This window comes from Pinus tabuliformis, chromosome J (genome assembly GCF_031772625.1).
Source record: "Pinus tabuliformis cultivar Carrire ecotype Pingquan chromosome J, CPIR1, whole genome shotgun sequence".
Lineage (NCBI taxonomy): Eukaryota > Viridiplantae > Streptophyta > Pinopsida > Pinales > Pinaceae > Pinus > Pinus tabuliformis.
The window spans coordinates 1,406,105,020-1,406,249,198 of record NC_142295.1 but is presented as its reverse complement, the minus strand read 5'-3'; positions in this window follow the sequence as shown (position 1 = coordinate 1,406,249,198).

Below are 144,179 nucleotides of genomic sequence, written 5' to 3'. Positions count from 1 at the left end.
GTGAGGGTGATGGTGGAACAAGAGATGGCTAAGGTGGATGAAGTGGAAGGTGGTTGTTGGTGATGAAGTATGGGTCTCCTCCTGAAGTACTTGCTTTGCTTAAAACATGTGTGTCTTCTAAGAACTATGCAATAAGATACATTTTCATAAACTAGAAAAGCATGAATCAATTGCCTATATTATGCATGAAGAAAGATGTTGAAGGGACTGAAAGCATGAGTGAGATCTTATTGCAAAAATGGAGATGGAAAAATATGACAATGAAATCTGCCTTGCAACATGAACCAAATACTAAATCAAAGACAACAAACTCAAAAGCTCATGCAAGAACTAGAAATCTGTGTTTTTGGGGCTGTTGAAGGGTCCCTTACTCAAGTCATGGTCCTAGAGGGAGGACGTGAGGCTGAGACACCTTCTAAAAACCTTATGGTGATCCCTTTTTCCCCTTGCTAACCTGCTACTTGAAAGAAGGCACAAATGGAAGCAAACTATCACACAACCAATTTAATCTACAATGTTTTAATGGAAATGCATCTACTAAGCAAATGAAAAATTAAACTATGAATCTATATTAGCATACATCTACAATAAAGAGGAGCCTTGGCTACTAGGGTTGGGCCCTAACCCAAGATCTTCAACCCTCTGAGTTAACTTAGTGCTGGCTAAAAACAAAACTCATTATTATTACCAAAACAATGGATTACATCAAAAACTCTCACAAGTCTTGCAACTCGAAAATAGAGTAGAGTTTTACAATCAAAAATCCGAATCCTACTAAGGTCCTAGGCCTCTCTACTTATACATATGAATTATACAACGAATTCCTTAAAATTAGGGAGGATCGGCTCTCAAACTCGAGATAAACTGGTGCTTTGTCTTTCACTTGTTCGGCTGCCTTCTAGTCCTCATGATTTGGCTGTTTGCACTCCAAGATGATGGAGGAATATTCGAATGGAGGGGTAGTAAATGAGGAGGATTTACCTCCTATAATCCCTCTCCCTTGTCCCATTCGAGTTTTGACCATGGTATTTGCAAAAATTCCTTTCTTTTATCCTTTAATCTTGCATTAAATGCACATTAGACCACAAAGCAAAATATCCAACTCTAACTCATCTCATAAACAAAATATAATCAAAAGTATGCAATAAGTTATGAGAATAGTTGGTTTCGCTAATCTAGTAGGTGAATTAAGGCCCATATAATTACCCAATGATGAGGCTCATCAATAAATGATCTTACTGCATTGCTTCACAGAGATCGAAGAGATAGTGGTAGGCAGTGCTACCTCCGGTATCCTATATAACTTATTCCCCAAAGAAATAATGACAGTGTGAGTCTCAGAGTCATACATAGCATGTCGTGTCCCCAAGTACAGTTGGCCTAATAATACATCACAAACTTCAATAGGAGAAACATCACACAGTACCTCATTTATGAAGGGCTTGATGTTGTAGGGAAGGTGACACTTTTGGCTGACAAAGATATATTGCCCCTGGTGAAGACACCTGATGGTGTATGACTGCGGGTGTTTTGTGGTCGGTAGGCCCAACCGCTTCATGAAATCTAATGAAAACAGGTTCGTTTGGATTTCGTTGTTGACAATGAACTACAACGGAGAACCCTTCACCCACATCTGTGAGTGGAAGAGTCGCTCCCCCTCCTCTGGATCTTCGGGCTCAATCTTCGGGATCTTGGTGATGGAAATGATGGCACTAGGCTCCACATCAATAATATTTTTCCCTCTTTCATTCCCCTTGTCCATTTCTGACTTAGATTCAGAACATGCATCTGATTCGGAAGCCTTCATCTCGACCACTAGTGGCTACTTTTCTCGACAATCACTTGTTTTTTGAGTGGGGGCTATTATGGAACTCACACCATTTCCCTGTGTCCTTCTCTGTCTTTGTGGTGTTTTTTTTGCTTGCGGCTTCAGTGGCTTATCCTAGGTCACCCCACCTTGGATTTATCCTTTTTTTGTAGTTTGGGGGTGTTAGCTTGATGGGCCTTGACCCAGGTTTAGTGTTAGTCAGCCAAGCAAATCCCTACACTACTTGCCATTTTAGCATCAATCCTTGGAGTGCGGACCAAAGTCTCACTTGAAGTAATATGGGGGGATACAGGAACCAAGTTTCCATACCCTAAGATGGTCTTGATGTTGACTTTATACCTTAAACCCTTCCTTTGCACAGATCGATAATCCTTTAGGGCTTATCGATGTACTTTCTCTTTCATCTCTTAGAACCTTCGCGAAGGTATACGATCATCCTTCGTGCAACCCTAAATGATGATTCAGGAACTTACATGCCTTTGTGATTATGTTATGGTATAAGCTCCCAAATTATCTTAAGTGTTCAAATTTACCATGCAGTTAAGATTATCTTCGCGTAAACATATATCATTAATTGCGTTCATATAACAGATAGAAACATATACATTTGCGCATCAATTTAGCATTATAACATAAACCCAGAACTTAACATAACATAATCACATGTGATCCACAAAGGAAAAATACACAGTAATTTCAGAATAGTTCTCTTTATTGATGATTCAAACTCTCAACACAGACTCTATCCACCCTGCACACACAGCTGCAGGGGTCCACACACTCAGTTGCAGACTTCTACCCTAGGCCTCTGCGCACTCAGCTACAGAGCCTCTTCCTATGTTAAGAATATCGCTCCTAGCTCCTTACAGACTCATCAAATACTTCCACTTCCTTTCTTCTCTCCTAGACTCCTCTAAGAACTCCTTTTTATACAATCCCATGGTCCACCGACAAAGAGCAAATCTCTAAAACCGACACAACCTATCTAGACTAAGTGCGGAAAACCCTTTTTGGCTTTATATATCTTCATGCTTTGCAACCACAAAATGTAGATAATTTGCATTTCTTTATACAAACTTCAGGCCTTCTGGCTGAAAACTTTGGTTTTTAAACCCAAAATTGACCCCCAGAGGACCCGTTCCCAATAGGGGGCACCTTTCCCTTGCTTCGGATTCGTAGATCCAAAGTCTCGCTTCTTCTATTTAAATTTTTTCTCAATCTTGACAATGTATGAATAGGCAGCACCAAGTGAGGAGATGCCCAAGAACTCCATCTCGTCCTAGATGTACTTGTGTAGATAGTAATGGTACTCCAGTACCAAATGTAGCTCAAAATCCTTGATACCAAACATCATGTGAAGGGTATGAAAAATATCTGTGAACTCTGACACATGTTGCTCCCTTCCCTACTGCAGCATGGTCCACTTTATGTATTTATCTTCATCGATCCCATTAGGGTAATATTATTCCTTGATGGAGTCTCGGAAAGAATTCCGAGTAGGTGCACTAAAAATAGTAGGGATTCCATCTCGTCCTTTTGTTCACAGTAGGTTTCCCACCAGTCCATGACATGGGGGGGCGACTTTGAGGAGTGCAAAAGAAATATTCTCCTAATTGGAAAGGTCATGAAATGAAAAATATCCTTCTGACAGATTTAACTGTCTATCTATGACATTTGCATCTATCTGGCCTTCAAATATGGGAATGTCAAATTTAACTTGTAGCTTAAAAGTAGTGGTGCCTCCAGAGTAGCTGTTGGATGAAGATGCATCACCTGTGGGTAGTCATTTAAGGATTTGGGAAAAATTATCCATCACCACATTTCTGAGGCTAGTCTTGCAAAGGTTCAACCAGTTCAATCCCTAACTCCTTCTACCCTGACCACATTAGGGACATGAAAATAAAAACAAAGAAAGAACAACTTGGATCTAATACCACTGATCCGAACTTATGCATGAATGAAAAAAAATACAGATATAAACATAAACACAAAGATGCAACAAAAATAAAACTTCATTTCATTAATATCAAAGAATTGAAATATGCTTACATACAAAATGGAAATAAACTAGCTCGGGCGATGGTAGCTTATCTTTGAGAAGATATGTAGCCGATACATGCCTCTGAACTATGTTATAATGAGGCTCAAGGGAATTTTTATTATTGAACAATATAGGAAAATGTTAAACAATGAAAACCCTAACCCTAGGAGATGAAACACCAAGAATTTGTGGGCCCCGTTGGGGTTAGTTTGGCAGCCAACTTCCCGAGGTTGTAACTCGGTCATATGATCTTCATTTGGCACGTATGATACCTAGTTGGAAATATATCTCTAAATAATACAAGATTTTCCACATGGGCATGGGCTTGCTACGGACCTAAAAAAAATTTGTTTAGGGGGTTAAAATAGATCAGGAAGTTCACGACTCGAAAAACTCCTAAAATAAGTAAATGCTTCTATAATCAAGGAAACAGACAAAACCGACCGGATTTCTAAGTGGAGTAGGTGGGCGGCCACCAATATCCACTTGGATTAGATATTTCGCTTGTTAATTTTCCTAGTAGCAATTTGGTGACTTATCTTTCTAAATTCTCAACATCTAATGAGAGGTTGTAAAGGCTTCCATCATCTCACTCCTCTGTCGTGTAAGTGCTTCCTCAAGCAACAGTTTGATAGGAACTCCTACTCTTTCATTTTCCTTTTTTTCCTCCATGTGAGGTTGTTAGGGTTGATGAGCATGGTCTTTCAAAGGTTGTAATAGTTTGAGTATGAGTTCCTTGTACCTTGACCTCGTTGGGGACATGTGCAAAAAAGTAGACCAAAGAAGACCTAGCTCTAATACAACTGATATGGATTGTTGGAGGAATGAGACTTAGAGAGTGACAAAAGAATAAAGACTACAAATTTCCAACAAGTCCCCCATCCTAGTAATACTCTGGCCCAAGCGTGCATAACTACAAAGTTCTCATGAAATTTGATGCATTAATGTGGGTGTGATGCATTACCAGTCCATACCTCTTGTGGGGACTTATCCTCCAATGCTGATGAAGGTGATCTATTAACTATGTATCATGCAGTCTACACTCCCTCTACTTATAATTTATGTCCTAACTTGACACCACTGAGCATGCTTCTTACCATTTCCATAAACATCCTCTTCATTATTTCTACAACTCCATTTTGGTGACGTGTGTATGGAGTAGTCTTTTGCCGTGGTATACCACACTTCTTACAAAATTCTTCAACTTGCTTCTTGTAGAACTCTCAACCATTATTTGTCCTCAACACCTTTATCTTCTTCTCTGTCTGGTTTTACACAAGAGCCTTAAATTTTTTAAACCTATCAAACACTTCAGATTTCTTCCTGAGGAAATATATCCATGTATTCCTTGAGAAGTAATCTATAAATGATACATATTACACAAAATTACCCAGTGATGGAACTGACACAAGTCTAAACACATCACTATGCACAAGCTCTAATATCCCTCTCACCCTCTTAGCACTAGAGGAGAAGCTCACCCATATATCGAAATTTAGAGAGAAATTAGACATACCTTCTTCCATACCATCACCATGAAGTATTCAAAGGCCCTTCTCTCCAATATGTCTAATCCGAACTCTCCACATCAATATTAGTGCTCTCTGAACCATCTTGTAAGTATATTTATGGAACATTATTTTTACACCTGTATCATCTATCTTGCTTACATAAATCATACTTCTATCCAATGCAGGAATTTGTAGAATACCCATAAGTGTTATAATCCTTCCACCTTGCAACTTCAACTTGACTTTTCCATGTCTGACAATTCTAGACATCCTGTCATCCCCTAATAAGAGATCACCACCATCATATTTCTCATACTCGTAGAACCAGTCCCTATGGGTTGTTAAGTGAAATGATGCACCTATTTCAATTAACAATGCCTCGTGATCTACATGTGTACTTGAAGAAGAAGCCAGGTACACATCCCCAACTTCATCTGAGGTGGTTTTCCACTCTGAAAAAGGAGCATCATCAGATCTGTTTCCTTTCTCAGGAGCTTTGATTTACAGTCCTATTGATGGTGTTGTATTCGCCAAAATTCAGGGGATCACCCCGGTATGAAGTCCCAACTAGACCTCACACAGTTTGGTATGGGAGTCCCATTCGATATGATGACCCAGTTTCCATTGTCTTAAGGATTTTCCTCAACTCTTGCCTGTCAGCACAAGAGAGTGGTCTAATTTTACTTCGAGAAGTGAGGTTCGCGTGCCTGGTGAATACTAGTGTACTTGTGTCAATGGTTCTTTCACTGTAAGGGGAGAGGGTGAGAGTGACTCCCAAGTTGGTTGGGATGAATTCCCAACTTAGCTAGGAACACACAACACAATAGGACGTGCACAATTTTCGAAGGAGCAGTCCACAGGGATGCGGAGGTCACAACACACAAGCTAAGATAACACATGCATCACTCAATGGATGAGTCTGAATGAGTGCAATGGTTGTTACAACAAGCTTTATGTAAAATGTCTGTCTAATGTCCATGGAGATAGCCACCATGGGCTAGATAGAGTTAACAACATATACAACACATTTCCATTAATAGATTATGTATTACAACAAGTGAAATAGTTCAAGTGTTCAACACAGGTTAAAGAAACATGCATTGAAAGTGTTCAAGATTATTCGTATGACAGTTATAATACATGTCTGAAAACATGTTGGCCTATTAGCAGCCTTCTGAATTAAGAGAAAGTTCCAATCTACACATCGTTACACCATACATCACTAACCCTGTGAGCGGGGTGTTGGAGACACTACTTACTCCTCAAAGAAAATATTACAGACTCTCTTGGCTATGTGGGACGAGCTAAGGTGAAAATTCCTTCCATGTACAAATGATGGGGGTATTTATAGCTAAGGGTGAAAATGAACCTTGTGGCTATTTGACTACCCTCATGACGGTTTGACTTCCATGACTTTTTGACTTTGCATGACTCTTTGTACAAAAAGTGGGTCTCTTGGACTTCCACGTTGTCGAGCGATAAAAAGGGTCTTTTTCACCTCTAATTATCTTCACATTAATTGTCAACCCAGGGACGACTTTTTATTTCAAGAGTGTACTCAGTCTGAGGTGGCTATTTATTCAAGAGTAATGTTTTGCAGTATAGTGCTTAGAAGTAAATGGCTTCTTGAAAAGAAATCTAACTACAACAACATAAAATCAAATGCTCTGAAATCCAACTATTCACTTAGCAAACATCAATCGAGGATACAGTAGCAATAACTCATTCCTCTAGAGATTGATACAATTGAAAAGGCACTCAAAAGAAAGATCATCAAACTGGGAACTAGACAGCATATGTCAATGTTCACTACAGTCTTAGACCTTCTGCACACCAAAGCAAAGATAATGCGAATAACAAGAAATGGAACAACAGCTAGGAAATGTAACGACAACTAATTCTTATAAACAACACCACCTTAATCTACAAAAATAAATGCAACAATGATGTCCTACAAAAATCAAATAGCAATATTCTATCTTGAAGGATGAATCGAATAGCACATGGAAATAGAACAGCATTGATTAATGATGAAATACGAAAAAGCACTTGAAAGCCAAATAAAAATGCATAATAACTTAACACATGGCACACTCTAATAGTAATCTGATCTGGTAATCCAATTATCAGTCTTAGTTATAAAGAATACGACTGTATTTTGTAATGGAACAGCAACATCAATAGATTCAACAATTGCAAGGAAACATAATCTCTAAGATGAATTCAGTAATACCAATTAAAGAGTGTTACAACACGGTTATGCTGTAATTGAATAGCAATACATTTTGTAAGGATCAGCAATGTTATATCAATGATTAAAAGAACAACAATGCGTTACCAAGTCAAGATGAATCAATACGACATTCCTGTCATAGAGAACGATATTACTCAATTGAACATAAATAAGATATAACAGAACCGTGATGTAAAATAATAGAACATACCAGATTACCGAATAAAGCTGATAAGCAAAACCACGCATAAACCAAAAAGATAATATACAGCAGCAGCACAATCCACTAGAGGCTGGGCCCTTAGCCGCCAGCGGATGCTGCTGGGCTACTTCATATAAGGTGAATGAACAGCAACTCCCAAATCATATATTAATCATTAAATTGTGAAATCATTACAACAGCAAAAGCTTGAGAATTACAACATGCAACAATCTCCTTCTCCTCCTATTCTATCCTATCATGAATAATCCATCATCATTCTTGAATCTCCAATTCTGAATCCTCAATTCTCCATCATTTTTTCCATCATTTCTCCATTAGTTTTCCATCCCCATCTCTGATCTCTATTTTCATTTAAATAGAGAGAGATCAGAGAGAAGTTACAATAAAGATAAGTAAAACATGATTCTATTACAAAATTGGTTTGCTTCTAACCAATTGATCAACAAGAGCAAGGTGAATTTGGCTTTGCAGCTGAGATTTGGAGGACGACCACAACAACAAATCTCAGAAAATCATGCTCAAAGAACCCTGCGTTTCTCTCAGTACAAGCCGAATTTGGGAAAACCATTTTCTAAAAAGTTAATTGGGTTCGTTTTGGACAAAACCCATGTTCCGGATTTTCCAGATTCTGCTTCATTTGCTTAGAATCTCAACTGCAAAACTGTCACTTCTTATTCCAACGAATTTCTGAGTTGACACTTTTAATGATCAAATCTTCAATATGGATATTATCTTGGAGGCTGAAAATGGTGAATAATGTTACAACTGATTTATTAAAACTATCATTGATAAAATCATGCATAATCATCAATTTATTAGAAATAAAGGAGAATAAATAATATTCATTCATAAGAGCATAAATCATTATAAAATGGATTTAAATAATAAATTATAATAAATGACATGATAAAGAAGAATAAAAATAGATGAAATAAGTGTTAAAAAGTGGTCGTATTCACGGCCCAACACACCCCCACACCAAATATATTGCATGTCCTCATGCAACAAAAAACTGAATATATTGCATGTCCTCATGCAACCCAAAGACAAAACCCATGTGTTAACCAAGCAATAAAAAATTTGTTCATCTCAGCTCATAGAACAAATGAATTCTTCCTCAATTAATAAATATTCAATTTTTGCAATCTTGATGAAGGCATAACAATGAAGTTGCAGCAAAATATGATATAAGTGACAACAACCTTCATTAACCATTTTCCTAAAAACTACAAACCAGCTTTTGTTGAAATTGTGCAAGTAGATTTCAACTATATTAATGCTTCTATGATCCAAAAATCAGATCGTTTTGATGCACGGATCATGAGATATAAACAAAACGGCTATAGGTGAGAGTGCATGATTTCTGAAATTTTATGAACCAATTTATCTTGAAATTATCTGGGTATGTGTATTTTAATGATACCTCTGTGTTTTCCAGAAATCACAAGAATTGAGTTCATAGTTTTAAAAATATGTGGAAATCAATTTTTGCACTAAAATTGTATGCCTTAAGAAAGAAAGTAGAAAACATTCATCATGCATAGCAATTCCTCCCCCTCTCTGAAAAATTAGCATGCCCTCATGCGATGCTAGAAAAAAATTGAGGTGGTTGCTACGAGCTGCTGAATTCTACGCTTGGTGTAAAACAACATGGAATAAGGGAGGTGTTGAGAATGAATAAGAATATCAATGGATGATAAAGAATATGAATGACATGGTCATAAGAAAGAAATGAATGAAAGCAACACTCCCCCAAACTGAAAGATGATATGCCACTGAAAAATGGGAAGTGGTACAGATGTGGAATGAAGGATGATAAATAATGCTCAAAATGGATGTGCATGAAATTCTCCCAAATTCATAATAAATCAGAAAATTATGCTAGTTTACCTCAAGTTTTACCTCCAAAAAAAAAATGTGGAATGACATATATGTACTGACAGTTGTTGAAGCTGATGTATGCAGGGTTGGTGCTGAAAGTGATGCAAAAGGTGGAATCCAGGTAAGCACATCATGTCTAAAGAATTGTTCACATTCGCGAGTTGCTCGAGCCTCTTCTGTTAGTTGCAATAGTGTGGTCATGCTGTGAATAGAATTTCCCCTCCATACTTGTTGTTCTCCTGTAAACAAATCACTATTTTTCATACAATGTTCTTGAATCCATATTGTTAGTTTTGAATAGCAACAGATAAGATGCATGCAAGAATTTCAATCAGAAAAACTTATGTATACATGCAATACTAATGTGTTGTCAAATCAACAAGTTATGGCAGAGTGCAGTAATCATATCGCATGCTATCCCATAATGCATACATTCCCCCCTCCAATTAGAAAAGGGATTCCATGACCATAAAGCGTATGAGAGGTGTTATGCTGATGCCAAGGCAAGGGAATGATCAATACAACGGTAAATGAAGCAGAGTACACTTATCAATGATAGGACGGCGAAAATTACGGTTATAATGAGAGCAGAGTGTGTAAAGATAGTTATGAATAAAAGATAGGACGCTTTCGATTGATGATAAGTTATGTGAAAAATGATAGCAATATGCCAAAAAGATGCTTTGCTGACGGTATTCTAGCTGAAAAATGAGATGATTGATCAAAAAATAATTTCTCATGCATAAAGGTTCAAAATAGGGAAAAATGAAGGAAATAACTTCTCTGATAAAAAGAAAAAAATAAGAAAATGGTATTATAGTAATAATTGATGATAAGATATAACTTCAATGCCATAAGCAGGGCCTCTGCTGCCAGCAGGTGTCCATAACCTCGGTAGGGTTGCTTTTTAACCCATATGAGCCAAAATCCTCAATTTATAACTAGAGAGTTTCAGTGCTGTTCTACAGAAGAGATCAGTGTGCTGGCGTGGTAACCAAATAACCACACTGCCATTCACTGGGATGTAGCAAAAGTGATCAGGCCGGCTCGTGATGAGACCTCCTGTTCCAAGGATAATTTGGCTATCCAATGGATCATAACCCTGGTGTGGTGGCCATAATGGGAATGTCACTTTGTTACAGCCTTATGAACATGGTAGGTTGGCTCGTAATGAGACCCCCTATCCTCCATCTGTGAACAAAATTTTGTTGTTATTACACATTTTTATGATAAAAAGAGGGAGGCTCAGTACTCCTTAAGAGTAGGGATGGTGGAAGAAGTTGAACATGTCAATAGAAAAAAATATACCCATAATCTCATTTATTACAGACAGAGAAGATTATAACCAGGAAGGGTGGAACCAACATGGTATTAAGATGATCAATTAGTATCATGTACAATAGAAAACAATGCAGTAAAGTAGTATATAAATAATTGTGTCCATTTTGAAAATAAGCTATCATTAAGGAGCTTTCCTGTTAAAGATCATAATGTGAATGATATTAACTCGCTTCAATAGAATCCATAAGTCTCGTCCTCATAAAAATAGTGTACTTCATGCCATAAAAGGGAATCAGTAAAATGTGGTTGAGATGAATTAGGAATAATCCCACAAGAGGAAGAAAAGGGTTTCTCTCAAAAATACTCCCAAAGTGTTGTTTTTTTGAAGGAATAGCAAAAACACTCAAAAAGTGGTGTTCCATGTAGGGAACAGCAAAGGAAATGCACACCAAAAAGCAAAAATACACATAAAAAAGTGTGAAAACGCAAATACCGTTCCTTTGGAAAAAGCAACAGCGAAAACTAAAAGTGTTGTTCCTTTAGAAAAGGAACAACAAAAATGAAAAGTGTCGTTCCTTTCGAAATGAACATTAAAAACGCAAGTGTCATTCCTTTGGAAAAGGAACAACAAAAGTGGAAAGTGTCGTTCTTTTGGAAAAGGAACAGCAAAAACACAAGTGTCATTCCTTTGGAAAAGGAGTAACAAAAATGAAAAGTGTCGTTCATTTGGAAAAGGAACAACAAAAACGCAAGTGCCGTTCCTTTGAAAAAGGAACAACAAGAATGAAAAGTGTCATTCCTTTGGAAAAGGAACATGAAAAACGCAAGTGCCGTTCCTTTGGAAAAGGAACAGCAAAAATAAAAAGTGTCATTCCTTTGGAAAAGGAACAACAAAAACGCAAGTGTCGTTCCTTTGGAAAAGGAACAACAAAATGAACCGCGAAAAAGGAACAACAAAATGAACCGTGGAAAAGGAACGGAAAAATGAACCGTGGAAAAGGAACGACTAACACAAAAGGTGCTGTTCTTTTGAAAAAAGAATAGCAAAACGAAAATGCTGTCCCTTTGGAAAAGGAACAGCAGAAACAACAAAAGTGCACACAAATGTTGTCCCTTCAGAAAAGGAACAACAAAATGCACAAGCATAAAATGCAAGCACGCAAAGAATGAATTCGCTGTTCACTGTATTGATGCTGAGGATGGGTTACAATTTGAATGAAGCAACACCTAAAACACAAAATATAAGAGAGATCAGAAAACAAACAACTTTTTATTTAAAAATAGTATGTAAATAAATAAATTAAGTTACAACAGCTATAATGTTATGTCAAAAAAAAATGATCTCTTCGAAAAATGTTTTGGCAGCAAAGATATGACATGAATCTTCAAATGGAAATCAATTCTTCATTTCTTCTATTATGAATCCGTTGGATAATGAGTTGGATGAAATTCCCTTGTTTCATTCAAATTTCTTTCAAGAATCACTTGTCCATAAATTGACCTTCTTTTTTCTCCTAGGACCTGCAAAAAAACTAGTATCTACCTGCAATAAAACATTAAATCATGGAGAAAGAGAGACGTGCGGGCTCCCGTAATCCAAGAATTATGAAAAAAAAATAACAAGTAGTTACTCTGTAGAACAAAGCCACAGAGAAAATAACAAAGTAAGATTTATTTGTTACCTGCGGGAGAGCAGTGGCCAATCATGCTAACCTGCAATGTTTTAATCACAACTTCTTTGTTTTTCATCCAAATTGAGTGATTCCAAAGCCAAATGAGAGCTAATTGAAAGTTAATCTCGAATAGAAACAGGTTTTAAAAATTCAATGATATGATATGTCAATTTTAATTAGAACAACTTGCATAACAGAGTCATTTTTGATTACCCAACTTAGACCAATAGTTGATATTTCAAGCATAAATTTTTCGTTTGATGTCAGATTCAAATGATTCAAATTGGAAAATAAAGTAGATTCATTTATTTATTTCCAATAGAAACAGGTTTTGAAGACAAGAAGAATTGACAGGTCAAATATTGTAAGGAACAGCCGGAAAGACATAGTTTTAAGGGTGCTGATTTACAATAGACAGTCAGTATTTTGGTCATAACTTTCTCATACAATATCGAAAATGAGTGATTCCAATTGAATTGTAAACTATATTCATAGGGTAATCTACCATAGAAACAGGTTTTAAAAATTCATTCATTTAGGCCTCCAAAAACCAACTGTCCCAACTCTGTTCCTGAGCTGCCTGCTAGACATCCGGTCAATGTTTTGGTTCTAACTTTTTCGTTTCAAATCCAAATTGAATGATTCAAATTGGATTGGAAAGTAGACATCAAGGGATACTTAGGATAGAAACATATTTTAAAAATATTCACTTTTGGTCCCTTAAAACATGACTGTACCGACTATTTTTCCAAAAATTTCATCAAGCCCGCAAGCGAAAAAAAATGATATTCAAGAATTTTTTCAAATTGGTGATAAAAGTGGATATGAGTGTTTGTAGAACTATTATTTCTATTACAAATCATCTACATACACAAATGAATTGAAACATTTATCACCGATGTTGATTTTAATAGCGTGTTGCAACAAAAAACTAGTTTTACATAAAAACAAAATGCATTTATTTATTCCTTATTTATTTTATTTTCTACACTAACCTATTTTGATTTGGAAAATGAATATGACTACGTATACGAGTACTTTCAGTGGAACCATTTTCGAAATAAGGCTTCATGTATGTACATATCCAAATTTGAAAAATGCATATTGATAAAACTTAGGGTATGAGAAGCCAACTTCCCTTGAAAAAATAGTATCAAAAATTGTTGAAGTATGGAGTGATGTTGTAAACAAATGATGGAGTGAAACCAATCTTCAATGTATCCGTTACTTTCTTGATTTCCCATATCCATCATATCATGAAGTTTTTGAGCTTTTAAAATGGTTTGTTGGTGCAAACTAAAAGAAAGCTCATTTTCTTCCATAGCTTCTACAATTTTGGAATTTGAAACATTCTGAATCTCATTGTAAGGTTTTTCAAATGGTGCATGTGAGATAGAATGGGTGGGATGGGTGGGTACATTTTGTAGTTCAACATTGTAAGCATGTTGTACTGATTTATTGTGGTGAGGGTGTGTGATTAGTTGAGCAGGAAATTGTGTATGGAATGGAGCATTTTGATGATGTGGTTGGTTGGGTTGTGTGGATGGTTTTGATGGGCAAGCAAGATGTTGTGGAAGCGCTAGTGAGGAATATGGGGGATGTGTCTGTGCTACAGGATGAGGGAGAGTAGTCATGCAATCATAAGGTGAACCATGCCAAACTTGTAGACAAGATTGATGGTGGCTATATTGAGATTGTCATGGCTGCCCTAACACATTAGTATTCCCTAATGGATCGTGCAAGTAAGAGAATGAAGAGGAAGTGTTTTGAACCATACCTATTGACCTTGTTGCAGTGTCCCCATCTCTTTGATATGCCACTTCCAAATTAGATAAGGAAGAACAACCATCTATGGTATGCTCCTTTCGGTCATGAGGGAAAAACACTTCATCAATTTCTTGATTTTTATGAACCTGCAAAACATCCAATTTTGAATTTAGAGAGCTAATAAAATCAACTTTAAAATTTTCAAATAAAGCATTGATCTCAGCTCTTATGTCTCCTATTCTTGTAGAAGATTTGGAAAAGAAAGAACAAACATCTCTAGAATTCTTACCAGCCTTGGAGATTCCTCTCGAATACCTTATGCACAATTCACAAACATCATCATATGACAACTGAAAAACATCACCTTTTCCTATCAGATTTAAGAGTTCTAAAAATTTATCTTTGATTCCTTTAAGAAGGAGTGTTTTTAAGATCTCTTTCTCCAAATGCTTATATTTTGATTTTTGAAGGTTATAATGAAATCGATCTACATAGTCCTCCAAGCTTTCATCTTCCCATTGTATCATATTGAAAATATCTTCATTGTATTTGCAATAGTCTTGGTACTTCTTCAAGAATATGTTCTTCAAGTCCTCCCATGTTTGGATGCAGTTCCCACCTAGGCTCATGAACCATCGGAGAGCTGCTCCTTTTAGAGTAAGAGGAAACACTTTCAATGTTTGATCATTAGTACAATAATCATATCCTCTACAAAGTATCTCAAACTCAAATAAGAATGTATCTGGATCTTCATTTGCTAAACCATGAAAATTTGGTAGAGAAGATGGGGGAATTATGTGCATTTGTGTCACTCCTCCTAGATCTTTGATAGGAAATTCAAAAGTAGAAATGTGAGTCATTTCTTACCATAATAGAAGATGTTCTTCATGTGTTTCTTTGAGGCTCCTTCTTCAAATGTTCCCGTCAATCGGTTAATGAAATGGGTGGTGCTTACATCACCATTTGAGTGAAATCATGAGATTTGTTTTTCAAAGTTTCAATTTTTTTTTATATTTTTTAGTCATTCACACAAAAATTCAAACATTTACCCTAAGTTCTTTAACAGTTCTGTTGGAAAGCGGGTGGGGAAGCAGGGTTTTTACATGCTCCGTACACAGGTTCTTACCTTCCATTTTTAATACCCAATTCTTTCCTAACAGGCACTCATCATATGCACACTACTCTTTAAAAATGGCTATACTCTCCCCGGCAACGACACCAAAATGTCGAGCGATAAAAAGGGTCTTTTTCACCTCTAATTATCTTCACATTAATTGTCAACCCAGGGACGACTTTTTATTTCAAGAGTGTACTTAGTCTGAGGTGACTATTTATTCAAGAGTAATGTTTTGCAGTATAGTGCTTAAAAGTAAATGGATGCTTGAAAATAAATCTAACTACAACAACATAAACTCAAATGCTTTGAAATCCAACTATTCACTTAGCAAACATCAATCGAGGATACAGTAGAAATAACTCATTCCTCTAGAGATTGATACAATTGAAAAGGCACTCCAAAGAAAGATCATCAAACTGGGAACTAGACAGCATATGTCAATGTTCACTATAGTCTCAGACCTTCTGCACACCAAAGCAAAGATAATGCGAATAACAAGAAATGGAACAGCAGCTAGGAAATGTAACAACAACTAATTCTTATAAACAACACCACCTTAATCTACAAAAATAAATGCAACAATCATGTCCTACAGAAATCAAATAGCAATCTTCTATCTTGAAGGATGAATCGAATAGCACACGGAAATAGAACAACATTGATTAATGATGAAATACGGAACAACGCTTGAAAGCCAAATACAAATGCATAATAACTTAACACACGGCACACCCTAATAGTAATCTGATCTGGTAATCCAATTATCAGTCTTAGTTATAAAGAATACGACTGTATTTTGTAATGGAACAACAATGTCAATAGATTCAACAATCGCAAGGAAACATAATCTCTAAGATGAATTCAGTAATACCAATTAAAGAGTGTTACAACACGGTTACGCTGTAATTGAATAGCAATACATTTTGTAAGGATCAGCAACGTTATATCAATGATTAAAAGAACAGAAATGTGTTACCAAGTCAAGATGAATCAATACGACATTCCTGTCATAGAGAATGATATTACTCAATTGAACATAAATCAGATATAACAGAACCGTGATGTAAAATAATAGAACATACCATATTACCGAATAAAGCTAATAAGAAAAACCACACATAAACCAAAAAGATAATATACAGCAGCAGCACAATCCACTAGAGGCTGGGCCCTTAGCCGCCAGCGGATGCTGCTGAGCTACTTCATATAAGGTGAATGAACAGCAACTCCCAAATCATATATTAATCATTAAATTGTGAAATCATTACAATAGCAAAAGCTTGAGAATTACAACATGCAATAATCTCCTTCTCCTCCTATTCTATCCTATCATGAATAATCCATCATCATTCTTGAATCTCCAATTCTGAATCCTCAATTCTCCATCATTTTTTCCATCATTTTTCCATCCCCATCTCTGGTCTTTGTTTTCATTTAAATGGAGAGAGATCAGAGAGAAGTTACAATAAAGATAAGTACAACATGATTCTATTACAAAATTGGTTTGCCTCTAACCAATTGATCAACAAGAGCAAGGCGAATTTGGCTTTGCAGCTGAGATTTGGAGGACGACCGCAACAACAAATCTCAGAAAATCGTGCTCAAAGAACCCTGTGTTTCTCGCAGTACAAGCCAAATTTGGGCAAACCATTTTCTATGAAAGTTAATTGGGTCCGTTCTGGACAAAACCCATGTTCCAGATTTTCTAGATTCTGCTTCATTTGCTCAGAATCTCAACTGTAAAACTATCACTTCTTATTCCAGCGAATTTCTGAGTTGGCACTTTTAATGATCAAATTTTCAATCTGGAAATTATCTTGGAGGCTAAAAATGGTGAATAATGTTACAACTAATTTATTAAAACTATCATTGATAAAATCATGCATAATCATCAATTTATTAGAAATAAAGGAGAATAAATAATATTCATTCATAAGAGCATAAATCATTATAAAATGGATTTAAATAATAAATTATAATAAATGACATGATAAAGAAGAATAAAAATAGATGAAATAAGTGTTAAAAAGTGGTTGCATTCATGGCCCAACACACGTTACATTACATTGATTGACAACATAGCCCATAGTAGAGATGTGGGCGACATGACTGATGACATGACTCGACATGATAGTGCTGGTACATTCATGCTTCTGCTGGAGTGTATGTCGAGTTAAAATGTTGCTAGGTGATGGATGTCTTCATGGTGTAGCACAACTTCACCTCCACATGGCAAAGTGCACGGAGTCTTCAATGGTCTTTGGTTCTCTCGATGATGCTTTGGCACATTGTTCCTTTATTGCATGTTGGAAGGCTTGATAGGATCATCTGTTAGCGAAAGGTGCATGTTCGTCCATTCATGAGCACATATTGCATGTTTTCTCATCCGTCCGTCTTTGAACACATCTTTGCATGATTATCCGTTCATGAGAAAATCTCTTTGCATGCATCGTTCGTTCATTGAACCTGTCCTTCTGCATGTTCTCCCTTTATTCATCCCTTTCATTGTCATGCCATGTTTGTTAGTGTACCTATGCCTGCAGCCACTCAAGAGGAGACAACATCAAATCCAAAAACCTCCTAGTCTACCATGACACATGATCATTTCGGATGTAGGTGAACATGAGAGGTAGCAAGGTTGTGAAGTAGGATGATGACTCTAGGAACTGCTGATGAAAATTGTGCAAGAGTTACTGCGTGATCAAGATGGGCAATGAAAGTCAACAATGAATGTCTATTCATGATTTTTCCAGTCGGGAAAAGATTATTGTCACTCTTCTCAAAGCAGCCCCCCATGTCAATGATTGGTGGGAAACCTACTGTGAGCAAAAGGATGAAAGTATAGGCTCACTATTTTAATCCGCACCCACTTGGAATTCATTCCGAGATGCAATCATGGAGTAGTACTACCCTATCGGAAGCTATGAGGATCAATACATAAAGTGGACCACGTTGTGGCAGGGAAGGGACCAAGACGTGCTAGAGTTTACCAATATTTTCCATACCCTTCGCACAAAGTTGGGTATCAAGGATACGAAGCAGCATTTGGTACTCAAATACCACGGCTGCCTGCTCAAGTACATCTACGAAGAAATAGAATTCCTAAACATCTCCTCGCTCAGCATGACATACCGATATGCTGTCAAGGTCGAGCAAAGGTTTAAACAGACGAAGAGAGACTTTGGATTTGCGAATCTGAAGCAAGGGAAAGGTGCCCCCAAACCATAGAACAAAAGACAAAGACAAGGCGGGGTGGCCCAAGACAACCCACCAAAGCTGCAAGAAAAGAACAACGCTGTGAAGCCGAAAAAGGACACAGGAAAGTGGTGTGAGTTCCATAAGAGATACACTCACAACACAAGTGAGTGTTGGGTGAAGCAGTCACTGGTGGCTGAGCTAAAGGTTTCAGAATCAAATGCATATTTCGACTCAGAGTCAAAAGCCGATAAGGGGAATGACAAATGGAAGTAGATTATCGATGCGGAGCCCAACGCTACCGTTGCCACCACGAAGATCCAGAAGGAGGAACCCAAAGATCTAGAGGAGGAGGAGCGTCTCTTCCACTCCCAGATGTGGGTAAAGGGCTCCCCGCTACAGTTCATTGTCAACAGCAGGAGCCAAAAGAACCTCATTTCGGCAGAGGTCGTGAAGTGGCTAGGCTTACCAACCACAACACATCCACAACCGTACACCATTGGGTGGCTTCGGCAAGGACAGGATCTTCACGTGAGCCAGCAGTGTCACCTTCCATATAACATCAAGCCCTTGACGGATGAGGTATTGTGTGACATTGCTCCCGTTGAAGTTTGTGATGTATTATTAGGACAATGATACTTGTGGAGGCAACATGCTGTGTATGAATCAAGGCCTCATGTTGTTATTGTTACTTTGGGAAATAAGTTGCATAGGATACCAGAGGTAGCACTGCCTACCGACATATCTTTGGTTACTGCAAAACAATGCAGTAAGCTCATTTCCAAAATCGGGAAATTTGTTTTCCTAATGATACACCCTCAAGGAAAGAAGAATATGGTGGCCACGACCTCTGGACAGGGCCCCTTTGCATGACAACTACAGATGGACAAGGTTGTGGAGGAGTACGAGGACATCTTCACCTCCCCCGCAGGGGTTCCTCTGCATTGTCAGGTCAAGCACTCCATCAATCTCACCCCAGGTGCGTTGCTGCCCAATGGGCCAATCTATCAACACTCCGTTCTAGAGAATGATGAAATCAAGAGGCATATTTAGGAGCTGCTGCAAAAAGGTCACATCCGTCTAAGTTCATTGCCTTGTGGGAGCCCGAACGTGTTGGTATAGAAGAAGGATGGGACATGGAGACTCTATATTGACTATCGAGCACTAAACAAGATCACTATCCATAATGGGTACCCGATTGCATGGATTGATGACCTCTTAGAACAACTGAAGGGGGGGAAAATATTTTAGCAAGATCGATTTGAAGTCAGGTATCACCAGTTACCAATCGAACCCTCCGATGTGTGGAAGAATGCCTTCAAAGCCAAGGAGGGCCTTTTCAAATGGTTGGTTATGCCTTTTAGATTGGGGAATGCTCCTGCAACCTTCATGAGCCTAATGGATGACATCTTGTGACCATTCATTAACTCATTTCTAGTGGTATACTTGGATAACATCCTGATCTTCAGCCAGGGTTGGGAAGAGCACCTCCACCACATCCGATAGGTTCTCCAAACACTGCGGAAACACAAGTTATGTGCCAATTTGGAGAAATGCAATTTTGGCATGAGCTAGGTTCAGTATCTAGGATAAATTATTGATGAACAGGGGGTGCATGTGGATCAAGCCAAGATCCAAGTCATTCGGGATTGGCCATCTCCAACCACTCTGACAGAGCTTCGTAGCTTTCTAGGTCTTGCCAACTTCTACCGCAGGTTCATGTTTGGATTTTCTCATATCATTTGGCCCTTGAGTTAAGTCACCAAGGGAGGAATGAAAGAAAAACTCATTTGGTCTGAAACTCAATAGAAGGCATTCATAGAGTTGAAAGATCGCCTCTGCTCGGCACCAGTTCTTGCATTACCAGACTTGCAATAACCATTTGAGGTCGAGATAGATGCCTGTGAATATGCTATTGGGGTAGTCCTTACTCAACATGGGAATCCAGTGGCATATCACAGTGAGACACTTTCAGACATAGTTTGGAAGTATCCCACTTCTGACAAAGAGATGTATTCCATTGTGCAGGCCTACTGACAATGGAAGCATTACATTTTGGGGAAGGAAACGGTCATCCACACAGACCATCAACCCCTGTAGTTCATAGAGACCCAAGGGAAATTGCAGAATGATCGCCATCAAAAGTGGTTCACATACCTGCAACAGTTCCATTTGAATATCAAGTATAAGAAGGGCAGCACCAATAATGTTGTAGATTGCTTTAGTTGACCACCGATCATGGCATTAACCACCGTACTCAACTCTTGTGGGCACGAGACTTCTGATTGGCCAGTTCTCTACAAAAGCGACCCAGAATTTGGCCACACAAAACTCTTGGAAGGTTAGCATGTTCCAGATTTTCACCTTGATGATGCCCTATTATGCCACTTGGGTCACCTTTGTGTTCCTTCAAGCGAGCGTTCCAAGATGATTTGGGAAGCACACTATAGTCGGGCTGTTGGGCATTTTGGGGTTGAGAAAATGGTGGCAGTACTGGAGAAGTATTTCTATTAGCCAAATATTCGACAGGATGTCGGGAAGTACATCAGATCATGCACTGCCTGCGCCATTGCCAAATTGACCATCAAGAAGCAAGGCCTCTATACCCCGTTGCCTACCCCTAGTTGACCTTGGGAATCCATCTCCATGGATTACATGTCAAGCCTTCCTTCCACTAAGCATGGAAATGACTGTGTTTTTGTGGTCGTCGACAGGTTCTCGAAGATGGCCATTATGATGGCCTACAAGAATAATATCATAACAGAAGCCACTGCTAAACTCTTCTTTGAATGAGTGTGGGTACACTTTGGGATCCCACAGTCTATCATCTTAGACTAGGACAACAGGTTCCTAAGTACATTTTGGTCCAGTCTCTGGTCGATGCTGGACACCAAACTCACTAAATCCATAGCCATCCATCCTCAAACTAATGGCCAAACAGAGGTTGTCAACAGGTTGATCGTACATATTCTACGCATGTACAAATCAAAGCATCCACGCACATGGGACGAGATCCTCCCCTATGTTCAACACATCTACAACTAGGCTCCCCATAGCTCGACTGGCCATAGCCCTTTTCAGGTGGGCTTGGGATTCCAACCACTATGTCCCATTGATGTGGCCATGCCATTTGGAGCTACTCACGTAGATTTGTCTCATGTCCAGTCCGAAACAGATAAGGAAAACAACTTCATTGAGCACATCCAACATATTCACCAACAGGTCCATGACATTCTGGAGAAATCAAATGCCAAGTAAAAGCAGCGACATGATCAACATCGGGTGCCACACAAGTTTCAAGTGGGCGACAAAGTCTGGTTGCATTTGTGAAAGGAATGCCTTATAAGAGCCTATCGGAAACTCAAACCACTCTGATATGGTCCTTACACCATTACCAAGGCTGTTAGAGACAATGCATTTGTGCTCGGCATTTCCTTGTTCCTTGGCCTACACCCAGTGTTCAATGTGGACCGCCTTCAGCCATACTTTCCACCATTACTAGACACATCCAACATTGCAGAATAGCTCATGCCCACATAGTTAAATCCAGATTGCATGGAACAAGATGCAACTGATTGGATTATGGACACACAGATCAAGCACACTCGCCAGCAGAATATCCAACTGTATTGATTTGTCAAAGCAGGCCAACTCCTTCACGAGGGCAAGTGGCTCACCAGGGACCAAGTTTAGCAAAAGTTCCCTCATGTCATGGAGGAATTCAATGCAATGGGGGCCATTTCCTCCTAAGGGGGGAGGAATGATCTAGGTTGATATTGGTGGCCACCCACCAATTCCACTTGGACCCCCACCATTGCTTCTTTAAGTTTTTTAGTTTCCTTAATTGTAGTACAGTTTACTATTTTTAGCAGTTTTTTGGGTCCTAAACTTTCGGAGCCATTTTGACAACGTATGAATAGGCAGCACCAAGTGAGGAGATGTCCAGGAAATCCATCTTGTCGTAAATGTACTTGTGTAGACAGTAATGGTACTCTAGTACCAAATGTAGCTCAGAATCCTTGATACCCAACATCATGTGAAGGGTATGAAAAATATTTGTGAACTTTGACACATCTTCGTCCCTTCCCTGCTGCAGCATGGTCCACTTTATGTATTTATCTTCATATATCCAATTAGGGTAATATTGTTCCTTGATGGAGTCTCAGAAAGAATTCCAAGTAGGTGTGCTAAAAACAGTAAGGATTCCATCTTGTCCTTTTGTTCACAGTAGGTTTCCCACCAGTCCATGACATGGGGGCCGACTTTGAGGAGTGCACAAGAAATCTTCTCCTAATTGAAAAGGTCATGAACCGAAAAATATCCTTCTGACAGATTTAACTATCTATCTATGACGTTTGCATCTATCTGGCCTTCAAATATGGGAATGTCAAATTTAACTTGTAGCTTAAAAGGAGTGGTGCCTCTAGAGTAGCTGTTGGATGAAGATGCGTCACCTGTGGGTAGTGATTGAAGGATCTGGGAAAAATTATCCATCTTCGTATTTGTGAGGTTGGTCTTACAAAGGTTCAACCAGCTCGATCCCTAACTCCTTCTACCCTGACCGCATTAGGGACATGCAAATAAAAACAAAGAAAGAACAGCTTGGATCTAATACCACTGATCCGAACTTATGCATGAACGCGAAAAAATACAGATATAAACATAAACACAAAGATGCAACAAAAATAAAACTTCATTTCATTAATATCAAAGAATTGAAATATGCTTACATACAAAATGGAAATAAACTAGCTTAGGCGATGGTAGCTTATCTTTGAGAAGATATGTAGCCGATACATGCCTCTGAACTATGCCACAATGAGGCTCAAGGGATTTTTTATTATTGAACAATAAAGGAAAATGTTAAACAACGAAAACCCTAACCCTAGGAGATGAAACACCAAGAGTTTGTGGGCCCCATTGGGGTTAGTTGGGTAGCCAACTTCCCAAGGTTGTAACTTGGTCATATGATCTTCGTTTGGCACATATGATACCTCGTTGGAAATATATCTCTAAGTAATATGGGATTTTCCACATGGGCATGGGCTTTCTACGAACCTAATTTTTTTTTGTTTAGGGGGTTAAAATAGATCAGGAAGTTCATGACCCGAAAAACTCCTAAAATAAGTAAATGCTTCTATAATCAAGGAAACAGATAAAACCAACTGGATTTCTAAGTGGAGTAGGTGGGCGGCCACTAATATCCACTTGGATCGGATATCTCGCTTGTTGATTTTCCTAGTAGCGATCTGGTGGCTTATATTTCTAAATTCTCAACATCCAATGAGAGTTTGTAAAGGTTTCCATCATCTTACTCCTATGTCATGTAAGTGCTTCCTCAAGCAACAGTTTTATAGGAACTCCTACTCTTTCATTTTTCTTTTTTTCCGCCATGTGAGGTTGTTAGGGTCGATGAGCACGATCTTTCAAAGGTTGTAATAGTTCGAGTTTGAGATCCTTGTACCTTGACCTCGTTGGGGACATGTGCAAAAAAGTAGACCAGAGAAGACCTAGATCTAATACAATTGATATGGATTGTTGGAGGAATGAGACTTAGAGAGCGACAAAAGAATAAAGACTACAAATTTCCAACAAGTTCCCCATCCTAGTAATACTCTGGCCCAAGCGTGCATAACTACAAAGTTCTCATGAAATTTGATGCATTATTGTGGGTGTGATGCATTACTAGTCCATATCTCTTATGGGGACTTATCCTCCAATGTTGATGAAGGTGATCTATTAACCAGGTAACATGTAGTCTACACTCCCTCTGCTTATAATTTATGTCCTAACCCGACACCACTGAGCATGCTTCTTACCATTTCCATCAACATCCTCTTCATTATTTCTACAACTCCATTTTGGTGACGTGTGTATGGAGTAGTCTTCTATCATGGTATACCACACTTCTTACAGAATTATTCAACTTACTTCTTGCAGAACTCTCAACCATTATCTGTCCTCAACACCTTTATCTTCTTCTCTGTTTGGTTTTCCACCAGAGCCTTAAATTCTTTAAACCTATCAAACACTTCAGATTTCTTCCCGAGAAAATATATCCATGTATTCCTTGAGAAGTCATCTATAAATGATACATATTACACAAAATTACCCAGTGATGGCACTGACACAAGTCCAAACACATCACTATGCACAAGCTCTAATATCCCTTTCACCCTCTTAGCACTAGAGGAGAAGCTCACCTGATTTTTCTTCCCATATATCGAAATCTAGAGAGAAATTGGAAATACCTTTTACCATACCATCACCATGAAGTATTTAAAGGCCCTTCTCTCCAATATGTCCAAGCCTTTGATGCCATAGCATGGTTTTTTCTCTAGAAGAAACTATATTTTCTACTTGTACAAAGTTCCAACCCGAACTCTCCATACCAATATTAGTGCTCTCTGAACCATCTTGCAAGTATATTTATGGAACATTGCTTTTACACCTGCATCATCCATCTTGCTTACATAAATCATACTTCTAGCCAATGCAAGAATTTGTAGAATACTTGGAAGTGTTATAATCCTTCCACCTTGCAACTTCAACTTGACTTTTCCACGTCTGATGATTCTAGCCTTCCTATCATCCCCTAAGAAGACATAACCACCATCATATTTCTCATACTCGTAGAACCAGTCCCTATGGGTTGTTAAGTGAAATGATGCACCTATTTCAATTAACAATGCCTCATAATCTACATGTGTACTTGAAGAAGAAGCTAGGTACACTTCCCCACCTTCATCTGAGGTGGTTTTCCACTCTACAGAAGGAGCATCATCAGATCTATTTCCTTTCTTAGGAGATTTTGATCTACAATCTTGTTGACAGTGTTAGATCTGCCAAAATTCAGGGGATCACCCCAGTATGAAGTCCCAACTACACCTCACACAGTTTAGTATGGGAGTCCCATCCGATATGATTACTCAGTTTCCATTGTCTTAAGGATTTTCCTCAACTCTTGCTTGTCAGCATAGGACAGTGGTCTAATTTTCCTTCGAGAAGTGAGGTTCATGTGCCTGGTGAATGCTAGTGTACTTGTGTCAATGGTTCTTTCACTGTAAGGGGAGAGGGTGAGAGTGACTCCAACGTTGGTTGGGATGAAGTCCCAACTCAGCTAGGAACACACAACACAACAGGACGTGCACAACTTCCAGAGGAGCAGTCCACACGGATGCTGAAGTCATAACACACAAGCTAAGATAACATGCCCATCACTCAATGGATGAGTTTGAACAAGTGCAACGATTGTTACAACAAGCTTTATGTAAAAGGTCTGTCTAATGTTTGGGGAGATAGCCACCATGGGCTAGATAGAGTTAACAGCATATACAACACATTTCCATTAACATATTATGTATTACAACAAGTGAAATAGTTCAAGTTTTCAACACAGGTTAAAGAAACATGCATTGCAAGTGTTCAAGATTATTCGTAGAACAGTTACAATACATGTGTGAAAACATGTTGGCCTGTTAGCAGCCTTTTGAATTAAGCAAAAGTTCCAAGACACATCATTACACCATACATCACTAACCCCGTGAGTGGGGCGTTGGAGCCACTACTTACTCCTCAAAGAAAATATTACACTCTCTTGGCTATGTGGGAGAAGGTAAGGTGAAAATTCCTTCCATGTACAAATGATGGGGGTATTTATAGCTAAGGGTGAAAATGACCCTTGTGGCTATTTGACTACCCTCATGACTATTTGACTTCCATGACTTCTCAACTTTTCATGGCTCTTTGTACAAAAAGTGGGTCTCTTGAACTTCCACGTTACATTACATTGATTGACAACATAGCCCATAGTAGAGATGTGGGCAACATGATTGATGACATGACTCGATATGATAGTGCTGGTACATTCATGCTACTTCTGGAGTGTATGTCGAGTTACAATGTTGCTAGGTGATGGATGTCTTCATGGTGTAGCACAACTTCAACTCCACATGGCAAAGTGCACAGAGTCTTCGATGGTCTTTGGTTCTCTCAATGATGCTTTGGCACATTGTTCCTTTATTGCATGTTGGAAGGCTTGACAGGATCATCTGTTCTCGAAAGGTGCATTTTCATCTGTTCGTCCGTTCATGAGCACATATTGCATGTTTTCTCATCCGTCCATCTGCGAACACATCTTTGCATGATTATCCGTTCATGAGCACATCTCTTTGCATGCATCGTTCATTCATCTGTTGGTGAACCTGTCCTTCTGTATGTTCTCCCTTTGTTCATCCCTTTCATTGTCATACCATGTTTGTTAGTGTACCTGTGCCTGCAGCCACTCATGAGGAGACAACATCAAATCCAAAAACCTCCTAGTCTACCATGACACATGATCATTTTGGATGCAGGTGACTAGGAGAGGCAGTAAAGTTGTGAAGCAGGATGATGGCTCTAGGAACTGCTGATGAAAATTGCACATGAGTCACTGAGTGATGAAGATGGGCAATCCAAGTCAACAATGAATGTCTGTGATGTTCGGCTTGGCTAGAAGACAAAATTGTGAAAATTTTGGGAGGGATAGTTTGGGTTGCAGGAAGGCAAGGTAGGCATAATTTGCATACTTTCCCAAAGGAGTGGGCAGCAAGGGCTGGAAGGAAAAATTTGAGCAATGTTTTAGAGGAACAGGCCTGGCTGCAAGCAAGACCAGTAGGTAGAAATTACGTAGTTTTCGTGAGGAACTGGGCTAGAGCCTAGCAGTCAAAATTACGCAATTCCCAGAGGGAACTGGGAGTTGGTTGCTGGGTCACTGGCAGTAGAAACTGTACAATTCCCAAGGGGAACACGCAGTCAACTTCTAGGAACTTGGCAGCAGAAACTGCACAATTCCTAGAGGGAGTCAGCAGTCTGCTGCTAGGAGCTTCTGGTGAGGAAAACTGCACTAAGGCTGATCGGTTGGCTTGCTAATCATCTTTGCGCAATTTTTGAGCTAAGCAGACTGCTATCTAACAGAAGGCATGCTCATTAAAACTGCGCAATTTCCTGGATGAGCCACTAGTTGACTTTCAGCAGGATTGAATGGGAAAACTACGCAATTTTCTGAGGGAGATAGGGATGATAACTTGGTGTTTGTCCATCATGTCTATGTAATTTCCTTAGTCAGTAGAGTAGGCAAGGTCAGTAGCCTATGTAAAAATTTTGAGGGATGTCAGTCCCAGGGTTGCTGTCGGGTTTGACTATCCGAGTGGTCAACATGAACACTGATTGGATTGCTTGCGATCACCGCAGCTTGGAAAGACTTGCTAGTGTTCTTACGCTGTTCTGGGTGATAGTTGATCGAGTTGATGGCGGGGTGATAGTCCGACTGTTAGAGGGTAATCTGGTCATCATAACTTCAACAAAATGACTAAGTGTGTGAAATATCGAAAAATGCATATGTGATCACGCAAACGCACACTCACATGACTCGACGATGAAACAACTCAAAACATCCAGACACACATGTTCAACATGATTGACCAATGGTGCAAGCGACCAGCACAACATGCATCATTGATCGTTGATCAACTGTGATGATGCTTGTGTGATAGTGAATGTGACTCTGTGTGTGAGTGCGATAGATGATTTCATAATGAACGCAAAAAGTACACATGAAGCAAAGACCTTGAGCATAACCAGAACATGGTCGTAAGCATGACATAGACACCAACATGAAGAAACTTGGGTCGAATGAACAAGCAAGGTGGATGTAAAGACTCCCACGGGCTCACGGTGTGAACCTGAGGGTGCACAATCATCAAGCGAAACTCCTAAGGGAGGCTCTGAAATTAGGTGCAAGCCAAAATTTTGGAGGGTGGTTGTAGCTGCTACAACACTTGGTGACACACTGGTAGAACTCCAACTTCTCTGTTTTGGTTCATTGCTAGCACAGGGCCTTGGTCTTTCAGGGAGTATTGAATCATTGTGCGGGTTACTTTGGCTTCTCCACTTACCCCATGGACATACATGGTTCACCCTTTTCCAACTCAGTCAAACACAATCAAAAGTTTAGATTATATCTCAGTGTTTCAAATCCAGGAAGGGTGGTTTAGCTCATGAGTTGAAGATTTTCAGGGTATAAGTTTTCATCTCTAGTGTTGCTTTGCTGCTAGCAGGCCTGGACAGTACCTCGGTGGAGTCACGCAAGAACACACACATTGCTCCACTGCTAGCGATCCTGGTCAATACCCCGGTGGAGTTGCATGCTTTACCTCTCTGCGCAAGAATCCTTTCTCTTCTTCTGCCTTTGTATTTTTCTAGAGGATTGTGTGTAGGAACTTATTTATTTTTGGGGTAGAAGAGGGATCCTGACTTATTAAGAGAAAAAGAGGTTGTTCCTTCTGAGCAACATGTAAGACCTCTGACATAGGTTTGATCGTTTGGATTTTCCCCTTCTCTGTTTCTACTAATTGGATGAGATTGAATACACAGAGAAGAAGGCAGAGTATAGGCATGGGGCTTCCTAGTTTGTACACAAGTTCATGGTTGGACCAAAACTTCCCTTTTAGACGACTCGTATTTTCCATCAAGACTTCATCAGCCGAAGGTTGTAACCAAACACAGAGAAGACGGACACAAGACTGGACAAGTGCTGCAGTGTCACAAGTCTCTTCAATTTTCAGCCATATACACTATTCAAAACCCAGAACGTAGTAGTTAGCAACACCTATTTCTAGAAACAAAAATAGTAATATACCAAGAAAACAAAACAAATGTAAGAAAAAATATTAAGCAGAATCAAACAAAGTAAAAAAAATTATAATAAGCAAAGCAAACAAGATGAAAACAACAAGCAACAAGCACACTATGTACATGGCACGGGCGCAGATTGACCTACTGAAAATAATTCTTGAGATATTGGCCATTGATGGGAAGGTTGTCAATCCTCCCGTCAAGTGATTTCAAATGATACGTGTGGGTCATGCTTCTTGTGGACTATATATAGACCAATCCATACGGACTGGAACTTCGTATGTTTGCCTTTATTTTCACGGGGCTTATCCCATTTCAGAACTAAGTCACCAACATCAAAGTTAGCTTTTCCTTCAAACTTCTTATCGAACCATCTCTTGATATGGTTCTGGTGGAGTGTGAATTTTTCTTTTGATTTCATCCTTTCTTCCCAAAGCTTATGGAGGGCATCCATCCTACACTGAACTAGCTGGCAAGGCTTTCCTTGGGATTCTTGGGAAAGTTGAAGTGTAAGCAAGTAGATATTTGGTGAAAAGATGGCTTCTTTACCATAAACCAAGAAGTACTGTGAGGTATTTAGAGAGGGCTTGGGTGTTACATAGTCATCCCATAATGCATTCATCAGGGAGGTATGCTAGCTGCGCTGCTAGGAGAAAACGATCTTCTTGATTATAGAGATGAGGTTTTTATTCGTGGACTTTGCTAGACCATTTCCTTGTAGGTAATAGTTAGATGAATTCTTTAACATAATACCATTATGTAATGAAAAGTCATAGAGTTTCAAAGACAAAAAATAAGTTTCATTATAAAAGACAAGTGATACTAGAACGTCGAAGCATGAGATGATGTTTTGCTGGAGGAAGCTGATGACCTCCTGGTCATTCACTTTTTTATCGAAACTACTTCTGTCCACTGCATTAAGTAGTCAGTTGTTGTTAGGATGTAGTGGTGTTGCTTTGACGAATGAGGGAAAATTTCCCCAATGATGTCCAGGCCCCACTGTTAGAATGGTTCGGTCACTGTAACAAGGTGCACCCTTGAATAATGAGGGCCAGTAAAAATAGGCTTGCATAACTTTGTGTGTAGTGATTTTCCCCGCAAAGTGATGCTCGGATGGTCCATCATGCAGATCTTGAAGTACCTTCTCTGATTGATGTGCCTCTAGGTACCTGAGCAAAACTCCATTACTGTGCTTTCTGTAAAGCACTTCATGCATCGAATGATATGCTAAGGCTTTCAGGCACAATGCCCTCTTCTCTCTAATGGAGAAATGAGATTATGGTGTCGTGCTCAAGGTACCAGCGCACATCTGTGTACCAAGAGGTTTCGTCTTCATCGGGTGTTGCTCGCCTTATATCATACATCTCAATTTCTTGCTCCCAACTGGTGAGCTCTTCGTCTCTCTCTGGAGCATGTACTGCTTCAGCTACAGGTGTGCACAGCCCATGTCTTTTGATCATGTGCACTGGCTTGATTTCAAGGTCATACTCTTGCAAGCATGTCATCCAATTCACACGTCATTCACCTAGTTTTTGTTGTACAAGCAATGTGCGGACTATTGGGTGGGGGACGAATACATGTAGTGGTTCCTCAGCAAGTAGGGACTGAATTGTTTCACCACCTTGTAAACTGCATAAGCTTTCTTTTCAATGGTTCATCGAGGTGGATATTGGTGGCCACCCGCCAATTTCACTTGGACCCCCACCATTGCTTCTTTCAGTTTTTCAATTTCATTAATTGTAGCACAGTTTACTATTTTTAGCAGTTTTTCGGGTCCTAAACTTCCTAAACTTCCGGAGCTATTTTGAGGCCCTAAACAACGTTTTTTTTGGAAATCTACCACCAATGATTTTTTTTTGAAAATCATCTTTTTCATTGTAGTCCTCGGAGAGATCTTTCCAATGGGCTATCATGAGCATCAAATGGAGATAATATGACCAAGTCGCAACCCCAGGAAGTTGGCTATCCAACTCACCCCAACGGGGCCCATAAACTCTTGGTGTTACATCTCCTCGGGTTAGGGTTTTGGTTGTTTAGGGTTTGCTCTTATTGTTAAATAATAAAAAGACCATTGAGCCTCATTGTAACGTAGTTTAGAGGCATGTAGCTGCCACATCTCTTCTCAGAGATAAGCTACCATCGCCCTAGCTGGTTTTTTTCCATTCCTGTTTGTAAGCATATTTTAGTATTTTACATTAATGAAATGAAGTATTATTTCCATTTCATCTCTGTGTTTATGGTTATCTCTATAATTTGTTGTGTTCTTGTTTAAATCTGGATCAGTCGTATCAGAGCGGTTTTCTTTTCTTCTCTGTTTTTCTTTGCATGTCCTCAACGAGGTCGAACCTTTGTAAGACCAGCCTCGCAAATCCCAATAGCCTCCCATGGCGAATGAAAAGAAAGATGAGGGGGCAGGAGATCCTATCAAAATCTTGCTCGAAGAAGCCCTCGAGTGACAAATGAACACGATGATGGACAACTTTGCCGAGATCCTTCTGCTGCTACCCAGGGGCGACGCATCAACTTCCAACAGCTACTTTGGAAACGCCACACCATTTAAGGTACAAGTTAATTTTGAAATCCCCATATTCGAGGGTAAGATAGATGCAGATGTTGTCGATAAATCCCACAACCGACCAAGTTGAAGGGTTCATGAGAGCCCTTTATATATGTCATTTTGGGACGTCATTTCGAGCGAGCTTGAAAGACCTTTCTTTTGGTTATTCTTCCAGTAACCTTTTAATGGCTCCCTCAATGAAAGGAAAGTGTCTGAAGAAGCGGGCTACTCCCCGAAAATGCGGTTAAACGTGCTAGAGGGTTATTTTTCTGTTCATGATTTTTCCAGTCAGGAAAAGATTATTTTCGCTCTTCTCAAAGCAGCCCCCCACGTCAAGGATTGGTGGGAAACCTACTGCAAGCGGAAGGATGAAAGTACAGGCTCACTATTTTCATTCGCACCCACTTGGAATTCATTTCGAGATGCCATCAAGGAGCAATACTACCCTCTCAGAAGCTATGAGGATCAATACATAAAGTGGACCACATTGCGATAGGGAAGGGACCAAGACGTGCCAGAGTTTACCAATATTGTTCATACCCTTTGCACAAGGTTGGGTATCAAGGATACGGAGCAGCATTTGGCACTCAAATATCGTGATTTCCTGCTCAAGTACATCTAGGAAGAAATAGAATTCCTGAACATCTCCTCGCTCGGCACGACATACCGATATGCCATCAAGGTCGAGCAAAAGTTTAAACAGAAAAAGTGATACTTTGGATTTGCAAATTTGAAGCAAGGGAAAGGTGCCCCCAAACCACAGAACAAAGGACAAAGCCAAGGCGGGGTGGCCCAAGACAACTTGCCAAAGCTGCAAGAAAAGAACAGCACTACGAAGCTAAAAAAGGACACAGGAAAGTGGTGTGTGTTCCATAAGAGCTACACTCACAACATAAGTCAGTGTCGGGCGAAGCAGTCATAGGTGGCGGAGCTAAAGGTTTCAGAATCAGATGCATGTTCCAACTCTAAGTCAGAACTTGATAAGGGGAATGACAAAGGGAAGCAGAATATCGATGCAGAGCCCAACACCACCGTTTCCACGACAAAGATCCAGAAGGAGGAACCCAAAGATCCAGAGGACGAGGAGCGTCTCTTCCACTCACAGTTGTGGGTAAAGGGATCCCCGCTACAGTTCATTGTCGACAGCGGGAGCCAAAAGAACCTCATTTTAGTAGAGGTCATGAAGTAGCTGGGCTTACCGACAAAAACACATCCACAACCGTACACCATCGAGTGGCTTCACCAAGGACAGGATCTTCTTGTGAGACAATAGTGTCGCCTTCCATACAACATCAAGCCCTTCATGGATGAGGTATTGTGTGACATTGCTCCACTTGAAGTTTGTGATGTATTATTAGGAAAAACATACTTGTGGAAGCAACATGTTGTGTATGAATCAAGGCCTCGTGCTATTATTGTTACTTTGGGAAATAAGTTGTACAGGATACCAGAGGTAGCACTGCCTACCAATATCTCTTTGGTTATTGCAAAACAATGCAGTAAGCTCATTTACAAAACTGGGAAATTTGTTTTCCTAATGATACTCCCTCAAGGAAAGATGAAGATGGTGGCCACGACCTCCAGACATGGCCGCTCTGCATGACCACTATAGATGGACAAGGTCGTGGAGGAGTACGAGGACATCTTCACCTCCCCCACATGGGTTCCTCTAAACTGTTAGGTCAAGCACTCCATCAATCTGACCCTAGGTGCGCCACTACCCAATGGGCCAATCTATCAGCTCTCCATTCTGGAGAACAACGAAATCAAGAGGCTGATTGAGGAGCTGCTGTAAAAAGGTCACATCCGTCCAAGTTCATCACCCTATGGGAGCCCGATCATGTTGGTACAGAAGAAGGATAGGACTTGGAGACTCTTTATTGACTATCAGGCACTAAACAAAATCACTATCTATAATAGGTACCCAATCCCACAGATTGATGACCTCCTGGACCAACTGAAGGGGGAAAAATATTTCAGCAAGATCGATTTGAAGTCAGGATATCACCAGGTACCAATCAAACCCTCTGATGTGTGGAAGAATGCCTTCAAAGCCAAGGAGGGCCTTTTCAAATGGTTGGTTATGCCTTTCGGATTGACGAATGCTCCTGCAACCTTCATGAGCCTAATGGATGAAATCTTGTTGCCATTCACCAACTCATTCGTAGTGGTATACTTGGATGACATCCTGATCTTCAGCCAGAGTGGGGAAGAGCACGTCCACCACATCCAATAGGTTCTCCAAACCCTGCAGCAACACAAGATATGTGCAAATTTGGAGAAATGCACTTTTGGCATGACCCATGTTCAGTATCTGGGATACATTATTGATGAATAGGGGGTGCATGTGGATCAAGCCAAGATCCAATTCAATTGGGATTGGCCATCTCCAACCACTCTGACAGAGCTTCATAGCTTTCTAGGTCTTTCCAATTTCTACCACAGGTTCGTGTTGCATTTTCTCATATCACTTGGCCCTTGAGTCAAGTCACCAAGGGAGGAGTGAAAGAAAAATTATTTTGGTCCAAATCTCAACAGAAGGCATTCACAGAGTTGAAAGATCGCCTCTGCTTGGCACCAATTCTTGCATTACCAAACTTGCAACAACCATTTGAGATCGAGATAGATGCCTCTAACTATGCTATTGGGGCAGTCCTTACTCAACGTGGGCATCCAGTGGCATATCACAGTGAGACACTTTCAGACACAGTCCAGAAGTATCCCACTTCTGACAAAGAGATGTATTCCATTGTGCAGGCCTGTTGACAATGGAAGCATTACATTTTGGGGAAGGAAACAATCATCCACATAGACCACCGACCCCTACAGTTCATACAGACCCAAGGGAAATTGCAGAATGATTGCCATCAAAAGTGGTCTACATGCCTGCAACAGTTCCATTTGAATATCAAGCATAAGAAGGGCAGCACCAATAATGTTTTAGATTGCCTCAGTTGACCATTGATCATGGCGTTAACCACTGTGCGCAACTCTTGTGGGCACAAGACTTTTGACTGGCCACTTCTCTACAAAATCGACCTAGAATTTGGCCACACATACCAGACACTCTTGGAAGGTCAGCATGTTCTAGATTTTCACCTCTAGGATTCCCTATTATGCCACTTGGGTCACCTTTGTGTTCGTTCAAGTGAGCATGCCAAGATGATTTGGGAAGCACACTACAGTCGGGTTGCTGGGCATTTTGGGGTTGAGAAAATGGTGGTAGTACTGGAGAAGTATTTCTATTGGCCAAATCTTCGACAGGATGTCGGGAAGTACAACAGATCATGCACTTCTTGCACCATTGCCAAACCGACCATCAAGAAGCAAGGCCTCTATACCCCACTGCCTACTCCTAGTTGACCTTGGGAATCCATCTTGATGGATTACATGTCAGGCTTTCCTTCCACTAAGCATGGAAATGACTGTGTTTTTGTGGTCGTTGATAGGTTCTCAAAGATGGCCATTATGGTGGCCTGTAAGAACAATATCACAGTAGAAGCCACTGCTAAACTCTTCTTTGAACGAGTGTGGGTAAACTTTGGGATCCCACAGTCTATCATCTCAGACCGAGACAACAGGTTCCTAAGTACATTTTGGTCCAGTCTTTTGTCAATGCTGGACACCAAACTCACTAAGTCCACAGCCTTCCATCCTCAAACTGATGGCCAGACAGGGGTTGTCAACAATATGATCATACACATTCTGTGCATGTACAACTCAAAGCATCCACACACATGGGATGAGAGCCTCCCCTATGTTTAACAAGCTACAACTGGGCTCTCCACAGCTTGACTGGCCATAGCCCTTTTTAGGTGGGCTTGGGATTCCAGCCACTATGTCCCATTGATGTGGCCATGCCATTTGTAGCTACTCACATAGATTCAGCTCATGTCTAATGTGAAACAGATAAGGAAAATAGGTTCATTGAGCACATCCAACATATTCGCCAGTAGTTCCATGAAATTATGGAGAAATCAAATGCCAAGTACAAACAGCGACATGATCAACATCGGCTGCCACACAAGTTTCAGGTGAACAACAAAGTCTAGTTGCATTTGCAAAAGGAATGCCTTATCAGAGCCTATCGGAAGCTAAAACCACTCTGATATGGTCCTTACACCATTGCCAAGGTTGTGGGAGACAATGCATTTGAGCTCAACATTCCCCCATTCCTTGGTGTGCACCAAGTGTTCAATGTGGACCGCGTTTGGCCATACTTTCCACCATTACTAGACACATTCATCATTGCAGAACAGCTCACACCCAAAGAGTTAAATCTATATTCCATGGAACAAGCTGCAACTGATCAGATCATGGACACACAGATCAAGCACACTCGCCAACAGAATATCCAACTGTATTGAGTTGTCAAAGCAGGCCAACTCCCTCACCAGGGCAAGTGGCTCACCAGGGACCAATTTCAGCAGAAGTTCCCTCATCTCATGGAGGAACTCAACGCAATGGGGACCATTGCTTCCTAAGGGGGGAGGAATGATCCAGGTGGATATTGATGGCCACCCACCAATTCCACTTAGATCCCCACCATTGGTTCTTTCAGTTTTTCAGTTTCCTTAATTGTAGCACAGTTTACTATTTTTAGCAATTTTTTGGGTCCTAAACTTCTGGAGCCGTTTTGAGGCCCTAAACGATGTTTTTTTGGAAATATACCACCAATGATTTTCTACCTAAAATCATCTTTTTCATCGTATTCCTCGGAGAGATCTTTCCAATGGGCTATCATGAGGATCAAATGGAGATAATATGACCAAGTCGCGACCCTGGGAAGTTGGCTATCCAACTCATCCCAACGAGGCCCATAAACTTTTGGTGTTACATCTCCTCGGGTTAGGGTTTTGGTTGTTTAGGTTTGTTCTTATTGTTCAATAATAAAATATCCCTTGAGCCTCATTGTAAGGTAGTTTAGAGGCATGTAGCTACCATATCTCTTCTCAGAGTTAAGCTATCATCACCCTAGCTAGTTTATTTCGATTCCTGTTTCTAAGCATATTTCAGTATTTTACATTAATGAAATGAAGTATTATTTCCACTGCATCTCTGTGTTTATGGTTATCTCTGTAATTTTTTGTGTTCTTGTTTAAATCCGGATCAATGGTGGGGTAGTTGAGCTTTGGTCCCTACATTCTTGCACTCATGAAGGAGATGGGACATTCATCATTAACTTCGCCCTTCTAAATGAGTACTATAGCTAGTGAATTATCAGAAGTGAAGGTGTATAGAAGGAAATATTTCTTGAGATTTGAACTGTAGATTGCAGGCGCTTCTACAATGGCCTATTTGATCCAGGAGAATGCATACTTTTCCTTCTTATCCCAACTGTAAACTACATATTTCTTTATCATGTCCTGCATGGGCTTAACTATCAGCACATAATCTGAGATAAATTTCGGAGGAAGTTTATCTAGCCTAAGAAGGATTCCATGGATTTCTTGTTGACTGGCTAAGGGATCTGTGTAATGGTTTAGACCTAGTCTAGATCCACTTTGATCCCACTTTTGGCAATAATGTGTCCAAGGAGGTTCCGCTCTGACACTACAAATATGCTCTTTTTACCGTTCAAGGAAATTTTGTATCTCTGGCATCGCTCAAATATTTTCTTTAGACGATGTATGTGGTCTTCTCGACTTCTTGAAAACATAGTCAAATCATCGAGGTATACCACCAGAATCTGTCCAATGATTTCGCGAAAGGTGATTTCCATGGTGCGATGAAATGTTGCGCGTGCATTTACAAGCCCAAATGAAATTCATTTATAAGCGAACGTACCCCACTTGGTACAGACAGTAGTTTTGAGTCTATCAAGTTTTGCTACAAAAACCTAATTGTATCCAGAGAAACCGTCAAGAAGAGGAAACATATGTGCCATAGATACTATTTGCAAAATATGGTCCATAAATGGCACAAGGTACTTGTCTTTGTGTGAGGCTCGATTTACGTTTTGGAAATAGACACACAAGCGGATTTACCCGGACTTTGTTGGGCATGGAATCCCCCCGAGGAAAGTTTTGGGGCTCAAAGCCCATGTTTTGACCGAATGATGTTGTAAAGCCTCGTGGATTGTGGGTGCGGAAGTATGTTGGAGTCATAGGGTTGTCCGCTCTAGTTTGTAATTTAATGTCGGCCTACCCATGGTCCGTGGACCATGGGATTGTATAAATAAAGTGAGGCTCTAGGTGTAAAAGAAATGAACAAAGGAAGGAGAAGCGAAGAGCAAGACTCTAAGTTTCTAAGTGTGTCTTGGGTCGTAGAGTAGGAGAAGGATTTGCAGCTAAGTGCACAGACGCCTAGTAGTTCGCAACTGAGTGTGCGGACCCTTATAGCTGAGTGCACAAGATAGAGTCGAGTCTATAACTGAAGGAAGATAATAATAAAGAAAATTTTTATCTTAATTCTGTGTATCTATTCTTGGGTTATTACCTATTTGATATGAATTGCAATTATACTATTTATTTACTGTGCGCACCTGTATGAATGATTTATGTCGCTAAGTATACTTTACGCATGCAAATAAGCTAAGTTAATCAACCAATAGTGGAATACTATTAAAGACTTGGGTAATAACAACGTTCAGCCCCTATGTAAGGTTACACAAAGACAGCCTTTCAGGCTGCAAGGTACGGGTAAGTGTGCGTAGCGACGTGTGCACAGGGTCGAACTGTAGACCACTTGAAATCATCAAACATCTCCAGGGTGTGGAAACCTAGTTCTAGCACCCTCCCATACTACTTCGAGTGAGACCTCAGTTTGTGCTCTGTGGACTATTACCGAAAGGGCCAGTAGTACCAGGATTTGTTTGGCTAAATCACCTTTGAACCTGGGTCAAGCCCCAACAAGCCAACAAATGGTTCCATTGCTGGAATCTGTTTGGTGCGCTTGGTCTTATCATACTTTGTCATTCGCGCCCTCATCTTGTCTATTTCGGCTTGTCAGTCCTGTTTCCTATCATGAGGATGGTGTTAGCGCCTTGTAAGATGGCACACTGATGTGGTACATCAAGAATTCCAATGACTGTCCAAACGTAGGGATCGTAGATATCCAAGTTGTGCTAAACAGGGAATTTAGCAGACCAAAATCAAAGACACAATCGATTATCGGGTTTAAGGAAATCGTGATGCTTCGAGGTGAGACCCCCTGGGAGCTGGATCAGAGACTGAAGGGTATGATTCGTGAAGCCAATTTGACCTTAACAGATGGGCAACACCACACATGGTTTGTAGTGTCACTAACGCCGCATCTAAGGACTGCGTTGTCACAATAGAAGCTATCCACTCAGGATGAAGCTTTGGAGATTACAATGAGACTGCACGAAACTCCAATACAAGATCCTAGCCTAGGGGTCCAACAAATCCATGCGTAGTTGAAAAACCTATGTCTGGAGATGCAGAGTTTGAAACAAGAAAGGACAACTCGCCTAGAGGCACACGAAGAGGTATGGTGCATAAAGTGAAAAGGCCAGGGACATGACAAGGACCATTGTCCAGTCTTCGTGAACTACCTGGTGGGAGGAGGGCTGTTGCCATTGAGACCAGAGGCATAACCAAGACCAAGCGCGGTGCCTGTATTATGGTGTGCAATTTGTCAAATAAGAGGGAAGCATGCTACAGATAATTTCCACCTATTACAGAAGTATACAAAGACATCCCATCAGTTGTTTTGTAATTTATGCAAGTCAGTAGGCCATGATGAGTGAACTTGTAGAAGTTATGAATTGATGATGGATCAGACTCCTACCTACAGAGTTCAGACCAAAACACGAGTCCTTGATCAAAATGCAGGGATGGTGTGACTATATTTCTGGGGCGCGGACGAGGTCGAGGCAGAATGGGACTAGGAAGGGGTCACAGACAGCTGATTTGTTATAATTGCATAGGGCCAGGGCATTACGCCCGCGATTGTACAAATCCGATGAGAACATCATGTTTATATTGTACCCAGTTTGATCATGAAATGAAAGACTGCCCCACACTGATAGCCAGGTTTCATGATAAAGGAACACTCCAGCCTCCCCCAACTCAGAACCTGTAAATGATGAGGTCTGAGCCATGCAAGGAGGACCCGAATGTAAACATCATGCTCTAAAGCAGTATCATGATAGGAGATGACAATGACAAGGAGCTTGAAGAAAGTGCCTGGGTTCGCAAGGCTCCAACAAAGGAACCAGAGTTCGATTTGGAGCGCGCCACTGATATGAACAGAGCGATAAATCTAAAGAAGCGCAAAATGATTTTTGAGAAAAGGTCACTACGCGTAGTGGTACCTTTAGACCTTGTAGAAGGATCACGCTAAATAGAGTGAGTGCATGATGATGAGAGAGATGGCAATCTAGACTGTATCTACAAGATAACTGCTCGGGAACAAGATTGGGTGAATCCTACAGCCGATGGCAGGATTTCATGGGAGCACGAAAGCTCTTGCACATTAGATTTAGATGAGGAAATAAAACAATGGGAGAACTGGTTACATGAGGTAACCATGCCCGATTGCAACATCATGGTAAGATCAATGCACTGCGTGACCACAGAAGTAATGTCGGGTTGTGTTATATTCTTTCCACGACTAGCCTAAGTAGTTAACTGGTGGGTTAGAGGGGGGGCGGAGTCCCCCATTCATTGCGTCGATTGCATAGCGGGGGGGTCACAGGGGGTTTGAGGGGTGCAGGGAACCCCACTCTATGGGGTTCGGGGCAACGCCCTAGAAAATTTTGTTTTTGGACCCTATATTAGGTTGGGCGGACCTACCTATGGTTTTGTGCATGATTTTTTGCACATGGTTTTGGACATGATGGTTTTTGGTCCATGGTATTGGATGCTCCGGCATGTATAAATATGTATTGTAACATTGAAAGGAATGTAATGAAAAATCAAGTTGGTAGTCCCGGTTTTGGGATCCGGGGGAAAATCTCTGTGTATTTTTGTTTTATGTGTTATGCTCTCGCATTGTTTATTTTCTATGTTTTATAATTCGTATGCAGGTAATTTCTGTACAAAGTTAAAACCTACATTTGGTATCAGAGTTGTTTTGGCTTCAAGGGGATGCCTTTGTTACTGAGGGGTTTTTCTCAGGCCTGTGGTAGACCCTGTTCAGTGGGAGATTTGCGAGATTGACTCTGGTGGTGAAAGAAGATGGCGAGCAGTGGAAAGATAGAGATCGAGAAATTTAATGGTCAGAGTTTTGAGTTGTGGAAACTCAATATGGAGGATCTGTTGGTGGATAAAGATTAGTGCATTGCGGTAGATCCGGGTACTAAACCAACGAGAGTGTTCGATGAAGAATGGAAGAATTTAGATCGAAAGGCACAGAGCACAATATGATTGTTGTCTCAGATTCAATATTATTGAATGTATCAAGGCAAGCTACGACGAAGGCTTTGTGGGACAAGTTAGGGACTTTGTACCAATCTAAGTCTCTAGTGAATAAATTGTTCTTACAAAAAAAGTTGTATAGCCTGAGGATGAAGGATGGAGACTCGATGACAGAGCATCTAAACGCATTTAATACTGTGGTAAGTTAGTTATTATCTATTGATATTAAACTTTCAGATGAAGATAAGTGCATCGGTTTGTTGTGTTTTCTACCAGATTCGTGGGATAGTCTAGTTATTGCAATAGGTAGCAATACAACTGCCTTGAAGTTTGATGAAATAATCTCATCCTTACAGATGGAGGAGATGAGATGGAAAAATATGGAGAGCCAGAATGGTGATTCCTTGCTTTTACGAGGACGGTCCCAAAATGAAAATGAAAATAAGTCATTGAGTGGGAGATCTAAATCTCCAAGAAAACCTATAAAGGTGGTGTGCTGGAAATGTGGAAAGGAAGGGCACTACAAAAGGGATTGTAAATCTAAAGCTCCTGACAAAGGAAAGGGATTTGATGATGCTCTTTCTACAGAGGTGAAAACCACCTCAGATGAAGGTGGGGATGCCTCTTCAAGTACACATGTAGATCATGAGGCATGGTTGATTGACTCAGGTGCATCCTTTCACTTCACTCCCCATAGAGAGTGGTTCTGTGAGTATGAGAAATATGATGGTGGTGATGTCCTCTTGGGGGATGATAGGAAGGCTAGAATCATTGGTCACAGAAAAGTAAAGTTGAAGTTGCAAGGTGGAAGGGTTAGAACACTTCCTAGTGTTCTACATATTCCTGCATTGGCCAGAAATCTGATTTCTATAAGCAAGTTGGATGATGCAAGTGTAAAAACAATGTTCGAGAAGGATACCTGCAAGATGGTTCAGGGTTCACTAGTATTGATTCGGGGAGTTCGGATTAGAACTCTATACAAGCTGCAAGGTAGCACTGTTATTGATGGGTGAAACAGTTCGGTGGTTCCCGAAAGTGGAGCAAAAAATCTAGTGGTCTCTGGAGAGAAGACCATGCTGTGGCATCAAAGGCTTGGACATATTGGAGAGAAGGGCCTTCAAATACTTCATAGTAAAGGTATGGTAGAAGGTATGAGTAATAGCTCTCTGGATTTTTATTTCTATGAAAATTTTGTATATGAGAAGCAGAATCGGGTGAGTTTCACCTCTGGTGGTAAGAGGGAAAAACATATATTAGAGCTTGTGCATAGTGATGTGTTTGGACCTGTGAAGGTTCCATCACTGGGTAAGTTTGTGTACTGTGTATCATTTATCGTTGACTTCTCAAGGAATACATGGATATATTTCCTTAAGAAGAAATCTAAAGTCTTTGACAAGCTTAAAGAATTTAAGGCTCTGGTTGAAAACCAGATAGAGAAGAAGATAAAGGTGTTGAGGACAGATAATGGTGGAGAGTTTTGCAGTAAAGAATTTGAAGAATTCTGTAAGAAGTGTGGTATAGGACGGTAGAAGACTGCTCCATATAGACCTCAGCAAAATGGAGTTATAGAAAGAATGAACAAGACGTTGATGGAAAGGGCAAGAAGCATGCTCAGTGGTGCCAAGTTAGGAAATGAATTCTGGGCAGAGGCGGTGGATATTGCATGTTACCTGGTCAACAGATCACCTTCATCAGCATTGGAAGATAAGACTCCACAAGAGGTCTGGACTGGTAAGGAACCTTCTCTTTCACATCTGAGGGTATTTGGATGTGATGCATATGTACATGTTCCAAAGGAGAAAAGAACCAAGTTGGATAGTAAATCTGAAAAGTACATCTTTATTGGGTATAAGGATGGTTTAAATGGTTATAAGCTTTGGAACCTAGTAACAAGGAAGGTTGTGTACAACTAAGATGTGGTGTTCAGAGAGGTGAAAGATGTTATTAAACATGAAGTCCAACCAAAGGAACCTGAGAAGATAGAGTTTGAGCTTAAGGATGAAGAATCAAACTCTACAGCAGAGGAGGAATCAGAAGATGAAGAGCCACAAACTCTGGGTGTGAGAAGATCGGTTCAAGAAAGAAGGCAGCCGGAAAGGTATAGTCCATCTTCTTTCTATTTAAATTTTGCTTTATCTGTTACTGATGATGATCCCAGAACTGTGAAGTAAGCAGTACATTCAAAGGATAGAAAACTCTGGAAAGAGGCCATGGTTGATGAAATGGCATCTTTGCAAAAAAATGAGTCTTGGGATCTAGTAGAGTTGCTCGCTAGAAGGAAACCCATTGGCAGCAAATGGGTGTTCAAGAAGAAGACAAATGCAAAAGGAAAGGTGCATAAATACAAAGCTCGATTGGTAGTAAAAGGTTATTGCCAGGTGCCGAGAATTGATTTTGGTGATATTTTTTCTCCTGTTGGCAAGGTAACTTCTATTAGATTACTTTTATCTGTTGTTGCTGCTTTTGATTTTGAGGTAGAACATATGGATGTGAAGACAACATTTCTTCATGGGGATCTAGAAGAGGAAATCTACATGAAGCAACCTCAAGGCTTTGTGGTGAAGGGTAAGAAAGAACTGGTATGCAAGTTAAAGAAGTCTCTGTATGGGTTAAAATGGTCACCAAGAATGTGGTATCAGAAATTTGATACATTTATACGGGGACTTGGCTTCACCAGAAGAAAAGCAGATGACTGTGTGTATTTTAAATTAATTGGTGACCGTGTTATTTATCTGGTCTTGTATGTGGATGATATGTTGCTGGTTGGAAATGAAAAAGAAATTATCTAGGATTTGAAGAACCAATTGTCCTCCAAATTCAACATGAAATATATTGGTGCTGCAAACCATATTTTTGGAATGGAAATTAAAAGAGATTGGGAAAAGAGGAAGCTCTAGTGAAACCAGAGGAAGTATGTCGAGACAATACTATAAAGGTTTATTATGCAGGATAGTAAACCGGTGAAAGTTCCTATTCCTGTAGGTGTGAGGTTATCTGTTGAATAGTGTCCCAAGACACATGAAGAGGAAGAGGACATGTCTCGTGTTCCATATGCAAGTGCATTCAGTAGCCTGATGTATGCAATGGTTTGTACTAGACCAGACATTGCACATGCGGTGGGAGTATTGAGCAAGTTTATGTCAAAACCAGGGGAGGAGCACTGGACAACAGTGAAGTGGGTTTTCAGGTATTTGCGCGGCACTAGTGATTATGGTTTGTGCTACCAAGGAAGACCAGGATTGGACAGAGTGCTGGATATTCATGGCTTTGTTGATGCAGACTGGGCTGGAGATCTAGATCAAAGAAGATCTACAAGAGGGTATGTGTTTAACCTGTTTGGAGGTGCAGTCAATTGGATGAGTAAGAAACAATCTGTAGTGGCACTATCAACTACAAAGGCAGAATACATGGCAACCACTCATACGAGTAAGGAAGTAGTTTGGTTGGAGAGATTGTGTTCAAGTATGGGGTTAGTACAGGGAGTTATAAGGATAGACTTTGATAGCCAAAGTGCAATATTCTTGGCAAAGAACCCTACATATCATTCAAAGACAAAGCACATTGATGTTCAGTATCACTTTGTGAGGGATATGATAGAAGACAAAAAGGTGTCACTGGTAAAGGTGGACGCTTTCAAGAATACTACAGATGCATTGACAAAATCTATGAGCTCTGAGAAGTTCTCTTGGTATAGCAAAACAATGGGTATTACAGGGCTGGATAAATGACTAAGCTCTCTTATCGCCCCCTATGGAAAGAAAACAACAAGCGGGAGAATGTTGGGTTGTGTTATATTCTTTCCATGAGTAGCCCACGTAGTTAATGGGGGGTTAGAGGGGGGGCAGAGCCCCACCCTTCGTTGCGTTGATTACGTAGCCAGGGGGTCACAGGGGGTTTGAGGAGTGCAGGTAACACCACTCTATGGGGTTCGGGGCAGTGCCCCAGAAAATTTTGTTTTTGGACCCTATATTAGGTTGGGCAGACCTACCTATGGTTTTGTGCATGATTTTTTGCACATGGTTTTGGATGCAATGGTTTTTGGTCCATGGTATTGGATGCTTTGGAATGTATAACTATGTATTATAGCATTGAAAGGAAAATAATGAAAAATCAAGTTGGTAGTTTTGGTTTTGGAATCCCAGGGAAAATTTCAGTGTATATGTGTTTTACGTGTTATGCTCTCGCATTGTTTATTTTTTATGTTTTAGAATTCATATGTAGATCATTTCTGTACGAGGTTAAAACATACAAGTAAGGGACCTACCTATGTATGATGGGTTTACAGCGGTGGATGATTTCCTGAACAAATTTGAAAGAGAGGTGCCAGAACAATAGCAGTTTGATGCTCTGAAATGGGTACTACGCGCTACGCCCGCAAGGTGGTGGGGCATGCACCAGCAGAATTTTGAGGACTGGCGAGGATGCAGAAGGATGATGCTCATATGGTTTGGAAAGCCTCAGATGCGGATAAAAGCTAGGTATGATGGATGAAATAGCCTACGTGCCCACCTCTCCGGATGGGTACAGGCGTATGGTACGTAACCTGCACGAACACACACCATCCTTGCGATAGGAAATGTGACTGACGAGCCGGAATGGGCAAGATGAGGTTGCAAGCAACGAAGTATGATAAGACCAAGTGCACCAAAGATTATCCACGGGGAAGCCTTTGACAAGGTGTAGAAAGTGTTGAACACATTCCACCATGTGAAACACACTAAATGGGACCTATGCATACCAGTGGTTCTATGGGCTTATAGGACCATGTGCAAAACCCTGTTCACGCAACCACTTTCGAAGCTGAAGTATGAAGTAGGGGTTGCAATCCCTATGGAGCATGTGAAGCCTGGTCCATGCATAGAAGCATCCATAGATACGATAGTCCGTGAATCCCAGAGCGAAGGAATCACACAGCCGCGAGAAATAGAACACATAGGACTTGAGGAAGAAATCTGACTGGGAAAATTTAGACTCTACAAACTTGAAAAGGAAAGGGTATGATTAAGGAAGAAAAGCACTATGATGGACGCAGAGGTCAAGAAGTTGGAGGATGAGATAAAGGAAGTGTTTTTCATCGAAGAACCTAGGATGGTAAGGCAAGGTGCGTACAATCATACTAACAAGTTTGAGCACTATCGCCATGAGTTGGTTAGTCTGCTGCCTTAGCTTGCACTGCATATCGCCAAATGAAGTGACCATGGTAGTGCATTGCAAGTACTAAAATGCGCAATGCTGACCACAATGATGGAAGGTGGGGATTCTCCACGAACCATGGTGGAGGACAGGATGGAGTCCCACACGGGTGGTGCGACGACCTCACTAGATGCGGGAAGGACAGTCTTAGCACTCCAAGCAGTTGAAAGGAAGCGTGGGACTTGTTGAAGCCCCAAAAATTGGGTCGACAACAAGGGGGATACCTGCCCGGTCCGGACCTTGGTTGGCAGCTCCTTATCCGTTTGGTATAGTGGGTCCGACTGGGGATAATGGGACCAGTTTCCCAATCTATGAGTGTGTGTGTGTAGAATTTGATGTTGCTGATCTAACAGTTCCTATTTAAGATATTCTAATTATAACTCTAATCTAATTCTATGCTATTGTAATCTAATAAACATCACATCTAAATCTATACTAACCGGGATGTAATTCTTCTATTATGCGATCTAAAGAGATTTCAAATAATAACTGGTAATAAATATCATTCAGTGATTATAAGAAAGGAAATCAATAAAGATGAACCACTTCACATAAAAAGTTAGACGAAACAGTTGTGAAAAACATATCGCATAATGAGCTATTCATACATTAAGCATAAATAAATAGCTATCACCGTACAAAAATTCCAAATGATAACTCAGGAATTCATGCAATAATACATAAACAACTAAAAACTGTATATCACTTTAACATATAAGCAGAAATGGTCAAGAGACAAAAGTACCATTTATGACTAGTCCTACTCATAAGCTTCCAGTGACAATGATTTATCTCTCCTTGCTCTAACATCCACTAAGAGTACAAAAGTGCAACATCAGTAGCAGAAATCAAATGCAAAAAACAACAAATCTTGATCCATTCATTCACCAAAACCTCCTCTGAGGGTGCAAAAGTGCATGTTCTGAGGACAAGTTTTTGATAAATTTCTGGACCCTTCTCTAAATGCATGAGAAGGGTTTAAATACTACTAACTAAATAACTTAATTAATACGGTTTAAATGACCACCCTTTTTCTAAGCAAAACTATTTCTAAAAATTAAATCTAATATCTAACTATTTCTGCATTTGCTCCTTAATGTTGCAAGCATTCAGTATTTGCCTGGGTAGAGTCGGCTGACTGTCTTCCACTTTTGGTTGGGCTAAGCAAACAAAAATGGTAAGAGCTGGCACCATCTTTTCAGCAAAACCAATGATATACTCGAGAGTCATCTTCTGACTATGTGGAATTACTGCGTAAGCCCAGTAATAATCCAAGTTCAACTTGGTTAACCCTTGAATCGCTTCTGCCTTTTCTTTCAGCTTTATGTTTCCAGTTTGTTCTTTACCATTGCTTTCTTGCATTTTCCGGGCTTACAAGTGACTGAGCAGTTAGAGGCTTTGCTTTTTTGTAAAAATACTGCTTTCGTGAGCCCTTGACCTTGAGCGTTAAACCACTATTGATATCAGCATCATTCAATTACTCATTCAATCATGGCTAAAAGATCTATAATGGATAGCTCAGCAGCATTCTGTGAATCTGCGGCTCTGTTGCATGCGGGCGTCTTTTCACTGTCTTTGAATATTGGAGCGTTACCCTTTTTTCCTCATAGCTTCCTGCACATTGCTTTGCGTAATCTTTTGTTTTTTGTTCCTGCAGTTCACAAATGAGGAAAGAGTAATGACAATAAAAATTGACAGGAAAGCTTTAAACTCTACGAATGTACAAAAACATGCCACCTGACGTGAACTGACTCTTCGAGCAACACAAAACCATCTTTCATTAACAACTGGCGTATAATTCATTAATTATCATTAAAGCGCGTGTCCAGTTCTTGGTTTATGAAAAACTTTTTCTTGAATATTGAGCCAGGACATTTGCGATGGACTGTTTTTGCGATTCGCATCGCAGCATCGTGTTGTTGCAATATCGCAAGATTGCGAATCGCAGTATCGCAGTATCGCGAAATCGCCGATCGCTGTAATCGTTAAATCATTATGTGTTTTTCATGCGACTTTGCGATATGCGATATCGCATATCGGCGATTTTTTAAGTTTTCTAATGTGAGCATTTCTTAATGCATGCGATGCGATGGAGTTTGCGTTGCAATCTCGCAGTTTATCATTTTTACTCATAAGGAAATGTCCTATCCTTTTTTACGTGATGCGATGTTTCTTAAGGAGTAAAAATACATGAAACTTAATTGATTTTTTGAAATTTTTTTACTAAGGGTCCCCACTTACCTAGTGTTATTGCTAATAATAAATAAGGAGGGGGGTTGTTGGTGGCCACAACAATTGGCGATTCACTTGGAAGAACCAGTGATCTCTGTTTTTCTATTGAATTTTCTAAACTTCCAAAACAGAAATTTTTTCAGAAAATTAAACTTTATTATGGAAAGATAAAGTACATTATGCTCTAACTGTCAATGATATTTTGTTTCAACCATTTTGTACTTTGATTATTTGCTTCCTCAGGCTAGTCCTTGTATTTACATCAGTCATTACTTGGTCTTGTAAAGATAAAACAAAGTCTTCTCTGTAAACTAGTTTTAAATATGCTCATTTGTCGTAGGTAGAGCCTCTGCTGTCAGCAGGCATTTATAGCCTCGACAGGGTTACCTGTTACCCAGCAATGGTCCTATATCCTACTTAAGGCAGCCTACAACTTTCAAAGAAAAATCCATATCCACACTTATTGCTTTGATTTTCTTTTTTATTCTTAAGGAACAATGTCTTGGTTTGGTAACCAAATTATGACACAGTCATTCACTTGATTTATAACTTTGCTGAACAAGCTGGCTCGTGATGAGACCCCTTGTCTTTTGATTGCAACAATCTTGAGTCATTGCCCTGTTGTGGTGTACAGTATTGGCAAAGTCAGCAAGTTATAATATCTGTGATAATGATAAGTCGGCTCGTGATGAGACCTCTTATTCTTCAAGATAAAGTGTATCCTTGGGTTGTTCCTCTGAAAGTTGCGATTTACTTAGCAGGGAGGACGTCATTGTTTCCTTAAGACAGCTCTGGACGACAATAATAGAGTTTTTGGAAACAGCTGTTCTACAGAGAATCTTTGTTTTGTTATTGATACCTTTCATTGTACTGAGATAAAACAATTTCTTCACTAAAGGTTGTTTTCATCAAACTTTTTGAAGTTGAAACTAGAATCATATCTAGGATAGAGTTTTTAACTGTATCTATCAATAATAAAGATCAGTTTTCCAGAAGATTTGCTATTTATACAAGCGAAAAGTTCGAAATCTGAAAGAGAATTGGTGTCTTTTTCGTAAATGCCTAATGTAACCATTCACAATTGGTTTTATTATGAAAAGAAGAAAAACAACTATTCTACAAAAATAGAAGAATAATCTTCTATGGAAAATATTTTTTGAGAATTTGTCCATTAACAGGCAAAGGATCCCTCTTACCTGCTAAATCATGTAACACAAATGTTGATGGGCCTATGACTTCTACAATTTGAAAAGGACCAAGCCACATTCTTTGAAATTTTGTATGTTTGCCCTTTTCTTCATGAGCCTTGTCCCACTTTAAAACTAAATCTCCCATCTGAAAGTCTTTTCTGGTTATTATGTTTGAATCAAAAGAGGATTTTACTAGTGCTTGATGATGAGAATGCGTTTTCCTAGCCTGTTCTCGTTGTTCTTCTAATTTAATTATTTCCATTTGTCTTAGCTGTAAGGAGGAAGTGGGTACTTCATCAATGTATTGAACTAAAGACAAAGAGGGAATTGCTAGGTGAGTCGGAAGAACCACTTCTTTCCCATAAACTAAATTAAAGGGAGAAGTGTCGATAGAAGCTTTTTGCGTTATTCGATCTGCCCATAAAGCATATATCAAAGGCTTGTGCCAATTTTTATGATTTTGGTCAACTGTTCTTTTAATAATCCTGATTAGGTTTTTATTTGTTGACTCAGCTAGCCCATTGCCTTGTGGGTAGTAATTGGCCAAATATTTAAGTTTGAATCCTCTTTTAAGTGCGAATTCAGTCATTACATTTCCAGAAAAGTATGATGCATTATCAAACATTAAAGCGGATGGCAATCCAAACCTGGTGATTATAAATTGATCTATGAACTCAATGATATTTTCAGAATTAGCTGTCTTGAGCGAAACTGCTTCTACTCACTTAGTAAAATAATCTGTTGCTGTGAGGATGTATCTATGCTGCTTAGAAGAGTGAGGAACGATCTCACCTATTATGTCCAAGCCCCACTGACTGAAAGGTTGCTCGATGTTTACCGGCTGTAGTGGCAAGGATGGCTTCTTTTGTCTTCCAGCAGTAGTTTGGCAGACTTGACATTTCCTCACGTAACTGTGCGAGTCTTTAAATAACGTGGGCAAGTAATATCCTGCGCGTAAGATTTTATGTGTAGTAGCATCTCTAGCATAGTGTCCACCTGCTGGCCCATCGTGGAGTTCCTGCAAAACTTTTTCAACTTCAGCTTTCTCAAGACACCTAAGAAGAACAGAATCATAGTTTTTTCTAAAAAGAATATCATTTATGAGCTGATATTGTTTGGCTTTCAATCTTATAGCTCTTTTCTTAGTATGATTGAGGTGTGAAGGAGCATACCCGTTATTAAGATAATAAATGATATCAGTATATAATGATTCTGTATCGTTTAGGCTTACCTCGCACACTTGTACCTCTTCAGATAGTTTTTCAGAAATTTGCGCTGCTCCAGCCAGCATTTTGCAGAAGCCTTGACCTCTTACAATGTTCGCTGGTTTAATCTCAATGTCGTATTCCTATAAGGCAGTAACCCAATTAGCCCTTTTCTCACCCACACCTTTCTGTACTAGAAGATTCTTTACTGCTGAAAATGGTACTATAATCTTAGTATGGGTTTTGAGTAAGAAAGGTCTGAAGTATTTGACTGCTTTGAAAACAGCATAAGCCTGCTTCTCCACATCTGAATAATTTAGCTCAGCACCTTGTAAATTTGAGCTAAAAAACGCAATTGGGGCTTCCGCTTTTTCTTGATTCGCTTGAGTTAATATTGCAGCATATGACTTATCTGAAGCAAATGTGTATAAAATAAAAGGTTCTGAAAAATTCGGAGTTGCTAAAGATGGAGCATTAATAATGGCTTGTTTAATTAGGTTGAATGCTTCATGTTCATCTTGGCCCAATTTAAAATTTGAATTCTTTTTAATCATGGTTTGCAAAGGAGACACGATTCATGAAAAATCTGGAACGAATCTCTTTACAAAGTTGATCTGACCAAGGAAAGATTGCATGGCTTTTTTGTTGTGAGGTAGGGATATTTCAGAAATTTCTTTGATTCTGTCGGGATCGATGTGAATACCGGATTTTGACACTATGAATCCTAGAAGTTTCCCTTCACTTAGTGCGAAAAAAGATTTCTTTGGGTTAAGTGAAATTCCATACCTTAAACATCGTTGAAAGATTTGTTTCAAGTCTTTGAGATGGTCGCTTCGTTTCTTCGAGTACACTGTTATATCATCCAAATAAATTACTACAGATTTATTGACTAAACCTTTGAATGCGATGTCCATGGCTCTCTGAAATGTAGCACCAGCATTAATCAAACCAAATGGCATCTTTCGATATGCGTATGTGCCCCATTTAGTTCTGAATGTGGTTTTCAATTGATCATCAGGATGTACCAACACTTGATTGTATCCTGAAAATCCATCCAAAAAAGACATTAACTCTGAGCCCGCCACTGCCTGCAGTATCTGTTCCATAGGTGGTAGAGGAAAATTATCTTTTTGACAGGCTTTGTTGAGGTTTCGAAAGTCAATACAAATCCTAATATCTCCGCTTTTCTTTCTAACAGGTACCATATTGGAGACCCATTTGGAATGTCTGACGGGAAAGATTATTCTGGCTTTCAATAACTTATTGAGCTCAGTTTTTATCTGATTTTCTAAATTAGGGTGGATTTTTCTCAGCTTTTGTTGGACTGGTTTTTCATTATCGATCATGGGAATAGTATGTTGGATGATGGAAGTGTCGTATGTTTTCAGCTCATCATAATTCTAGGCAAAAACATTTTTATATTGTCTCAAAAGACGAATATATGCAAGTTTCTCTTCAGGGGCTAGGCCGAGGCCTAGATTAATGTTTTGTGGTTTAGCATCGGTTCCTAAGTTTACTAATTCGTAGCTCAAGGTTGAAATTTGGAGTTTTGAATTGGTAGACCTCTTAAACCGATCTTTCAAATCGTACAAGTCTTATAACTTGAACACCGACTTAGGTATAGCATTGTTAGTGTTGTCTTGTTGCAATTGTCGATCATGCTGGTCTTCGTCAATTATTTGATTGGAGTAAGATCCTTCAGATGTGATGAAATTTACAATATTATGATCATCATTGAATACTCTCCAATTTGTGATGTTATCAGAAATGGATGGTCTAAAGATTAATTCTATTGAGAATCTATCTAGACTAAAGTCTTCGGAAGGAATAAGCTTAGGAGCTACGTTAGCCAAAAGGTCTGCCCTTGCATTTTGGAGTCTGGGGATTGAAGAGATATTAAATGCTATGAAATGCACAGTCAGATCTTGAACTAAGGATTGATAATGTTTTAGATGACCTGATAAGAAATGTATAGTGTTACGTACCTGTTTAACCACAATCTCAGAGTCTCCAAAAACCTAAAGATACTTGACGTCTAACCCAATTGCTTTGTACAGGCCTTGGACCAAAGCCTCATATTCTGCTGTATTGTTTATGCAATCGAATTTGAGTCTGCATGTGAGCATGATTTTATCTCCTTCTGGACTAATCAGAACGCATCCTGCTCCTGCTCCTTCGTTAGATCTAGGACCATCAAAAAATAATTTCCAAAACAAATATTTATTTACAGGTTTATCTAAAAAATTGATACATTTTGAACTATCTGTTCGAGAAAAATTTTCGACTTGTGACAGAACAGAGTGTTCTAAATAGGGTGATGCATGGGAATTGAAATTGTCGAGGAAAGAATCTACCGAGTAATTGCCAATAATGCTGCTGTTATACGCTACTGGTTCATTTTCCCCCTCTAGCTCTGTTACTATGTACTTCTGATATAAATCTCGTTCAACTTTTATTTGGTTTGGTTTGCCTTTGTAGGGCAGCCACATGTGCGACCAGTCGGTTGCGAAGTACCCATGAAGTTTTTCTGACCAATCCCTACTAAGAATTAGGCCATAGAATTCAAGAATGTCAGCAACTAAAATGTCAATAACTTGACATACCTTTGTGTTGGACGACAACCTTATGGTTACTTGATTTAGTTCGCCAATCACTTCGACTTGAGATCGATCTAGCTGAACTATGCACACTGCGGATTTCTGTGGTTGAACATTTAACTTGGTACATATGGATTTGGGTAAAATATTCGATGAAGCACCAGAATCTACCAAACAATTGTGCACATTTTTATTGAAGATTTCATAAGTAAGGAGAAACGGGGGAGTGTGAGATCTTGATCTTCCTCCAATTAGAGCGATGTCATTTGGATTAATTTTATTGATCACGTTAGTTGGAGGTTTTCCCATGTTATGGGAAGCTTGAGAAAGTACAGCGGCAAGCAAGGGTGCAATCGGCAGAGCATGTAATTCTTTCATCATTATCTTCTGTTGATGCTTTAACTTGCTCAGTTCGTAAAGGGTGATGTTGGCCCTAGTCTTTTTCATGTCTTCTATAATATTGTACTCCATTTCATCCGACACTATCAGTGTTTTAGATGGAGTTGTTTCATCTGTTTGGACTGGGCCGGTTTGAGTCGCTTTAGATGTCGTTTTCTTTGTTGCGACTTTATCCTTTGTTGTAGAGTTTGCGCTCTTCAGCTTAGGGGTAGTTTGGGGAGGATCAAGCTGATTTTTACTTCGTGTGCTAACTGGGAATACTTCTTGATCTTCTTCTTGTGGGAGGATGAAATCCCACATTCCTTGTAATTCCACAACTTCTTCGTCATCGGTCTGCCCTTCAGTGGCAATTTCCTCTTCCTCTTCCTCGGATTCAGCATTCGAAATGGCATTGGGTGGCTTTGAATCCGTTGAAGGACCTCTTTTAAAAGCTCTGTAGGGCTTTTTTGAAGAAGTTTCTGCTACTTGCTTTTTTATGTCGACCATTTCATTGGACATGGTCTTTAGGACTTTCTGCAATCCTTCCAAATCAAATGGATCTTTTGCTTGTTTCTTCTTGGAATCTTCCTTGAAGGTGACCTTTTTGGATTTACGTTCCTCTATTGTGGATTTCTTTTCGAGAGCTATTATTCGTTTTTCTACTGCTATTGCTTCCTTCATGTTATCGGCTAGGGTTTTTTTATTGGCCCTGTCCACGAAGATGGCTATGTTTGATGGTAGAGTGGTAATATACCACTCACATCATACTTCTTCGCTGGGCTGAGAAGCAGTAGGAATTTTGTTGAAAATTTTGTTGAAACGTAAATTGAAATCCTTGATAGGCTCTCTAGTTTCGGCTCTAAGGTTGGATAGGTCATTGATTAACGTTGTCGTAGACCTTTCATCACCAAACTTGGTCAAGAATTGCTCCTGGAAGATGTCCCAACTTGTGATGGATCCAGAGGGTAATGAAAAATACCATGACCCGGCTGTTCCTTGCAGAGTATAAGGAAAAAGCCGAACAACAGCATCTTCATTAGTAACCCCATTGAGATTAATGGAAAGCATGAAGTTGTTTATGTGCTCTTTTGCTAGCATGCCTGCCTCATGATTGAATTTAGGTAGCCATTTCTCAGGATGGGCCGGTATTTGACTCAAGGGTGCAGGCATGAGGACTGCCCCAGGGTTATTCCATGGAGACTGGACCATTGTTGAACTGCTAACAGAGGAAAGTGCAGAAGATGATCCCTGTGGCTGGGAGGATGAGGATATTACGATTGTAGATGATTGAGGAGGAGTAGTGGGTGTTCCAGTGGATGGATGGACAATGATCTAGAGTGGTGGAGTGGATGGTTGAATTCGCGGTGAAGAAGTTGAGATGGACGATGTTGACAAAAGAGTCTCACTATCAGACTCTTTAGGTGATTTTCTCGCTCTTTTCCTGGTGGGGAGAGGTAATTCAGTTGGATGAATGCCAAACTTTTCACTCTTTAGCCTGGTCAGGGGATGAGCAAGATTGTACTGCGAAGTCACGCTGCCTTGAGATTTATCAGACCTTTCAGGAGAAATGGAAAAACGTTGAAGTTTGTGAATCAGGGATTCGACTTCAGGAAGTTCAATGGTAGATTGTTCTGAAATATCAGGGTGTGTAGCAGCGGTTGATACTCGAGCGACTTCTGACTCTGGATTTAAGTGTAATGGAGAAGTCGGGGGAGATGATGAGGGTGATTTACTCTCAGAATGGTATTCAGATTTGGATTTGCTTTCCATTCATAGTTCAGGCCCTCCTTCTAGTGCCAAATATGTTGAAGCCCCGAAAATCGGGTCGACAACAAGGGGGATACCCGCCCGGTCCGGACCTTGGTTGGCAGCTCCTTATCCGTTTGGTATAGCGGGTCCGACTAGGGATAATGGGACCAGTTTCCCAATCTATGAGTGTGTGTGTGTAGAATTTGATGTTACTGATCTAACAGTTCCTATTTAAGATATTCTAATTATAACTCTAATCTAATTCTATGCTATTGTAATCTAATAAATAGCACATCTAAATCTATACTAACTCGGGATGTAATTCTTCTATTATGCGATCTAAAGAGATTTCAAATAACAACTGGTAATAAAGATCATTCAACGATTATAAGAAAGGAAATCAATAAAGATGAACCACTTCGCATAAAAAGTTAGATGAAACAGTTGTGAAAAACATATCACATAATGAGCTATTCATACATTAACCATAAATAAATAGCTATCACCGTACAAAAGTGCCAAATGATAACTCAAGAATTCATGCAATAATACATAAACAACTAAAAATTGTATATCACTTTAACATATAAGCAGAAATGGTCAAGAGATAAAAGTACCATTTATGACTAGTCCTACTCATAAGCTTCCAACGACAATGATTTATCTCTCCTTGCTCTAACATCCACTAAGAGTACAAAAGTGCAACATCAGTAGCAGATATCAAATGCAAAAATCAACAAATCTTGATCCATTCATTCACCAAAACCTCCTCTGAGGGTGCAAAAGTGCATGTTCCGAGGACAAGTTTTTGATAAATTTCTGGACCCTTCTCTAAATGCATGAGAAGGGTTTAAATACTACTAACTAAATAACTTAATTACACAGATTCAGGATACGGTTTAAATGAACGCCCTTTTTCTAAGCAAAACTATTTCTAAAAATTAAATCTAATATCTAACTATTTCTGCATTTTCTCCTTAATGTTGCAAGCATTTAGTATTTGCCTGGGTAGAGTCGGCTGACTGTTTTCCGCTTTTGGTTGGGTTAAGCAAACAGAAATGGTAAGAGCTAGCACCATCTTTTCAGCAAAACCAATGATATACTCGAGAGTCGTCTTCTGACTATGTGGAATTACTGCCTAAGCCCAGTAATAATCCAAATTCAACTTGGTTAACCCTTGAATCGCTTCTACCTTTTCTTTCAGCTTTATGTTTCCATTTTGTTCTTTACCATTTCTTTCTTGCATTTTCCGGGCTTACAAGTGATTGAGCAGTTAGAGGATTTTCTTTTTGAGCAATTTTCTCAGAGATGCGCGATTAGCGCTACGCGCTAATCGCGCATCAGAAACTACCTCCGTTTCTTGATCCGGGCTTCTCTGATGCGTTTTTTTCCTTTAGCACCTTTTCCTTCACCGGGTATAAGCCTTAAAATTTGTAAAAATACTGCTTTCGTGAGCCCTTGACCTTGAGTGTTAAACCACTGTTGATATCAGCATCATTCAATTACTCATTCAATCATGGCTGAAAGATCTGTAATGGATAGCTCAGCAGCGTTCTGTGAATTTGCGGCTCTGTTGCATGCGGGCGTCTTTTCTCTGTCTTTGAATATTGGAGCGTTACCCTTTTTTTCTCATAGCTTCCTGCACATTGCTTTGCGTAACCTTTTGTTTTTCGTTCCTGCAGTTCACACATGAGGAAAGAGTAATGACAATAAAAATTGACAGGAAAGCTTTAAACTCTACGGATGTACAAAAACATGCCACCTGACGTGAACTGACTCTTCGAGCAACACAAAACCATCTTTCATTAACAACTGGCGTATAATTCATTAATTATCATTAAAGCACGTGTCCAGTTCTTGGTTTATGAAAAACTTTTTCTTGAATATTGAGCCAGGACATTTGCGATGGACTGTTTCTGCGATTCGCATCGCAGCATCGTGTTGTCGCAATATCACAATTTCATTGTGTTGTGTTATCGCAAGATCGCAGATCACAGTATCGCGAAATCGCCGATCGCTGTAATCGTTAAATCATTATGTGTTTTTCATGCGACTTTGCGATATGCGATATGCGATATCACATATCGGAGATTTTTTAAGCTTTCTAATGTGAGCATTTCTTAATGCATGCGATGCGATGGAGTTCATGTTGCAATCTCGCAGTTTATCATTTTTACTCATAAGGAAATGTCCTATCCTTTTTTGCGCGATGCGATGTTTCTTAAGGAGTAAAAATACATGAACCTTAATTGATTTTTTGAAAAATTTTTACTAAGGGTCCCCACTTACCTAGCGTTATTGCTAATACTAAATAAGGAGGGGGGTTGTTGGTGGCCACAACAGGACTATAAACTATTCTACCCAGGAACTGCCCAATATTGGGGATGTGCACAGAAGCAGAGCGTCACAGGGTTTGCGTCTGCACATGGACGGCTACACTGGCATGCAGATTGGCTAGAAAGTGACCGTTGAGGTCACTATTCACGATAGGATATGCGAATTGAGGCCAAATGGAGTGGGCGGCGGGCATTTAAGACGCAATTTATGGGCAATATTTGGGAAAATCTTCCACCTAGAAAGCATTAATGGATCATAATTGGGGGGAACAGTCGAATTTGAATTCAAAAAGTGCTACAAAACGCAAAGGGTTGCCCAGAAAACAACACTTGGTCATTTGAGAATTGAGTGATTGAGTAGAGCACTGAGAATTGAGCGCCAAGTGATAATTGAGCCCTTGAATTCGTGAGTGACAGAATACAGCCTAGATATGATGACCACAACTAAGGATGGTTTGGGAATTGAAGAGGTAACCACCGGTGAGGCCACGCAAACCCCAACTATAGAGGATGTTCCAGAAGATGCCGGGGTTGTGGCAGAGATCCCCAAATCACTGCATACACCACGACCCAAGAAGGATAAGCAGGCAATGGCTCTCGTACGCGTTTTCCCAAGGAACCCGTTGTGTGGCAAACTATCAATGAATGAGAAGGGGAAAGTTGTCATGATAGACACAGATGAGGAAGAAGAAGATTTTCAGGCCCTTATCTTCGCAAAGGAGGAAGATGAAGGCATGGAGGAGGATATTCAACCTACACACTCTGTGACAAAACTACCCGCATATATCCCCCCACAAAAATGGAAGGCCAAAGTGCCCAAGGACGTGGATGAAACAAAGAGTTCTCTCAAGACCCCGCTCCTCCCAAACGACCTTGTGTTTGAGGGCCCGCACTTGGGCTGTGTGTCAACCATGAAGTTCGAAGATTGGGATCTCGCTGACGGCGAGAAATTCCCTCACCTGGAGACCGAGAATCTCATGAAACAGAACAGTGCGAGGGTGGTGATAATGTTAGAACCGCACACCCATAACCATTTTCGTCATCAGACAACTACTTTGCCTGGTGCATGATGGGTATCTATGGCTAGAGGAGCCTATCCCCATTACAGTAGACCTAATTCACTGCATTTCTTGGCTCCCCTACAAAGGAAAGGACCCCGCGACCATATCAGAAGGGAAAGGTAGTGATTTGGCCCTCGGGGAGGCGATGAAGACAAAATACAAGCTGGAGAAGAAGAAGAGGGGCTACACTATCTCCAACATCAAGGATAAAGCGTTACACGTAGCTAACCAAATCTTTGCCGGAAAAATCATGAGAAAGTGTCGCGCAAATGAGGTACCTGCACCGGTGATTGCACTGGCTGAGCACTATGCAAAAGGAGTCCAGTTTAACAGGGCTAAATTCCTGTGCACAAAATTCTTCGAAAACCATTGTGAAGCCTAGGAGCAGGGTAAAACCTTCCACTATGCATGGTTGTTACTATCCATAGTGCTCGTAGTAGGGGAACTACCGAAGGAAAGTCAATTCCCCCCAATTGACATAGATTTACTAGAGGCTGCGAAGTACGCTTTGCTCTAGGCCGCAAAGGACGTGAAAAGAATACGCGATACCAAAATCTTCTGGGTGCTCATGGAGATGAACATCCCGATGTGCATCAACTGGAAGTCGCACCTGTTACCCACGGTGTACAACAGTTTGCAAAGTTTTGTAGACTTTAAAGCTGATATGCACAACATTTTTATCAGGGCACTGTTGATGCCTTAAAAATTGTTGTGTCAACATCAGGGAAAACCACCCAGTCCGGACCTTAAAGGCAGCTCCTTTTCCGTTTGGTGTGGTGGCTCTGATTGGATATAATGGGACCAGTTTCCTAATGATTTGGAATTAGGATGGATAAGTGATTGATCTTCTATTATCTAATGATAATGATGAATGATTTATTCTAGAATTCAGAATTATAAACAACTAATCTATGCTAGGAAATTTACACTTTAGTGCAACTTTTGATAATCCTTATCCATAAATAGGCACATAGATGACTCCACTTATAAATAAAGACATTCCATCATATGATAATTACTTTGTTCAATTAGTTGAACAAAGTAATAATTAAAACATTATTACACTTTTTCCTTTATATCCTTGACATAAATATGATTGAAAGAATAACATTCCTTAAACATTCAATAGTGATAAGTAAAAGGATTATTGTTAAAACACATACATATATCTAATGATAGCAATAATTGAATGAACACTGATTCATATAAAAGATTGGAACAAAGACATAGATAGTAGTACCATATGTAATTTGAATCCCCTCCTATATCAATCACATTCAAATCCCATCCTTCAATTTAGAAATACTCTCACAAAAAGCAATAGTGCATATCTTATCAAAGCATTCTTCATTAAAATATAGAATATAGGACCAGTCTTCATAAAAAAAGTAATTATCAGAAGCACAATAGTGTAACTCCCGATCCAAGTTTTGATACAAAAATTGAGGACCCTTTCTAAATGCATGAAAGGGTCTATAAATACTTACTAACTAACTAATTATGAAATAAAACACTATGAGATGGTATAACCAAATCATGAAAATATTCTTGAAATAGATATGCTTGCAGTCGGTAAAACGATTCACTGTTTCAGCTGATTATCCTTTGGCTTGAGCTAGCATATATCAAGCATTGGTTGCAATTCTAGAGGGTGACTCATGCACGAATGCAGTTGGGCTGAATACATAGCATCATAAATTTCTGGAATCATGTAACTGATTGCATCGGTTAAACATTTTATTGTTATTTTTTGACTATGGGGCTTAACCAAGAAGAACCAAAAGGTGTCCCAAGTTAAACTTTGGATGCCTGCGATTAATCTCTCCTTCTTTGCTAATTCCTATTTGCACTTTTTTTTCAATTCTTTAGCTGATGGTAATTTACCTAGAGTACATTCTAAAATCAAATTAGACAGATAAAGTGTATCATTGATTAATTCAATCAAATTACCAGTTGTTGATCTACATCTTGATGTTGCCCGTTCCGCTTTCATCAATTGAGACTGCCATTCTAGGAAAAGAATTTCCTTGTTTGATTCTAGAATTTGAGGCAGATTTGCGACTTGTCCCTCCATGGTTTCTTTCCATGCAAGAAAATCTGTTAATGTCTCATCAGCTTGTTCCAATTTCTGTCTTGCTTCAAATGATTTATCAACCATTGATGAAGATATCTCACAGAGGGGCTCAGCAAGAGAAATATTATGACATAGTAAATTTAATTGATTAATCAATGCTTTCTTGATTTGGAGAGCTTCGAATTTGAATTCTGCTATTTGAGGAAAGCTTTTGAACTTTTCTATCTATTGTGACAGCTGAGCGATTTGCTCATCTTTTGTTTTGCTCATTTGTTCATTCATTGATTTCAGCTTGGCCAGAGCTAGGGATAATTCTTTTTGTTTTTGAACTACACTTTGGTCTATTCTCTGCTTCTCCTTGAGAAATTGCTCATTTAGCTAGTTATTTGATTGTTGTTGTGCTACTAACTGCTGCTCTAACTGCTCTATCCTCTGTTGTCTTTCAGATACCTATGCCTCCAATGAACTAATTGTCTGATCTTTTTCTTTGAGTGAATTGCTAACTTCTGACGCTTTATCCATACTAGCTGCCAAGTAGGCCCTAGCATATTGAGAGAGTTTTCTGAGGTCTTCAGAAGGATTTAATTATTCTTTCCATACCACATTAGCCATCTTTGTCTGTATAGGTAAAAGGGAAGATTGATCAAGCCTTCTCTTTTTCCTTTATCCTTTTACTACAGCCCTATGCTTAGGACTCTAGAAGACATCTAAAGGTGGTATTTATTCTATATGCAAAGCGATTTCATCTGATGGATCCTTAGGGATTATCTCTACATCTTGACTTATGGGTGTGCCACTCATTCCTTCAGTTGGAACCGTATTTGTTGCTGTCTTGTGATCAATTGTCACTTCAAGCATGCTAAAATCTTGTAAATTCTCAGGATTGCTTATAATGGAATCGAACTATTGCCATTCTTTAAGAAGCTTGGGATCAATCTGCGTATCTGTATCCATGTGCTCACTGCCTTTTCCCTATTCTTTCTCCTATTCTGGTGCTTTTTCTTTCTCAGGAACTTTTTCCACCGCAGGAGATTTGTCAATAGTTTGCTGTTCAGACTCGCTTGGCTGGATTGTTGGGGTGGTGGCTAATAGGTCAAGAGGCAGAGTTTGCAACCTCTGTTCTCTAAGCATATTAAACTTTTCCAGCCCTTCATCTTGATACCTGATCCTGGCCAATGTTTTTACCTGAAATAATGATTCAGCTGAGGAAAATAGGTCATCGAAGTCATCTTTTTCATGATCAAACTTTGTAAGTTTGGCTTGTTCAAGAACATTATAGGCAACTTTTCTTGGATCATATTGTCTGTTGGGAATTGTTGCAAGATTCAGCATTTGTATTTTTTATACATGCTTTTTTGCATGTTTGTAATCATGAAGAGTGAAAACACCACATCTTAAAGGGAATGTAGGCCATACCTGTTTCTTGGAATTTCTAAGGGTTTTGGATGTCCCTTCTACCGTTATTTGGTAAGCCAGTTCCCGAGCTAACAGTTTATCGGGCACATACAGGGGAAGGACATGGGGTTTTGTAAGGCTACCAAAAAGCCTTATATAAGTGAACTTTTCTTCTCCGAACCAATTACCTACTGCAGTCAAGTCAATCCCTGCTTCCTCAGAAATCCTAGGGGTAGGCTTATCAAAAATAGCATAATACATAGGCAACATAAAGCCATTGTAGATTCTATACAAATGATTTTTGTAGTGAGCCTTCCATAACATTTGATGATAAATATGTATTGGCTTAGGGTCTTGGGGAGTCCATCTCCATCCGAGTACCGGATATTCAAAATTAAAGCAAAGAGTATCCATAATATAAGCACTGTAATAAAAAGGGGGAATGGTCCTGGTAGTTTTACGTGCATTTGATCTATATTCAAGAATTGTTGTGGCTAATTTGTTGGATAAAACATTTGCCCAATCCATCACATATCCATTTATTGTTGCTTCCATTGGGGGACCATTTCTATGGTGAATTTAGCAGAGTCATGTATTCCCCACATCCTACACATCATAGCTCCTGTATAACAATAAGGAGAAGCCAAAGAGTCTACGGATTAGTTACCCGATGATTTGTGTTTGTTCTTCTTAGGGAAATGTCTCCATTGCTTAATCGGGGCTGATTCCGACTCGTTTTTCTTTGCAAACACCTCTAGGAATGCTTTGTTGTACCGCTTCTTAGGCTCAGGAAAGTGATACATTTTCCTTAGATCATCAGGTTGAAACGAGCCGAATATCCTCCTGTCAGCTGTGTAAAATGTTCTGTTCGAGACTGGAATTTCTTCAACCACCCATCTCACTACGTCAGTATATGGCAAGATTTTTTCTCGGGCTGCTATTCTGTGCAGGTAGGAACAAGCTAATTCTTTGAGGGTTGCTTCCGATTTGTTACTTGAGTCAGCTGTGGCTTCCTCTGATACTTCCTCAGGCTCCTCTGCTTCTATTAAATTGTAAATGCTCTCCCAGCTAGTGTTTCCTAAACCGAGACACGTAGTGTCTGAGATTAACCATTTTTTGCTTGGTCCAGGATCCTTGGCTGGCTGTGTTGTTGCTATAGGAGCCGCTGCTACGGATTTCTTTGATTTCTTTCCCATTTGTTTCAAATTTCTGGTTTCAGCGGAATTCTGCACAAGCGATTGAAAAACCATGATACAAAGAAATGCTACTGCGGACCAATATGATAATGAAAAAGAGTTACGTCGATCAACAGGTGATAATGGACTATAGTAAAAGATTGTCGCGGATAAAATCTAAAGAAAAGATCTACCCTTAACTGCTTCATTGATTAGCCGTTTAACCTGTCAATCATGGTAAAGAAGGTTTTAAATGCCCATCATGTCGTTTATATGCCGAATGATTCATTCAAGCATGGCTTAGATTTCTTTGGTGGATGATCAGTGATAATTCGCAAATTGGCAATCTGTAATGTGAAGAGAAAGGCTTTAATGCTTGTTTTAAATATCTCCGATCACCGAAAGGTGATACAATGCATGCAAACCTTTTAAATATATTCTCGAGATGTGCGCCTCATTAATACATCACAATCGGGAATGGACTCGGGCTTTATTGTTCTGTCAATGTGATTTCGCCGATTGCCGATTGCGATATGCTTTATCACATCGGAGGATTTGAGCCTTACTTCAATTATGTGTTGGCTTGTTGTTGTCATCGCCGATTTGCCGATTGCGATATGCACTATCACATCGGAGGAATTAAGGGGCTGCATTATATTGTGTTTGGCATTTGGGCTTCTCCAATATCCGATTGCGATTGCCTTTTCGGATCGGAGAGAATGAATGTGGCTTTGCATATGTTCCCTTTGTTATTGCAATATGCGATCTTCCGATCGCTTTATCGCAATAACAAAGAGTTTTTAATATTTTAAAGTCACAAGAAGGCTTTTTAAATGATTCGTTTACCTAAATCCTTTTAATAAGGGTTTTTCTTATGATGGGTTAATATGAATTTTATTTATGGACACACAAATCTTATTAAGGGACCCATTTCTTATTATGATTTTGTATAAAAATTTTATGAAATGGGGGGTTGTTGTATAGCACAACAATTGGCAATTCACTGGGAGAAATAGTTATCTCTGAGAAAATAAAATAATACTTGACTTCCTTAATCTGGAAACCTCAATTGATAGAGAAAATCTAATATAACTAGGTAATCATAGATCCTGAAGTAATGATAACTATCTTTGCTATTTCTTTTCTCTTCTTAAAATTAAATACATTCTAAGCTTTAAATAAACCTTAATTGGTTGATAATGATAAAACAAAATACTTTTCCAACTTTCCTTTATAACGACTCCTTTGTCATAGGTAGAGCCTCTACTGCCAGCAAACGTTTATAGTCTCGTCAGGGTTACCCTTTAACCATTTGATCATTCATTATTCCATCCATTTCAGAGTATAATTAAAAAGAATGAATCCAAAAGATACGTTTCCATACTTTTGTATTGAATTTTCCTTTTTTCTTATTTTGTAAGATAAAAAGCCATTGTTTTGGTTTAGTGGCCAGCTATTGACAATTCCATTCACTGCTTGTAATTTAACTGAACAAGCTGGCTCGTGATAAGACCCCTTGTCTTATAATTACAAGCCATTACCCTTTTTTGGTATGCAGTGTTGGTAATGTCAGTTGAACTATTTCCCTATGATCATGGTAAACGGGCTTGTAATAAGACCTCTTATATTTTATATCAAATATGTTTTAGAATTACACTCTGAGTAATTATAAATTTTGATGGATAGGATGAACAATTTTCTCTCTAAGAGAATATGGATGACAAGGTAAGAGTTGAATATGCTAAGATTGAATCAGTCTCTTTTTTGTATTGATAACCATTTTTAGGCTTCTAAAACTTTAAAATGATTTACAATATTTCTAAGCTCTTGAGAAGATTTCACAAAAATAAAATGGGGTTTTCAGAATCTAATTATACCTAATTTCCTAGAATCTTCTTTTTCTTTCATGGCTTCGATTTCTTAAAAGTAAATATTAAAAATATTTTCTTTTGGGTAACTTTTTCCATATAGAAAAGACCAATGGAAGGCTTTTTACAAATTTATTTTAAACAAACTAATTTATTCACACAAATCCTTCTAAAAATTGAATATTTACAAAGGGAGAAGGGGTTACCTTCTCAATTGAAGAATTTTTTCAGTTTAAGGTCGTTGACAGGAAGAGAATCTCTCTTTCCTGATAAATCTTGCAATATGAATGTAGAAGGGCCTATATTCTCACTAATTTGGAATGGTCCAAGCCGCATTTTCTGAAACTTGGTATGTTTGCCTTTATCCTCATGGGCTTTGTCCCACTTCAAAACTAGATCACCAACTTGTAAATGTTTTGAACTGGTTGAAGTTGCATCAAAAGATGACTTAATAATCTACTGATGTTTTGCATGTATAATTCGGGCTTTCTCTCTTTCTTCTTCTAATTTCAAGATCTGATCATGTCTTAGTTGAATAGAAGATGACGGACTTTCTTCAATAAACTGCACTAAAGCTAGTGATGGAAGTACTAAATTTGCTGGTATGACAGCTTTCTTTCCATACACTAGATTAAATGGAGAAGTGCCTATGGAGGCCTTCTGTGTTATTCGGTCAGCCCATAGTGCAAATATCAAAGATTTATGCCAGTTTTTATGATTCTGCTCGATAGTTCTCTTAATGATTTTGATAAGATTTTTATTGGTAGATTCTGCTAAACCATTACCCTGAGGGTAGTAGTTTGCAGAATATTTCAACTTAAATCCCCTTTTGATAGCAAACTCAAATATAGAATTTCCAGAGAAGTAAGATGCATTATAAAAAATAAGAGCATTTGGGACACCAAACCTGGTAATGATGAACTGATCTATGAATTCAATGATTGCCTCAGAGTTTGTTGTCTTCAAAGGAACTGCTTCGACCCACTTAGTAAAGTAGTCAGTGGCTGTGAGGATATACCTATGTTGTTTGGATGAATGTGGAGTGATTTCTCCAATGATGTCCAATCCCCATTGTTCAAAAGGTTGTTCAATGTTAATTGGCTGCAGAGGAAACATTGGCTTCCTTTGTCTTCCACTGGTAGTTTGACATATTTGGCATTTCCTCACATATTCATGAGTATCTCTGAACAAGGTGGGCCAGTAATACCCAGCATGAATGATTTTGTGAGCTGTTGTATCAGCTCCAAAATGTCCTCCTGCTGGTCCATCATGTAGCTCCTGCAAGACCTTTTGTGCTTCAGGTTTTTCTAAGCATCTTAACAGAATTGAATCATAATTCTGTCTAAACAATACATCATCTATAATTATAAAGTTTTTTGCTTTCAATCTTATAGCATGTTTGTTTTTATAGGAAATATTAAAAGGAGTATATCCATTTTTTAAATAGAAAATCAGATCTGCATATTGGGATTCAGGATTAGAGGTACTTATCTGATTGATTTCTTTAGTATCTTTTGTACCTTCAGATTCCTAAATGTTAGAAGCTCCTGCCAATAACCTACAAAAACCTTGACCTTTGACAATCTTTGTTAGCTTTATTTCCAAGTCATATTCTTGAAGTGCTGTGACCCATTTTGCTCATTTTTCTCCTAATTCCCTTTGAACTAGTAATTGTTTTACTGCTGAAAAAGGGACTATAATTTTTGTATGAGCTTTTAAGAGAAAGGGTATGTAGTGTTTGATGGCTTTATATACAACAAAGGTTTGTTTTCAACTTCCGAATAGTTAAGTTCCGCACCTTGAAGGTTTGAACTATAAAATGAGATTGGTGCTTCCAAGTTTTGATCGTTAATTTGTGTGAGTACTGCTACGTAAGATGAATCAGATGTAGAAGTATACAAGATGAAATGATTTGAAACATTAGGAGTGCTTAAAGTAGGGGCATTAATGATTGATTTTTTGATGGAATCAAATGCCTCTTTTTCTATAGGCCCCCATTTAAACACTGAATTTTTCTTGATCATGGTTTGTAATGGAAAAACAATCTGTGAGAAATCTGGTACAAATCTTTTTACAAAGTTAATTTGACCTAAAAATGATTGCATGGATTTTTTATTATGAGGGAATGGAATATCATAAATCTCTTTGATTCTATCTAGATCAATATAAATACCATCCTTTGAAACAATGAAGCCCAAGAGTTTACCTTGGTCAAGAGCGAAAAAGGACTTCTTTGGATTGAGTGAGATACCATACCTTTTGCAGCGTTCAAAGATTTGTTTCAGATCATGCAAATGATTTGATATTTTCTTGGAGAACACAGTAATATCATCTAAATAGACAACTACTGATTTATTGATCAGTCCTTTGAATGCTATGTCCATCGCTCTTTGGAATGTAGCTCCAGCATTGATTAATCCAAAAGGCATTTTTTGGTAGGCGTAAGTTCCCCACTTGGTTCTAAAGGTAGTCTTAAGTCTGTCATCAGGGTGGACCAAGATTTGATTATACCCTGAAAAACCATCTAAGAAGGACATTAGTTCAGAACCAGCTACTGAATGGAGAGTTTGCTCCATGGTAGGTAAAGGGAAGTTATCCTTTTGACTTGCTTTATTAAGATTTCTGAAATCAATACAAATTCTAATGTCACCATTTTTCTTCCTTACTGGCACCATATTAGATACCCAATTTGAATGTCTAACAGGAAATATTATCTTAACTTTCAAGAGTTTGTTTAATTCAACTTTTATTTGACTCTCTAAGTTAGGATGAATCTTCTTTAATTTTTGTTGTACTGGTTTTTGTTCAAAGAGCATTGGAATCATATATTGGATGATAGATGTATCGTATGTTTTCAAATCATCATATTTCCAAGCGAAGACATTTTTATATTTATGCAATAATCTAATGAATACAATTATTTCTTCTGAAGAAAGTTCTAATCCCAAATTGATGTTTTGTGGATTCTCCTTAGTACCAAGGTTTATCAATTCAAATCTCAAAGTAGAACTTTGGAGCTTTGAATTAGTAACATGTTTAAACATGTCTTTGATGTCATAAAGATCTTCAAGCTTAGCCACTGCTTTAGGTATTGAGTTCTCTTCAAGTGTTTCCTTCATTTGAAGGTCATGGTCACTTTCATCAATAATTTGATCATCATAGGATTTTTCAGAAGTTAAAAAATTTATAATATCTTTATCGTGATTAAATACTCGCCAGTTAGTGACATTATCAGGAATTGATGGTCTAAAAATTAATTCTACCGAGAATCTATTAGGACTGTAATATTCAGATGGAAGGAGTTTGGAAGTGACATTAGCTAGCAAATCTGCTGCTGCATTCTGGGATCTAGGGATGGGAGAAATATTAAATGCCAAAAATTGAGATATTAGGTCTTGTACCAAGGACTGATAGTGTTTAAGGTGATTAGAAAGGCAATGAATAGTATTTCTAACCTATCTTATAACAATCTTCGAATCACTGAACACTTTCAAATATTGTACTTTAAGACAAATCACTTTATAAAGTCCTTGAATCAAGGCTTCATATTCAGTTGTATTGTTTGTGCATTCAAATTCCAACCTACATGATAACATGGTCTTTTCTCCCTCAGGACTAACTAGGATACATCCTGCTCCTGCACCTTCACTAGATTTAGACCCATCAAAATATAATGACCAAAACAAAGATTTATCTACAGTTTTATTTACGGTTTCCTCAGAAATTTTAACACACCTTGATGTATCTGTTTGAGAAAAAAATTCAATTTGAGATGTGAAATTATTAACTGAGAAGGGTGATGGTTGAGCAGTAAAATTGACAAAGAATGATTCAGATGAGTAATTCCCCAAAATGTTATTATTGAATGCTATTGGTTGATTTCTTGTTCGAACTTAGTTATAGTATGAGTCATATGTTTCTCTCGATCGATCTTTATTTGATTTGGCTTCCCCTTATGAGGTAACGACATATGAGACCAATCGGTGGAAATATAACCATGAAGTTTATCTGACCAATCTCTACTCAAAATTAAACCATAGAATTTAGGTATATCAGTGATTAGAACATCAATTCTCTGAACCACTCGTGGATCAACTAATAACCTTATAGTGACTGAATTGATTTCTCCTAAAACCTGGACATTAGTTCTATCCAACTGAATGATATGAATTTCAAACTTTTGGGGTTCCATGTTCAGTTTGGAACAAATTGAAGCTGGCATTATATTCGAAGAATCCCCTGAGTCAATCAAACAGTTGTGTAGATTTCTACTATAGATTTTATAGGTTAAGAGAAAAGGAGGAGTATGGGAATTTGATCTATCTCCAATTAAAAGAGCATCAGTAGGTTCTACTCTACCAGGAGGTGGTTTACCTGATTCATTGGCGGTTTTGGATAGTACAGCATTAGGAAGAGGAGAAGATGGTATTGCATCTAACTCTTTAAGCAACAACTTTTGTTGGTGTTTGAGTTTACTGAGTTCGAACATTGTAATATTTGCTTTTGTTTTCTTCATGTCTTCAATAATGTTGTAGTCCATAGAATCGGTAACCACTAATGTTTTAGCTGTTGCAGGTGGATTTGAAACTGATGGCTGATTTTGAGAAGGTGGAGTTGGAGATTTCTTCATAGGAGTGTTACCTTTTGAAGGAGTACCCATGTTTCTTTTCTTTTTATTTATTTGAACAGGTTCAGAAGTACCTTTACTCCTGGTAGTAACTGGGAAAGCTTCCTGTTCGTTTTCTGTATCAGAATTAGGTAAAATGAAATCCCACATTCCATGACATTCAACAGTTATTTCTTCTTCAGTTTCTTCAGATGATAATACAGTCTCTTCTTCTTCATCTTATTCCTAATCCGAGTCTGCATTGGATATAGCATTTGGTGCCTTTGATTTAGGTTTCTTAAAGTTCCTAAATGGTCTTTTTGTCGAAGTTTCAGCTACCTGCTTTTTGATTTCTACCATTTCATTTGACATAGTTTTGAGAACTTTTTGAAGACCTTCCATATCATATGGATCTTTTGCCATTTTATTACTTGAATCATCTTTGAAAGAGAGCTTTTTAGATTTTCTATCTTCAAGAGTAGCTTTATTATCTAAAGCGGTAATACGTTTTTCCACAGCAATTGCCTCTTTCATGTTTTCTGCTAGAGTAGGTTTTCCAGCTCTATCTACAAAGATAGCTATGTTTGAAGGTAAAGTTGTTATATACCATTCACTTCTAACTTGTTCGCTAGGTTTGGAGGCAGTTGGGATCTTATTCAAGAGTTTATTAAACCTAGAATTGAATTCTTTTATAGGTTCTTTGGACTCTATCTTGAGATTTTAAAGATCGTTGATCAATGTTGCCACAGATCTATCATCACCGTATTTAGTCAAGAATTGTTCTTGAAAAATATTCCAACTGGTAATGGATCCTGATGGTAAAGAAAAGTACCAAGACCCAGCTGATCCTTGTAGGGTATAAGGGAAAAGCCTAACTACGACATCTTCCTTTGTAACTCCCTTTAGATTGATTGATAACATAAAATTGTTGATATGTTCGTCTACTGGTATTCCTACATCTGGATTGAATTTTGGCAACCATTTTTCAGGGTGTGCTAGCAATGGATGTAAAGGTGCAGGCATAGTGATTGCACCAGGACTGCTCCATGGATTTTGTGCCATTGTGGAGATGGTAGATGATAATGCCGATGAAGTTCCAGATGGTTGGGAAAGGGCAGATATTGAGATTCCAGAGAGTTGTGAAGCCGATGTTGATGTTCTTATTCGTTTTTGAACAACAATTTGTAATGGAGGAGTGGATGGTTGACTTTGCAATGGAGAAGATGAATGGAGGATGATGATGAGATTGTTTCACTATCAGATCCTTCAGTTTTTTTTCCTTGCCCTTTTCCTTTTGGACAAAGGCAACTCAGTAGGTTCAATACCAAGCTTTTCACTCTGAATTTTGGTGAGGGGGTGAGATGGAACAAATTGCGAAGTCACATTGCCTTAACATACCTCAGATTTCTATGGTGATATTGAGAATCCTTGAAGTTTATGGATGAGAGACTGTACTTCAAGGGATTTTGTACTTAATTTGTCTGAGATATGTTGAGGTTGACCAGTGGTAGTTGTTTCTTCTTCTTCTTGTTTGAAGATTGGAGTTCCAACATGCAAAGAAGAAGTTGGAGGTGAGGTGGAGGGATATTTACTCTCAGAATGGGTTGTAGGTTTAGATTTTCTCGTCATTCATAGGTCAGGCCCTCCTTCTAGCACCAAAAATGTTGATGCCTCAAAAATCGCTGCATCAACATTGGGGAAAACCACTCGGTCCAGATCTTAAAGGCAGCTCCTTTTCTGTTTGGTGTGGTGGCTCCGACTGGATATAATGGGACCAGTTTCCTAATGATTTGGAATTAGGATGGATAAGTGATTGATCTTCTATTATCTAATGATAATGATGAATGATTTATTCTAGAATTCAGAATTATAAACAACTAATCTATCCCAGGAAATTTACACTTTAGTGCAACTTTTGATAATCCTTGTCCATAAATAGGCATATAGATGACTCCACTTATAAATAAAGACATTCCATCATATGATAATTACTTTGTTCAATTAGTTGAAAAAAGTAATAATTAAAAAATTATTACACTTTTTCTCATATATCATTGACATAAATATGATTGCAAGAATAACATTCCTTAAACGTTCAATAGTGATAAATAAAAGGACTGTTGTTAAAACACATACATATATCTAATGATAGCAATAATTGAATGAACACTGATTCATATAAAAGAATGGAACAAAGACATAGATAATAGTACCATATGTAATTTGAATCCCCTCCGATATCAATCGCATTCAGATCCCATCCTTCAATTTAGAAATACTCTCACAAAAATCAATAGTGCATATCTTATCAAAGCATTCTTCATTAAAATTTGGAATATAGGCTGAGTCTTCATAAAAAAATAATTATCAGAAGCACAATAGTGCAACTCCCAATCCAAGTTTTGATACAAAAATTGATGACCCTTTCTAAATGCATGAAAGGGTCTATAAATACTTACTAACTAACTAATTATGAAATAAAAATGCTATGAGGTGGTATAACCAAATCATAAAAATCTTCTTGAAATAGATATGCTTGCAGTCGGTAGAATGATTCACTGTTTTAGCTGATTATCCTTTGGCTTGAGCTGGCATATATCAAGCATTGGTTGCAATTCTGGAGGGTGACTCATGCGCGAATGTAGTTGGGCTGAATACATAGCATCATGAATTTTTGGAATCATGTAACCGACTTCATCTGTTAAACATTTTATTGTTGTTTTTTTACTATGGGGCTTAACCAAGAAGAACCAAAAGGTGTCCCAAGTTAAACTTTGGATGCCTGCGATTAATCTCTCCTTCTTTGCTAATTCCTGTTTGCACTTATGTTCCAATGCTTTAGCCAATGGTAATTTACCTGGAGTACATTCTGAAATCAAATTAGATGGATAAATTGTATCATTGACTAATTCAAACAAATTACCAGCTGTTGATCTACATCTTGATGTTTCCGTTCTGCTTTCATCAATTGAGACTGCCATTCTAGGAAAAGAATTTCCTTGTGTGATTCCAGAATTTGAGGCAAATTTGCGGCTTGTCCCTCCTTGGTTTCTTGCCATGCAAGAAAATCTGTTAATGTCACATCGGCCTGTTCCAAACTTTGTCTTGCTTTAATTGATTTATCAACCATTGATAAAGATATCTCACAGGGGGGCTCAGTAAGAGAAATATTATGACATAGTAAATTTAATTGATTAATAAATTCTTTATTGATCTGGAGCACTTCGGATCTGAATTCTGCTGTTTGAGGAAAGCTTTTGAACTTTTCTATCTGTTGTGACAGTTGAGCGATTTGCTCATCTTTTGTTTTGCTCATGTGTTCATTCATTGATTTCAGCTTTGCTAGAGCTAGGGATAATTATTTTTGTTTATGAACTGCACTTTGGTCTATTCTCCCCTTCTCCTTGAGCAATAGCTCATTTACATGGTTATTTGATTGTTGTTGCACTGCTAACTGCTACTCTAACTGCTCTATCCTCTCTTGTCTTTCGGATACCTGTGCCTCCAATGAACTAATTGTCTGATCTTTTTCTTTGAGTAAATTGCTAACTTCTGATGCTTTATCCATAGTAGCTGCCGAGTAGGCCCCAACATATTGAGAGAGTTTTGTGAGGTCTTCGGAAGGATTGAATTCTTCTTTCCATACCACATTAGCCATCTCTATTTGTGTAGGTAAAAGGGAAGATTGATCAAGCCTTCTCTTTTTCCTTTGTCTTTTTACTACAGCCCTATGTTTAGGGCTGTAGAAGACATCTAAAGGTGGTATTTCTTCTATATGAAAAACGATTTCATCTGATGGATCCTTAGGAATTATCTCTACATCTTGACTTATGGGTGGGCCGCTGGTTCCTTCAGTTGGAACCGTATTTGTTGTTGTCTTGTGACCAATTGTCACTTCAGGCATGCTAAAATCCTGTAAATTCTCAGGATTGCTTATAATGGAATCGAACTGTTGCCATTCTTTAAGAAGCTTGGGATCAATCTGCGTATCTGTATCCATGTGCTCACTGCCTTTTCCCTATTCTTTCTCCTGTTCTGGTGCTTTTTCTTTCTCAGGAACTTTTTCCACCGTAGGAGATTTGTCAACAATTTGCTGTTCAGACTCGCTTGGCTGGATTGATGGGTGGGTGGCTAATAGGTCAAGAGGTAGATTTTGCAACCTCTGTTCTCTAAGCATATTAAAATTTTCTAGCCCTTCATCTTGATACCTGATCCTGGCCAATGTTTTTACCTGAAATAATGATTCAGCTGAAGAAAATAGGTCATCGAAGTCATCTTTTTCATGATCAAACTTTATAAGTTTGGCTTGTTCAAGAACATTATAGGCAACTTTTCTTGGATCATATTGTCTGTTGGGAATTGTTGCAAGATTCGGGATTTGTATTTTTTCTGCATGCTTTTTTGCATGTTTGTAATCATGAAGAGTGAAAACACCACTTCTTAAATGGAATGTAGGCCATACCTATTTCTTGGAATTTCTAAGGGTTTTGGATGTCCCTTCTACCATTATTTGGTAAGCCAGTTCCTGAGCTAACAGTTTATCGGGAACATACAGGGGAAGGACATGGGGTTTTGTAAGGCTACTGAAAAGCCTTATATTAGTGAACTTTTCTTCTCCGAACCAATTACCTACTGCAGTCAAGTCAATCCCTGCTTCCTCAGAAATCCTGGGGGTAGGCTTATCAAAAATAGCATAATACACAGGCAACATAAAGCCATTGCAGATTCTATACAAATGATTTTTGTAGTGAGCCTTCCATAACATTTGATGATAAATATGTATTGGCTTAGGGTCTTGGGGAGTCCATCTCCATCCGAGTACCGGATATTCAGAATTAAAGCAAAGAGTATCCATAATATAAGCACTGTAATAAAAAGGGGGAATGGTCCTGGTAGTTTTACGTGCATTTGATCTGTATTCAAGAATTGCTGTGGCTAATTTGTCGGATAAAACATTTGCCCAATCCATCACATATCCATTTATTGCTGCTTCCATTAGGGGGACCATTTCTATGGTGAATTTAGCAGAGTCATGTATTCCCCACATCCTACACATCATAGCTCCGACATAACAGTAAGGAGAAGCCAAAGAGTCTACAGAGTACTTACCCGATGATTCGTGTTTGTGCTTCTCAGGGAAATGTCTCCATTGCTTAATCGGGGCTGATTCCGACTCATTTTCCTTTGCAAATGCCTCTAGGAATGCTTTGTTGTACCGCTTCTCAGGCTCAGGCAAGTGATACATTTTCCTTAGATCATCAGGCTGAAACGAGCCGAATATCCTCCCGTCAGCTGTGCAAAATGTTCTGTTCGAGACTGGAATTTCTTCAACCACCCATCTCACTACGTCAGTATATGGCAGGATTTTTTCTCAGGCTGCTATTCTGTGCAGGTAGGAACAAGCTAATTCTTTGAGGGTTGCTTCCGATTTGTTACTTGAGTCAGCTATGGCTTCCTCTGATACTTCCTCAGGCTCCTCTGCTTCTATTAAATTGTAAATGCTCTCCCAGCTAGTGTTTCCTAGACCGAGGCACGTAGTGTCTGAGATTAACCCTTTTTTGCTTGGTCTGGGATCCTTGGCTGGCTGTGTTGTTGCTGTAGGAGCTGCTGCTATGGATTTCTTTGATTTCTTTCCCATTTGTTTCAAATTTTTGGTTTCAGCGGAATTCTGCACAAGCGATTGAAAAACTGTGATACAGAGAAATGCTGCTGCGGACCAATATGATAATGAAAAAGAGTTACGTTGATCAACAAGTGATAATGGACTATAGTAAAAGATTGCCGCGGATAAAATCTAAAGAAAAGATCTACCCTTAACTACTTCATTGATTAGTCATTTAACCTGTCAATCCTGGTAAATAAGGTTTTAAATGCCCATCATGTCGTTTATATGCCGAATGATTCATTCAAGCGTGGTTTAGATTTCTTTGGTGGATGATCAATGATAATTCGCAAATCGGCGATCGGTAACATGAAGAGAAAGGCTTTAATGCTTGTTTTAAATATCTCTGATCACCGAAAGGTGATACAATGCATGCAAACCTTTTAAATATATTCTCGAGATGTGTGCCTCATTAATACATCACAATCGGGAATGGACTTGGGCTTTATTGTTCTGTCAATGTGATTTCGCCAATTGCTGATTGCGATATGCTTTATCGCATCGGAGGATTTGAGCCTTACTTCAATTATGTGTTGGCTTGTTGTTGTCATCGCCAATTTGCCGATTGTGATATGCACTATCGCATCAGAGGAATTAAGGGGCTGCATTATATTGTGTTTGGCATTTGGGCTTCTCTGATATCCGATTGTGATTGCCTTTTCGGATCGGAGAGAATGAATGTGGCTTTGCGTATGTTCCCTTTGTTATTGCGATATGCAATCTTCCGATCGCTTTATCGCAATAACGAAGAGTTTATAATATTTTAAAGTCACAAAAAGGCTTTTCAAATGATTCGTTTACCTAAAGCCTTTTAATAAGGGTTTTTCTTATGATGGGTTAATACGAATTTTATTTATGGACACACAAATCTTATTAAGGGACCCATTTCTTATTATGATTTTGTATAAAATTTTTATGAAATGGACGGTTGTTGTATAGCACAACAAACACATAAGGATCCGACGAAGAAATGGATGAGGTTACCTTTTGTAGCCACTGACGATGCCATTTTTACTGTCTTGGAGACATGGCCTCTGAATGGCATGCCCCAGATCTTGCAGAACTTGAGAAGGCGGTAGCATAGAAGAAGAAGGACAATGTCAAGCTGCGCATTACAAAATTGGTTGAGGAAAGGCGAAAGGAAACAACAGTAGCTGAGGAAAGGGCAGCGCGCAAAGTGGCACAGAAATCCTCCGAGCAGAAGAAGGCCGTAGAGGCAGCAGCAGCAGCACAGGTAGCAAAGGAAGCAACCACGAAGGCAGATGAGGACCAAGCAATGTTTTTGCAGGGGCAGGAGGTAGAGGAAGCAAAAACAATAGAATGGAGCGTGAACCCAGGGACCGTGTCCACACAACTGAAGCGCCCACACATGACAGAGAGAGCAGGATCGAGGAAGAAGGTCAAGGCCTCGAAGTTGGTCATTGACCCGATCACCTTAACTGAAGGTGACCTCCATGACATCGGTAAGACAGTTCACGATGTCACAAATGAGGCTCTTCAGGAATTTATGCAAGAGCACCATACTATGTTGGGGGCCCTCAAGGCGTAGCTATAGGAGTTACAGGTGCGTGCCCCTCAGGTGGGTACCCTTTCCACCCACCTAGCAGCACGATCCTTGGAAATAGAACACATGTTGTGCGCATGAATGGACAACATAATAGTGTTGCTAGAAGGGGCCCTAATAGCAGCAAATGAGGCTGATAGATTTTTGGTTAACATGATGAAAGACCTTGGCCTTAATTTAGCTACCCTTCTGCGTGAGACACTATATCTGCTACAGGATGGGATAATGGTAGAGCTACACGCTAAGGAGAGCCACGCGATCCAAGTTCTCAGCAAGCAAAAGATAAACATGGAACAACTCAGTTTGCAGCATGACAAATGGGTATCCCAGAATCAACAGTTGGTGTAGGTGGTAGACGATGCTTGCCGACGCATCCCAGAGCTGGCCATCCCAGCAGATCTACCAGTAGAGGTGCGGATCCATAGGTTGGCAACTGGAGTCTACGAGGCTAGAGAAGAAATGACCAAGGTTCAGCTGGAGCTTAATCTTCAGATCCCCAAGCTGCGGTTAAAGGCATAGCCTTCCACTACCCTGAAGGTCTGAGAACAGCGTGCTAGCACTATCATAGCAGGATTGGAAGAAATTGGAGGTGCAGTGTAAGACTGTACCACTTTATTGGAGAAAGCACTTGAGGTCCTCACAACTCTGCAGGAGGACTCCAACATCTTGCGCCTAAAGATAGAGGCACGAGAACTCTAATAGCAATACAACAGTGTCTGAGGAAATGCGCAGACAGTAGTCCTCACTTAGTGACTTGCGAGGATGCAGCAAGCTAAGGCACTCGAGGAGCAGGTGGATGCGGTGCGACATAAGGAGGCAGTTCTCAATGCACGCGTGCAGCCGTGGATCGATCAGGCTTTCACTATCATGTAAAACATCGAAGGAAAAATCACACACATATAGGGGATGCACACGTTAATGCAGAGAAGCACCTGAGATACGGAGGTCTTAGAATTTAGGATGCAACAGATTCAACAAGCAGCGGATCAATGCACTACCGACATCAGCACAGTTTGAGGATAGTTGGAGGAACTCCGTGCCAAGATCGTCATGTCAACCGAGTGACTCAAGGGTGAGTCATGATGTTTGTGTTGGGGGCCTGTTGGGCATGGAATCCCCCCGAGTAATGTTTTGGGGCTCAAAGCCCATGTTTTCACCGAATGATGTTGTAAAGCCTCGCGGATTGTGGGTGTGGAAGTATGTTGGAGTCATAGGGTTGTTCACTCTAGTTCGTAATGTAATGTCAGCCTACCCATGGTCCGCGGACCATGGGATTGTATAAATAGAGCAAGGCTCTAAGTGTAAAAGAAATGAACGAAGGAAGGAGAAGTGAAGAGCAAGAGTCTAAGTGTCTAAGTGCATCTTGGGTCGTAGAGTAGGAGAAGGCTCTGCAGCTGAGTGCGCAGAGCCCTAGTAGTCCGTAGCTGAGTGTGTGGATCCCTGTAGCTGAGTGCACAAAGTGGAGTCGAGTCTATAACCGAAGGAAGATAATAATAAAGAAAAGTTTTATCTTAATTCCATGTATATGTTCTTAGGTTGTTACCTGTTTGATATGAATTGCAATTATACTGTTTATTTATTGCATGCACTTGTATGAATGATTTATATTGCTAAGTATACTTTATGCATGTAAATAAGCTAAGTTAATCAACCAACAATGGAATACTAGTAAGGACTTGGGTAATAACAGCGTTCAGCCCCTGAGTAAGGTTATGCGAAGGCAGCCTCTCAGGCTGCAAGGTACAGGTAAGTGTGCATAGCGACGTGCACACAGGGTCGAACCGCGGACCACTTGAAATCATCAGACATCCCCAGAGTGTGGAAACCTAGTTCTAGCACCCTCCCATACTACCTTGGGTGAGACCTCAGTCTGTGCTCCATGAACTGTTGATAAAAGGGCCAGTAATATCGAGATTTGTTTGGCTAAATCACCTCTGAACGTGGGTCAAGCCCCAACAAGCCAACATACTTCTTATGTACAAGAACAAGGTTGGAGACCCATGTGGAGTGGTGAACTTTGTATATGATCTGTGCATCCAACAACTTAGTAAGCTCTTTTTGCATGAGGGGTTCAAGCAATGGATGTACTGTCCTCAACTTCTGTTGATATAGATTGACTGCTTCTTTGATTGGGATGATATCTTGGATGATCCATGTGTCATAATTTTTCAAATCATCATACGTCCACGTGAAATCTCAGTACTATTTGAACAAGTGGATAAAGGCTTGCCGCTCTTGTTGTGTACAACATGTACCAAGATTGACAAACTTCGGATCTTGTTTCATTCCCAGGTTTATCAATGCATACCTCATGGTGGAACTATGGGCCTTGCTATTCCTTGGCCCCTGAAAATGTTCTTGCAAGTCATAAATCTTTTACAATGTTGACACACATTTTTTGATAAGGTGGCCTTTCCTATTACTAGCCTCTGCTTGCAGAGAAAACTCGTGCTTGTCATCATCTATTGTTGCATGTTTGAAGATGTTAGCGTTGGCCATGAAATGCAGTATCTGTTGATCATCATTAAACACGCCTAAGTTAGCTATGTTGTCTGGGATAGATGGTTTGTACAAAATTTCAATAGTAAATCTATCCCTAATCGGTGACATTCTCAAAGCTACATTTTCCAGTGCATCAGTAGCTACATTATGTGTGCGTGGTACAACAATGATATTAAATGCTTGTAAGTTTGAGATTAGTCTCCATACCTATTGTTCGAAACTTTTAGGATGTGGTGATAAATAGTGAATGGTGTTATGTACTTGCCACACCACTATCTCTGAATCACCTGCCACTTTAAGTGTGACCATGTTGAGGGTCATGGCTTTCTGTGAGCCTAACACGAGTGCTTCATACTCAGCAACGTTGTTCGTGCACTCGAAATCCAAGCCACTTGAAACCATATGATTCTTGTTGTAAGGGTCGATCAAGACACATCCAACTCCTGAGCCATATTGTGTCTTTAATCAGTCAAAGTACATGGTCCACAACTCGTCTTTACAAGGATCACTTGATGTACTAGTACTACTGCTGCTATTGTTGTTGCTAGTACTACTACTATGGGTACAATGTGCTATACTAGTTTCATTACCATCAGTTGGGCAAGGAAGGAGTCCCAACTATGCGTCTGGTGGGGTTGGAGCTGACCGTGTAGCATAACACCCCAATTTTGTCTCAAGGAGGCAGTTGCCGAACATGAGTTTTGCAAAGTCCAACGATTCATTTTCTCCATTAAGGGGAGTGACATTATGTTTCATGTACCTCTCAGATACTACCTAGATTTGGTTGCACTTACCCTTGTACGAAAGCCACATGTGAGACCAATCTGTAGCAAAATATCCATTTAGCTTGCTAGACTAGTCTCTGCTAAGTAGCAGACCATATGCTTCTGGTATGTCCACAACCACTATGTTAATGCATTGATGGACTCGACCATCATGAGATAGTCAGATGATCACATCTCGTAGTTCACCAATGGTTGGTATCGATGTTCAATCGAGTTGGATGATTCACGTGGATGTCTCGCTCCATCATGCATTGATCTCTTTCACAATGGAGAGCGACATGACACTGGCTGCCACGCCAGAATTAACCAAATAGTTGTGAACATTGTAGTTGAAAATGTCAGGCCAGGGTAACTCCAGAATGAGCGGAAGAAAGAACTGATATATTATTCATTAGCTAACTATTATTTATATACATACATATGACGGATCAGTTCATCTTCTTGATGACTGTCCATTTCACCCATCCGTTTCGGATTAGGTGTCAACATTCCCCCCCTTAATCTGAAGGGATGTTGGTGAGTCCAAGCATCGTTCTGAATCTTTCAAGCTTTTCTCTTCCAAGCGCTTTGGTGAAGATGTCTGCAATTTGCTCGTTTGTGGAACAATGACGGAGATGGATTGTTTTGGCCTCAACATGATGTCGAATCAGATGATATTTAGTATTGATGTGCTTAGTATGATCATGGAACTTTGGGTTTTTGGCCAACTTTATTGCAGAGGTGTTATCAATCATGAGTGGAGTTGATTGTATTTGTTTTACCTACAAGTCTTCAAGAATTTTCCTGAGCCACGCAATTTCTTTCATTGCTTCAGTTGCTGCCACATATTCTGCTTCTGTTGTGGAATCTGCTGGTACTGATTGTTTGCGTGATCTCCAGGAGACAGCTCCTGATCCAAGACTCATAGCATATCCTGAAGTAGATACCCCAGTTTCTTTGTCTCCATCGAAGTCTGAATCAGAGTATCCAATCAAGTTGAAGTTGTCCACCTGTGTATACTTGATTCCAAGGTCTTGAGTTCCTTTCAAGTACCTTAGAACTCTTTTTGCAGCAGACCAATGTCCCTCACAAGGCTTTTGCATAAACCTGGAGAGGATTCCAACAGCAAATGAAATGTCTGGTCTGGTAGTAGTGAGGTAGATGAGACTTCCTATAAGCTGTCTATACTTTGTTGCATCCTCAAATTCCTTTCCTTCAATAGATGTGAGCTTCAAGTTTTGTTCCATTGGAGTAGAAAGAGGATTGCACTCTGTCATGCCAAATCTGTTTAACAAATCTCCAATGTATTTCTTTTGAGAAAGAAATATGGACTTTGGATGTTGGGTTACTTCAATGCCAAGATAGTAATGAACATAGCCCAAATCAGTCATTTCAAAATTTTTTCCTAATTCTTTCGTTATGGATGCAATATAGCTTTCATTGTTCCCTGTCATTAAAAGATCATCTACATATACCACAAGATATACAACTATTTTGCCAACTTTCTTGACAAATAAAGTTGCATCATCAAGATCAAAATGATTGAAGTTGAGTTTCAGAAGATGCTCAGTTAGTTTTTCATACCAGGCTCGTGGTGCTTGTTTGAGGCCATACAAGGACTTCACAAGTTTGCATACTTTATGTTCATGTCCTTTCACAGCAAATCCTTCAGGCTGGGACATAAAAACATTCTCTTTTAGATCTCCATTCAAGAATGTAGTTTTTACATCCATTTGATGGACTTTCCAACCGTTCTGAGCAGCTAGTGCAAAGAGTGTCCGGATGGTGGCCCATTTTGCTGTGGGGGCAAAAGTTTCCTCATAGTCGACCCCTTCCTTCTGTGCAAAACCTTTTGCCACAAGCCTAGCTTTGTGCTTGTCAAGTGAGCCATCAGCTTTGTACTTGTTCTTGTGGACCCACTTGCAGCCAATTGATTTGGTTCCAAATGGAGGATCAACCATCTTCCAAGTGCCATTTTTTATGAGGGCATCATACTCCTTCTGCATCGCTTCTTTCCATTCATCATGAGAAGCAGCTTCTTTGAAGGAAGTTGGTTCAAAATCTGTAGACAAGTTCAATTCACAATCATAAGTAACATCAACAGGTGAATTAGAGTTATCTACATCACCTCCATCTTGTCGGTTTGTATTTCTGGTTCCTGTTTTTCCAATTTCATCAGGATGAACACTTTCAAGTGTCTTTGTCAGCCACTTTGGGGGACCTTTCTGAGATGGTCCAGGCTGCTCTGTTGATTGAGTTGGGTCTGAATCAAGATTAAGTCTCCCAATTCTATCAATTACATCACTTAAAGCATCATCCGTTGTTGGAGTGTCATGCAGGGGAGATTGTTCTTCAAAAGAAGAAGATTCCACATGTTGATCTAGTATAGGAATCCCCCCTTCAAGATGTGGAATCTGATTATCAAACTCTTGAAATGATTTCGGTTTTGTGAATCTATCCAAGTGATCAAGTTGCCGCTCAACAACACTTTCAGATTTGGATGATTCAAGAAAAATGACATCTCTAGATAAAACAAACTTTTTATTTACTTCATCATAGAGGCGGTATGCTTTAGATGTGTTTGAATACCCCAGGAAGATACACTTACGACTTCTAGCACCAAGTTTGTTTCTATGTAACTTTGGTATTAAAGCATAACAGGTGGAACCAAAGATCCTGAGATGTTTTACCGAAGGAACATGTCCATACCACAATTCATAAGGAGTTTTGTTTCTTATAGCACTAGATGGACATCTATTCTTTATATATGCAGCACATAGAACAGCATCAGCCCAAAACATTGTCTTTACATTTTTGAAAAAAAAAGCATGGATCGTACCATATTCAAAATTGTTCTGTTCATTCTTTCAGCTACACCATTCTGTTGAGGATTATAAGGCACAGTTGTTTGATGTTTGATCCCATGTTGGCGAAGATAGTTTTCAAATTCATTTGACGTATATTCTTTTCCATTATCAGTGCGAATAGACCCAATATGAGATTGTGCATCATTTTCAATCCACTTATGAAAATTCTTGAATGTTTGAAAAGCATCAGATTTGTTCTTCAATAAATAGACCCAACACATTCTGGTGTAATCATCAATAAATGTCATGATATATTTATTTCCATTTGCAGAAGGAACAGGCATTGGACCACATAAATCTGAATGAATAAGTTCAAGCTTCCTATGTGCTCTTGAATGTGAATCATGAAAAGACTGTTTGCTATGCTTTCCTATAATGCAAGCATCACATTGCTTATGTTTTCTAGGAATTGTAGGCAAACCAGCAACACCATTTTTCTTCAACAAGCGGAGACTATCATAGTTTAAATGTCCAAATCTAGCATGCCATAATAAACTTGATGGAAGTGTACCTTCTTCATGATGAGAAATATATGAGAAATGTTGTGCATGAGCAGAGGTTCCTTGCAGTTTAAGAAGTCTTTCTTCTTCTATTCCCCTCATGACAAGTGAGTGGTCAGATGCCTTTCTTACCTCAAGCTTTCCATCAAACATATGAATGGAGTGACCTTGCTGGCGGATGTGAACCAGGGACAGCAAGTTTCTCTTGAGCTGTGGGAGATATAGAACATGATCCAGAAGAAAGTCTGGAAGACCAGGCAGTTTAAGCCTGATTGTGCCAAGCCCTGATGGCTTGATTTTTGACTGATCTGCAAAGTATACTGCTCCATCAACATTGTCAGTGAAATCTTCAAAAAAATCTTTCCTATGAGTCATATGACAGGTTGCTCCTGAATCAAGCAGCCAATCATTTTTCGAAGAAGCAAGTGAAGCATTAAACAAATCTTCATTTACTCCAATGTTACATTGTGCCTCAATATAGTGAGCAGATTCAGGTGCTTTACCTTTGTCTGTGTCATCAGTTTTACCTTTCTGCTGGTTTCTTCTCTGCTCAATTTTGTCCCATGGTAGCTTGCATGTAGAAGCATCATGTGATCCATTTCGTTTGCAGCGAATGCAATGCAGATCTGCCTTTTCTGCTTGGGAATGTCTGCCCCCCCTGCCTCTTAAGTATCTTCCTCTTCCTCTTCGTCCACCTCTTCCTCTTGTAGAATCTTGAGCAGGATGCTTTTCTTTATGAGCAAGGCAAACAGTCTCTTCAGAAGATTCAGGGACTGTCTTCTTTCCAAAGGCTTTCTCTCTTTCAGCAAACTTTTTCACAAGAGTCAAAGGTTATATCTTTAAGATTTCCATTTGCTTGTAATGACTCAAGATAGTTGGAGTAGGTAGGATAGAGTGCTTTGAGAAAGGCAATAAGAGAGATATCCAGCTCAACCTTAGTGGATTTAATATCATGCATTATAGACTTTATTTCAGATGCAAGAGTAAGATGATCATTATTTTTCAGTTCAAGAGTGAAGAGTTTAATCATGAGCTGAACAACTTCAAGTGCAGAATGTGTATCATAGAGTTCTTTCAGCTTTTGTAAAGCTTCAAAGGCAGTGGAATAGGATGAAATATGACGACTTACTTCTTCATTTACAGATGCTGCTATCAATGCATAGGCTTTGCTGTTCTTGTTTTCCCAAATGACAAGGTCTTTATCTGATGTAGGCTGCACAGGGTCTTTGTCTTCTTCTCCGACACACACTCCCTTCCACAAATCATTGTAGATGAGGGTGTGTTTTACCATCCAGGACCATTCAGGATAGTTCTCCTTGCCAGTGAGAACTATTCCTACCATAGAAATGATTGAATGCATTCTGTAAAAAAAAAACTTTCTGCTGATAAAAAAATTTCTACTGATATGCAGTGAAATTGTACTCAAAAGGGTAACAGATTTCAAATTCTTTGTGCACTGAGTTTTCTTCAAATGTCTCCAAAATTTATAAAATATCCTCCCCTTTCCATATCACCTCCCCTTTTATTTTCTTTTAAGCAAGAAAACCATTCAATATATATATATATATCTATATATATATATATATATATATATATATATATATATATATATATCTATATATATATATATATATCTATATATATATATATATATATATATATATATATATATATTATATATATATATATATATATATATATATATATTGGACCACAAACTTGGACAATATATATATATATACATCCACAGTGCTCAGCGTTAATACTCACAGTGTTTTCCCCGGATGCGCTCAGCTTTAATACACTCGAATATAATGAGCGGATTCAGCTTTAAAAGGGTGTTAATAATGCAAACGCATTCAAATATTGCAGACACATTCAAACGTTAATAATGCAAAGGCATTCAAACGTTAATACGACTGTGCATTCGATAAAAAATAATACCACTGCGCAACACATCACATTACCAGAACCGCCATTTAAAATCAACTGCGCAACACGTTACCTCCCTTGCTTAAATCACCGAAGGATTCTGGCAGGCCCCTCAAACCGTGGCAATCTGATGCGTTTGAGTTTCTTTAGTTCATCAAAGGAATCAGGCAGCCTCTTTAACTTGTGGCACCTCTGCAGATCGATGCGTTGGAGATTCCCTAAACTACCAAAGGAAGCAGGCTCTTCAGATCGTAGCAAACATCAAGCTACTGCAGCCGCGGACGAGTACACCACACAACAGTCTCACAAGCCAACGCTCAGCGTAGCAAGCACCGAGCCGAAGGGAGGAGTCCACCATACTTCGATATTGTCAACGACTTGAAAATGGTGAGAACCCATACCCGAATTGAGTGGACAGCGCAGTAATGGAAGGCTGATCTTCACGCCTATTCACTAAAGAGGGCACGCTTTTCATTAAAGAGAGGGTACTGCACCATGCAATGCAAGGGACTCTTCTTCAGAAAACAAGTTCAAGCAACACGGCAGTGAGCTGTATTGTTCAAGGATAGATTCAGCTTGGTGCATCGATAGTGGGAGGACGGTGAGAGCGTTAACAACCATGAGCGTTGGGTGAGAGAAAAATGAGGCACCAACGCATCTCTGGTATGTCAGTCCAGCGACAGAGGCACCAACGCATCTCTGGTATGTCAGTCCAGCGACAGAGGCAAAGCAGCGCTCAGGACAGAGGAGTGCTCAGGACAGAGATGGGAGTTACAAGGAATCTGGAACCTGGCTCTGATACCATGTCAGGCCAGGGTAACTCCAGAATGAGCGGAAGAAAGAACTGATATATTATTCATTAGCTAACTATTATTTATATACATACATATGACAGATCAGTTCATCTTCTTGATGACTGTCCAATTCACCCATCCGTTTCGGATTAGGTGTCAACAGAAAATTTAAAAAGATAGCAGGAATGGATGAAAACCTGAGTTTTATTCTTCCATCTTGAGTGTATTGAGCATAGTGGAAAGTGATCTGGGAGGTGCACTTGCTCCCTTGCTAGTAGAGGTTGAGTTGTCTATTGTTGTCTGCCCCAATGCACGCAGCAAGATATCTCGCTGACTTTGGATCTTTGCCAACTCGAACAAATTAATGTTTTCTCAAGTTTTCTTCATGTCATCAACAATGTTGTAGTCTAGAGGTAGTATACTTTTGACATAGTTACCAGAGAACCCACAGTAAGAACCATTTTTAGTCAATGTTTCAAATCCCAACAGGGATCTATCACCAAGACTTCTTGAATGTTGATAGTAGAAGGGCTTAACTGAGAGATTTAAATAGTTATGAGGTGAGTTGATTTAAGGATGAAATGGAGGTTGTCTTGATTAATAATATTTATTATTATCCTTTTTAGTTTTTATTATTAATAATAGTTAATGTTTAATTATTAATAGATCTTAATTAATAATTAATATTGATTAATAATAGTTAATAGTTAATAATAATTAATACTAGTTATTATTAGTATTAACAATAATTAATAATAATTAATAGTAGTTAATAGTTATTACTTACCGAGGTATATGGGGTAGAACGGGTGTTCGTGTTGTCCAGTGGAGTGTTTTGCAACTTGCTACTCATGGAGGTGCCTTTGTCTGCCGCTGTCTTCTCGGACCTTTTTTTTTTCTGCTTTGGGGTGGCCGGTGGATCAGCCTTCCTTATCAATAGTCTGATCTTTTCTTGCATCTCCCCAAGTGTATGGGGAGCCCCTTACTCCTAAGATTGTAATGGTCAGCTTGATTTCGAGGCTACTTCTCGGTGTTCATCTTTGACATCGTTTGCGAGCACTGATACGCATTCACCACATGCCCTAATATTGATCTCTCATCAGGTGCAACTTCTTCGTCATCATTAGTGTCTTCTGGCTACACCTGCATATTTCTTCTCGCATTGAGTGTATGACTGCAGAAAGCACTTGTGACTCACCTCTAGTTCAAACAAGAGTTTTTGGGGTGATGTTCTTCGTGGAATGAACAAAAATTAGGATCTGTACACTGTTCGAGCTGGAACATAGGCTTTTGCACAGTTTTGGAGGTGAACTGGTTGTTGCTTGATGAGATGCTTGCCTGTCTCTGCCTAGGCAGATGAATGCTTGCAAATGTGTCCATTTTGCATTGTTTGAGTTCAGACACTTCAGTGGTCAAGCTCTTGACAAGGCGAGTGAGGGTCTCAATATTGGTTGCTTCCTTGTCTCTACCCTTGCTTGCCACTACTTGGGACTTCTTGCTTGCATCCTTGGAGTCCTTTGCTGATTCATCATCCTTGATGACTCTAATTGCACGCAGGTCTTTCTCAAAAGTGATAGCCTCCTCGTAGTTTTGCAGAAGTGTTTGTTTTGTAGCTTGCTTGACAAACTGCAAAATGCTGGTTGGAAGTGCAGATTTGTAGTAGTTAAAATTGATGGAGTCATGAGGTTTAGTGTCCACTGCAAACTTGTTCAATATGAATGTAAACCTCAAATTGAAATATTTCACTTTCTCTTTTCCCTCCATCTTGATTCTTCCCAACTCTTTGAGCAGCATGGCTGGGGTCTTGTCATTCAGCGAACTTCTCAAGGAACATGAATTTGAATGCACCCCATTTTTGTATAGAGTTCAGTGGAAGGCTGTGATACCATGCAACTGTGCGACCATCCAAGGTACATGGGAAAAATCTACACGCTACATCATCATATCGTACCTCAAGGGTCTGCAGCTGTAGGTAGAAGTTGTCTAAATGGTCTCCTGCCTTCACCATGCTGTCAGGGTCTAATTTGATGTTAATTCTCTCCGCTCACTTCGGCATCTTGTGTAGAACAATTAGGAGAGCTAATGGTCCCTAGGTCATCCATTCAAGATTTGGGTCAACCATGTCTTCTTCCTCTGTGTCCTCTTCCTATCTTTCAGAATTTGATGGTTTAGGCTCTGAGTCCATTGGTTCATCTCCACCTCCACCTCCTCCACTACCCTCCCTAGATTTCGATCCCAAGATCACAAGAGTGTCTAGTTCACCTTGCCGGAAGACTGGAGGTTCTTCTCCATCTTCAATAGCTTCTTCCAGACCTTCAAGTGTGGCAAGAACTACTTCTTCCATCGATGATAAAACAACTCCTGTGGGAGTGGCTTTTGGCTTCCTAGATGTGTGTGGAAGATGTTGTATTCGTGGGATCAGTCTGACTGCTATCGCAAACTAGTGAGTGATGGGATGGATAGAGTGAAGTTCATGATACAGAATCTCATGTTCAATCCTGGGAGGTGAAGAGTAACCAACTGCAGAATCGTTTGTAGTTGAGAGGGAGTGTGAGTTAGTACCTTGACTAGATGGTTGATGAATGAATGTGAGGGGATATTCAGCCATATACAACTGGATGCCCTCCTTCTAGCACCAGAAATGTTGACGGTGCTGGACCCGCTAACATTTGGGGGGTCACCCCAGTGAGAAGTCCCAACTAGACCTCACACCATTTGGTGTGGGATTCCCATCCAGTATGATGGCCCAGTTGCCATTATCTTATGGATTTTCCTCAACTCTTACTTGTCAGCATGGGAGAGTGGTCTGCTTTGCCTTGGAGAAGTGAGGTTCACATGCCTCATGAATTCTAGTGTACTTGTGTCAACTGTTCTTTCACTGTAAGAGGAGAGGGTGAGAGTGAGTCCTAACTTGGCTAAGAACACACAATAAAATAGGACGTGCATAGCTTCTAGAGGAGAAGTCCACACGGATGCAACAGTCATAACACACAAGGCAAGATAACACGTACAACACTCAACGGATGAGTCCGAATGAGTACGACAATTGTTACAACAAGATTTTTGTGAAAGGTTTGTCTGATGTTCGGGGAGATAGCCATAATAGGAGAGACATCATTAACAACATATACAACACATTTCAATTAACAGATTATGTATTATAACAAGGAAATAGTTCAAGTGTTCAACATAGGTTAAAGCAACATGCATTGCAAGCATTCAAGATTAATCTTACAATAGTTACAATACATGTGTGAAAACGTGTTGGCATGTTAGCAGGCTTCTAAATTAAGCAAAAGTTCCAAGACACATCATTACACCATACATCACTAACCCTGTGAGTGGGGAGTTGAAGCCACTACATACTCAAAGAAAAGATTATAGACTCTCTTGGCTATGTGGGAGGAGCTGAGGTGAAAATTCCTTCCATGTACAAATGAGGTGTTGGGTTGTGTTATATTCTTTCCACGACTAGCCCACATAGTTAACCAGGGGGGTTAGAATGGGGGTGAAGCCCCCCCTTCATTGTGCCAAATGCGTAGCGGGGGGAGTCACAAGGGGCTTGAGTGTTGCAGGTAACCCCACTCTATGGGATCCGGGGCAGCGCCCCAGAAAATTTTGGTTTTGGACCCTATGTTAGGTTGGGGGGACCTACCTATGGTTTTGTGCATGATTTTCACACATGGTTTTGGACGCAATGGTTTTCGGTCCATGGTTTTGGACGTGATGGTTTTTAGTCCATGGTATTGGATGCTTTGGCATGTATAAATATGTATTATAACATTGAAAGGAACATACTGAAAAATCAAGCTGGTAGTTGTAGAGCTATAAAAAGGGTCTCTTTCACCTCTAATTACCTCACATTAATATGTCAATCTGGGAGTGTTTTGTTATTTCAAAGAGTGTCTCAGTCTGAGGCTATCATTTGCTAGAGTAATGCTAGTAGTACGGTGTTCAGAAATACAAGAGTAAATGGATGCTTATCTACAGCTTAACTACTTCAAAAGAGTAAATCACACACTCAAAAGACTACGTAACTTATCAGTCAAGGGTTTAGTAGCAATAACCCATCCCTTTGGAAACTGATGGAAAAGGAAATCAGAGGATAGATCGTGGATCTGGGAGTCGAACAGTAAATGCCAATGCTCACTACAGCCTTAGATCGTCTCCCACACCAAAATAACAAACGGCAGCAAATGGAACGGCAGATAAGAAAATGGAACAACAAATAAGAAATCGAACAGCAAGTCCTTAATGGAACAGCAATTTTGAAATAGGACAACAACTAAGAAATAGAACAGCAACTAAGTCTCGCGAGCAATAACAAACTTAATCTATCAAATAAAATGCATTAATCTTAATCAAACGACAATCTTTCACTCTTAAGGCAGATCGAATAGCACTCACCAATGGAACAACACTGATTACTAATGAACTATGGAACAACGTTGAAAACCATATATGCACGCAGCACACTTAAATAGTAATTTGATCTAAGTATCAATCTCAGTTAGAAGGACTACGACTGCGTTTCAAAATAGAACAGCATTGTTTATAAATCCAACAATTGTAAAGAACATAACTCCCAAGATGAATTCTTTAACGTGAATGAATAGGTGCACAACACAAAAGCTCTGTAATGGACTAGTAACAGTATTTTGTTAAGACTAGTAATATTAGATCAACTCTTGAAAAGAACAGTAATATGATGTAGAGTCAATATAATAGTTATGTCTGTGAAAACCTTAATGAATTAATCATAACAGAGCATGTGATGTAAACTTATAAAACACATCAGATTACCAAATAATGACGATAGGCAAACCACGCATAAACCAACGTAATAATACAGGAGCAAGTGTCCTCCAGGGCCAAACCCTTAGCCTCTAGGGGTACACTGCTTGAAGTTAATCAAAACTCAGAGATGATGTAATCACCAAGTTTGTATTAATGCATAAAGCATAATTACAATAAACCAGTTCTTATCCAGACTCGATGATCAAAGTTTTGATCTTAAAAGGAATTACATAAAAGCATAATCATGTCTAACTCTCCCCCTCTTTGATCTTAATAGTGCTGTCCCTTTTATAAGGGTGACGGCGGAGATGTCTAAGTGCAAAAATAGATAAAATAGCGATCCCTCAGGATCAAGGATCCTGAGGGATTCGCCGAACCATTAGTCCTCAGTCACTTCTTTCCTCTCCTGCGCCGGGCTGATATCTCCACCTCCTTTTCTGGGCTAATTCGCTTTGATTTGCTTAGCCTTGTTTGCATTCGGTCTCCCGTCAAAGGGACAACGGTTAACCCGTCCTTGTCCTTTCCTTTGGAACGGAAACTTCTCGTTTTCACTCCTTCCTGCATAAGGAAATGACAATTTTCAGCGTTTTAGTCTTGCATATTAATCTCACATGTTTTTTTATAACTCTTTATCGTTTTCCGAGTTCATGATGCAAAAAGGTTTGCAAGTTCTACTGAAAAGAAACTGAAATAATCATCAAAAGCATACCTTTTTTAGTACTCCACACACCCCCCTACTTAACCTGTTTCATGCCCTCATGAAAACATTGTAGTTGACATGCAAGGCAGTGACAGAATAAGCTGGAGATGGAATCTCATGTGGAGGCCTACAACCATGATGAGTAACTAGGTAGTCAAAGTAATGGCCTGTCTGACCCTCGGGCATCTCACACAGGGCTTGGTATCCGGGTGTGGGATGCCAAATAATTGGACTCCGGAACCTATATCCTAACCAGGATGGCCTTGCCCTCAAAATGATTTCGCCATAGAGGTGCAAGCAGTTGGGAGCTAATTTAAAATTCTCATACTTAAACAGTTCCCTAAGCTGGATATTCGGATTAGAGATCTGATACCGAAATTTAGTTGCATCAATGGCAAGGTCTTTGATAGAAAGAAAGTATTCTAATCCCTGTCGAATGAGTGCCTCATGCATGGGTCCTAATGTTTCAATTACGCCCGGAGTCTTCATGAGATTTCTATGTGCTTTCCACAACTGTACTGGGTTCCTAGGCTCAGCCCTTACCCACAAATCTAAGCCGTTCTCTTGCCTCTGGAAAGTATTATAGGCTTTAAGCCATTTAATTTGATTAACCCCAAATGAGATGAATGCCTGCAATTAGATGTCTCCAACAAAAGGGCCAGGGTTTAGCTCGATCTCCTGGTCCAATACAAGGTTATGTAAATAGAACTCACACAGCAGTCTCTAGACTTTTACCCCGTAGTGCTTACAATAGTCTATAAAATCATTGACAGTGTTAATTTGTATGGGAGCACCTGCTTTAACAGCATTTATTTTTAATTGCAAATACCATTCCAGTAGAAACATGGCATAATTCTTGGCAGAGGCTCTACATGCTAAGATGTCATTGTATAAAGAACACAAGGTATCCATCTACTTGATAACGATATCTAGCCTACGAGCTACCTTTGTGACTTTCTCTTGTTCCTTCTGCCAACCTTCAAAAGCCTAGCTTTCGGATTGATTGACGTTCCTAAGCTACTACTTTAGCTCTTCATACTTTTCGCGAGGGACCGTTTTCTCTCTAAGATTTTCTGCTTCTTGCTGAGCTTGCTTCAACCCCTTTCGCAGGGTTACTATTTTTGGATCTCTTTTCCATGTAGCAGTGGAGGCCGAGAGTTTTACCTAAACTTTCCTATTGCATTGCTTTGAGTTCAGAACCTTTATCACTCCTGAAAGTGGTGCCTCCATCTGAATTTCCTTATCACAGGTCATCATGTCATCCATTTCTATTTTAACGTGAATATCAGTCTGTTGCTGTTCCTTTTCAATTGGAATAGCAGTCTGTTCCTCAGCATCAATTGGAACAGTAGCCTGGTTCTCGATAGGGTTTTGATCAGCAGGATGAATTCTGGTCCTCCGCCCCTTTGCCTTGTGGGGTTTTTCTGGAGTGGTCACCTTTTTCCTTCCTGAAGTCCTTTTTACCCTTTGCCTTGCTTTCAGGATCCTAATCTGCTGGTGGAGCTGGACTATTATATTCAATAATCTCTGTTGTTCCTTTCACAGTTCTTTGATTTCCAAAATTTCCTTAGAAGGAACAGTAGGTTGTTCACTGTGGCCTGGACTGTGACTAGTCCCCGGATCTTCCTTCTAGGGTGTTTCTTCATTGTTCTGCTCTGGCTGTTCTGGGGCAGGAACCCTAACTGGTTCTGCCATTTCTTGGGCGACTTCTCTTTCTGCCCCTGCTTCCTCCAGAATCTCTTCCGGTGTCTTCTGGTTAGGAACGGGTTGTTCCTGTTCAGTATCTCCTATCATCTCTTTATCATGAACAGGCAGATTCTCTTCTTCTACCTCCTTTGCATGTGATTCTTCAGGTGCATTTTCCTCCTGGGGTTTCTTTTCGTCATGGAGGTCTGATGGACTGGAAGGTTGGCCATATTCGCCCATATTGGCCAAAACTTTGGCCAATTCATCTTCTCCCACTGGGTCCTGCAATGGGCTTCCTTCCTGCTATTCCATTTCCTCCTCCTGCTCGGATTGCTTGGCTTCTTCTTCAGAGTGCTCGGCTCCTTCTTCATTTTCTTCTTCTTCTTCGGATTGCTCAGCCTCTTCTTTTTCTCCTTCTTCTGATTGCTCGGCCTCTTCTTTTTCTTCTTCTTCATATTGCTCGGCCTCTTCTTCAAGCCGTGAGGTTTGCTCATCTTCAATTTCTACCAGCCAGTTGGTGTTTTCTCGGAGCTTCTCCAATCTCCCTCGTATTTGTGCTAACTAGACTGATTTCCTGCATTTTTCTGGCCATTCGGGTGTACCGATGGCATGCTTACGCTTTGCCAATTCCTTGTGTTTTTCTGGACGCTCGGATGTACTGGTGGCATGTTTATGTTTTGTTGGTTCCCTGCATTTTTCTGGACGCTCTGGTGTACTGGTGGCATGCTTACGTTTTGGGGATGGTGTTGTCGACCCCCCATCTATCATGGCAATTAGCTCTTCCCAGCTGCTTTGCTGCTGGGTGAGGCTATGACTGATAATTAACCGAATCAACCCATGATGACTAACAACTGACACTACATGCTGTGCCTTTTTTATGCTCCGTGCAACGTCATGAAGTAACGAATTCAAAAATGCAGGTAAATTTACAGAGAATTTCTGCTTTAGTACAGCTAAGATTTTAAGATGTCGTGGTCTTGCCATGTCTTTTTTGCCTTCACAGGTGATGTAGCTTACGGTCCTTGCCAATTCTACCCAGGGCTCTCCTAGCATTGCTGGCAAAACTCCCTTTCCTCTAATTGCCAGGCTCTGGCCTTCGTCCCGGAAGATTTCTATAATCTTCTGTAATCTCTCCTTTTTTAACGTCCATACAGGTCTGGTGGCTGGTAGTCCCGAGACTTCTGTGATTATGTCATCAGTGACTGCTATATCTCTCCCCCTCACTGTGGAGTAATCCTCTTGCAAATTCTGCAGGAATTCAATTGCCACCGTCTCGTTAGACTCCTGCAAGTGGTTGAGATAAGTCAGCCACCCTGCTCTTGCCAGGATTTCCCGAGCAACAGCAGAGATTGTCAACACCTGCGGTTCCCTCTGGATCAATCTTCCTCGCATGGTTTCACTGTAAAATCTCAATCGAACGGCAGCTACTTGTGCTTGTTGAAACACATAGAGGCTAATAGACGCAAGACTTGTTAAAAAAAAAAACAGAGTATACAATAGAAATGGCTTATGAATAGCAATTCGTGCAGAAAAGATAAAAATAGTATGCCATTGAGCCATGCCATACGCTAGCACACAACTTTCCCGAATAGTGAGCTGACAGGTAATCTAGGGAATAATGAGGTTAACCTCCCCCCCCCGCAATGTGATAGGCTGTCCCAGCCATCAAATAAAGGAGCAGCGCCCGCTCTGAAACAGAGTCATAAAGGAACATCGTATGGAAATATGCCATGTTTACAAAATATGCGAATTACCAAAATCGAGGCGTAGAGTTAGATCGCTTATTACGTAAGAGGCTGCTGTGATATGATGCGGGGTTGGGAGGATAGGACATCTGTCGTACTTTCCAAATCTCCTGCGGTCATTGTCAATTACACTGCCATGATTGGTGATAATAAATTTACATGCACTATATAAGTCGAGAAATGATATATGATTAATTACTAGGGTATAAGAAACAAAAGGGTGTTAATAACTCACCTATTGGTGTAAACAATGTGACTTCAATACCATTAACAGTGCTCTGCTACCAACAGGTGTCCATAACCTTGGCAGAGTTGTTTATTTCACCCATGGAACCATGATCCTTTTTGTATACTTAGGGAATATTGTGTAATGTCAAAATGTAGGCCATTATGCTGGCTTGGTGACCAGTTAACCATACTGCCATTCACGAGGAAGGAGCGAAAAGTGGGCAGGCCGGCTCGTGATGAGACCTCCTGTTCCAAGGGTTTGTTTATTTGATATACCTTTTGGACCATATCCCTGGTGTGGTGGCCATAGTGGGAATGCCACTTCACTTTCGTCCTCATGATCATGGTAGGCTGGCTCTTGATGAGACCCCCTATCCTGCATTTGACATCTTATAAGTCATGTTTACTTTTTTCTTTCTTTTTCTAAAGTACTTTCCCTTATTTATACACAAGGGGTGGTTCGACACTTCTTAAGAGTAGGAATGGTGGAATAAGTCTTAACATCTTAATAGGAAGATATAAACCCTTTGCTCTTATTCCTAAATAATAATCAAATAGGATTAAAAAGGGGTCGTAATGATAAAGATGAACAATCATAGTAGAATTAGTAGAGCAATGACAACAAAAGATGATAAATAAGTGTTTCCTTCCTTTTGACCTCTTACCAATGCAGAGCCTTATAAAGATAGCGATTTATGATTGGCTGATTTCAGTATGTTGTGATTTTGTATCCATTGCATAAGTGCATAGCTGTATTCTAAAAGACTTGAAAGAACAGGAGCAATAAGCATCCTTAATTTAGATCAGCAAAAGGAACAAGCTGTTTCACAGGGAAAGCAAAAGCATGCAAGTGGTGTTCCTTTTAGAAAAAGGGCCAACAAGAGACCTCAAATAGCAGAAAATGCAAATGTCGTTACTTTGGAAAAGGAACGGCAAAACACACAGATGTTGTTTCTTTGGAAAAGGAACAGCAGAACATTTTAATGCCGTTCTTTTGGAAAAGGAACAAAAGAAATCAAAAATGTTGTTCCTTTGAAAAAGGAACAACAAAAGATGCAAAAATGTCATTCCTTTGGAAAAGGAACAGCAAAAATCAAAAATGTCCAAAGGAACAGCAAAACATGAAAAAATGTCGTTCCTTTGGAAAATGAACAACGGAAATCGAAAATGTTGTTCCTTTGGAAAAGGAACAGCAAAAGACGCAGATATGTCGTTCCTTTGAAAAAGGAACAGCAGAAATCAAAATGTTGTTCCTTTAGAAAAGGAACAGCAAAACAAGCAAATGCCATTCCTTTGGAAAAGGAACAACAAAAATCAAGAATGTTGTTCCTTTGGAAAAGGAACAGCGGAAACACACAAATGTCATTCCTTTGGAAAAGGAACGGCAAAAGTCGAAAATGTTGTTCCTTTGGAAAAGGAACAGCAGAACACGCAATAATAAAGAAAAAGATCCAAATCACAACAAGATGACGGCTGATCCAAAGGGATTTGATCTTTTGAAAAAGGAACAGCCAGAAGAAAATGTTGTTCTTTTGAAAAAGGAACAGCAAAAATGACAGCAAAACATTAATTCAAAAATATGTACAAAAAATGATTCAAAAAAAGAACTTATGTACAAACTGTAAAAAGAAATGAATTCCTTAATGAATTACAGGTGAGGAGGACTTCTCTTCCTCCCCCACAATATCCATATCAGAGTCTCGGCGTAGCTGCTGGTAGAAGGACTCCCGAGTGAGTGGTTTGCGATAGAGACGAACTCGGTGGCCATTTGCCTTGAAGGCATATCCAGAACCATCAATAGTGATTAGAGTAAGGGTCCCATTGTCATGTACCTTCTGGATTTTGTATGGTCCCAACCAACGAGTCTGGAGTTTCCCAGGGAAGTCCTGAAACCTGGAGTCGTACAACAGAGCCCAGTCTCCCTTGTGGAAGACTTTATTTTTAATGAGAGCATCATGCCATTTAGCTCGCTGCTGTTGGATCAGGGCAGTGTTTTGAAGTGTAGAGAGCCTAATTTCATCCAACTCATTGATCTGCTGCAATCAATTAATCTGTGCCTCGGTTAGATCTAAGCCAACTTCCTGTACTTTCCGTAATGTTTGGATTTCGAATTCTATGGGGAAAATGGGTTGTTTTCCAAACACTAATTCATAAGGTGAGTAACCAGTGGTGCTTCTCCATGTTGTTCTGTAAGCCCATAATGCTTCAGGTAATCTGGCAGCCCAATCACATCTATGTGACGCAATGGTTTTCGTTAGAATTGCTTCTATTATTTTATTGTTGCTTTTTACCTATCCATTCGCCTGTGGGTGGTATGGAGTAGTGATTTTATCCTGGACATGATAGTTGTTGAGTGTTGCAGCTATTCTGTTCCCAGCAAACTGTGGTCCACCGTCTGTAATTATTTCTCTTGGAAGGCCATAGCATACAAATAAATGGAACAGGAACTGTATGACAGAGTCCTCTGTAGCTCTAGGTAATGCTTTTGCTTCAACCCACTTGGTGACATATTCTGTTGCCACCAAAATATATGTTTTCTAGTTTGATGATGGGTTAATTGGTCCAACGAAATCAAGAGCCCATCGCTTGAATGGTTCAATGACTAACTGTGGTTTTAGAGGCATCTCATCAGACTGACCAGGGCGTCCTGCTCACTGGCAACTATCACAGGCTTGGACAAATTTCTTTGCATCTTTGAAAATCGTGGGCCAATAATACCCTGTCTGCAGCACTTTATGTCCAGTTCTGCGCTCAGCAAAATGTCCACCGCATGGTCCATCATGACAGGCTTTTAAAATGTCAAAGATTTCATCTTCTCGAACGCATCTCTTGATATGCATGTCTGCCCTTGTGTGAAACAAATAGCCCCCAATCCATGAGAATCGAGCACTCTTCTGAATAATCTGTTTCCGCTCATTAGGGGTTAGATGTTTGGGTAGTTTACCTACTGCTAGGTAATTGGCAACATTAGCATACCAGGGTGTTTGAACAGCAACAACAAACAGATGCTCGTCCGAAAATTGATCTTCAACTGTTGCTGCATCGATTGGCTTTGGCATTCTTGAGAGAAAATCGGCTACAGGATTTTCTTTGCCAGGTCGATCCTTGATTGTGATATCAAATTCTTGCAATAAAATCAGCCATCTAGTTATTCTGCCATTTGTGACAGGCTTATTTGCTAGATATTTTATGGCAGAATGATCTTTATACAAGATAACACGATATCCAGTAATGTAATGTCTAAACTTATTTATAGCATGTATTACATCTAGGAATTCTTTTTCAGTAACAGTGTAATTTAATTCAGCAGGGGATAAATTTTTGTTGATGTAATAAATTGCATATGGTTTTTTATCCTCCTCCTGCCCAAGGACCGCTCCAATGGCTGTATCTGAGGCATCAGATGATATCTGGAATGGCAAATCCCAATTTGGTCCTCGAAGGACTGGGGCTGTGGACACAAGCTTCTTCAGATCCTTGAAAGCACGTTCACATTTTTCTGTCCAAAGAAAATCAACGTTACCAGTCAGTGCATATAGAGGTGCAGCAATGTGCGAATAATGTTCTATAAATCGCCTATAATAACCAGAAAATCCAAGAAAATTGCATACCTCTGTTTGAGTGGTAGGAGTGGGAATAAGCAAAAGTATTTGGATTTTGGCTGGGTCTACCTGAATGCCAGCTGCTGAAATATAGTGTCCTAGGATAAGTCCTTCAGTCATCATCATATAACCATTTTCGTGGCTTAAACAAAGCCTGGTAGCAATGCGACATTGTAGGAATTTTTCTAGGGTATCCAATGTTGGATCAAAATCATCTCCATATGGTGTAAATTCATCCATGTATACTTCAAGTCCATCATTTATTAAATCTGCAAAAATGCTAAGGATAGCCTTTTGGAATGTGTCCGGAGCATTGCATAAGCCAAAAGGTAGAACTCGGTAGGCAAATGTTCCCCAAGGACAAGTAAAAGTAGTTTTGTTTTGGTCTTCAAGGGCAATCTGAATCTGATTGTATCCACTGAAGCCATCCAGGAAAGAAAAGAATTTCTTTCCTGCTAAAGTATCTAATACTTGGTCGATGAATGGGAGAGGAAAGTGGTCTTTTTGTGTTGCTTTATTTAGCTCCTTGTAGTCCACACAGATTCTCCATTTCCCATTCTTTTTTGGTACCACCACAAGCGGAGAGACCCATTTACTATCAGAGATAGGATAGATAAAATTGACATCTAAAAGTTTTTGAAGTTCAGCTTTTACCACATATTTTAGATGAGGATTAAGTCTCCTTTGAGGTTGGCGAACAGGTCTGGCATCCTTTTCTATATAAATGTGGTGTGTACATAATTGGGGGTCAATTCCTTTCATATAAAGGTAATCCCATGCAAATGCTTCTTTATATTTCCTTAACAAATGGATGAGCTTCATTTCTTGTTCAGGTGTGAGGTTTGCATTGATATTTAAGATTTTCCCTACTTCAATTTCCACAATTTTACTATTTGCAATAGAAGTAATAGGTATTGTTTGATCATGTGTATCTTTCAGAGGATCTTCTTCTAATTCATTATCAAATGCTGCTTCTATCATGTGACATTGTGTGCAAGATCTAGATTCAATTTGACTAATGAAATTATTAATGGCATCATCTTTTGTTTGGTCTTTAAAATCAAGTGCCTCTTGTATAGTTAATGGAGATCTAATGTTATCAGTAAGGTATGACACAGGGTGCTTATTAGTTTTGATTATTGTGACACTTGGCTGCGCTGGAGGATATAGAACTAAATTCTTGATATTTGGTCCTTTGGTTATGGTCATATTTCCTTGCTGGTAGCCAATATAAGCATCGGCAGTGGCAAGCCAAGGTCTACCTAAAATTAGTGGATGTCCATCAAGTTGGGTTTTAGGATTTATTATCCGGAAATTGGTTGGATATTCCCAGGAATCAACAGAGACCATGACATCATGTAGAGTACCCTCCGGCCTAACCACAGATCGGTCAGCCAATTCTAGCAAGGTAGCGGTGGGTTCTACAGATGTAATGCCTAGCTTTTGGAAAGTAGTGGTTGTTAAGATATTAATTGTAGCTCCTAGATCAACTAAGGCATTGGACAGGGTCTGACCATAAATTTGGATAGTTACAATTAGATTTCCTGGGTCTTCATATTTAATGGGTATTTCTTTCCCTGATAGCAAGTCAGATAAAGTACTGACTACTTGGACTCTTGGATTATTTGTTATATTCCTCCTTGGTTTCTTTATGCACAATTCTTTGATAGTTTTTGCGTATATCGGGATGTCTTGAATGGCTTGGAGGAATGGAACTTTTATGTACAGATTTTGTAATTCTCCTAGAATGTCAAAATCAGGATATTGTATAGGTCGAGGTATGACTAATCATTCTGGGAACGGAGGAGAGGATGTGGTTGCTTGATTATGCGTTTGTTGTTTATTCACATCCTCTTGTTGTGACAGATTTTCTCTGGGTAACTGATCTTCAATCTGAACTGTCTTATCTCCCTCGGTTTCAATAATACGCCTAGATCTTAACTGAAGATCATTACACTCCATCAGATCGACTCCTATTTCTGGTGTTTCTATAATTTGGAGAGATTGGACCGGTCTGTTATTTGGATTGGGGTTGGGTTGGGCTGGGAGTTGTGGTCTCAGATTAGACTGGGGATTTTGTTGTAAGGCTGGCAATGTAGGTTGAGGGAGCAGAATGGTTCCTACTGGCTGGTGCATCGGTCTCTGCCAGTTTGTCTGCCAGGCTGCACTTTGTGAAGTAGGGGGAGTCCATTGTGGAGGATATGAGTTACCTTGCCAATATGGTGGAGTATAAGGAAAATTTGGCCAACCAGATTGGTTTGCCTAATTCAGCCACGGGTTTGAAGAAGGAAACGACTGTGGTGACCAGTTTGGAACTAGGGGTTGGGATTGACTTTGCCACATACTATATTGTTGAGCATTATACTGTGGAGGCTGAAAAGAAGAAGTTGGGTCTGGAAACATACTAGATTGTCTCGGCTGCCACTAATGGCACTGGTTGAGCAAATACACCGATTTTGGTTCTTCTTCCGCTTCCTTATATACCGCTTTCAATCCAGGAAGTGAGGGGCAGCTCTCCGTAAGGTGATCTTTTGTACAGATGGCGCATGTTTGGATTGTATCCAGTGGACACTCCTTGTGACTATGCTTTTTCCTACATCGGGGACAGAAGATCGCCAAATTCTGTTCTGCCTCCATTTGCTTCTATTTGGCCTGCATAATATCAAGTTGTGTAGTCAGTGTCCCTAGTATATCAGTTTTAAAATATTCCAAAAAATTTCCAATTTCTACATGTGTTACTCCTTCTGTTGAAATTTTATTATCTCTTACAAACCGATCATGTTCTGCCAGTTTTACTCTTGTGCTGCCTCTCGAGCTCCTGATACATAAATCAATAATGTCAGCAAAATTTTCTTGATAAATATCCCCTTTTACCATAATGTTTAATGTTTTGATCCATTGTTCCATCATGCCCCTTATCAATGCTGTTTTTAACACGTTATCAGGTAAAGGTAGTGATGCATAAGGAGATCTTTGTAGATTATACTAGAAACGTTCCACATACTCCTCTAATGTTTCATTCAGTCTAGCTGTCATCTGGAATATTTCATCCTTTAGTTCTCTAGACCTACAATAATCCTGATATTTTTTTAGAAAAGATTCTTTCATTTGATCCCAGTTATTTATAAGCCTGCCACCTAATCCCATAAACCATCTTAAAGCAGCCCCTTTTAATGTAGAGGGAAATAGTTTCAGTTTCTAGGGGTCAGTGGTGTAATCATATCCCCTGCACAACACATCAAATTCAAATAAAAATGCATCTGAATCTTTTGATGTAAGACCATGAAATGTAGGGATATGTTGAAGAGGGATTGCTTTCATAGGCGCATTTGCTGCAGAATCCACTATAGGGTATTGTAATGTAGAGGTTTGGGTGTTTGGCTGATTTTGAGCCATAAGGTCGAATATATGCCAATAACCTTCACGGATATCTAGGAGGGTATTCCTAGGTTGAGAGGGAATGGCTTTAACAGGGACAGTTTTAATAGCACTTCCTCTATCTGGGATAATGAGAATGCCTGATGTCTAAGGAGATTGAGTTTCTTCAACAATGATTTTTGCAGCACTTCCCTTGTCTGGGCTGTTTAATGGCTGAGTCGTTCCAATAAGAGATCTTGGTTCCCCAGTTTCCCCTGTTTCTCCTTCTCCTTCACAAAGATTGTTGAAATTCCCTTCCTGCAATAGTTTTGGAGTAGAATTCTCAATTTCTTGAAAGTCCTGCTCTTCAGTTTGACTATGCACCTTAGAAAAGGCTACAGATGGTGATCCTGTGGCCTGAAGGGAACTAGTAGGCTATTTAGAAATGATTTTCCTGGGTCCTACTGATGGCTGAGATTCCGCTTTCTTGTAGATTTCGTCTATGAAGGTCGTTCAGCCAAGGGTCACCGACCCCTTAGCTTTTTCTGGCTTGGGTAGAGGTTTGGTATTTTTTTCTGGTTTTTTCTGCTTAGTCATGCACTCAAATTAACTACTAAATTCTATTCAAACAAAACAACAGCAAATCTGTTAGGAAAGCGGATAGAGGAGCAGGGATTTTACATGCTCCGTACGTAGGTTCTTACCTTCCATTTTTAAAATCCAACTCTTCCCTAGTAGGTTCATACACTACTCTGAAAAAAAAGAACAAATGGCTACACTCTTTCCCCGGCAACGGCGCCAAAATGTAGAGCTATAAAAAGGGTCTCTTTCACTTCTAATTACCTCACATTAATATGTCAATCCAGGAGCGTTTTGTTATTTCAAAGAGTGTATCAGTCTGAGGCTATCATTTGCTAGAGTAATGCTAGTAGTACAGTGTACAGAAATACAAGAGTAAATGGATGCTTTTCTACAGCTTAACTACTTCAAAAGAGTAAATCACACACTCAAAAGACTAAGTAACTTATCAGTCAAGGGTTTAGTAGCAATAACCCATCCCTTTGGAAACTGATGGAAAAGGGAATCAGAGGACAAATCGTGGATCTGGGAGCCGGATAGTAAATGCCAATGCTCACTACAACCTTAGATCATCTCCCACACCAAAATAACAAACACCAGCAAATGGAACGACAGATAAGAAAATGGAACAGCAATTTCGAAATAGGACAGCAGCTAAGAAATAGAATAGCAACTAAGTCTCGCGAGCAATAACAAACTTAATCTATCAAATCAAATGCATTAATCTTAATCAAACGACAATCTTTCACTCTTAAGGCAGATCGAACAACACACACCAATGGAACAGCACTGATTACTAATGAACTATGGAACAACGCTGAAAACCATATACGCACGCAGCACACTTAAATAGTAATCTGATCTAAGTATCAATCTCAGTTAGAAGGAATACGACTGCGTTTCAAAATAGAACAGCATTGTTTATAAATCCAACAATCGTAAAGAACATAACTCCCAAGATGAATTCTGTAACGTGAATGAACAGGTGCACAACACAAAAGCTCTGTAATGGACTAGTAACAGTATTCTGTTAAGACTAGTAATATTAGATCAACTCTTGAAAAGAACAGTAATATGATGCAGAGTCAATACAATAGTTATGTCTGTGAAAACCATAATGAATTAATCATAACAGAGCATGTGATGTAAACTTATAAAACACATTAGATTACCAAATAACGACGATAGGAAAACCACGCATAAACCAATGTAATAATACAGGAGCAAGTGTCCTCCAGGGCCGGGCCCTTAGCCTCCAGGGGTACACCACTTGAAGTTAATCCAGACTCAGAGATGAAGTAATCACCCTGTTTGTATTAATGCATAAAGCAGAATTACAATAAACCAGTTCTTATCGAGACTTGATGATCAAAGTTTTGATCTTAAAAGGAATTACATAAAAGCATAATCATGTCTAACTCTCCCCCTCTTTGATCTTAATAGTGCTATCCCTTTTATAAGGGTGACGGCGGATATGTCTAAGTGCAAAAATAGATAAAACAACGTTCCCTCAGGATCAAAGATCCTGAGGGATTCGCCGAACCGTTAGTCCTCAGTCAATTCTTTCCTCTTATGCATCGGGCTGATATCTCCACCTCCTTTTCTGGGCTGATTCACTTTGATTTGCTTAGCCTTGTTTGCATTCGGTCTCCCGTCAAAGGGACAATGGTTAACCCATCCTTATCCTTTCCTTTGGAATGGCAACTTCTCGTTTTCACTCCTTCCTGCATAAGTAAATGACAATTGTCAGTGTTTTAGTCTTACATATTAATCTCACATTTTTTGTTATAACTCTTTATCGTTTTCCAAGTTCATGATGTAAAAAGGTTTGCAAGTTCAACTGAAAAGAAACTGAAATAATCATCAAAAACATACCTTTTTTAGTACTCCATAGTAGTCTCGGTTTTGGGATCTAGGGGAAAATCTGTGTGTATATGTGTTTTATGTGTTATGCTCTTGCATTGTTTATTTTCTGTGTTTTAGAATTCGTATGCAGGTAATTTCTGTACAGGGTTAAAACCCACATTTGGTATCAGAGCTGTTTTGGCTTCAAGGGGATGCCTTTGTTGTTGAGGGGTTTCGCTCAGGCCTGTGGTAGGCCCTGTTTAGTGGGAGATCTGTGAGATCGATTCTGGTGGTGAAAGAAGATGGTGAGCAATGGAAAGATAGAGATGGAGAAATTTAATGGTCTGAGTTTTGAGTTGTGGAAACTCAAGATGGAGGATCTGTTGGTGGATAAAGATCAGTGGATCGTGGTAGATCTGGGTACTAAACCAACGGGAGTGTCCGATGAAGAATGGAAGAAGTTGGATCGGAAGGCAAAGAGCACAATACGATTGTGTGTCTCATATTTAGTATTATTGAATGTATCAGGGGAAGCTACTGCAAAGGCTTTGTGGGACAAGTTAGGGACTTTATACCAATCTAAGTGTCTGGTGAATAAATTGTTCCTACGGAAAAAGCTGTATAACCTGAGGATGAAAGATGGAGACTCAGTGACAGAGATCTAAATGCGTTTAATACTGTGGTAGGTCAGTTATCGTCTGTTGATATCAAAATTTCAGATGAAGATAAGTGCATTAGTTTGTTGTGTTCTCTACTAGATTCGTGGGATATTCTGGTTATTGCAATAGGTAACAATGCAACTGCCTTACAGTTTGATGAAATAGTCTCATCCTTACTGACGGAGGAGATGAGATGGAAAAATATGGAGAGCCAGAATGGTGACGCCTTGTCTGTATGAGGACAGTCTCAGAAAAGAAACAAAAATAAGTCATCGGGTGGGAGATCTAAATGTAGAGGGAGATCTAAATCTTTAGGAAAACCTATAAAGGTGGTGTGCTGGAAATGCGGAAAGGAAGGGCACTACAAAAGGGACTATAAATCTAAAGCTCTTGACAAAGGAAATGGATCTGATGATGCTCCTTCTGCAGAGGCGAAAACCACCTCAGATGAAGGTGGGGATGTGTACTTGGCTTCTTCAAGTACACATGTAGATCATGAGGCATGGTTGATTGACTCAGGTGCATCCTTTCACTTCACTCCCCATACAGAGTGGTTCTACAAGTATGAGAAATACGATGATGGTGATGTCTTCTTATGGGATGATAGGAAGGCTAGAATCATTGGTTGTGGAAAAGTAAAGTTAAAGTTGCAAGGTGGAAGGGTTAGAACACTTTCGGATGTCCTACATATTCCTGCATTGGCCAGAAATCTGATTTCTATAAGCAAGCTGGATGATGCAGGTCTAAAAAAAATGTTCGAGAAGGATACCTACAAGATGGTTCGAGGAGAACTGGTATTGATGCGGGGAGTTCGGATTGGAACTTTGTACAAGCTGCAAGGTAGCACTATTTTTTATGGGTGCAACAGTTCTGTGGTTCCTGAAAGTGGAGCAGAAAATCTAGTGGTCTCTAGAGAGAAGACCATATTGCGGCATCAAAGGCTTGGACATATTGGAGAGAAGGGACTTCGAATACTTCATGGTAAAGGTATGGTAGAAGGTATGAGTAATAGCTCTCTGGATTTTTTATTTCTATGAAAATTGTGTATATGGGAAGAAAAATCGGGTGAGTTTCCCCTCTGATGGTAAGAGGTCGAAACATATATTAGAGCTTGTGCACAGTGATGTGCTTGGACCTGTGAAGGTTCCATCACTGGGTAAGTTTGTGTACTGTGTATCATTTATAGATGACTTCTCAAGGAATACATGGATATATTTCCTTAAGAAGAGATTTGAAGTCTTTGACAGGTTTAAAGAATTTAAGGCTCTGGTGGAAAACCAGATAGAGAAGAAGATAAAGGTGCCGAGGACAGATAACGATGGAGAGTTTTGCAGTAAGGAATTTGAAGAATTTTGTAAGAACTGTGGTATAGGATGACAGAAAACTACTCCATATACACTTCAGCAAAATGGAGTTGTAGAAAGAATGAACAAGACATTGATGGAAAGGGCAAGAAGCATGCTCAGTGGTGCCGTGTTAGGACAGGAATTCTAGGAAGAGCCAGTGGAGACAGCATGTTACCTAGTCAACAAATCACCTTCATTAGCGTTGGAGGATAAGACTCCACAAGAGGTATGGACTGGTAAGAAACCCTCTCTTTCACATTTGAGAGTATTTGGATGTGATGCATATGTACATGTTCTAAAGGAGAAATGAACCAAGTTGGATAGTAAATCTAAAAAGTGAATCTTTATTGGGTATAAGGATTGTTAGCCTTGTTGGCATGTGGCCCAAAATGGATCCAAATATGCTCCCCAGGTCTTCAAAAGTTAGTAAAATCAGGCCAAAGATCAAAACAATTGTAGGAGGAGAGGCCTTTGAATGGCAGAGAAACACTATCGGGAGGCCAAAAACACATAAAAACAGTGAAAAACCAAGTATCAGAAGCATAAACAGTGAAATGCACAATAGCCATCAGATCTAGCTGATCAATGGTCTAGATCTGATTGGCGGATTGCAATCGGCACAGGCAATCAGCGCAGACTAGATGGAACTGGCGATGGCGATCTGTGAAGTCAAAGTGGATTGTCGATCAAGCGCGCAGATCGATGGCCCATGTTATATCAGAGTTTTTCTATCAAAGATTACAAAGAGTGCTTACAAATGGCCCGAGGCATGAGCGATATGCGATGGCGATCAATCGCATCACGATATCGCAGTCAGGGAAAACATGAGGAGGTGGGCTTATACTTATATGGATGTCTTATGTGATAAACCGGACCTGAAAGGGTTCCTTAAAGCTAATATATAAGATTTGAGATCTGCCTAAAGGCATTTTCCTATGTATTTTGCATATTTTCATTATTTAACGAAATACAAAGAGACTTGTGATATGTGATAAGACCCAGACCTGAAAGGGTTCGTGAGGGGAAATATATAAAATTTGAAGTCCGTCATGAGCCATTTTTAATGTATTTCCAGTGTTTTTAACGTATTTCAAAATACAAAGGGAAGACTGGGAACAAGCCATTTGTGACTTGCGATAGTGATAAGGACAGACCTGATAGAGGAATAGACAGTGTTTAAGGACTTTTGAAGTCCGAAATAAATAGATATTTGGGGCATTTTACAGTGTTGCAGCATTTTTCTGTATTAAACAGAAAACAGACATTGTGAGTATTTTAAAGGATTTCAAAGGCCCGAAGACCCATTCCATCATAGACAGAGACCGAGAGACAGAAGGTTGGCAGGGGAAGGGCAACAACGCAACATAGCCAAACCAGCAAATGATCATGGAGCATCCTTGGCACGAGCGAGCCACCTGACAGCGCAACACATTTACCAGAATTGGGTTACTACAATTAGGAGAAAAAACCTCCAAGCTCATGAGTGCCTAGTCATGGCATCAAACAATTAAAAAGACAGAGGGGATAGATTAAGACCTCTCGAGCCTCAAAAAGCTTGAGAGCATTGTAAAAGGCCTATAAATATTTGAAAGTTCAAAGTAACAAGGGTTCAACTTTTGGGGACTGTGGATACTCTGCTACTCTAGCTTCTCATCTTCATTTGAGCAATATAAGATTATTTTACTGTTACATGTTCAATTCCCATTTTCTCTTCTGTTCTAAGCTTGCACTTGAATAGGTTATTCATGTTTTCTTCTGTGTCTAATCCCATATAACTGTCATCTTATCTCTGCATTGATAAATTAGATTTGCAAACTTCATTTACTTCATGTAGCTAGTCATTCATATGTGTTTATGTATGCATCTACTGGTACAGTCAGTATTCTCCATTTATCCATTGAATCTATAAACTATTGAGCATTAGTGGTCTAAAGCCTTGTAAAGATGAGGGTGTTCATGCATGTCTTGAGTGAAAATAGAGTTGAAACAGTCATCTGAATTGATCCAAACCATCATTCATTCCAATAGTTCAAAGAAAAGTATTGAAGATTATATGTTACCAGGAATCTCTGAGTTACAACCTAGGAGAGCTTCTTGGAGTGATAACATAATTGGTGCCACTTCCGAGGAGAGGAGACTGAAGCTTAGCTTCGCTAGGAGATGACACAGACCCAGCTTTGATGATAGACAAAGTCTAGGCACTTTTTCAGTTGTAACCATCTATCTGACGACTCTAGTGGAGGATGATCCTCTTGGCAACTCCACTTCATAGTTCTAGCTCAGGTTGTGAGGTATACTCAGAGAAATCCTCAGAAGTCACAAGATGACCTAATACCTGACCCTGAAAAAATCATCAAAAAAAGAAAGGTATTGCAGAAAGGAGCATCAGGTTCAGGTAAATCTAAACAATATTCTATATATCTTCAAGAAAATCCTGTAATAGAACAAATACATGTTGAGAGTATATCATCTAATACTAGTAGTGAAGAAAAAATCTCAGAAATTCATAAAGCTCCTTATTCTTTAGGTTCTCCTTTTGTTGCAAGCCCAAAGGAAACCTCTCCTCCTATCCATCATACTCCTTTAGTCCTATCAGTCACTCTTGAACCCTCTGTCATTCAGATTTCCAGTATCCTTATAGCCACCACAGCCATGGCAGGTCCACAACCTACCAAGATGGAAAGAATCATAGCTCCTACGTATGGACCTCTAGTACTGCCCACTCCTTTGAATGCCATGCCTGCTGGAGAATATCAGAAGTATAGGCCTAAGTTCACTGGGACTGAAGGTGTTATAGCTGAAGAACATCTTGAATCATTCTATAACTATGCTGATAACGTGTACATTAGCGAAGATGATGTGTGGATGAGAGTCTTTGTCCAAAGCCTAGATGGAGAGGCTAGAAAATGGTTCAGATAACTAGCCCCAAGGTCTATAGCAGATATTGAGGCTTTAGATGATGCATTCCTAAAGCATTGGGGGGATAAGAAGGATCTACTCTACTACCACACTGAGATTGGGAACTTAAAGAGGGAAAATGGTGAATTGTTGTCTGATTTTAATAAGAGGTTTAACCGCATGTACAACAAGATACCAGCTGAAGTAAAACCCATCACTACCTCTGCTAAACTCACCTATGCCAGTGTTTTTGATTTTGAATTTTGTCTACTATTGAGGGAGAGTCGATGTGCTACTTTGGCTGATAGCAGGATGCAGCCTTGGAAGTAGAATCGAACATCATGGCTGCAGAGAATCTTAAGGGAAATGTTGATAGAAGGAGATAGAGGGGCAAGTCTTCAGCATCTTCATATCCTAAGATAGATAAAATGACCAAGATGATAGAGTCATTAGCCTCTGAAATCTCCAAATTAAAGGTTGAGCAACACCTTGGGAAAGGAAGAGTTCCTAATACCTTTTCTCCTAGAAATCCAAATCCATATAGAAGAGCTAATGAGTAGTTGTAGATTTTGGAAAGAAGCAAAGATGCTAATGAAGACCAAAGGGTGAAGGACCCTTTCCAGAATGTAGTCATGGAAGAAGAGCAGTTTGAAGAAGATGATGAGATCCATTGTCTGGAAGACCAAGGTATTGCCTCCTTTTTGACCTTAGCTACCTATGAAAAGTCATTACTCAATGACCCGATCAACCAAGAATGGGATGGTGAAGTTGTTCTACAAACTAATGACCAGCATAGATATAATCTGAAGTTGAAGGTGAATAATGCCAAGGAAACTCATGTTCAGAGAGCTACTGTCCCTGCAATACAACAAGCTAATAAGCAGAAGCGACCGGCAGTTGATCCCATCATCCTCAAAGCCCCAACTCATGAGGTAAGAGGCCTTGACAAGTCTCCTTCTACATTCAGTTTTCAATCAAAAATTCAAAAGCTAATAATACTATACCTTTGATTGAGGCCCTTGATCCTAATGCCATCCAAGCCTCCACCGACTATGAAAATCTGCAAGATGACAAACCAGTTGTTGTTCTCAACCCAACGATTGAAAATTATGATGACAGCTCCCCATCATTCTATGTCTCTCTAACTATTCACGGCAAAATCCTTCACAACTGCCTTCTGGACACTGGAGCCAGCCATAATCTAATGCCCAAATCTGTCATGGATGAGTTGGGTCAAGTGACATTACCAAGTCTTATCATGACCTGTTTTCTTTTGACTCTAGAAAGGTGAAATGATGGGATTAATCAAGGACCTAGCCATCACTTTGTCTCAGCTGCCCATGAAGAGCATGATGATGGATATTGTGGTAGCAGATGTACCCCCCAATTTTGGCATGTTGCTTTCCAGAGGTTGGATCAAGAGATTAGGTGGAACATTACAAAATGATCCATCCTACGCTACCATCCCAGTTTTTGGAGGTGAGAGTAGGAGATTATACAGAGAAGCTCATTTGGCTTATATTATCAGTGATAAAAGGAATCCCACTAATCATCCCATATATTTTGTCAACACTGATTTTGGAGCTTATGTCCTTCAGATTGAAGAATCCCAGTTGGCCTCCACGCAGCTTAAGAAAGCAATTTGCCAGATCACAGAGCAAGAAGGCTTGCAAATTTGGGACATGTTCTTTGATGGAGCTTGCTCTAAGGAAGTTACAGGGGCAGGTGTAGTCCTTGTGTCCCTCACACAGGAATGCATTCATTTATCTTTCAAATTAACTTGTCAAGTCACAAATAACATAGCAGAGTATGAAGCCTTGATATTGGGCTTAAACGCTGCTAAATAAATGGGCATCAAAAGTATAAAAGTGTTTGGAGATGCAAAACTCATCATTTAGTAGGTCAACAAAACATTCCAAGCAAAGCATCCAAGGCTGAAAGCATACAGAGATGAGGTATGGAAACTCAAGGACTCTTTTAATAGTTTCAACATTTCTTACATCCTGAGAATGAAGAACCAGCTTGTTGATTCCCTTGATGTGTCCGCTAGAACGTTTATTCCTCCTTTGCCTCCTAAATTGACTTATGAAGTTCAAGTGAAATATAGACCATCTCTACCTGACAATGTCAAATACTGGAAAGTTTTTGAAGACAATGATGAAATTAATAGGTTTTTACAAGTCGTTGATGAATTTTCTGAAATTCATATTGACCAAGAAAACAAAACCATGGAAGAATGCAACTAGTCCAAGCTAAAGGACGAGATTGGCCAAGAAAGCATTGTCCAGCTGCCTAGTAACCATATACCCAAAGGATTGGTGCCTCTAGAGAAGTTGTTTGATCATAACGATATACCTTATAAGCATGCCAAAAAAGAAAATGAGTCGGTTATTCGTAAACATAATATAGGGAGCCCAACCCATCTAAAGTACATAAATTTGTCCACTCACTTGTCTTTTACCCAGAATTCTGGGTATTGCACCCTCATGAAGCAATTCGCTGATATTTTTGCTTCGGAATACAGTGATCTTAAAACCTATGAGAGAAACATCATTCAGCATAAGATTCCACTGGAAAAGAACACCATCCCTTTTAAGCAGAAATTAAGACCTATCAACCCTCTCTTATTGCCTTTGATTGAGAAAGAAATCAAGAAGTTTTTGGATGCAAAGATCATAGTTCCCATAAGGTATTCAAAGTGGATAGCTAACCTTGTGGTAGTAAGAAATAAGAATGGAGAAATCAGGCTTTGTGTTGACTTCAGGAATCTGAACAAATGCTCTAAATAAGATAACTACCCGCTGCCTAAGATGGAACACTTGCTGCAAAAAGTTTCAGTGGCTAGATTCATGTCTTTCCTAGATGGATTTTCAAGTTACAATCAAATTTTTGTACATCTAGAATATTGGGAAAAGACTGCCTTCACTACTCCTTGGGGCACTTTCATGTACTCCGAGATGCCTTTCGGACTAATGAATGTTGGGGCTAATTTTCAGAGGGCCATGGACATAGCCTTTGTGGGAGAGAAGGAAAAGTTTGTCCTTATTTACCTTGATGACATAATAGTCTTTTCCAGCACTCATAAGGACCATTTGCAGCATTTGAAGAAGGTGTTTCTAAAGTGCAGAAAATTCGGAATTTCTGTGAACCCAAAGAAGTCACAGTTCTCTCTAGAAGAAGGCAAACTTCTGGGACATATTGTTTCTACTGAAGGTGTGAAGATTGATCTAGTAAGGGTTCAATCAATTCAGACATTGTCCATCCCAAGGTCGAAAAGGGACATTCAATCCTTCCTGGGTAAGATCAACTTTGTAAGGAGGTTCATTCCAAACTTTGCAGAGCTAGTGAAGCACATCACTTCCATGCTGAAGAAAGGATCATAAATAAAATGGACAGATGCTGCAAGAAGCTCTTTTGAAGCCATCAAACAAGCTATCATGGAAGATCCCACTCTAATCAGTGCAAATTACATGAAAGAGTTTTATATCTTCTCTTTTGCCTCTTATGATACACTTGCAATAGTTCTGTTGCAGAAAAATGATGAATGCATAGAGCACCCTGTGGCCTTTTTCAGCAAAACTCTAAGGGATGCTGAACTAAGGTATGACCTTATTGAAAAACAAGCTTATGCTGTCATAAAATCTTTAAAGGCATTCAGAATTTATATTCTGCATTCCAAAGTGGTTGCATATGTACCTTCAGCCTCAGTAAAAAATGTCTTAACTCAGCTAGATATTGATGGAAAGAGAGCTAAATGGATTGCAAAATTCATAGACTTTAACACAGAGTTGAAGACCACTAAGCTTGTCAAAGGCCAAGGCTTGGTTAAACTTATGGCTGAAGAAAATTGCAGTCTGTTAGACATCAATTGCCATGGGTTCAAATTCAGGTGTTGAACAGACAAAGGAAGCAGCAGAAGAGAAAGAGCAGAATCAATCTTTGGCTGAAAATCTAGCCACCTATGAATGGTATTCTAGCATAGTTCATTTTTTGCAGAAGTTAGAAGTCCCTCCAGGGCTTAGCTCGAGTCAAGCCCGGGCCATTAAGCTCATATCAGCCAAATTCTGCATTAATAAAAACCTACTTTATTGGAAAGACCCATCAAGAATCCTCTTGAGATTTCTAGATAAAGGACAATTTGTGGAAGTCATGCACCAGTTCCATTCTAGCATCTATGGAGGGCATCATTATTGGAAAACCATAGCCCACAAAATCCTGAGAACTGGGTATTATTGGCCTACTCTGTTCTTTGATGTGTTTTCTTTTGTGAAATCTTGTGACAAATGTCAAAGATTTGCAGGAAGATAGCAGCTGAAATCTCTACCCTTGAAGCCAGTACACATCAATGGTCCCTTCTAGCAATGGGGCTTGGACTTCATAGGTGAGATTAATCCACATTCCAGTGACCAGCACAAATGGATCTTGGTAGCCACTGATTATTTCACCAAATGGATTGAGGTCGTACCCACTAAAAATGCTAATCATCAGGTTATCATAAAGTTCTTGAATGAGAATATTTTCACTATATTTGGTTTCCCAACCAAACTAGTCACTGATAATGTGACAACTTTTAGGGTAGAAGAATTGGTGGATATGTGTGAATCCATGGGCATTCAATTGGTGCATTCTACCTCATATTATCCTCAAGGCAATGGCTTGGCAAAATCATCTAACAAGAGTCTTGTAAGGATAATCAAAAAATTGTTGGAGGAAAACAAAAGGAGCTGGGATTCCAAGTTGAAGTTTTCATTGTGGGCTGAAAGAGTTACCAACAAGAAGTCCATAGGATATTCTCCATTTAAGTTTGTTTATGGCACTGATGTTGTTTTCCCTATCCAGCTGATTTTCCTTGTGACCAAATTCTTGCAAGAAGAACAGGATGAAGAGAATGACATGGTAAGGAGAATGAATAACCTGGTTGAATTACAGCAGATCAGACAACAGCTGGTTGAGAAGTCAAAAGTCCATCAGAAGAAAATCAAAGAAACCTTTGACAGGAAGGCAAAAGTGGACAATTTCCAAATTAGTGATTAGGTTCTCAAAGGGGATACACTGAAGGAAAAGAAAGGTAATCATGGTAAGTTTGACTCCTTATGGACAGGTCCGTTTGTTATCGCTCAAATACCTTTATTCTGCACAGTTTGCAAGGAGAAGAGGTATTTGGTGGCCCGGTCAATGGGCGGTTCTTGAAACTTTATTTCATTTAAGGCTTTAAAGCCTAGATATTGTAAAACATGTTTTTCAGTTTCTATCTTTTATGCAAAATAAACTCCATGCCCAATGGAACACTAGGAAATAGATTTGATTTTGGTTTTACAGGAAAGGCACTGGTCTGCAGATCTTGAAACCTCATAGGGAGGCTTTCATCCCCAGAAGGAGATAGTGTTAGCCTTGTTGGAATGTGGCCCAAAATGGATCCAAATATGCTCCCTATGTCTTCAAAAGTTAGTAAAATCATGCCAAAGATAAAAACAATTGCAGGAGGAGATCCCTTAGAATGGAGAAGAAACACTATCGAGAGGCCAAAAACACATAAAAACAGTGAAAAACCAAGTATCAGAGGAATAAATAGTGAAATTCATAGTAGCCATCAGATCTGACCGATCAATGGTCTAGATCTGATCGGCGGATCACAATCGGCACAGACAATCGGTGGATATCAGCGCAAACTATATGGAAATGGTGATGGCGATCCATGAAGTCAACATGGACTATCGATCAAGCATGCAGATTGATGGCCCATGTTGCATTGGAGTTTCACTGTCGAAGATTACAAAGAGCACATGCAAATGGCCCAAGGCATGAGCGATATGCGATTGCGATCAATCACATCGTGATATCGTAGTCGGGGAAAACATGAGGAGCGGGGCTTATACCTATATGGATGTCCGATGTGATAAACCAAACCCGAAAGGGTTCCTTAAAGCTATTATATAAGATTTGAGATCCGCCTAAAGGCATTTTCCTATGTATTTTGCATATTTTTGTTATTTAATGAAATACAAAGAGACTTGCAATATGCGATAAGACCTGGACCTGAAAGGGTTCGTGAGGGGAAATATATAAAATTTGAAGTCCGTCATGAGCCCTTTTTAATGTATTTCCATTGTTTTTAACATATTTCAAAATACAAAGGGAATACTAAGAACAGTCCATTTGTGACTTGCGATAGCGATAAGGACGGAACCGATAGAGGAATAGACAGTGTTTAAGGACTTTTGAAGTCTGAAATAAACAGAGCTTGGTGGGTTTTTACAGTGTTGCATCATTTTTCTGTATTAAATAGAAAACAATCATTGTTAGTATTTGAAAGGATTTCAAAGGCCCAAAGACCCATTCCATCACAGAAAGAGACTAGGAGATATAAGGCCAGAAGGGGAAAGGCAACAACGTAACATATCCAAGCCAATAAATGATCATGGAGCGTCCCTGGCACGAGCGAGCCACTTGACAGCGCAGCGCATTTACCAGAATTGGGTTACTGCTGTTAGAAAAAGAAACCTCCGAGCTCATGCATGCCTAGTCATGGCATCAAACAGTTAAAAAGACAGAGGGGATAGATTAAGACCTCTCGAGCCTCAGAAGGCTCGAGAGCATTGTAAAAGGCCTATAAATATTTGAAAGTTCATAGTAATAAGGTTTCAACTTTTGGGGACTATGGATACTCTGCTACTCTAGCTTCTCATCTTCATTCGAGAAATATAAGCTTATTTTACTGTTACATGTTCAATTCCCATTTTCTCTTCTGTTCTAAGCTTGCACTTGAATAGGTTATTCATGTTTTCTTCTGTGTCTAATGCCAGATAACTGTCATCTTATCTCTGCATTGATAAATTAGATTTGCAAGCTTCATTTACTTCTTGTAGCTAGCCATTCATATGTGTTTATGTATGCATCTGTTGGTATAGTCAATATTCTCCATTTATCCATTGAATCTATAAACTATTGAGCATTAGTGGTCTAAAGCCTTGTAAAGTTGAGGGTGTTCATGCATGTCTTGAGTGAAAATAGAGTTGAAACAGTCATCTGACTTGATCCAAACCATCATTCATTCTAATAGTTCAGAGAACAATATTGAAGATTATATGTTACCAGGCATCTCCGAGTTACAACCTAGGAGAGCTCCCTAGAGTGATAAAAAGGATGGTTTAAAGGGTTATAAGCTTTGGAACCCAGTAACAAGGAATGTTATGTACAGCCGAGATGTGTTCAAAGAGGTGAAAGATGTTATTAAACATGAAGTCCAACCAAAGGAACCTGAGAAGATAGAGTTTGATCTAAAGGAGGAAGAATCATACTCTACAGCAAAGGAGGAATCAGAAGATGAAGAGCCACAAACTCCGGGTGTGAGAAGATCAGTTCGAGAAAGAAGGCAGCCAAAAAGGTATAGTCCATCTACTTTCTATTCAAATTTTGCTTTATCTATTACTGATGATGATCCCAGAACTGTGAAGGAAGCAGTAGATTCAGAGGATGGAAAACTCTGGAAAGAGGCCATGGTTGATGAAATGGCATCTTTGCACAAAAATGAGGCTTGGGATCTAGTGGAGTTGTTAGTTGGAAGGAAACCCATTGGCATCAAATGGGTGTTCAAGAAGAAGACAAATACAGAAGGAAAGGTGGAGAAATATAAAGCTCAGTTGGTAGCAAAAGGTTTTTCCCAAGTGCCGGGAATTGATTTTGGTGATATTTTTTCTCCTATTGCCAAGTAAACTCCATTAGATTACTTTTATCTATTGTTGCTGCTTTTGATTTTGAGGTAGAACAGATGGATGTGAAGATAACATTTCTTCACAAGGATCTGGAAGAGGAGATCTACATGAACCAACTTGAAGGCTTTGTGGTGAAGGGTAAGAAAGAATTGGTATGAAAGTTAAAGAAGTCTCTATATGGGTTAAAACAATCACCAAGGATGTGGTACCAGAAATTCGATACATTTATACGGAGACTTGGCTTCACCAGAAGAAAAGAAAATCACTGTGTGTATTTTAAATTAATTGGTGACTGTGTTATTTATCTGGTCTTGTATGTGGATGATATGTTGCTAGTTGGAAATGACAAAGAAATTATCCAGGATTTAAAGACCCATTTGTCCTCCAAATTCAACATGAAAGATCTTGCTGCTGCAAACTATATTTTGGGCATGGAAATTAAAAGAGATCAGATAAAGAGGAAGCTCTGGTTAAACCAGAGGAAGTATGTTGAAACAATTTTGCATAGGTTTAATATGCAAGATAGTAAACTGGTGAAGGTTCCTATTCCTATAGGTGTAAAGTTATCCGTTGAACAGTGTCCCAAGACACAAGAAGAGGAAGAGGACACGTCCCGTGTTCCATTTGCAAGTGTAGTTGGTAGCCTGATGTATGCGATGGTCTGTACTAGAATAAACATTGCACATGCAGTGGGAGTATTGAGCAAGTTTATGTCAAAACCAAGGAAGGACCATTGGATAATAGTGAAGCGGGTTTTCAGGTATTTGCATGGCACTAGTGATTATGGTTTTCTATAACCAAGGAAGACTAGGATTGGATAGAGTGTTGGATGTTCGTCGCTTTGTTGATGCAGATTGGGCTGGAGATCTAGATCAGAGACTGTGATAGCCAAAGTGCAATTTTCTTGGCAAAGAACCCTGCATATCATTCAATGACAAAGCACATTGATGTTCAGTATCACTTTGTGAGAGATATAGTAGAAGACAAAAAGGTGTTGCTGGTAAAGGTGGACACTTTGAAGAATATTGCAGATCCATTGACAAAATCTGTGAGCTCTAAGAAGTTCTCTTGGTGTAGAGAAACAATGGGCATTCCATGGCTGGAAAAATGACTAAGCTCTCTTGTGGCCCCTTGTAGAAAGAAAACAACAAGTGGGAGAATGTTGGGTTGTGTTATATTCTTTCCACGACTAGCCCCAGTTTTGGGATCCAGGGGAAAATCTGTGTGTATATGTGTTTTATGTGTTATGCTCTCGCATTGTTTATTTTCTATGTTTTAGAATTCGTATGTAGGTAATTTCTATACGGGGTTAAAACCTACCTGAGGGGGGTATTTATAGCCAAGAGTGAAACTGACCCTTGTGGCTATTCGACTACCCTCATGACTATTTGAATTCAATGACTTTTCAACTTTGCATGGCTCTTTGTACAACAAGTGGGTCTCTCAGACTTCCACATTACATTACATTGATTGAAAACCTAGCCCATAGTAGAGATGTGGGCGACATGAATCGACATGATAGTGCTGGTACATTCGTGCTACCGCTGGGGTGCATGTCGAGGTACAGTGTTGCTAGGTGATGGATGTCTTAATATTTTAGCACAACTTCACCTCTGCATGACAAAGTGCATGGAGTATTCAATGGTCTTTGGTTTGCTCAATGATGCTTTGGAACGTTGTTCCTTTCTTGGATGTTGGAAGGCTTGACAGGCTCATCTATTCATGGAAGGTGCATATTCATCCATTCATCCATCCATGAGCACATCTTGCATGTTTCCTCGTCCTTTCATTTGCGAACACATCTTTGCGTGGTTCTCTATTCGCGAGCACATCTCTTTGCATGTATCATCCATTCATCCATTGGTGAACTTGTCCTTCTAGATGTGCTCCCTTCACTCATCCCTTTCATTATCGTGCCATGTTCTTTAGTGTACCTATGCCTCTACTCACTCATGACGAGATGACATCAAATCTAAAAACCTCATAGTCTACCATGATACATGATCCATTTGGATGTAAGTGAGCTAGAGAGGCAGCAAGTTTGTGAAGCGGGATGATGGTTCTAGGCACTGCTGATGAAAACTACACAAGATTCACTGAGTGATGAAGATGGGTAATCCAAGTCGACAATGACTATCCACGAGGTTTGACTTGGCTGGAAGGAAAAATTGCGCAAATTTTGGGAGGAACAGTCCAGGTTGCAGGAAGGAAAGATAGGCATAATCTACGTAGTTTCCAGAATGAAAGGGTAGCAGGTGTTGGAAGGAAAAAATTGTGAAATTTTCTGGAGGAACAGGCCAAGCTGCAAGGAGGATCAACAAGCAGAAATTGCGCAACTTTTGGGAGGAACTCACTAGGAGCCTAGTAGTGAAAACTGCGCAATTTCCAGAGGGAATTGGAATTTAGCTATTGGGTCACTGGCAATGGAAAATAAATAATTCCCAAGGGGAATAGGCAGTCAGCTGTTGGGAGCTTGGCAGCAGAAATTGCACGATTCCTGGAGGGAACTAGTAGTCTGTTGCTAGGAGCTGATGGTCAGGAAAACTGAACTGAGGCTGACTGGCTCACCTGCTGATCATCTCTGCGCAGTTTCTGAGCTAAGCAGACTGTTGTCTAGCAGAAGGCCTGCTCATGAAAACTACACAATTTCCTAGATGAGTAGCCGGTCAACTATTGGGAGGACTGACTGGGAAAACTGCGCAATTTTCTGAGGGAGATAGGGATGGGAACTTGGTTTTTGTCTAGCCTATCTACATAATTTCCTTAGTAAAAAAAGATGGCAAGGTCAATAGCCTCTATTCAATTTTTTAGGGGAGTCAGTCTTGGGGTGGCTGCCAGCTCCGACTGTCAAGGTGGTCAGCATTAAAGCTGATTGCATTACTTGCGATCAGCGTAGCTTGGAAAGACTTGCTTGGTGATTTTGCGCTGTTCTGGGTGACAATCAATCGAGTTGATGGCGGGGTGATGGTTTGGCCGTCAGAGGGAAGTTCAGCCATCAGAACTTCAGTAAAATGACTAAGTGTGTGAATGATTGAAAGATGCATAGGTGATCATGCAAACACACACTAACATGACTTGATGATGAAACGACTCAAAACATTTAGACACACATGTTCAACATGACTGACCGATGGTGCAAGCGATAAGCACAACACTCGTGATTGATCGTTGATCAACCTTGATGACGCTTTTACGACAGTGAATGTGACTCTATGTGTTAGTGTGACAGATGCTTTCATAGCTAACACAACAAGTACACACCAAGTGAAGACCTTGAGCATAACCAAAACATGGTCGCAAGCATGACTTAGACACCAACATGTAGAATCTTGGGTGGAATGAACAAGCAAGGCAGATGCAAAGACTCCCATGGGCTCACGGAGTGAACCTGAGGGTGCACAGTCATCAAGCAAAACTCCCAAGGAAGGCTTTGAAATTAGGTGCAAGACAAAATTTTGGAGGGTGGTTGTAGCCACTACAAAAAGTCCTTTTTTAGGTGCCCTTCCTTTCTGCACTTCCATCACACCTTTACAGGTCTTCCTAGAGATTTATATTTCCCTCTAGATTTATATCTCCAACTCAAGGAATTATTTTTATTTATGTTCTAGGAATGTCCTCATATGGACAAGGAATATCCATTATGTCCCTCCATATTTTTCCATCTCATCTCCTCCGACAGCAAGGATGAGACTATTTCATCAAACTTCAAGGTATTTGTATTGCTACCTATTGCAACAACCTGACTATACCACGAATCTGGTAGAGAACACAGAACATTGGTGCACTTATCTTCATCTAAAATTTTAATATCAACAGATAATAATTGACTTACCACAGTATTAAAGATATTCATATGCTCTGTCACTGAGTCTCCATCCTTCATCCTCAGGTTATACAACCTTTTCTGTTGGAACAATTTACTCACCAGAGATTTAGATTGGTACAGAGTCCCTAACTTATCCCACAAAGCCTTCATAATAGCTTCCCCTGATACATTCAACAGTACTGAATCTGAGATACAAAACCATATTATGATCTTTTCTTTCTGATACAACTTCTTCGAGTCTTCATCTAACGTTGTCGCTTGTTTAGTACCTGGATCTATTTCAAACCAACGATCTTTATCCACAAAAAAAAATCCTTCATCTTGATTTTCCACAACTCAAAACTCTGACCATTAAATTTCTTGATCTCTCTCTTTCCATTGTTCACCATCTTTTTTCATTGCAAGAACCCATCCCACAAATATCCCATTGAACAAGGTCTAGCATAGGCCCAAGAAAAACCCCTCAGTAGCAAAGGCATCCCCTTGACGCTGAAACAACTCTGATACCAAATGTAGGTTTCAACCCTATAAAAAAATTAGCTGTAAACTAATTCTTAAAAATAGAAAATAAACAATGGCAAGAGCTTAAAACATAAAACACATATACACAGAGATATTCCCCTAGATCCCAAAATTGGGACTACCAGATTGATTTTTCATTATATTACTTTCAATTTTACAACACATATATATACATGTCGAAGAATTCATAAAACCCAATCAATTAACCATGGATTAGAACATAATTGTAGTTCCCTTGACCAGATCTACAAGATACCATGGGTAGAAAACCATCATGCCCAAAACCATGTGCAAAACCCCTGCACAAAACCATAGGTAGGTGTACCCACCTAATATAGGGTCCAAAAATAAAAATATGGGGTGCTTCCATGAACCCCGTAGAGGGGGGATACCACCCCACTTCAACCCCCCAATAGTGGGAGATGTTGCCGCCCCTCTAACCCTGCCATTGCAACCTATGCAACAAAGGGGGAACTAGTTTCCCCCACTATAACTACCCAACTTCTCACGTGGGCCTAGTTGTGGAAAGAATATAACACATATCCAACATCTTTATTGATGCAATGTAGCTCTTATTATTCCCTGTCATTAGAAGATCATCTACATACACCATCTAAGATCTACAACATTTTTTCCAACTTTCCTGACAAACAAAGTTGAATCGTCATGATCATAATGTTTGAAATTGAGTTTTAGAAGGTTCTCAGTTAACTTTATGTACTAGGCTCATGGTGTTTGCTTGAGGCCATACATGGATTTTACAAGCTTACATACGTTCAGTTCCTAACCCTTCATAATAAATCCTTCTGGTTGGGACATAAAAAAAAAATATTTCATATCTCCATTCAAGAAATGTAACACCCATGGTTAAAAATCCATGTAAAAATATATAAGACCACAGTCATGAGACACATATTTCAAGATGAATGGTGGGGAAAACATCTTATTGGGTGTTCATTCAGTTTATTATGGCTAAGGAAATTGGCAAACGCAATGGAAAAGGCTTTGGAAAGGAAAGAGGTGCTAATTGGCATTTTATTTATGAAAATAATGGAAATTAGGAGAAAAGGGAGGTGAAAGGTAATAGTTTGCATGTGAGGAGGAAAATGAAATAAAATAATGGAAATTGAAGAACATTGAGGCCTAATTAATAAAAACGCTTTTGAGGATTAGTGGGTAGGCTTGGTTAGTTCATTTTTGGAGATCTATCTCTCTCTTCTCTCTCTTCTCTCTCTCATACTCTTGGATAGTTATAGTTTTCTTGGAGCACTCTTAGAGAGTGTGGCATACTTGGAGGTTTGGAGCAAGAAGGAAAATGAAGAGCAGGAAAGTGAAAGAGGACATCATGATCAGAAACTACAACGCTTTTGCTTGTAGGTACCGAGTTGCATGTATGTTTTCCTCACTAGTTTTGGCATGCATGGCACATGAATGTGGTTTCTTGGTTATGATTTTTTATTGGCATGGAGGATTACCTGGATAGGCAGTGGATTTTTATAGCCTTTCCATTTCCTAGATAACCATGGTGTTGTGGGTTTATTTATTCATTTTTCTAGTTGGTTCTCATGTTTCCTTTAGCTTGGGTTGAATTATTAGTCCCTGGAGCCTTGTTTGGACAAATGCTCTCGAAGCCTTGTAACAACATGGGTTAAGTTATGGTGAGCGCTAGTATTGCAGCAGAATGTTGCAACTCCTGGGCTGCCAACTTTACTTTTAGAAACCCAGTAGTTGGTAACAAACTTGGAAGCGTCGGTGCTATATGCACAAGTACTAGTTCTCACTGTAGGTTGTCACTTGGTCAACCAGCGCAAGATCACTAGGAGCTCAAGCCAACTTCTATAGATCTCAAAAGAAGCTCTATGTGTAATGAAAGAAAGAAAGATTACTCTACAGAAGCTATTCTTATTGCAGAAAGGAAAAAGACTGTAATGTAAAGCAAGACCTAGTAAACCCTAATTAACAAGCTAATCCTACTTTTGCCAAAAACACTATGAAAACCATGAATGAAATGCCATTACCTACTCAAGAAATTAAACAACATATAACCATGCTATTTCTAGAATTAAATAAGCAAAAAACATATTTTTGGATTTTTATGTGAATTTAACATGCATCTAATTTATTGTGTGTGAGTGTGGCATTGAACAGGTGGTGTTAAAGGAGGTTTTGGAGCTTGGGAGGATGTAAGATGGTGTGGATGGGTCCTAGGTGGTCTTAGGTGGCTTTCTGGAGGCTTTTTCCAAACTCAGCCTTCCAAAGAAAGCCTACAGGAAAAACTACACGAGGAAAACAGGGAAACTACGGGAGGCCTACAGGAGGAGGCCGAGAGCAATTTCCGCTATTTTGAGGGTGTGAAAGTGGGTGGAAAAGGTGGATGAAGGTTGGAATGAGGTGTTAGGGTGTCTAAGGTCTACCATAATTCACCAAGAGAGGGAAAGATGATTGCGTTTTCTCAAGGATAGAGGAAGAAATTCTATGAAAAAATGAAGGAAACTAGGGAAGAATTGAGGTGAGGTTTAGGAGACCTGTAGGGCATGGATCAGATGGAGGATGTGATTTTTGACAAGCTAGCCTATTGCTGGAGGACATCTTCTACAAATGCACTAATAGTCAACCAAGAAAATCAAGCAACAAATGAAATGAGTGCATTTAGCAAAAACAGAGTGTTGCATTAAAATGGTCTAAACTATGATCTATGAAAGGAAGTGCTGAGAAATGTTGTAGGAAAGGAAAGCATGAAAGAGGACTATTTCTAATCAGGAAATGAACATGATAAAGGAGATTTGAAGCAAAGAAAAACTAGACTATTAACCTACTAAAGAGCTACAAACACTAGAAGTCCTATGAAATGAGGAAAATCTGTGTTTTTGGGGTAGCAAGAGAGTCTTTGCCTCAAATCATGGTCCCAGAGGGGGTAGGAGAGGCCAAAGCACTACTGCTAGCTTTTGAATATTTTATGACTGATACTTAACCTACTATAGAAAGTACAAATGGAAGAAAACTACTAAATCATCAAAAGCAACATATTCTCAACCATAAAAGAAATTCATCTAACAACAAATTGATGAGCCCCGGAAATGGGTAACTATATGGGCTCATTTTGCCAAATATTCTCATTTAATCCACCATTCTCCATAGTTTTATGCATGCTTTTGAATATATTTATGTTAATTGTGTGAATAGGAATAGTCACTTTGCCACAAGGTCTAACACGTGCTTATTGCAGATTTTTGGACACTTTTGGAACCAAGATCAGGCATTTATGAGTAGATTGGCAGCCAAATACGAGGAAAAAAGGCTGAATATTTGTAGGAAGGATGTCTATTGCACTAAATGACCCCTTCCTTGAGTTCTCCACCATCAGCTCAGAGTTCTATAGCCCACCAAAGATGATTTTAAGGGCAGTCGAGCAGGTCTAGTGAAGTGGCTGATTAACTGCAGTTTTGGGCAGCCAAGCTCCTTAAGTTAAGCAGGAATGTTGGGGGTCCTCGTAGGCATAAATAGGAAGGCTTCAAGCCTTGGTAGTTTATTCATTTTGTTAATCCATTTTCGTACTTTGGTGTAGCTCTGTATCAACACATTTTCGAGCTCTTCTTGTGAACAGTTTTTGGATGTAGCTATTTTTTTTTTATCGATGAAGAGGAATCTTGTTTTGCACCAACTCTGATCTTTCTTATGAGGCTGTGGCTCTTAGGGTTGGGCCCAACCCAAGTGCTAGTACCTCCTTTGTATACTTTTATTTCTTTTTCTTGCATTCGTAGACTAATTTCTATTATTTAGGTTAAAATATTGCTTCATTTCTTAGGTTGGTTTTTATGATTTAGATAGTTGTTCATGCTTCAGGTTGATTTGAAAGTTTGATAATAGAAAAGATCCACAAAAAGGCCACCAAGCAGTCCTTGATCTCAGTTCTCCCTCCTTGGGATCATGAATTGAGACCAAAGTACACTTGCTGCCACAAAAACATTGTTTTTGCCTTCTAATGCAATTGCTAGTGTTAGATTTTGAATTGGAAAAGTTGATATCAATTGTGTCTTCATGTCCAGATCTGTTCTTGCTTAGTTCCCATAGCTCTCTTGCATGATTTTCAGTTATACACTGTTGTTCATCATATTTCTGGTTTTTAAGAGTAGATTAGGTCAATGTAGATAGATCTTTGTTTTTTTGTCTTTGTTTGGATCAGTTTTCGAAAAGTAATGTGCAGAACACCTGTAATACATCCATACCTACCATTCCTCCATCATGGAACCTGTTGCAACCCCTCAGTCAAGATTTCTTCCCTTCATTCGCCACATTTTCCCAACTAACCCTAAGTTCTACATTTTTGTGCAACATTGCTTTCTACATCCTTGAACAAATCCAACCATCTTCATCACTCCTTAGCTTCATTTACTAGGTCCCACACCTCTTAACATCCTTATCCATCCTTCATTTCCACTTCCCCACCATTTTTCCTCCATCAATCCTCTAAAAATCACTTTCGGCCTGTTCCTGTAGAATTTCCTGTAGATCCCCTGCAACCTCCTGTAGAAGATAATGCGAGCAGTTTTTCGAGATCTGAGTGCGGTGGAAATCTCCAGAAGGGTGCTAGGGACCCCTTAGGTCCTCTCCATACCTTCCTAACCCCCTGCAAACACCCACTCCATTTTCTTTCACCAGTAAACCTCTGCACAGTAAAAAATAGTTAAAACACATGCATAATAATCTTTCATAAAATTGTTCAAAAGTACAAAAAGATGAATTTTTCATATTTTCTTTCAGAAGTAGCTTAAACACATGTATTTTACCTCTACAATATTCCATGGCATCCATTTCAGTAGTGGTATATCTCTTTTCTTACACAAGTAGGGTTAGTCTGTAAAACTAGGGTTTGTTAGGGTTTGCATTTCCTTTCAGCTTTCATCTTCTTTCTGCAAGTAGACTATCCTCTTTTGAGTTAGCTTTCGTCCATCACAGTTAACAACTTCTTCTAAGAACTCATAGAAGTTGGTGTAAGCTCCTAGTGAACTTGTGCTAGCTGATCAAGTGACAGCCTGCAGTAAGAGCTAGTACTTGTGCATATAGCATCATCACTTCCAAGTTTGTTACGAACTACTGGGTTGATAAAAGTAAAGTAGGGAGTCCCAGGAGTTGCAGAATCATTGCTACAATATTGGAGCTCACCATATTTTTGGCACCGTTGCCGGGGAAGCGTCAGAGTATTTTGTGATTACTGCTTTTCTTCTATTTTCTACTGCAAACTTTCTGCTAAGTAGTTTATTTCAGCAAGAGTAGAGTAGTTGCTTCCTTTCCATTCTGCAATTTCAATTCAGCAAGCGTAGATTAGACATTTCCTGCTTTCATTTCAATTCCGTAATTTCAATTCAGCAAGCATAGATTAGACATTTCCTACTTCCATTTCAATTCCACAATTTCATTTCAGTAAGCGTAGATTAGCATTTCCTGCTTTCATTTCAATTCCGCAATTTCATTTCAGCAAAGTAGATTAGTCCTTTCTTGCTTTCATTTCAATTCTGCAATTTCATTTCAGTAAGATAGATTTCAGTTAGTTGCAGTTCAATCTATTTCAGTTTTTGTAGGTACAAGCAGAAAAAACAACCAAAAATCACCAAAAAAAAAGAGATTTCATTTCATGCCTTGTAGGAACAGAGACAATTCAGGAAAATTCCTACCCAACACCCCCACCACATCACTGAGTCACCCTTCTCTCTTCTTTGGTGGCAGTGATCCTGAAGAACCTATAGGTGAACCTCCAGAGATATATGAAGATCCTATAACAGAAGAAGAACAAGAAACCATTCCTCCTAAGACCATCCCTGAAAACAGAAATGGTAACGGGGAGAGAGTAGAAGGTAACTTTCCCATCTGAGTGACCAGTGGGGACACAAAAATGAAAAACATCAGTCCCTCAGCCTTACCTCACTTCAATGGGTTGATTACTGAAGACCATGATACCTTCTTATTTGAGTTTTCTATCCTTTGTCGAACCTATGACTATGCAAAAGATGAGCAAAAGTTGGAACTCTTTCCTTCTACCCTTAAGGATGCAGCACTCTACTGGTTCATGGGGCTGCCTAGAAATAGTATCACAACTTGTGCTCAAATGTAGCAAGCCTTTAACAACAAATACCAGGACTACTGTAGGTCAAAGGATACGAAGGAAGAAATCTTTCGAATGACCATGGGAAGTGATGAAACTTTAGAAGACTATGAAGAGAGGTTTCAACTTAGTTATAAAAGGGCCAGGTGCACACTTGACCTTGAATCTCTGAAGTTGGTTCTACTCAGAGGAGTCCCTGAAGACCTTTTAGATACCCTCCATCTGCTGGCTAGAGGAGACATCTACTAGCTACCCTATTATGACATAAAAACTGTATTTAGAAACCATTCTAGGGTAGCTAGAAAGAGAGGTAGGAAAGTCAACTCTCAGCCAGTACCCCTTTATCTAGTTGATTCCTTAAAAACGAGTTTGCGAATCAAGTGGAATATTTAAAAAGTGAGATGAGATAGACCATTTCCATGCAAATGGATACCTTGCGAATCCAAAAGAAGGAAGAGGAAGCCAAGAGGGCTTTGGCCATCTTTTGTCCCAGGTGCATCCAAAAGCATCCTAGGAATGAATGTCCATTGCACTTTGTACAAGTGTGTTTTGTCTGTGAAGAAGACCATCCTACAAATCAATGCCCTTCCTTGCCCATATTTAAAGCTATGTACCAAGGGGCTGAAGGAGCCACTGAACCGCTTTACTTCATGAACCAAAGGAGACCACATGGACCCAGACCTTACTAGTAGGGGATGCAAGGGACATCCCAGACTTATTACAACCCCAATAAAGCCACTTCCATGCCTTCTTGGGGTCCCCCTGCTCATCCTTCCTGGTCCACACCCCCTCTTTGGTCATATCCTCCTTAATACCATACTCAACCTGCTGCTCACTCATTTCATTCTCACACTCAGCCACAACCTCAGTGGAATTCACCTCATCAGGGGTGGAGGCTCCAATACAATTCTTCTCCTACTCTTTTGCCTCCACCACCTACTCAACCACAACCATTACCTTCTGCTCCTCCAAGACAACCCCAGATACCTGCTCAATCGAACCTGAACCCTAATAACAGATAGGCCTAGCAGGTATATACTGGACAAACCACATACCCTACCTATGTTGTGGAGATTTAGGAGATCAACCTATGATCTAGAAAGGTCCTCCCAGATAGCCAACCTCCTCCTAAGGAGGACGAGTAAGAGAAATAGGAAAGTGAGCCCAAAGCCATTCCACCCTTTCCTGAGAGACTAACTGGAACCACGCAACCAAACCCAGAAGAAACTGAACTTCTGGGAGAACTTAGACAATTATGTGTGAAAATACCACTTCTCCAGGCCATAAAAGATGTACCAATCTACAATAATTTGATCAAAGAGAAGTGTTTTAGGCACCCAAGCAGGTGCAAGAGAGATGCCCCAACAATCAATGTCATAAGACAACTGGCTGACCTGATGTTGGGACAGATAGTCTGTCCAAAATATCTGGACCTTGGGAGTCTTGTAGTTAATGTCCACATAAATGGAACCATAATACCCCACACTTTGATTGATCTAGGGGTTGCCATTAACACAATGACCAAGGACACTATGCTCAAACTCAACCTTCAGAGTTCCCTAAGAAAGACCTCAACAGTACTGTAGTTAGCAGATCGCTCCACTGTGACTCCTGAAGGGATTGTGGAAGATGTCATGGTCTCCATTGATTCTTGGGAGTACCCTGCTGACTTCTTGGTCCTTCAGCCAAAGGAAAAACTCACTGGGTATCCCCTCATATTGGGAAGGCCTTGGTTAGCTACTGCAGATGCTTACATTAGTTGTCGAGCCAGGAGCATGACCATCAAGAATGGGCATATGTCCAAACAATTCGTCCTATCCTCCTGCCCAACCTTTGCTTGAACATGACTTACCTCTCTAGTTGGAGAAGGAAGATGAGGGTGAAGTCTACTCTCCTTCCCTATGCACAGTGGAAGCCACCAGGGGAGGTCCTCAAACTAAGGATGATCTTATTGAGAATTTGATTCAAAATCCACCCCCCAGTGTGTTGCCATTAGAAGAGTTGGTGGAAGAAACCCAAGCCAGTGCTTTAGTTGATCTCTGTGTGGCTGATCCGACCTCTCTCTAGGTTAAGAATGTGGAATTTGGCCCTGAAAGAACCTTGAAGATCAACTCATCCCTATCCACCTCTCAGGAGAAAGAGCTGTGTAGCTTATTGAACAACCATTTGGATGCTTTTGCTTGGAGCTATAAGGAGATGAAAGGAGTCCATCCTTCAGTCTGTACCCATCACATCTACATCAAAGAGGATTGTAAACTAGTCAGGTAGCCTCAAAGGAGGATGAATCCAGCCCTTAAGGACATTGTCAAAGAAGAACTGCAAAAGTTGCTGGATGTAGGATTCATCTACCCCATCTCCAACAATGAGTGGGTTTCTCCTTCGGTGCTTGTGCCTAAGAAAAATGGGAAGTGGAGAATCTATGTAGATTATTGAGAACTTAACAAAGCCACCAAGAAGGACCATTTCCATTTTCCTTTCATAGATCAAGTGTTAGATGGCCTGGCAGGGAAGAAGTTCTTTTCCTTCCTAGATGGGTTTAGTGGGTACTCAAATCCAAATCAGCCCGGAAGACCAAGATAAGACCACCTTCACTTGTCCATGGGGTACCTTTGCCTATGGGTCCTTCCCTTTGGGTTGTGCAATGCTCCTGCCACTTTCCAAAGAGCAGTACTGAGTATATTCGCTAAGATGGTTCATGATTCAGTGAAAATCTATATGGACGACTTTACCCCTTATGGTTCTAACTTCCAAGAAGCTCTAAATAACCTAAGGAAAGTTTTAGCCAAGTGCATTGAGATGAACCTATCCCTCAATCCTGATAAATGTGAATTCCTAATGACTGAAGGGACCGTGCTAGGTCATACAATTTCTCAGCAAGGATTGCAGGTGGATCCCAACAAGATTGCTATCATCCAAAGGGTCCCACCTCCTCAAAAGGTAAGAGATGTTCAGAGTTTTCTAGGCTTAGCAGGATATTATAGAAGATTCATTAAAGATTTTAGTAAGCTAGCCTCTCCATTGTTTGGTCTTTTGGGAAAAGATGTTGAGTTCATATGGACTGACAACTGTCAAGAGGCTCTGGATGCTTTGAAAGGTAAGCTGATAACTGCCCCAATCTTGAGAGGTCCAAACTGGGCCCTACCTTTCCACATTCACACAGATGCCTCGAACAAAGCCATAGGAGCAGCCCTAGGACAAGTTGAGGAGAAGCTACCATATGCCATATATTTTATTAGTAAAAACCTGTCCAAGGCAAAGTTGAACTATACTGTGACCGAGAAAGAGCTCCTAGTTGTAGTCCATTCCCTAAACAAGTTTAGACACTACATCACTAGCTATCAAAATTTTGTGCATACTTATCATGTTGCAATTACGTATTTGATGAACAAACCTGATGTAAATTCTCGTATCATTAGATGGTTACTTTTATTGTAGCAATTTGATTTGACCATTGTTGATAAGCTAGGTAAGGAAAATGTTGTTGTTGATTTTCTGTGTAGACTAGATTTGCCTGTAGGTGAAGAAGGGATGGTGGATGATCAGATGCCAGATGACCACCTATTTGGTATTTTAGTACTCTCTCCATGGTTTGCTGATATAGCAAATTATTTGGTTTCAGCACAGTTTCGGCCATACCTATCCTCAAAAGAGAAGAGAAAGATTGTGAAGAAAAGTGCCCCATTCACTTGGATTGGGGGCAATCTTTTCAACCTTGGCCCTGATCAGATCTTGAGGTAATGTGTCAGGGAGGAGGAAGTTTTTGACATCCTCGTAACCTGTCATGATGGGCTCTGTGGAGGCCAATTTGCAGCAAAGAGGAACACCTTCAAGATTCTACAGGAAGGTTATTATTGGCCCACTCTTCACCAAGATGTCAGGAGATACATCAGCCAATCTAACAGATGTCAAAGGATGGGGAAGCCTACTCCAAAGGATGAGATGCCCTTGCAGCCTTAGATGACTTTCGAGCCATTTGAGAAGTGGGGCATGGACTTTGTGGGTTCTGTCAACCCTCCTTCAAAATAGAGGTCCTACATCATTGTGTGCACAGATTACCTAACAAAGTGGGCAGAAACAAAGGCAATCAAAGAAACAATAGAAGAAAAGGTAGCTATGTTTTTGAGGGAAAATATCTTCTACAAGATTGGCTACCCAAGAGAATTAGTCACAGATCAAGGAAGCCAGTTTACCTCTAACCTGATTGAAGACCTGCTCACTCATCACAAGATTAAGCATAGAACTTCCACCCCTTATCATACGTAAGAAAATAGATAGGTGGAAGTTACTAACAAAGCTTTGGAAGGGATTTTGACTAAAGTAGTGAGCAGCAGTAGAAAAGATTGGGCGGATCGCTTGGTTGAGGTCACATGGGCCTACAACATTACCTAGAAAACTACAATAGGTTTCACACCCTATGAGCTGGTCTACAGGAAGAAGGCTTTGCTATCCATAGAATTTGAATATAACACATTGAGGTTGGCAGCTCAACTGGACCTAGATCTCAGCCATGCACAACATGAAATATTGCTTCAGCTGAATGGACTAGATGAATAGAGAATGCAGGCCCTTCTCCACTCAGAGGTAATCCAGCTTCAAAGAAAGATATGGCATGACCGACACCTCAAAGAAAATAAATTTTAGCCAAGAGATTGGGCATTGTTATATGATTCAAGGTACAAGGATTTCAAGGGCAAGCTGAGGACAAGATGGCTGGGACCATATATAGTGGAAACATGCAATGACAATGGTTCAGTCCTTATTTAGACCATTGATGAAGAAGCCATCCCCATGCTCGTTAATGGGCACTGATTGAAAATCTACAGGAAGCCTCTTTCTAAGCAAGAGTTCATCGAGACTCTTGGCAAATCAGTATTGGTAATGGAGCAGGTCCCTGCCTCCACTCTATCTATATCATGAAGAAAAACATCAAAAAAAAAAAACAGAAACACAGAAATAAAAGGTTAAAATAAAAGATCCTTGGGTGAAAACCTCTTGGAGGTGCCCAGGTAGACAGTGAGGGTGAAAACTGCCTCAAGGCACCCTAGCTGTCTCAAAAAAAAAAAAAAAAAAAAAAAGAGAGAGAAAAAAGAAAAATAAATCTAATTTCTGTTGAATAAATTGCAGGTTGCAGGAAGGTCATTATAGGTTTTGGGAGAATCATGCAAGTCCAAGACAGAGGCCACAACCAGGATGCATGCATCCCTCACAATCTATTCCTCAATCATCATTATCTTTCCCTGAGATCTGGTCTCATGTGGCCCGAAATTCCACATCCTACAGGAAGCTCTGTATCTTCTACAGGAGGATCCTGTAGAAAATACAGACAAGCTGAAATTGGTCTCAGAAGAGGGCCCGAGGGTTTGAGATTTGTCTATGAGGCCTATAAACCTCCCTGCCTCCACCCCTCACCATATGTCATCCTTTTCCATCTTCGTACACCTCCATTCCACTCGTTTTCATGTCCCTACACAGTCACACAAAAATCCTGTTTTTATGCTGCAAACAAACTCTAGTGACAAATCAAAACAACAGTTTTTTTTTTTGCTCACTATACCTGCTACCCTCCATCTGAGATTCCTTGCCAGCAGAGATCCTCATCAGTACTTATAGCCCTACTCATATTAGCTTGAATCTCAGAAGGAGAAGCAGCTACAGGAAATCCTACAAGATTCCTGTAGCAGCTGATCCCTCTAAAACACATACTATAGAGTCAGGGACAACAAAGTATAGCCTATGACACATGCATGAGCTCTGTTTGAATGTGTAAACATCAGAAACAGTCCGAGGTCCAGCATGTAGAATGCACGCAGCCACAGCAATGAAGAAATGGGTTCCAACATCCGAAATGTGCAAAACACGTCCGCGACTGCACAGGTAAGTGACTAAAACCTATTCTGCAATTACATGAATTATATTTCAAGGCTGCGTAACTATGGGAATGGTTCAGTTTGAATGGAATCGGTGGCCAGTTAACTGGCCACCCTCGGTTAGTTACACGTCCTCGCGGAATCCAACCGAGCCCCATTAAATTCAAAACTGCTGATAAGATACGCAGCCAGCACATGTGGAATGTCCATTCACGAAGAGTTAATCGGGACTGGTAGTGGTGGTGGCAGATAACGGGAGTAAGGGAGGTGATGGTGGTCAGATGACATGCAACAACATTATGGCCATGATGTTGGATCAACGGTCTGGTCTAGCCACCTCATCACCTCACCATGAATCACGCCCACAGATAAAACACAACTCAGTTAAGCCATTCATCACCTTTTGTTCATTCTGCACTCACGACGTTTTCAACTGGAGTATGCATCTACCACTTCTAGAGCAGCTAACCAGTTGTCCTCTGTGAGATTTTTGCCTATTTTTCAAAAATCTCCCGCCTATCGGACTCTATAAGAAGCATAGTTTCATTCTACAGGAGCCGGGTGACTTCTACAGGAAGGGTTCTACAGGAAAAATAGAGGACGGCTCTGCAGAAAGAAAACCTGGGACCTTCACCGAATTTCACACTCAAAATGAGGTAGGCTCGAGAAAACTCCTCTGTGCATGATTTGTTGGTGCAAAATGGTGAATTGAACATGGCATTAGATTGAAAAATGTGAGTAAAAAGTCTACCTGTACATTGAGAAAAAGTGGAAGTCTGCCTGCATGATTCACTGAGTTTACCCAGTTTTTTTCTCCTGCATCTGAAATCTCCTCATCAGTCTTTTTTTTTTTTAAATTCTCCTGTAAGGAAGGCATGCAGCAGTAGAGGCCAACCTGTCTGCGTGAAGAAAAACCCGAATTTACATATCTATCAATGTGCTAAGAAAAAAGTCCTTGTGCTCTATTTTGTAAAAAAAAAAGAATCTTTTCTCATAAACAGACAGACCAAATTCTGGGTGACAGCAGTTTCTAAACAGGGGAATTATTGCCATTTGATATTGTAAGGAGCACACGAAAGATTCCTCTTCTGATCTAAGAAAAAAAACCCAAATTCAGCTATCCTCTATCTCAATGATTGACTATTTTTTTTTCCACCTGAGCATTTTCTTTTCTGGTTAAAGACCAAACTCAACACCATGCCAGGAGGATTCATGAGGAAAGAGCCCTTAAACTCTAGCAAATTGTACGAAAACCCTGAGGTGGTGGACCTTTTCACCAAGGCACATTGGATATCCTTCTTTGACAGAATTCAGGGTTATGATGAGGAGGTGACTAAAGAGTTTTTGATGTCCCTGAGACCACATTCGAAGACACATGCCATAGTTAGTTTTAGGGGCTTGACCCTAGAACTTACCCCTGATTTCATCAGTAGAATTACTAGTTTACCATTGGGGATCCCTTGGAGCAAAGAGGAGAAGTCATTGGGACAAGTGGCTAAGAAAACATTTTTTCTGCTTGAGGAGCATCCTGTAGAAGACAAAAATGGGGTCAGAAGGACCAACTTGCCTCCTCTCTGGAGTGAAGTCAGTTATCAAATCATGAAGTATATCACATGTGAAGGGAGGTTTAGCATCATTTATGGCTATCATTTTAGGTTGCTACATGAATTGAGGTATGGGATGGACTTACCTCCAGCTAAGAAACTGAACATCCCATATTTCCTCCTTCAGTCTTTGATTGAGTGTGGTACAAAGCTAAAAATAGGAGTCCTAGATCAGTTAGCTCACCATGGACTCATCAAAATGTTGGTGGAAGATGCTTTACACACCTATACTATCCCCATAGCTTGGGAAATCTTCAAAAATATGTCCAGGGATGATAACATCAAAACTTTGGTTGAGAACATCAACCCACCCAGCAGTGATGAGGGGGAGCAAATTGAAGAAACTGAGAAGAGCATTGATGAGGGAACACAGGACATTAAAATAGAGGAAGAACAGAAGGGAAAAGAGGAATTCAACAAGACTGCTGAACCTAAGACAGCAAAGGAGAAAATAGCAAAAGCAGAGGAAGGGAGAAAGACAAAGTTTGGGAAGAAAAAGACTAAGAAGGCCCAAAAGAAGGCTGCCACAGCCAAGGCAGATACCCAACAAAAGAAAGAAGAGGCACACCCTGAGATATCAGGGACACAAGTAGAAACAGGGGGCATGGAGATTTCTACAGGAAGTGAAGAAAAAGAACAGCAGGAAGAAAAATCCCCTGAAATGTTGGCAAGAGAGGCAGCAGTTGTGCTTGCTGCATTAAGCACACCTACAAAACAAAGAGGGAAAAGAAAAAGGACCTCCATGTACTTCAAAGCCAGAAAAAGCACAAGGATCAAAGTAGGCAAACCTTAGCCATCGTCCAAGGAACTGATTGTCATTGAGGACTCACCCACTAAATAGAAGGAATAATCTCCTTCCAAGATATCCATCACCTATGAAAGAGGAAGCCCAAAAACCTCTACATGGAAAGAGAAAATTAAGATGATGGACTCAAAGGCAGTTCTACAGGACGCTGCAACATCTCTACAAGAAACTCTAGCCAAGTTAAAAGAGACTGAGAAATTGGAGGAGAGGGTAGCTAAACAATCACAAGGGGAGAGCAAAACTGAAGAAATACCTGAACCTACCCGTCAACGTAATTTGGGCTCATATTACAATCTGTTAGAGGGTGGGAAAATCATCCAACAGAAATTTGTTGTACCATTATTTTTTGAATTAGAGAAAGAGAGGATCAGAACACACACATGGATGAAAATCGCCAAGTCTAAAGGAGTTGAGGACATAGGCCACATGGAGAAGAAGTTAAAAGAATTAAGGGAAGAATTGGCCATGGTAAAGCATGTAGAAAGATGCAAAAGAGCCCAGCTGCAGGAGGAGAATGAGTTGTTGAAAAAGCAGTTACAACTACAGGAAGTCCACAAGGAAAATGAGCTGTCCATTTTGGGAGGGCAACAACAGCAAGAAGGACTTCCAGTAGACAAGGACACAACTGAGAAGCAACAGAAAGAGGAAGAGCTACAAGCTAATGTGGAAATGCTAACAAAACTACTGCAAGAACAAGAATCTTAGGCAACAAAAGAAATACAGGTTTTGAAATAGCAGTTGCAAGAGAAAGAGGCCCAATTGGCCTACATGACCAGTTGGGCAGTGGAAGCCTTACAATGTAGGAAACCTGCTAAATCTTATGCATTATACCTCAAATACCAATGGTTGCAATTTCAAAGTAACACACTAGCCCAAAGGGGCACTACTCCATTTTAGAATTACAATTAGTTTTTACAATTGTGTGACAGTAGCTCGACAGAAGATAAGGCCAAGATGGTAGAATTCTATTTGCATAACTTGGCGCTACCCAACATGAATCTATGGGACCCAAACACTATATTAGGAGATCTGCAACTAATGGCCATGGCTTCTTGGTTAAGCCATGAGGAAAAAAGGGGAGTAGAGATTTAGAAGATTATGGCCAGGGAACTAAATGAGCCACTTATGATCAGGGCAGAACTAGAGGATCCTTCAACCCTTATATATTCCCATCGGTACCTTGCAGACAACCCTCACATCGTGCCTGACTATGTTGAAAGACAAGCTTAGGCCATTGCCCACTTTGAGGACATGGAAAGACTGTTGGGTGATAATTGCATTCATGCTTGCACAAGGAGATGGAACACCTTGTCCCATAGTCTGAAAATAAGAGAGTACCACTCCCCAACTAGGATGAGGGAGGCTATGAGAAGAGTACCCCTATACAAACAATCAATGCAGAACCTGAAAGCCAATTGGATTTGTCTTAAGTTCAACCCTCCACTGTTGTTGGGGCTGTTAGAAGGGGTCAAGGAAGAGGAGGAGCAAAGGCAATGGGAGGAGGTAGACAGAAAGGCAGGATTTCATGATAGGGAAAAGGACATCACTTAAGATGCCTGGGATGTCAGAGAGACAGTCAAACCAATCAAGGATGATGAACTGGATTAGTTGCTCAGAGGATAAGCAACCCATTCAGCAGGGGGGTGATGATGAGCCCCGGAAATGGGTAACTATATGGGCTCATCTTGCCTAATATTCTCATTTAATCCACCATTCTCCATAGTTTTATGCATGCTTTTGAATATATTTATGTTAATTGTGTGAATAGGAATAGTCACTTTGCCACAAGGTCTAACACGTGCTTATTGCAGATTTTTGGACACTTTTGGGACCAAGATCAGGCATTTATGAGCAGATTGGCAGCCAAATATGAGGAAACAAGGTTGAGGATTTGTAGGAGGGATGTCTACTGCACTAAATGACCCCTTCCTTGAGTTCTCCACCATCAGCTTGGAGTTCTACAGCCCACCAAAGATGATTTTAAGGGCAGCCGAGCAGGTCTAGTGAAGTGGCTGATTAACTACAGTTTTGGGCAGCCAAGCTCCTCAAGTTAAGGAGGACTGTTGGGGGTCCTCGTAGGCATAAATAGGAAGGCTTCAAGCCTTGGTAGTTTATTCATTTTGTTAATCCATTTTCACACTTTGGTGCAGCTCTGTATCAGCACATTTTCTAGCTTCTTCTTGTGAACAGTTTTTGGATGTAGCTATTATTTTTTGATCATTGAAGAGGAATATTTTTTTGCACCAGCTCTGATCTTTCTTAGGAGGATGTAGCTCTTGGGGTTTGGCCCAACCCAATTTCTAGTACCTCTTTTTTGTACTTTTATGTGTTTTTGTTGCATTCATAGACTAATTTATGTTATTTAGGTTAAAATCTTGCTTCATTTCTTAGGTTGTTTTTGATGATTTAGATAGTTGTTCACGCTTTAGGTTGATTTGATAGTTTGAAAACAGAAAAGATCCACAAAAAGTCCACCAAGTAGTCCTTGATCTCAGTTCTCCTTCCTTGAGATCGTGAATTGAGACCAAAGTACACTTGTTGCGACAAAAACACTATTTTTGCCTTCTAGTGTAACTGCTAGTGTTAGATTTTGAATTGGAAAAGTTGATATCAGTTGTGTCTTCATGTTCATATCTATTCTTGCTTATTTCCCATAGCTCTCTTGCATGATTTTTAGTTTATACACTGTTGTTCATCATATTTCTAGTTTTTAAGAGTCGATTAGGACAACGTAGATAGATCTCTATTTTTTTGTCTTTGTTTGGATCAGTTTTCGAAAAGTAATGTGCAAAACACCTATAATACATCCCTACCTACCTTTCCTCCATCATGCAACCTATTCCAACCCCTCACTCAAGATTTCTTCCCTTCATTCGCCACACTTTCCTAACTAACCCTGAGTTCTACATTTTTGTGCAACATTGCTTTCTACATCCTTGAACAAGTCCAACCATCTTCATCACTCCTTAGCTTCATTTACCAGGTCCCACATCTCTTAATATCCTTATCCATCCTTAATTTCCACTTCCCCACCATTTTTGCTCCATCAATCCTATAAAAATCACTTTCGGCCTATTCCTATAGAATTTCTTGTAGATCCTCTGCAACCTCCTGTAGAAGATAACGTGAGCAGTTTTTCGAGATCTGAGCACGGTGGAAATCTCCATAAGGATGCTAGGGACCCCTTAAGTCCTCTCCATACCTTCCTAACCCCATGCAAACACCCACTCCATTTGCTTTTGCCAGTAAACCTCTGCACAGTAAAAAATAGTTAAAACACATGCATAATAATCTTGCATAAAATTGTTCAAAAATACAAAAACATGAATTTTTCATATTTTCTTTTAGAAGTAGCTTAAACACATGTATTTTACCTCTGCAATAGTCCATGGCATCCATTTCAGTAGTGGTACATCTCTTTTCTTACACAAGTAGGGTTAGTCTGTAAAACTAGGGTTTGCTAGGGTTTACATTTCCTTTTAGCTTTCATCATTTTTTTGGAAGTAGACTAGCCTCTTTTGAGTTAGCTTTTGTCCATCATAGTTAATATATTCTTCTAAGAACTCATAGAAGTTGGCTTAAGCTCCTAGTGAACTTGTGCTAGTTGATCAAGTGACAGCCTGTAGTAAGAGCTAGTACTTGTGCATATAGCACCGTCACTTCCAAGTTTGTTACAAACTACCAGGTTGATAAAAGTAACGTAGGGAGTCCGAGGAGTTGCAGCATCATTGCTGCAATACTGAAGCTCACCACAAATTAATCTACAAACTAAAGTAAAGCATACAAATACAAGTAAAGAGAAGCTTGGCTACTTGGATTGGGCCCTAACCTAAGAGCTTCAGCCCTCTAAGGTAACTCAGTGATAGCTCAAAAAGGATTCCATCTTTATTATTAAAAAGTAGCCAGATTACATGAAACTATCACAAAATAATAAGCTCGAAATTTAAGCAGAGTTTACATAAGCAAAAATCTGACCCTAGTGAGGCTCTAGGCCTCTCTACTTATACATCTCAAGCTACCAACAGCTTCCTTAAAATCAAGGAGGTTTCTCTCCCAAAACTCGATATAACTATTAGTCATCCTCCACTTGCTTGGCTGCCTCCTAGTGCATGATTTGACTGCTTGTACTCCGAGCTGAATGAAGCAGAATTTGAAGTGAGGAGTAATAAATGAGGGGGGTTCCCTCCTATAAGTCCTCTCCTCTGTCTACTTCGAGTTATTTCTACCATTTGACCATTGGATCCTTGACTTTGTCCTCGAAATCCATCAATAATCTGCATTAAATACATGTTAGACCACATGGCATCATAACTAACTCAACTCACTCTATAAGCATAAATATAATCAGAAAATCAAACAATAAGCTAAGAGAATGGTTGATTTGATTAGGTTAGGAGGTAAAATGAGCCCATATAATTACCCATTTATGAGGCTCATCATCACCCCCTACTGAAGGTGTTGCTCATCCTCTAAGAAACTTAGTCAATCTCCTCATCTTTTATGGCCATGGTGGCCTCCCTAGCATCCTAGGCTTTTGATGTGGTCTTTTCATGTTGGTCATAAAATCCTACTATTTTTTCTATGTCGTTCCACTTCTCCTTCTCTTTTTCTTCTCTTTTGCCTTCCAGCATGCCTAATAGGAGTGGAGGACTCAGTTTGAGGCCAATCCAGTTGACCTTCAGACTTTGCATGGAGTGCTTGTACATTGGCACTCTTTTCAATGCCTCCCTCAGCCTCATTGGGGAATGGTATTCTCTGATCTGCAAGCTGTGGGGTATGGTATTCCATCTTCTTATGCAGGCATGCACACAATCATCCCCAAGTAGCCTTTGCATATCTTCAAAGTGTGAAATTGCTTGTACCTGATTGGCTAGATATCTAGGGGTAATATGAGGATCATTGGCAAGCAGGTTGTGTGTGCTAATAAGTGCCATAAGATCCAATGGCTCAAATCTTATCATTAATGGCTCATTCTGCTCTTTTATCATCAATATTTTCATTTCTGCTACCCTCAATTCTTCGTGGTTCATCCATGAGGCTATGCCCATTAATTGCAGATCCCCTAGCTTGGCATTGGGGTCCCACACATTCATTTCTATGAGGGACATATTGTGTAGGTAGAACTCTGCCATCTTTGCCATATCCTCTGAGGTGCTTTGGTCACACAAATCCATGAACTGCCTGTAGTCTTGGAAAAGCATTGTGCCTCTTTGTTCCAAAGTCTTTATTTGGAATTGAAGCCATTGATCCTTCAGGTAGAGGCCATAAGATTTGGCTGGTGTTCTGCATTGTAATGCTTCCATGGATATGCTGGCCATGTATGCCAGCTGAGTCTCTTTCTCTTGTAGCTACCTCCTTAGGATTTCATTATCATTTTCAAGGTGGCTTCTTGTGATGGCTTCTCTGTCTCTGAGAGAACTTAATTCTTTGCCCATTTCCCTGAGTTTGTTTTCCATATGGCCAACATCCTCAACTCCTTTGGATTTGGCTATTTGCATCCACCTATGCATTCTCACTCTTTCTTTCTCCAATTCGAAAAATAGTGGAATTGCAAATTTCTGGGGGATTATCCTACCTCCCTCAAGTAGATTGTAATAGGAGGCAAGGCTAGGCTGGGGGTCAGGTTATTATAGCCCTTGTACTTCCTATGGCTATCCTCATATCCTTTCCTCAAGCTTTTGGGTCTCCTATAGCTCGGACAATGTCTCCTATAGGACTATTTCAGCCTCCTCTAGGTTTGGTTTTGGGTCTTGTAGCACTGCCTTTCCCTTCCATGTAGAAGATCTTGGAGTCCCCCTTTCATATGTTATAGGTGTCTTGGAAGGAGATTCTCTCACCTTCACAGATGGTGAATCTTCAATGGTAATGGGAACTTCTGAAGAGGGTTGAGGTTTTCCTATTTTAATTCTTGTGCTCTTCCTTGCCCTGAAATACATGGAGGTCTATCTTTTCCTCTTCTTCTTTGGCTTGACTGGTGTACTGAGGGCAATGAGGGCAGTTGCTGCCTCTCTTTCCAAAGTCTTAGGGGACTCTTCTCCTTTCTCTACCTTCTCTACCTCTTTCTCCTCTTCTTCTGTCTCTTTTTTCTGTCTTTTCAACTTCTCCCTCCTCTGTTTCTTTTCCTTCCTCCTTCCTTTCTTGCTCTTCTATGTCATAACTGGCTTCACCTTCTCTTCCTTACTGTTCTTCCTCCTCAATGCTAGTAGGACTGACATCATAGGTTAATGATTTTATGTCATCCTCAGTTGTTATATTTCGGAAAACTTCCCATGCCATAGGGAGTGTAAAGGTATGGAGGGCTTCCTCTACTAGGATTTTGATTAAGCCATGGTGAGCTAACTGCCCTGAATTTCCTGCTTGCACCTTGGTGTTGAAGTCAATGAGGGACTAAAGGAGAAAGTAAGGGATACTGAGCTTTTTAGGTGTTGTAGCATCCATGCCATACCTCAAGCCATGGAGGATTCTGAAATGATATCCATAGACAATGTTGTGCCTACCCTCACAAGAGATGTATTTGATTATTTGGTAGCTAACCTCATCCCAGGGATATGGTATACTAGCCCTTCTAATTCTATTTTAATCTTCAATAGGGGTTTCATTATTTTGGAAAAATTTCTTCTTGGCAACTTGGCCAATTGGTTTCTCATCTTTACTTCGAGGTAGCCCAAGAGGAAGGGTAGTGACCCTACCGATGAATTTAGGGATTATTTCCACGGAGAGGCCTCTGATGGTTACAGTAGCATGAGTTCTAAACATAATTTTTTTTATGTATTTTCTGCCCTCCTAAAGACTTATTTCATCCTCACATTGAGATTGCTTCTTTCATATATTGATATTCAACAGGGGGCATGCATAAACCCTACCTCTTCAGACTTAAATTCATTCAAAAACTGTGTTTTCTCCCTTCAAAATGGCTCACTGCCCCTCCTGTAGAAGCCTGTTGTTCCTCCTGTAGATTTCTTATAGGTGCTCTTGTAGATTTCCTGTAGGTGCTCCTGTAGACAACATCAACAGCAAGGATGTGGAGGAAATCGATGGAGGATGGTGGTTACGAGGCTGTGGGGGTACAAGAAGACTGCTATGGCTAAGTTACGAGGAGAGAATGAAGAAAAGGTGGTGAGAATGCGCGGGTAGTAGTACTCATTACCCTTTATGGATATATTTGGCTATGAGTGTTGAGCTGGCAAGGAGTACATTGGCCATATTTGGACTGTTGGTCCCCACCTACATTTTCATCATGGCCCCTCCTCGTAATCATTCCTCATTATTGCATCGAAGTTCACACTTCCCCCCACTACCTGTCCTCGGCATCTTGTGCTTGAGTTGACTGTGCGCACGTGTGGGTGACATCTC